General features: G+C 32.7%; 11 protein-coding genes across 18 annotated transcripts; 4 read left to right on the plus strand and 7 right to left on the minus strand.

Annotated features, from left to right (window-relative positions):
• Positions 1 to 3346: 3346 nt before the first annotated feature.
• On the plus strand, positions 3347 to 14543 carry LOC25492797 (inorganic pyrophosphatase TTM2). 4 transcript variants are annotated; one of them, XM_039833289.1, is made up of 13 exons: positions 5782 to 5912; positions 6072 to 6132; positions 6335 to 6691; positions 7521 to 7635; positions 8077 to 8272; positions 8355 to 8468; positions 8564 to 8737; positions 10733 to 10927; positions 11497 to 11619; positions 11684 to 11805; positions 12522 to 12645; positions 12721 to 12993; positions 14039 to 14543. In XM_039833289.1, the coding sequence occupies exons 3-13, from the start codon at positions 6355 to 6357 to the stop codon at positions 14255 to 14257; spliced, it is 1992 nt and encodes a 663-aa protein (XP_039689223.1). In that variant the 5' UTR covers positions 5782 to 5912; positions 6072 to 6132; positions 6335 to 6354; the 3' UTR covers positions 14258 to 14543. The 4 variants fall into 4 exon arrangements, with proteins under 4 accessions (XP_039689225.1, XP_013456490.1, XP_039689223.1 ...); XM_039833290.1 differs by having other exon boundaries at positions 6072 to 6126; XM_039833291.1 differs by lacking the exons at positions 5782 to 5912; positions 6072 to 6132 and adding an exon at positions 3347 to 3365.
• A 4249-nt stretch (positions 14544 to 18792) lies between these two features.
• LOC25492798 (uncharacterized) lies at positions 18793 to 25485 on the plus strand. Of its 2 annotated transcripts, XR_005645653.1 has the most exons (7): positions 18793 to 19180; positions 19266 to 19403; positions 22729 to 22802; positions 23038 to 23156; positions 23839 to 23927; positions 24067 to 24172; positions 25080 to 25485. XR_005645653.1 is itself a non-coding variant. In XM_039832928.1 (6 exons), the coding sequence occupies exons 2-6, from the start codon at positions 19283 to 19285 to the stop codon at positions 25097 to 25099; spliced, it is 423 nt and encodes a 140-aa protein (XP_039688862.1). In that variant the 5' UTR covers positions 18793 to 19180; positions 19266 to 19282; the 3' UTR covers positions 25100 to 25485. The 2 variants fall into 2 exon arrangements, 1 of the variants encoding a protein (XP_039688862.1); XM_039832928.1 differs by lacking the exon at positions 24067 to 24172.
• A 3209-nt stretch (positions 25486 to 28694) lies between these two features.
• Positions 28695 to 29858, minus strand: LOC25492799 (PI-PLC X-box domain-containing protein DDB_G0293730). The gene has a single exon (XM_013601039.3). The coding sequence runs from the start codon at positions 29735 to 29737 to the stop codon at positions 28772 to 28774; it is 966 nt and encodes a 321-aa protein (XP_013456493.2). The 5' UTR covers positions 29738 to 29858; the 3' UTR covers positions 28695 to 28771.
• Positions 29859 to 31189: 1331 nt separating this feature from the next.
• LOC25492800 (pentatricopeptide repeat-containing protein At2g21090) lies at positions 31190 to 34060 on the minus strand. Its single transcript, XM_013601040.3, has one exon. The coding sequence runs from the start codon at positions 33800 to 33802 to the stop codon at positions 32009 to 32011; it is 1794 nt and encodes a 597-aa protein (XP_013456494.1). The 5' UTR covers positions 33803 to 34060; the 3' UTR covers positions 31190 to 32008.
• A 6356-nt stretch (positions 34061 to 40416) lies between these two features.
• LOC25492801 (dirigent protein 23) lies at positions 40417 to 41313 on the minus strand. The gene has a single exon (XM_013601041.3). It carries the CDS (start codon positions 41285 to 41287, stop codon positions 40709 to 40711), a length of 579 nt encoding a protein of 192 aa, XP_013456495.1. The 5' UTR covers positions 41288 to 41313; the 3' UTR covers positions 40417 to 40708.
• A 2067-nt stretch (positions 41314 to 43380) lies between these two features.
• On the minus strand, positions 43381 to 49184 carry LOC25492802 (probable amidase At4g34880). Of its 4 annotated transcripts, none has more exons than XM_039833809.1 (6): positions 48647 to 49184; positions 47126 to 47839; positions 44899 to 45113; positions 44510 to 44752; positions 44150 to 44348; positions 43381 to 43858 (listed from the first exon to the last, which is right to left on the minus strand). In XM_039833809.1, exons 3-6 carry the CDS (start codon positions 45042 to 45044, stop codon positions 43526 to 43528), a joined length of 921 nt encoding a protein of 306 aa, XP_039689743.1. In that variant the 5' UTR covers positions 45045 to 45113; positions 47126 to 47839; positions 48647 to 49184; the 3' UTR covers positions 43381 to 43525. The 4 variants fall into 4 exon arrangements, with proteins under 4 accessions (XP_039689743.1, XP_039689742.1, XP_024636716.1 ...); XM_039833808.1 differs by having other exon boundaries at positions 46504 to 47839; XM_024780948.1 differs by lacking the exon at positions 47126 to 47839.
• A 12734-nt stretch (positions 49185 to 61918) lies between these two features.
• Positions 61919 to 64840, minus strand: LOC25492807 (probable amidase At4g34880). The gene is made up of 5 exons (XM_013601047.3): positions 64245 to 64840; positions 63466 to 63680; positions 63066 to 63308; positions 62709 to 62907; positions 61919 to 62444 (listed from the first exon to the last, which is right to left on the minus strand). The coding sequence occupies exons 1-5, from the start codon at positions 64764 to 64766 to the stop codon at positions 62094 to 62096; spliced, it is 1530 nt and encodes a 509-aa protein (XP_013456501.1). The 5' UTR covers positions 64767 to 64840; the 3' UTR covers positions 61919 to 62093.
• Positions 64841 to 66257: 1417 nt separating this feature from the next.
• LOC25492808 (eukaryotic translation initiation factor 4B3) lies at positions 66258 to 68518 on the minus strand. The gene is made up of 2 exons (XM_013601048.3): positions 67283 to 68518; positions 66258 to 66626 (listed from the first exon to the last, which is right to left on the minus strand). The coding sequence occupies exons 1-2, from the start codon at positions 68416 to 68418 to the stop codon at positions 66587 to 66589; spliced, it is 1176 nt and encodes a 391-aa protein (XP_013456502.1). The 5' UTR covers positions 68419 to 68518; the 3' UTR covers positions 66258 to 66586.
• Positions 68519 to 72558: 4040 nt separating this feature from the next.
• Positions 72559 to 76854, minus strand: LOC25492809 (probable magnesium transporter NIPA6). The gene is made up of 9 exons (XM_013601049.3): positions 76565 to 76854; positions 75360 to 75416; positions 75180 to 75270; positions 74926 to 75086; positions 74707 to 74834; positions 74297 to 74434; positions 73521 to 73613; positions 73287 to 73404; positions 72559 to 73150 (listed from the first exon to the last, which is right to left on the minus strand). The coding sequence occupies exons 1-9, from the start codon at positions 76686 to 76688 to the stop codon at positions 73056 to 73058; spliced, it is 1005 nt and encodes a 334-aa protein (XP_013456503.1). The 5' UTR covers positions 76689 to 76854; the 3' UTR covers positions 72559 to 73055.
• A 7820-nt stretch (positions 76855 to 84674) lies between these two features.
• On the plus strand, positions 84675 to 88703 carry LOC25492810 (endo-1,4-beta-xylanase 5). Its single transcript, XM_013601050.2, has 7 exons — positions 84675 to 84802; positions 86161 to 86207; positions 86328 to 86547; positions 86925 to 87088; positions 87216 to 87314; positions 87385 to 88170; positions 88284 to 88703. Exons 1-7 carry the CDS (start codon positions 84763 to 84765, stop codon positions 88641 to 88643), a joined length of 1716 nt encoding a protein of 571 aa, XP_013456504.1. The 5' UTR covers positions 84675 to 84762; the 3' UTR covers positions 88644 to 88703.
• Positions 88704 to 89536: 833 nt separating this feature from the next.
• LOC25492811 (inactive leucine-rich repeat receptor-like serine/threonine-protein kinase At1g60630) lies at positions 89537 to 97170 on the plus strand. Its single transcript, XM_013601051.3, has 3 exons — positions 89537 to 90044; positions 90243 to 92080; positions 96296 to 97170. The coding sequence occupies exons 2-3, from the start codon at positions 90721 to 90723 to the stop codon at positions 96958 to 96960; spliced, it is 2025 nt and encodes a 674-aa protein (XP_013456505.1). The 5' UTR covers positions 89537 to 90044; positions 90243 to 90720; the 3' UTR covers positions 96961 to 97170.
• The last annotated feature ends 14802 nt before the right edge of the window (positions 97171 to 111972 follow it).

The following is a 111972-nucleotide window of genomic DNA, read 5'->3' on the forward strand; positions in this document are numbered from 1 at the left end:
AGCTCTTCATCCAATCCCATAATAAAGCTGTACATGTTAGTTTTCCACCATGAAAACTCTTCTGGATCTCCATTAAACTTTGGAGCTTTTCCAGAGTCTGTTTTCTTGTCAGCAGTATCATAGTCATGCTTGACACTTGTGTATTTTGTAGTAACTGATTCCTCATCTCCAGACATGTTTTTCTAATAGATCTTGAACTGTAACACGGTTAAGTGCTGTGATAACAGAGCAAGCTCTGATACCAATTGAAGGTGAAAAACACAAGAAGGGGGGGGGGTTGAATTGTGTTTTCTTTTTCTCTTAAAAAATTACTTCTTCTGATAAAACTTCAGAAGCAGTTTGATTGCTTCTGATGAAATGATCAGAGTCAGATTGCAGCGGAAAAGAACAGAGCAGAGAAAAGAAAGACAAAGACACAGGCAGTTATCCTGGTTCCTTCCACAACACGGAAGTAGTCCAGTCCCCCTTGCACTTCCAAGGAGATTTCACTATAATCACAAGATTACAACTGCTCAATACTTTCTAAGTATGAGACTTCACAAAACTATGCTCAAGCACACACGCAAGAGTCTTCCAATGCTCAAGCACTAAGCAAGAGACTTCTAATGCTCAAGCACGCAGGCGAGAGACTTCTAATCAAACAAAAATACAGAGAATTGAGTTTGAATTGAACACTTGATATACAATCAGTGGTGTTCACAATACAATACAGAAAAGACTCTAGACTTTGAATTTCTAAGATGTATCAAATCAGTGCAGAAATTCAGTGTGCTTTGTAGAATCAAATTGACAGAGTTTTGGCGCTTTTAAACTTATGTATCTCTCTTATTTATCTTCAAGTCTTCACTCCTTTATATAGAGGCGTGAAAGAGACGTTGAGATAATCAGCACGTCTAAAGAGTCGTTTGAAATCCTTTGATTATCCACCAGTGATCCTTTGCCTGATTTGGGTGTAGTCCTTTGAAGAATAAGCTTCAAATTCATTCCCATCTTGAGTGTACAACTCTGCAGGCATGGCTGTTGTTTTGTCTTGTAGCGTAGACAGAAAACAGAGTAGTGGAGGTAGTGGTTGTACACTTGTACTTTGTCAACTCTATTAACGAGAGACAAGAGCTCAGTGCTATCCATATATCCGTTGATACCTCCCTTTCAATTCTTCGTTCTTCTTTGATAAGACTGAATTGAGAATCAGCTACTTTGAATCTTCAGTTTGATTAAAGGATCAAATGTAGCTTCTGGTGAAGATATTGCTTCTGATGACTTTCTGCTTCTGATGACGTCATCTCTTCAGGAGCAGTTTAGCTTTAGGAGCAGTTTTCTTCAGATGCTCAGAATTTCTTTTTCTTTCCATTGTTCTTCCAAGACCTATTGAAATAACTTGAGTAGCCTTTGGTCCTGTACACTTGAACAATTATTAGTAATAACCAATTGACAATTTTTAATACCTTGTTATCATCAAAACTTAATAAGGTTCATTGTGAAACACATTTTGTTCCAACATTCTCTTCCGGTTTACTTTCTTTCTTTTTTCAAGGCTCCTACAGGTATAATTTCCGCTATTGATTCTATTTTTAAACGTTTTTTTTGGGGTGGGTGTGAGGTTGCTAAAAAAATTGCTTGGATTAAATGGGACTCTGTGTGTTTACCTTTAAATCGTGGTGGATTGGGGGTTCGGAGGTTAGGGGAATTTAATTTGTCGCTGTTGGGGAAGTGGTGTTGGAGGATGTTGGTTGATAAGGAAGGGTTGTGGTATCGTGTCCTTAAGGCTAGGTATGGGGAGGAAGGAGGGCGGTTAAAGGAAGGAGGTCGAGATTCTTCTAGGTGGTGGAGATCGATCTCTATGGTGAGGGCAGGTGGTGGTTTGGGAGTAGGTCGGTGGTTTGATGATAATATTAGGCGGGTGGTAGGTAATGGTAGGAATACTTTCTTTTGGACAGATATCTGGTTGGGCGAAGTTCCTTTAAAGTTTAAGTTCAATCGTCTTTTTGATTTATCTGTGTTTAAGGAGTGTTCGGTGGAGGATATGGCGAGAGCTGGGTGGGAGGAAGGAGGCTTGGGGTGGGTTTGGAGGCGTCGATTGTTAGCATGGGAAGAGGAGAGTGTAAGGGAGTGTGTAGGGATGTTAAATAACTTTGTTTTGCAGGATAATACCCAAGATCAGTGGCGGTGGTTGCTTGATCCGATTCACGGTTACACGGTGAAGGGGGCTTATCGCTTCCTAACTATTTCAGATGCTTTTGTGGCTGATGTTGCTGACCTTGATGTGTGGCATAAGTTGGTTCCTTCAAAAGTGTCGTTATTTGCTTGGCGTTTACTTCAAGATAGAATTCCGTCAAAATCTAATTTGTTACGCCGTCAGGTTATTCATTCAACTGACATCTTCTGCGTAGGTGGTTGTGGTCTTAATGAAACATCGGATCATCTTTTTTTCAGATGTGCTATGTTTGGGAGAACTTGGTATCTTATTTGTTTGTGGCTAGGTGTTCATTGAGTTTTTCCAGGTTCGATCAAGGATCACTTCCTACAGTTCACTAATTTGGCGGGTTTACCGCGATTTTCCCATTCTTATTTGAAGATTATTTGGCTGGCGAGTGTTTGGGCTATTTGGAAGGAGAGAAATAACTGTGTTTTCAATAATGAGCCTGTCGATCCTCTTAGAATTGTTGAAAAAGTGAAGCTGAACTCTTTTTTATGGCTTCGGTCTAATGTTGTTTCTTGTTCGTTTGGTTTTAATGATTGGTGGAGGTATCCACTACTTTGTATGGGTATCAGGTGATTGTTTTGTTTTATTTCTGTTAGGTGCAGGCATCCTTTTGTAGGTGCCTTTGGTTGTATCTGACTTAGCGGGCTTCATTTTTTTTTGCACATCTTGTGCAGGGTGAAACTCCGCTCTTTTGTACAATATATCCCATTTTGATTTGTTCAAAAAAAAAAGATTAAACTCTATAATACAAACTTTGAAATAAACACTTTTAAGCAATTAATGACAGGAAGCTAAATACATGTAAGAAAAATATTAAATGCACCATATAATTATAGGATGACACGTAAACTATGAAAAGAAAATAAGTTAAATGTTTATAATAGAGATAGAGATTAATTTTAAGTCCTTTTACGGTGTTTCCGGTTACAGATTGTATAGAATTGAGTCTCACATACATTCATCCTAAAAATATCCTGCAAGATCACATTCCCTTTGATTTTGGTAAAAGAGTTACACCACCTATGATTGAATAAAATAGAATATTAATTAATTAATATTGTTTCAGAATCAAAACCGACCTATAAATAATGGGTTTTTGTTGTTCTCTTCTTCTTTCTTTGGATTCTTGTTGCTCAACTCCTTCTCACTCTTAACTCTTTCGGTCAGTCCCTCCCTCCGCACATTCGATTCACATTCTCTTTTTCTTTATATTTATATTTATTTCATCGTTGATTTGAATTTTGCTTTGTTTTCAATACTTTTTTTTTTGCCGTTCTCTTTTCTTCTTTTTATTCCTACTTCTTGGAATAGTCTGTCTGTTATTTTTTATTTTTTTGTTACAAATGATTGCGACAGAGATATTTGGTTAAACTTTACTTACCTCTTGCCCGATCTCAGGTCCCATTATTTTAAACCTCTTAAAAAGAGAGTTATGTGATCATAGCCACAGGGTGAGCTTTGTTTATGCATCAACTTATCATATTTGCATTTCACTCTTTGGGCCTATATCTACCATTGAAATCAAAACAGTACTATCACAGGCTCAAAGAAGATATAAAAAGAATATTGTTTGAATCAAATGAGTGTTGATTGAAGATTCAACAAGAGGATAAATTTTATGATCAATTGACACATCCTCGTCACCACATGGTTTTCATCAAAGCCATAAAGATTCGAGGAATAAATGATTAAAATTTGAAAGGAATTATCTTCAAATAGCTTCTAAAAAGAGTTTAAGGAAAAGGTACAAAAGTTTCTTTCAAAAGAATGATTGAATGTACCTTCATAATTACATGCATGCCTAAACTAAAACATCTCAAAGATACTCAATGGAAAGAAACATTGTGTGCAATCACCAACATGAAATATGAGATAAATTGCATCATCAACAAAATAATTAAAGGTTAATTAACCGAGAATGTATTGTCATCCCATATAGAAGAGAACATTATCAACTCCAATGAAAGAATGTTCTCATGATGGATGCATATTACACTAGAAATTATTCTCATCATTTCATCAAAATGATTAGAATCAGCTTTAAAGAGAAATCAATTCATAAATGAATTATTTATTAAGTCATTCATTTATGATATTGATCGGAGAATGATCAAAGAAGAAAACTCATGAACATATGCTTTGAAATTCTATCATGAAATAATCATGATGGTCCAGGAATCCTCAATCACTATTCAATTATGATTTGGAGAACAGTAATTAATCAAAGAAATTTTGACTTTGAGAGAGGTTTCTCATGTTCCTACAAATATCATTTTGGTCATACAAAATGAAGAAAACATCCTCATTTGATGTTTTAAACGATACGAAAATATTACAATTATTATTTTGTTATCTACTAGTGTGTTTTGTGAGAAATGTTTCATGAGAATGTTCTTGTTAAAGAGAAGAACATTCTAAGATTACAAGTGAAGTTGAAAACGTCTTTATCAAAGCAAATAAGCAAAATGACATAAATGAACTTTGTGATACAAATTCAAGAACTAAATATTCCCTATGCCTCGCCAAAAGAAGATACTTTGATATATGACATAAATGGAAAGAATATCACATAATTACATAAAGGCTTTGCATTTCAAGAAATATTGAAAAAGCACGTGCCTTAAATAAAGATGAAAAATAGTTTTAGAAAGGAAAAATGTTTTGAGAACATTCTGTAAAACTACAAAGGGATAAGAATGATGTCATTATGTCCCATCCATTTAACATAAGATCACAGCTGGATTATTACATCACATGTTCTTAAAGAAAGAAGAAACAATTGTTTTGCAAAGAAAGAATGTTCTTGAGAACATTCTGGTGAAACTGCAAAGATATAATGATGACATCATTATGTTCAATCAATTTACAACTAATCATAGCTATATTATTACAACCTCACGTTGGTTGTCTCAAAAGGCTTGGAAAGAAGAGAATGTTGTTCGGAACATTGTTCACTTGGAATAACACATTTTTTGCAACCTTGCACATCAAACAACAAATCAAATGCACATGAGTTGTTTTGGAACGTACAAACAATAGCAGTATGTTTATGTATATTTAAAGTGAGCTTCAAAGACTACCATCTATAAATATAGCAACATATCAAGGCAATTGACAAGAGCTTACAATACAAAAGAATTCAATCTCTCTCTCTCTCACGTGAATATTTTTCATAATTCATATTCAATGTCTTTCAATATGAACATTTTTTGAGTTCTCTGGTCCTTTATTTATTAATTAACCAATATTTTTAATTGTTTAACTCTTACCAATAACTTTCTTGAGTATATAAACTTGTTTAAGTTTTAGAAATAATTTTTAAAAGTGTCACAATTCAAACCCTACTTTCCTGTGATTATTTCTTCCACTTCAGATAGAACTATGCATCATCCCTACCAACTGAGCTAAATTCACATGAATACTTAATAAATAAGAGATGAATGCGAGAGTTTAATAAATAAATATATGAATAAACAAATAAACCATCTAAAAGTAATTATTAATTATTATTAATTTATTATTATTGAATGAAGAGTGAAGCTGCGCATACGTGTGTTATTCACTCAAAAAAAAAAAAAAAAAAAACACAACAAAATCGCAAATCACAAACGGCAAGCAAGCAGGAACAAACTGAAATCTTAAACCTGAACAAATAGAATGAAGCAAGAAACGGCAACACCAGAATCGCAAATCGCAAGCAGGAAGAGAAGTAAGTAATTCATTTGTGCAAAAAAGATAAGATTCAGATTCCTTCTTCTCCTGTTCTTGTATTCTTGTGCTTTTTTTTTTTTTTAATATGAGATTCGATTCCTTTTCTCCTGTTCAAATTTCTGAATTTTCCTGTGATTTTTGTTCTCGACGTGAAAAGGTCCAAAAACGGTCACGGTGGCTGCTGATACCGTTTTGTAACGGCCGCAATCCCGGTACCGGTCCGTTTTTTGAAACCTTGAGGATTTAAGGCTACTTTCTTGTTTTATGTCAGAAGACTATTGTTGTAATTAATAAACTATAATCGTATGTACCTTTTACATTGCTGTAAGTATGCTCTGATATATCTGTGGCAATAACATTGATGTTTGTTGCAGGTTTATTTGTTTTTCCATAGTTAACAATATCTTCTTCTGTTTTTAGAGGAAATCAAGAGTGGTTTGATGGCGAACAATACTTCTAATTCTGATTCCCATCATAAACGTCTTGGTCTTTTAAAAGATCAAGTTCATTTGGTTAAAAGGAAAGACTCTAATCGCTATGTGATTTCTTCAATACAAGATCAACTATCATTTGAGAAGGGGTTTTTCATTGTGATTCGTGCGTGCCAACTGTTAGCCCAAAAGAATGATGGAATAATATTGGTTGGGGTGGCGGGTCCTTCAGGAGCTGGGAAGACTATATTTACCGAAAAGATACTCAACTTCATGCCCAGCATTGCTGTCATTTCAATGGATAATTACAACGATGCTAGTCGAATTGTTGATGGCAACTTTGATGGTAAATTATCATCTGGTCTTATGTGTTTCTTTTATCATTCTTTCTGTGGTTCATTATCAGGATGCAGGCTTCATGGCATGATTAACAGTTGTTTTTTCATTGTGGATGCTAATGCCATTACCATCTGTTGTTTTGCTTGTCCTTTAAAAAGTCTTAGATGTCATTTTTTTTCTTAAATTGTAATATTGTTTGATTTTATGCTGATATACCCCAATGGCTCAGTTATATGGTGATTAGAACTTGTTGTCAAGGTATTTTTAAGGTCAAGGGTCTAGTCTGATTAGTTAGAATTTCAAACTGAATTGTTAAATCCACTTGTTGAATGGTAAGGCTATGTCTAGAAGTAATGCCTGCGCTAAGCTGTTGCTAGAAATGTCGAAGATGAAGAGGAAAATGTTATTATAGATTACTCAATGATTGATAACTGAATAAATCAATTTAGAAAGATTGAACACATCCCCATAGTAACTCTTAATATGTGAAAATTGAAAAGTAAAGTATTGTTAAGATAGTAAAATTCTAGTGAACTACTCTGCCTTTGGACTTAAAATGAAAATGTTTTTTTCTTCTTCTTTTTACCCTTTCCAATCATTTGTTACCAGAATGCTTTGCCCTTCCCAATCATTTGTTACCAGCATGCTTTACAGAGATGAGCTAGAATATATGCATATATTTGTACATGACTACATCTGATGGATAGATTTACCTGATCCACAAAATCTAATGTCTTGATTTCATGTTTGTGCTTTGATATTGGACATTTAACGATAAGTTAACTGCTTGAAGTTAAGACATAAATCTCTTGTCAGCTCTGTTATCTCTTGTGCAGATCCACGCTTAACTGACTATGATACATTGCTCCAGAATTTACAAGATTTAAAGGAAGGGAAGACGGTCCAGGTTCCGATATATGATTTCAAGTCCAGTTCACGCGTAGGATACAGGTTAAATGCCGAGTCATTTTGAGCACTTGTTCTTTGCAATTTGCATATTTTTTGAGTTGATTTTTCCTTCGGCCAATGTTCCCCGAACACTATTTTGGACAAAATAAAGATTAAATTTATGTAGCTGCATACTATTGTTTAATATATTTGTAATGATATGAATGTATAGGTCTTAGAAATTGTGGTTGGGCCTAACACAACCCCACAAAACCAGCTTGTGAGGTGAGGGTTGCCTCCACTTGTAAATACATTGCCTGTTCTTAATATTGGCCGCAAATTTCTGTTTGTTGCTCTGATCTCTGTCAATTACTATGTAAATCTGAAGTTCGCGAATAATTTAATTCAAAATTGTTTTCAATTGGATCAAAATTTGAAAGGATCCTTCACTCCATTTTCATTTGTATGCCTTCGATTCCATGTTAAAGTGTACCCTGCTAACAGGACTGTAGAAGCACCGAGTTCCCGTATTGTGATTATTGAGGGTATCTATGCCTTGAGTGAGAAGTTGCGAACATTGCTGGACCTTCGAGTTTCTGTTACAGGTGGAGTTCACCTTGACCTTGTAAAGCGAGTGATACGTGACATACAACGTGCAGGCCAAGAACCCGAAGAAATTATTTATCAAATATCTGAGACGGTACTTATAATTCGCTTCATCATTTAGGTAGATTTTGAGAGTAATTGTGTCTGCAGAAGTGGTGAATTTCAAACTTTTGCAGGTATATCCAATGTACAAGGCTTTTATTGAGCCAGATCTTCAGACGGCTCATATAAAAATCATTAACAAATTTAATCCATTTACTGGATTCCAGAGCCCTACTTATATATTAAAGGTTAGTTCCAATGTAGCTCAGTTGATGGAAAGGAAAAATATGGGCAATCTTGATGAATTAAATACAGCTAGTAACTGTTGTATTATTTGTTTCAGTCAGCAAGAAATGTAGCAGTTGATCAAATTAAAGCTGTTCTCTCTGAAGATTTTAAGGAAACAACTGAGCAAACTTATGACATATATCTTCTACCTCCTGGTGAAGATCCAGAAACATGCCAATCGTATTTAAGGATGCGAAACAAGGATGGGAAATACAGTCTCATGTTTGAGGTTATATTTTATATTCTAAAGTGACCTGGTTGTTTATACAATATGATCTCAGATTTTAATAAGACATAATTGAATTGAAATATCGGGGAAAGACATAAATAGGACTTGGAATGATTAATTTAAATTGATATAACCACCAAAACATATTTATACTATTATTTTAGGTAATGTATTAGCATAGTAAGACTACAACCTAACATGACTAAAAAATGCATAACAAAATACTTAGGGCCCATTTGGATTGACTTATTTTTTCGCTTATGCAAATAAATAAGCTTTTATGTATTATTCATAAGCTTGTCAAGGTAGTTTATGAAAAAAAGCTTATGAAGATACAATTTTCGTTAGCGAAAACTTGTGAAATAACATAAAATCTTATTTATTTGCATAAGCTATTTTTCATAAACTAAAAAATAAGCCAATCCAAAGGGGCCCTTAATGCATGAAAAACCTTATATTCTAGCTGATATCTGTAAGTATATTTAATAGAGCGGTGTATAGAAAAACATTTTCACGTTGTTAGATGCAAGTAACTAGATAGTGTTGTTTTATCAAGTAGCTAAAATGTAACCTTGCTGGTTGTAGTAATGTATGATAGAATGATTGTGTTGATGTGTGTTGTCTAATATTTGGAAGGTCAAGTCGTTAAGATCTTGAATTTGATATTCAATTATCATATTATTCTCATGGTCAGATAGTGAGGCATATTCAACAATTTCTGCTGAATCCTTAGACTGGATCATCTACCAGTAGCCAAACTCCTCTTCCAGCAACACTAGGACCAGTGGCTTCCTTTCTCTTTTTAGGTTCACAAGTCACTGATTATCTGAGTCGATCTTCACCAACTCTTCAGTTTTCTTTTTTAACCTTTTGTAAAGTGGTCATGTGCAGTTCAGATGCTGCCTTCTCAGTGTTGTCATTATAAAAAACCCTCAAATCCATTTTTTCTCTAGTAACTATATACACTATTTTTTTTAAATGATATACAAAGCGCTATACTTACGCCATTATGATCTAAATTTTATTAATTGAATAGAGCTTGTTTTGCAAGACTCTACAGCTGAGCAAATCTTAATAGAATAAATAGACATACATCTAAACATACAAAACTACAAATTTAAGGCTAGCTGGATCATCTCTACATATCTAGATTTTAAATGGCTTGCTTCTGTGGATAATTCTTTAGAATTGGCTCAACATCCTTTAGGGATTTAATTAAAAAATAAAGAAAAATATGACTAAATAAGAGTGACAACTTTTTTGAAGCACAGATAATTTCAATCATTCTAGGTGCTGAAGCTAATAACATAAGAGTGTGTTTGGGTAGCTGTTGACGCCAAGGTAGCCAGGATCGAGTCCCAGCTTGTAGGATCGCACGATCTTACGTGCTTTCCCCACCAAAACGAGCTACGACCTTGATCTGGGTCGTTTTTGCCATTTTTATGGTCAGGATCTAGTTTCTGCAGCAGAAACGTAAGAAAAAACGTGCTGGGCTTCGCGAACCGGGTCGGATAAAAAAATAAAACCCGGTTATATATATAAAAACAAAACGCGTTTCTTTCATCGTCACCTTTTCTAAACCCTAGCCAAGCGGCGGCCGCGATTCCATGTCCCTTTTCTGGTGAAGTTTTCGCCGTCAGTCACTCCCGTCTCCTAACCTTGTTTTCGTTCACTTTCATCCACTAAAACTCAGTTTTTCACATTACCCTTAACTCTCTGCGTTTTTTCCTCCCATATCTCTGTTCTCTGTTATGATTTTGAATAGTGATGATGATTATGACTCATTAATGTGTAGTTTAATGCACTTAAGTTTCATAAGTTTTTTTATTATGTTTGTGTGTGTATGTATATGTGAAGTTACAATTTTGCCCTTGAGCGGGTTCTTACGAACCGTGTTACGTTCCTCATGTTTACGTTCCTATATCTACATAGTTGATGCCTGGATAATGAACTTTTTGATTAGTGGCAACTAATTGATGCCCGGTAATTTTTCAGGAATGGGTGACAGATAGTCCCTTTGTCATATCACCGAGAATTACTTTTGAGGTCAGTGTGCGCCTCCTTGGTGGACTAATGGCCTTGGGATATACGATAGCTACTATCCTTAAGAGAAACAGTCATGTCTTTTCTGATGATAGGGCTTGTGTGAAACTAGATTGGCTTGAGCAACTTAATCGACATTATGTTCAGGTAACTGTCATAAGTCTATAATACAATCTTCCTACCGATATATGCTTTACTTGAATTTTACGTTTCATGAAATTCTCTAGGATTTCATGTATAGACGTGCATGTCGAATTATCCTTTGAGTTTTGATTGATCAGGTCAAACTGGATTTATTTTAAAAATTATGGAGTCAATGAGTATATACTTTTTGCATTTTTTTTACTATATATCGTCTATTGTTCCATGGTAATTAGTTTTATGGTGCATTGTTTTAACAGAGTTGTGAAATAAAATATTGCAAGAGGCTGATTTGATGACTTGGATCCATAATCTAATCACATGACAAGAAATTCAACTGTTACATTAAGGATCTCGTCCAAAATAATTTTTTCAAGTAAAAATATTTATATTTAACCTGTGAGTTCACTATTTCCATGTTGACTTGGATTTCTTCCCGTTACTTGCCGTTACTTATCATCTGACACATGTCATAGACATTTTGCTTTTCTATTTCTTTGATTTTGCACTCTGATTTTTAGATTGATAACTAATTGTGTGTTTCCCTGATATGTTTGGAAATTTACAATAAATAGGTACAAGGGAGAGATCGGTTGGTTTTGAAAGACATAGGAGATCAGCTGGGTCTCGAAGGTTCCTACATTCCTCGTACATACATTGAGCAAATTCAACTCGAAAGGCTCGTGAATGAGGTTATGGTATGACTGCTAACCATATGCTAATATAAACTATATCAACATTCTCTCTCTGACTGTTCCACAGGCCCTACCAGATGATTTGAAGACAAAGCTCAGCCTAGATGAGGATTTGGTTTCAAGCCCCAAAGAAGCACTTTCTAGAGCCTCTGCTGACATGGTTGCCCTGAGAAATAAGAATATGAGGAGGTAAATTTTTTCCATCTAAGTACATAGAAATGCCCATGCTTTCATTGATTTTACAAACAATTTACTTTTTGATAGAATTCAGACTGGTCCATTTTGGTAGCCCTAACTATTGGGACAAGGCTTAACTGTTGCTTTTTCAAAATCAATTGGTCAAATGTCATAGACTTCTATAATGTAGTAGATATAGATTCTCAAAGGAAACCTACACAAACAAAATTCACCGCTATGTTGATTGAGAAAAACATCTGTTTTAACAGTCCCAAATCGGATAAATTTGTAATTATTGAGAAATTTTACTAGGCCATCTTTAGGCAAGGAATTACCTGTCTATATTTACGAGTATTTTTCTTTGTATAAATGGAGCCAATGAGATTTGCACCAAGGACAGCACGTATATTACTCCAATCTCTTACAACAAGGTTATGCCTAATGGCTTAGTCTATACATGTTTTGAATTCATCGTTAGAAATAATATTTACTTTTTGATTGAAGTTCAATTTAATTTTGTATCAACGGGGATTATTTTTTTACTTTTTTAAATCACTTCTATGTTACTGCCTGCCTCTACACTAGTTGAGTATTTTTTGTAGTGTCAATGTTGAGAGGGGTTTTTCATTTTTGTGTATTTTACAAAAAGAGGAAACATATGTATGAGTTTGTTAATATACATCTTGGAAAACTACTTGCTATTGTTTAATTATGTGTATCATCAACAGTGGATTGTCTCAGTCATATACAAATCAAAGGGACAAAAATGCAGCCAAAGTTAATGGATATTTTTCCAACAATCGGGGTTTTGGGGAAAGAAATTCAGATTCCTCAACAACACTAGTAAATAAGGTAATTCCAATCACTTGCAATAACTCTTATTTCATGTAATTGTACTGAACTTAAATCATCACTTCTGTGTTGTAGGGAGCTATTAGTCAGCTTTCAGAACAGATTTCTGCCCTCAATGATAGAATGGATGAATTTACAAATCGTATTGAAGAGCTGAATTGCAAGCTAACCTTTAAGAATAATTCTCCAAGCCAGCAAAATATGTCAGCTCAAGCTGAAGCCTGCAATGGTTCTGCTCCAACGTCTTACTTCATTAACAGTTTGGGCAATGGTAGCTTAACTGGTTCTAAGATTTCACATTCCTCGTCTTCATCACAATTAAATAAGGACTCTCCCTTAATGGATGAGGTATGTTATTCTCCTATTTTTATCCATTAGGTTGCACTTTTGACCCTTTTAAGTTGATTTTCGAGGGCTGCACTTTCCTGGAGGGAAATATTTGATTGTTTGCTTTATAATGAAACAAGTCTAATTTCTCTCATGTTAAGAGCCTATGATAGATTAAAAGATGGAGATTGGAGAATTAAAAATGGTAATATAATACCTTTTATTTGGATCCCGATAGGTACCGAAATATGACTGGAAAATTAACTTGTATTGATACTAAATCACTCTACCAGAAGGATAAATTCTGTTACATAGTATACTAAGAAACAAAAATGAAAATTTTACTATGAATCGGAGCAGAAAATAAGGACGAACACAAAATGATAAACCTGCTGGAAAAGGAACCCTATGCTCACCCAAACTCGCCCTACCCAATTTTTGTCTGAATTCTTGCTTATCCTTCCCTCTTTCCTGCCACTATTTGTAACCTCACGTAACCCCATTCTAGCTAACCTGCCATGTGGGTGGGTGGTTTATTGCAACCATCCTCTGACGGTCCAGATAAGGGGTTATCTCTATTAAATCCCTTAAAGGAGTCAGGATGGTGGAAAATGAAAGACAATATTTCACCAAAAAAAGATATGATTTTTTCCACATTTTTGTTGATTTGTGTGCATGTCATTTGACATTCCTTTTATAGGGTTAGTTCATGATTTTAGCAGCGAAATTATTTGACCTGAGGAACAGCAGTGAAGCTATGAGAATTTTCACATTTCTTGATATAGAGCTTTCCTATTAGTTTCCAATTGTCTAATAATGGTTTCATATTAGTTGCCGGGAAACAAATCCTCTTGCTTCTATTGGGTAAATTATTTTGGCTGAATACAAACAATTAAAGATGTTCAAAATTAAAAACACATAGGTCTTCATCACTAGTTTTTTATTTGTATTCTGTGACCAGTAACTGGTGCAAGTCCGGTGCTGTTATTATAAGCAGGGTGTATGACTTTGGAATCAGTGCCGCATTATGTCTTATTTGATTCACTTAACTGCTATGTGTTATCAGATATCTGGCATTGCACGTGGTCAACGTCAAATCATGCATCAAATGGACAATCTCAATAATCTTCTCCGGGGTAGCTTGGGGGAGAAGTCTCAGCAAACAAGAACCAACAAGAAAAACATAACAACAGATTCAAATTCCATTGCAGCTACCGTTATCGTGGTAGTCGCAGTTGGTTGTTTGGGGATCTTCTTGATGAAAGGTTTGTTGACCCGAAAGTGATTCCTATATATGCAAAAAAGTTAGTTTTCCTTCACTGTGACAATCCCTTCTGGAGAGAGGTGTTGAAGCATTTATTGACAGTTAAAATACAGAATATGGAAACAGTTAATTAGGGTCAGTGAAAGTGTTATAGCCACTTAAAATTTTGTAACTTAGTTGGCTTTGTTAGCCCAATTTTAAGGCATTTCTAACCTTCAATTCACAAGAAGTAGATTGTTTTAGAATATTGATCAGGTGGTATACCAAAATATACTAAAATCCAATCTTTTCTCGTTTTGATTCTTTACATGATTTTGGTAATGTCGAGTTGAGTTTTGGGGCCAATTTTACAACTTGACGTGTAATTGAGAAGTTGACTATTCGAAATTTAGAGGACAATGTACTTTGGTGGTGTGACAAGCAAAATTTTACAAATGAAACATGACATGCTGCATTTGTGTTACAAATTTTGATTAAATTCATTTAACAAAAATTGTGTCATTGCTATAATTTTAGCTTACTTTACCAATAATGAATATTTTTGAAATTAGATTTATTATCAGAACTTTGTAATATTTGTATTCACATATTCACATAAAATAGTTGAATAGTGTTTATCCTGCTATTTCAGCGAGATTTGATTTATCCCATGTAATTTTTTTTAGATTCTCCCTTCATTTCAAGATTCTTTGGATTTCAACGTCTAACTCATTTGATTGTGTAACGTAGTTTATGTGGTGTGCCGACTCGATAATTAATTATGTTTTTAATATTTTTTTGTCCACTTGGGTAAAGAATGTCATTATGTTTTATTAAAACAAATTTAACACCATCATCGTCATCTGTTATCCCTCTCATTCAACATCTTAATCAACAAACATAAAGCCAGAATATCATGTGCATTTTGAAAATGCCTATCCGAGTATTTCGTCTTCTTTTTGATATTTTGAAAGATGTGGTTAGTTGTTTTTGTATGCACTCTTCTCCCTTAGATATAATGATTCTTTTGAAATTTCATTTTTGGCATAAAAGCTTTAGGTTAATTTAGATATATCATTTAATGCTTTAGATCATTGACCAAAAAAATTAATTTGGATCAAGTTGCCATACACGAGTTTGTTTAAATCATATTATTATATATGATTCGTATCACATATATTTGATTTGAATCATATTATATCTTCACCATTCTATTTGTAACAATTCGATTCATTTGTCAGAGGACAAAAAATTATAAATCATTTCCTTATGTTTGCAAGTTTGGAGGAGAACATAATAATATTCTTAAAATTAAAAATATATGTGATATCATAAACATTAATTTACACTCTTTAAGAAAACACTTTTTCAACAAATGTAAAAGATTTTTTAATTTCCCCCTATTTTTCTATGCCTCCCATCCAAACTCCCAAACAAAATCTTAAAAAACAAAAAGATATGAATCATATTTTCTCATAAACCGCTTAATTTACAACAATTCAATTCGGATATATGATGAATCGCATCATTCGTTAATCAGAACCATACCAGACTTGACTATAAAGATTTGAATCATTTTTCAAACATACTTAAATTTAATTTTTCACAAATGAGGTCAGCCTTTTTATGCTTTGAGTTGTTCTAAAAGTTGTCAAAAAATAGTTGTACACATATTATTTCTCAAACCTTTAAACCTATAAATACTTGTCAGTTCTCACTACTAATATTTACATTTTACTGAAACAATTTATTCTCACACAGGAATCCTGAAGATGATGATCACGCCGATAAACATTGCATTTTGAGAATTACTGTTTACACATTTGATAAGGCTGTACCACACGAGTAAATGGCGTTTTTGCCCTTCGGCAGTTAACTGCCGAAGTTTTAGAAATCCGACTGCAGTTAACTGCCGAGGAAAATCTCGTTAGTTAAGTGTCGAGGATCTTCTGCTACAAATCTGGCAGAATCTCCTCTCATCCATTATTCATCTCATCTTCCAAATAATTTCTTCAAATTTCTCTCAAAATCTCTCTAAAAAACACAACCAAATCCAACCAAATTTATTCAACAAAATCACAAGTAAGTAATTATAATGCTATTAACTTACATTTTAGTTGTTATAAATGTTTTTATTTTTTAGTTTTTGAGTACATTTATTATTTTTTAGTTTTTGAGTAGATTTACATGTTATAATTAATTTTTAGGGTAGATGTTAGTTGATTAATGTTGTTAAAATATTTGCATGAAGTTTATGTTATAATTTAATAATTTTGTTATATTTTACTTATATTATAACAAAAAAAATTATGTTAAACATAAGTTTAATGATTTATGTTATATTATATGATTAATTTTTTTATTTTAGTAAGAGTATATGATTTATAATTTTAGGGTTATTTTTATGAAGCTTAGAGTCTGTGTATAATGTGCACATCAAGTGTTTGATGAAATGTTTGAATGAGTTTTTCATTGATTGTTTTTAATTTCTTATTGTGTAGATTTAAAACAATGGCCGGATGGATCGACGTTCATGCGCAATTCAACGGCGGAGAACCTCAGAGGTTGAAGGTTTGGTGCCTTGGTGTAACGTTAAGAGGTCTCAAGGATGAACTGACTGAATTCAACCAAGGAGTCAACCCCAGAGACACAAGGATGGTGGAACACGTTTGGTATAAACGTCCAACGCTCGATGAGGGGAGAGTATCATTCACTTGGGTGGAATTAACGAACGACGAAAACATGACGAGCATGTTTTGGGAGCACATCATGTTTCAGTGGATCAATATGCAGGTGAAGTTACTTAGATCAACTGAAGATATCATCAAAAATTTGATTCCGCCAGAAGATCGTCATTAGTTAGGGTAAGGTGCATTCCAACTACAACAATTGTCTTCCTTTGAATGAGATAAATTCAAACCTGCCAAACAACAGGACTCGAGCATTTCGCTCGGCATTCATGTTTTTCCTTTGAAAAGATTAAATTCTTGTTAGGCTGGTTTAGATGAAGGTATTAAGTGTCAAGGAATGAACATCATTTCGTTGGCACTTGAATACCATCATCCAAAGCACGCCTAACAAAAATTTATTCTTTTCAAAGGAAGACATGAATGTCGGGTGAAATGCTTGAGTCCTGTTGTTTGACAGGTTTGAATCTATCTCATTCAAAGGTAAGACAATTGTTGGAGTTGGAATGCACATTCCAACTGCAACAATTGTCTTACTGTGGATGGGGCAATTCAAACTTGTTAATCGGCAGGACTCCAGCATTCGATAAACGTCTTGAACGCTGGTATTCAAGTGTCAAGGAATGCACCTCATTCTTTTGACACTTGAATACTAGTGTTCAAGATGCTGATCGAATACTGGTGTCCTGCTGCTTAGCAAGTTTGAATTTGCCCCATTCAGTGGTAAGATGATTGTTGCAGTTTGAAGGTAAATTTCGGAATGTAATGTAATGTGTAATGCAATGTAATGTGATAACATATATTTTGTTTTGAATGGAACAATAATTATCTTATTTATTCACTTTTCAAATTTATTTATTCATTACGCAATTTTAATTAGTTGAATTCACGTTAGATTTAATTAGTTTTTATTATTCAAAACGCGACTTTAATCAAAATTATTCCAAATGCGATTTTATTCTAAGTACCATAATGTCAAACAAAATGTGCGCGACACAAAAATAAAACATAAAAAAATCCAAAACAATTAGGCATTAAAAGCCATTACATTCATTATTCCTCGTCACACAAATCAATGGTTTGCCCGCTACAGTCCCTACGGTACCTTGTTTTGGTTGAGGACCGAAATAGCATGTCCTCCCGCTCCTCCTCAACCTCGAGTGATTGTACACCGGCACCTTTGAACCCTTTTTTTTTTCGGAACCATCGCAAACAATTCCGTGCCACGTCGTAGGCGATTTTTCTTTGTTCTTCTCATCACCCTGAACGTTACCCTGATTCTGATTCTGAGACATATCTACATTAAAAAAAAATGGCGATCAAAACCTAACAATTCAATAAAAGTTCTCTAACAATTCTAACCATTATAACCTAAACTATCCTAACATATCATAAAATCAACAAATCAATATAATCGAACCTATATAATCGAAATTTAACAAAAAATAACAAACAATTCGACCACAAAGCAACAATGCAATAGGATTCAAAAAACTTACTTGTTTTTGTGATTGAAATTGGCTTGGAATGAATTCAAATGACTCAAAATCGCACCTTGGATAATAAAAAACGCAACAATGGAGTTTTGGAAACTCCTATGCTGTTATGTTCTTATAACATTTTTTTCGGCAGTTAACTACCGATGAAATCCTCGGCAGTTAACTGCAGCTGGATTTCTAAAACTTCGGCAGTTATCTGCCGAGATATTTGAGTAATTTACTTGTGTTTCTCAGCCAAACTCAATGTGTCAAGAGCAATTCTCTTGCATTTTAGTACTAGTGGCAAATAGTAATTACAGGGCTGAGTAGTGGCATTTTCGTGATTAAACTATGCTGAATGGGGTTGGACAGAAACAGAAACAGAAACCCACTCAAATCTTTCAATGTAAGTTGCCCGAATTTCACACTTTTCTCTCTCTCCATTTTGTTGAATGTAATGTAGTAAATACTTTGATTTTGGATATATTGATTGCAATGCTAAACTGTGAGGGAATAATCAATCCAATTACCTTCAACTTAACAAATATTGAAATGACCTACTAAATTTTGTTTCAGTAATTGCCTCCCCTGTGCTTCTGCACAAGAATTGCCAGAAATCAACCATGGACTTAGAAGCACAGATACGGACACCGGACACGACACAGACGCTGACACGCCGACACAGCTAAGAATTTGAAAAAAATCACATAATTCAATGTAATTACAAGTGTCTGTGTCGTGTCGGTGACACGTGTCCGACACTGGGACACGCCTAATCCGAGGAGTGTCCGTGCTTCACGGTATGTCATTACTTCATTTTTGTTTTGTGTTAGGTTTAGTTGTTTTGATTCAGGAATTTTATTTATTTATTGGGTTTCATTTCAGTTGACTCGCAGCCAAGTATGGAGGAAACTATTTTGGTTGGTGATGATCTAATGATGGGTTCTCCATCACCAGAAATAGCCTCTCATGTGCTTCAAGGTGTTGATCTATGTGATGGAATTCTCAGGAATCTATTTTTGAGTAAGTCTTTCTTTTCCCCTATTTTCTTTACTTCTTTGCTTTTCAACTTATTAAGACTTTGTAATTAAAGAGACGGGAAAAGCGACGGTGTCACATACAGGACTATTGTAACATTTCCATTAGAAATTTGGGTACTGTTGGGTGTAGGTTTTAACATGCAATACTCTTCTACTCAATCACCTTTTAGTGTGTATGTGGGTTTCGACGCTATATTCTTTAAAAATGAGTTTAAAGATAGATCCTCACTATTTCTAATAAAATAGTGGATTTTATAAATCAGAGAAAGAATGATAAAGAAAAAATTGTGGCATTACTCTAAAAAAGCTGATTTAGAACCCACGTTAGACACTCTTTTGGAGGTTCATATAAAAAATATCAAGTAAATAAAATAAAAGGTATTTCTAAGTTAGTTAAGGATGTTCGTCTCCCTCTGAACTCTGATGGAATGTCGTAGAGGATTTATTCTACTTAGCCATATTCAGATGACACCCTTATCTTTTGTAGAGCTAATAAGAGGGGACTATTTTTAAGCAGTATGAGCTTACATCTAGTTAGGTTACTAGCTTCGATAACTCCAAATTTTATTTGGGCAACATTTCTCCCAACAGGTTTGCAGGTATTGCTGAAGTGCTTGATTTCAACTCTGACAGTCTTCCCTTTGTTTAGTTAGGATATCCTTTGTTTAAAAAAGGTAAGCCTAGGGCAGTGTGTCTTCTGCCTGTTATTGATAGAATCAAGAGTAAGCTAAGTTCATGGCACCCCTGTGGTTGTTGGAAATCCCGCTCCGAGCGTGAGGGGTTGTGTTGGTAATCTCACCTTAATTGCGATTTGCCCTTAGTCCCACAACGGTTAGATAGGACGCTTGATAAGAGTTTATAAAGAGGAGGCACTCCTCACCTTACAAGCCGGTTTTGTAAGGACGAGTTATGTAACACCCACACTAAACGTATCTAGAAAGTTTAGTATGTGCATTATCTGTAGTACTGAATACATTAAAATTTACAACATAAATTCTTCGAATGAATATTTTATACAACAATGCACGTTCGTACAATCAATGATACAAACTACTTGTCCAAAAACATAGAAAATACATCCTTGATATCCATCCGGCTACGGCTTGCTAGTTCTTGCCATAACAACCTGCTTGATCTGAAACAAATAAGGATTGGAATGAGACATAATGTCTCAGTGAGTTCTACCTAATCCTAGGCTATAGGTAACCTCGGGGAAACCTATGGTCACCACATGTCTACAATACAACCTGCCGGTTGATTATACGTGTGTGGGCTTGCTTTCCTAGACGGTTGTGCATACTAGTCCGTCGTAGGTTCTTCATATCTTAACTCCCAAGTCTTGTCTTATTCTACATGTCATGGCGGTCAAGGGAACCTAGGACCGCTATGTCGAGATACGATAAACGCATCGAGACCTAAACATAACTCATTCATGACATGGTCCTAAATTGGACGATCGAGGAGTTACTAAGACCGTCGACAGTGTATCGTCATAACTTGTTCTATTGCATAAGCTTGTTCTTAACTCGAAACATATCGTAATCATATTCATATGCATAATCATTCTTTAAGTTAGAAGTTAGCGTGTAACAAACAACATTATCTTGGTTCATTTTACGGATTAATCCCGGGTGGAGTAACCCCGGAAGTTAATCCCTTACTTGACCGATGAAAACCTAGCTAAGGTACATCGGACTCCCTCTGTGACGTGCGGGCCTACCTTACGGAGCGTATCCCATTTCCCTTGGAGAACCTCTCGTATCCCCCTTGGCGTGGATAACGGAAAGACACGACACCTACATCTTACTTTATGGTCTTGACCATATATGATACTTGTCTTAGTACTTGCTTGCTTATTCGTTCTTACTCATATTGAATAGACTATAACTATCAATTCACTACCTAACTTGCTTAAGGTTCTTGCTAACTTTCTAGGTTTTCGACAGTCTATGCCGAGGCTCTATGCTTTTCCCATTCTTAGTTTATCGCTACCCGAATAAACATACTCAACTCTCTTATGCCATTCTTGCCGTATATGATTAGATTGCCATGATTTTCATTTCAAGGATCGTTTGATGTTATGTGCATTGCTTAGATGTTGTTTAGGGGTTATAAAGTTGGAAAACATCGTAAGAAAGGCTTCGGATTGCACCACCGACCCCAAGATGAGCCAACAAGCCAAAAGGAAGTTGGCATGGACAGAGAGAGTTCGCTATTAGCAAAATTCATCTGGGCCAGTTCTGGAAAATTTCGCTATTAGCGAAATATTTCGCTAATAGCGAGTTTCTTCGGGTCTGTAGTGCAGATTTTGTATTTTTGACCTAAACATCATCCAATCTGATTCTGCAATGCATCATACACATCCAACAACTTGTATAAACATTTAAAAACATCTTGCATGACAATTTTAACATAAACCTAACAAGAAATTGGCATTTGGGTGCTAAACCTTATCATTCTAACTTAGCATAATTTCATAGTTTTCTTACTAGGATTGCTCAAACCAAAGGAAGGTTTAACTATCTAAGAACTCACATTAACATGATTCAGCAATAACAAGCTTCAATCTTCAAGTTCCACTTTTACACCAAACCCCAGCCCTTGATGTTCTTACTCATGATGTTCCAAATGATTTCCATTCCAGTTCTTGTTGCTTTCTTGCTTGCTAAGACACCACAATTCATGCTTGATTACAATTGCATGCATTGATAACTTGATTGCTTGAAGAAGAGAAGAATGGGAGTGGTTTCTAGAGAGATGGAGGAGAGAATTTCCACTCTTGTGAAGTTTAGAGAGAGAAGGAGCCATGCCAAATGAATAATTCTTGACCAAACATGCTTATATACTCCTGGTGCGAAAATACTAAAATGCCCTTCTTCTTGATTGTGTTTACACCGACGTTGATGATTAACTCGTGTTTAACTGACACTGCTTCGTAGGACATTCCTCTTCGTAGTGAATTCCATGAACATTGTTCTCTGACACACTTTCAACTGATAAATTCCAATGCTGACGAGTGGGATATTACAAGTTAGGCCCCAAATTTCAACGGTTCATGCGATTTTGTATGATTGAAGAAGTGGAATTAAATACGAGTAAAAACTGAAAAATGAGTAACCACTTTTTGGCCTTTATAATTTATTGGGTCTGACAAGAGTGGAGAGATTAAGGTATTAAGCCAGGTTCAACCCACTGATAAATGTTAGAAGTTGCATACATTACATGATTTTTGTTGTCTGTTTAAAATGTTCACATTAGATATCTATTATAGCATTGTCTTATTTATAAGCTTCATTCATATCTTTTAGGCTTGCAAATCAACGACATTGAACCATTCTGTCAAGACGAGATTGCTCTATATAAACAATGTGCTGAAAGAAGGGTAAGATCATTGTTGTTAGTTATTTATATTCTTTTATTTTGTTTTCTCTTCATCCTCCTCCTCCCTCTCTTTCTTTAACTACTTCAACTTATATTTTACCTTTTATTAACACTTTCAACATCTTGCATTACTTACCGTAATATTTGAGATAGGGACATGATAGCAACAATTCAGTTTGTTAGATCTACCATCATTTTCTTTTGTTTCATTTTTACTTTTGAAAAAAAAAATGCAGGATAAAGAGATAAGGAAGCGGCTTCAAGATAGTGAATTCAAATTGGGTTCGTCAATGCCTTTAGGTGCAGCCAAGAAGAGGTCTACTCAGCTTGAGGCAGAAGTTACATCATTGGAGAGGTATTTTCAAATAATTGCTATGTGGTCCGTGTTTGCTAAATTGTCCAGAGAATGTTTCTTTGCTTAGCATAACCTGAGGGAACATGAAGCTAACTTATAGAAGATCCTTGAAGATGATTTTTTCCTGAGATTCCAAAGAAATTTCTGTAGTTCAGCTTCTACTAACATGATTATAATTTTTCAATAATCATATTTCTACTTTTATTTTGAGAAGTCCGACAGCATATATTGTTCTTCCAAAATTATAATTGAACGTGTCTCTGAACATGAGTTCGAATGCCACCATTTGAAAATGGATATTAAAAACACTATCAAAGGGCCTTACTTTCTTGAGCACAGTATATTCTCTGTATTCTAAAGAATTAATTTCATAATTGCACTTGGATTTCCTTACGGTCTTCAATATTTCGATTAGCTGACATTATGTCTCTGCCACTTTGGCTTTCACACTATTCGCAATATACAGAGATATGGGATTGATACGAATTCAATGATGTATCCATTAGATAGAAATAAATAGAAAAATGAATCAAAAAAATGATTTGACACACAGATATCTTAAGTTGAAATTTTTGATATCTGGTTATCATAAGGATTTTATTTTGAAATTTTCGGTGTATGGATATCAAAAAAATTTATAGCACATAATCTGGCGCTCACACTATTCATTTCAAATGTACAGGCGCTTGATTCTTGCTAGTGGAGTTCAGGGCATAGAAGGTTTCCGCACAAGATGGAGCTTGCATTGCATGGCCGCCTTACTGATTCCAAGTAATGTTTATCATCCATAATTGTGTTTTTGTGAAGCATGATTTGATTTCGGAAATTTTAATCTCACTCTTTTGCATTCATGAAAATCTTTTTTTTATCATTAAGTTGTCAGTCATTAAAGTTTCTATTGGATGTATAGGGGTTTGATCCACGGATCTTACTGGAGTCTCAGTTTCCTAGGATGTGTTTGATATAAGTAACTGATAAACTAATTAAAAGTTGTAAAGTTGCTAAGTTGCTGCAAGGTGAGAAGTTAATTTTCAACTGAAAGTCTATAAATTCTTGGAAAACAAAGCTGGAATTTTATAAGTGTTAATTGCATTAGAAGTGGATGATAAAATCAACATTTGAATTAGTTTATCAATATGAAAAGGACATAAAAGATGATTTTATAATATTTTTATATTTATATGTGAGTGTGCGTGTGTGTTATTTATTTTAACTTAGTTTAGATGATAATTTTAATTAAACAACTTAAAATAGAAGAATAACATGAGAAGCTATAATCTACAAGTTCAAACACCTTTATGTGAGTCAAATAAACGTAGAGCAAGTCGAGAAAGTTGCAAAACCTTAGTACCTATCTTGCAAATTATTGCAAAACCTTGTTGCGATATTGAATGGTTTGAACTGGGCTCTACATACCCTTACTTAGGTGTTGTAATTAGTATTAGGGCCCGTATGTTTTAGATTTTAAAAAATAAAACATTTGATGTAGCAATGTTTGTGTTTAAGTTTTTTCTCAAAAAAAAAAAAAAAATGTTCTTTCAAAGATAATTTTGTTAAAAATATATTTTTATGGTGGAAATGAAATAACTATTTTGATTTGATTTTGAAGAAAATGATTTTTAATAGAAGAGAGTGAAAAACATAGTTCATGGTGTCTATGCTTTTTTATAATATTAGTGAAATACTATTTTGACATGCATAGTTTTCAAATTTGAATGCTTTTTTAATCAGAGTTTATTCTTTTGTTAAAAATTTCTAAAGAATTCTTCAAATTATTTATACAAAAACCAATTTTATTTTAATTAATTTATAGCAAATGGGCTCATAGTATGATTTACTCCTTCCATGGTAGTTAAGCACCCGATAATGCTCTTTTTTGAACATGAAAATCTTGGTTATGTCATGTTATATGGTTCATTGCAGAAAAAGATTGGAGTCCTTAAAGCAAGGCATGGATGGAAGAAAAAGATGAATCCTTAGGGGAATCAACTAACTACCGGAGTTAGGTTCTTGTCTTGAGGGGAGGGTTGAACCTTCATCAGGTGGCTGCACATTGCCATGTTCCCCTCCCAATTTAAATCACAGAAATTCTATTACTTTTTAACCCTCATTTTTATGATATATGTAATGGGTAACAGGTAGCATGTATTAGAATGAAAATAAGTTATTGTCTAAAATGAGTATTACAGGCATTTCAAGATTCTTTTTAGCCAAAGTCATCTTTGTATTAAATGGTGTGGTCCTCTAAAGTGACTAGGAAACTACTTATTTTAAATGTATATTAAATATATTTATTAATCAATAAATAAACCAATAGTTGATATTTACATTTACATACATAACATAACAAACTACGAGTTTCCTTAAAAAAAAAAAAAACAAACAAACAAACTACGAGTAGGGATGTGAGTCAATTTGGTTGAGCAGAGAGTTTGATGTTCAGGGCGTAATTTAAATGAGTTAGAAGAGTTTGTTGTTTACGGTGGTGTCAGAGAGAAAATACTAATATAACACTTTTTTTTAGGGAAAAATACTAATATAACACTTTTTTTTTTTGAGGGACTAATATAACACTTAAAACAAACATTTATCGTTAAAAAAACAAACACGAAACTACAGGTGTATTTTTTTTTTTTTAATAAAGGGAAACTACTAGTTTTTGTACCAAAAAAAAAAAACTATCAATTTTATTTTTTTTGTCAAGTAGTCTAATTGCTAGATTCACACACATTATGTGTGGAGAAGTGGGGAATTTGGAGTTCGAACCTCAATCCCTGCATAAATTATCACTGATAGCTACCAACTGAGCTACACTTATGGAACAAATATCAATAGTTTTTTTTAAGGAAAATATTGATTGTCTATTTTTATTTTACACCATTCACTTTAGACAACTAAATTTATTATTGTCATATTGATTAAGCAAATTTGAAACAGGCAAACAACTTATAATGGATTGTGAACTGCACATGTAAAATTATCTTTTATAAAGTTGTTGAGAAGGTTTCCGTAAATGCTTACAAAATATTATTATTAGTTAATTGTAATTATTATTTGCCCATACAACGAGAACAACGATAAATTAGATGTCCAATTTATCAAAACTTTTTTAAAAGCAATCAATAGCTATGTCAAAGCAAACCTAAACCTTAAACAAGAAATAACAACACAAGAGACAAAACCAACTTTGATATATGTGATGAAATTATCAACAAGTTAATCTCTAATATGAAAGGTGATTGAATTAATAAATGTATTAATATCAACAATGTTGTTGAAAATTAGGTTTTAGAAATTATTTAATCACAAAACATATAGTAATTAACCTAATTCATCATTGTATGTCAAAGTAAATTTGCAGAAATTAAAGAATAAAGAAAAAGAAAATACGAATTTATAGAGGTTCCTCAACCATACTCTATGTGAATAATTCACAAAGACATTTATTCGGTGTTCAATGGTACAATCATATATATTTTTTTAGTAAATAATATGATTACTTTTTTTAAAACCAAAATTGTATAAAATGAAGGGCAAAATACAAGGGTATTTGTGGAAGCACAGAAAAGACGAAGGCCCAAATCCAAGCTCCCAGAAACCCTAATCATACAAGGGTATTTGTTGAGTGTTGTTTTGATCTTTTCAATTTTCTCTGCTACATCATGTAGCAACTTTGCATGATCAACAATGTGAAGCATTCTTCCCAGCACGTTTCTCTTCTTGTACGTGGCAACGTTGGTAATGAATGTGTCTATGACATCCTCGGCTACATAACATGGGCGACATCTCTGATCTGACTCAGAACCTTTTGCTCTATTTCTTTGTTGTTGTTTTTGTGATTGTTACTAACAATTTTGTTATGTCTTATTAAGGATTAAGGAAAACAGAGTTGTTATATAATATCCTATGAGAGTGTGTTTTGTACATAGAGTGAGTGAAATCAGGAAATAGCATGGAAAGTTAAAGGAAATTGTGCCTCAATAATTCACAAAGACTTATGGTAAAGTAGAGACTTATGTTGTTTTCTGGCTATTAGGAAACATCAATAAAGTTCAATTGCACCATCCAATTCCATTTAGTTAATGTGTTTTCTTATCAGGGAAGTTTCCTGTGTTTTTCTGGGACACCACTTGTGTACCATTGGGATACCAATGTTATATAACATTGACCAATGAAGATGTGCCATATAACACTTCACATGCATATCTTTTCTCTTTCCTCTTTAGACCTTCCTATGTGGCACACTTTCATTGACCAATGTTATATAACATTGGTATCCCAATGGTACACAAGTGGTGTCCGTTTTTCTGATACATGATGACACTGCAGTGCAAAAGTAAAACTAAGTTTAAAGGTTTCAGGACCCACTCAAACCCAACGGATGGAATAAGCAAAACACATAACAATTCTCCAAGAGAATCAGGACCAGATACTAATCATAAATATAATATATGTATTGATCAGTAGTTTAGGTAAGGAAAAAGATAGGTAGACATCCTTTTTCATACACTTCTTATGTACACCCCCATGTATTAGGGGTATTTGAGTATTTTTACATCATATCATCACCCTTTTTCATCTCTCCTTTCAATGTTTTTGCCACGTGTCACAAATGTGTGTGGGTGTAAAAGGGTGTATGCCACCTAAGGTGGTTCATGTATAAGAGCTCTTTAGGTAAAGAAGGAATTTGGATTCCCTAAGTCATATTAACTATATTACAACTTTCACTTTTAGTCCCCAATTTTTTTTTCATCAAATAATGGTCCCCGTACAGTTTTCCGACCACACGTTTGGTCCACGATGTCAAATGACCCTAACGGAGGATGACTTGGCAGAGCTACTTAGGTTTTTTTTATTTTTTATTTTTATGATTGGCCTATTGAACTTTATTTCCTAAGAGAAAATTCAAACCCCTAGCAATGCCTATTTATGGAACTACTTTTGAATATTGATATAAAATACACTCCAATTGCACCATACATTTACTGGATTCCTCACGGAAAACTGTGCTCTCTGCAACACATTCACTTCTAATGGAAAGACGTGTCGATGTTCAACACACATATGTGAGTAAAGAGCAAACCGGTGCAGTAAAGCTCCCGCGTACACAGGGTCTTGGAAGAGGATTACATTCAATTAATTCATTTTTCCAAATGCTATGGGTGCCGAAGTGTCTTGGTCAATGTCACGTTCAGTATTCGTGTTTGCACCAATGGTTCATAGACTCTGCCCCCAACATCCATCAAGTCTATTTGGTTAAAGCACTTTTGTCACATTTCATCATAGATACGCATTCAACCGGAGCAAATGTGAAGGGGATTCAAAATATAATCTATCAACATTTTATTTTGTTGCATTACAATATTACATAAAGAGGATTTTGATAGATGTCTAATAATCTATCAACATTTTATTTTGCTTTCTGTTAAGCATGAAGAGTGTTAGTGTGGCTAATTTTTTCATGGAATGTTTAATTGACCCTTTTATTCTAGTAACCTCTATTTCCAACAAATGCATGCATGCAAGAATAAATATATATGCACAAATATGACACCACATCGCAAACTGTTGCTTATATATACACAAACAATCAAACACAATACATAATAATTGATTCATGCTTTACCCTCAACCCTTGCATGGGTGAGTCCAACACATGCATCAACAAAATCTAAGTCTATAAAATCCGTAGAAAATATCTGCAACTTATCACCACACCCTTTAGAAAAGCACTGACTAATGAAGAATCTTGCATATCTATGAATGCGTTCTGTCACAGGTTTCACGCATAAAACAGGGTTATCAGGAACAGGCGTAACAGTATTCTCAACTCTATAAAAGTATTTTCTAGACACAACATGTTCCTGTTGGCTCAAATACTTCATATTACTCTCAAACTTTGTTAATGGCAAATCTGTGTTAATCCAATTGTCCCTTAGATACCCTGCACTCCAAAGACTACTCTTTGCCTTCGGTTGTGTCGAATTTCTCGGCTTCCAAACGCATATAACTCTTTTTGGTAGCACCTCTGCAATAGTCTTATCAAAAACATTATCATCTTGGTGAACCAAGTACTCGCCTAAGTTTTCTTCGAGGTACTTGTCGAATTCGGGTGGATCATTGTGACCAAACTCAGTTCTAACCTCGAGGATTATGATTTCGGATACGGTTTCTGATAAGAACTTTTTTATGTCTTTTATGACAACGTCTACGCTGTACGTGAGGAGAATTCCGTGACATACTCTTCGATCCTCTTGCACGCGAATGTCGAACACCCGTGTTCCTCTTACAAGCTGATTATAGATGGATAAGGTTTGGCATTGTGCGAAAGGACGAGAGATTCCTGGTATGCCGATTTTGTCCGTTGCAGAATCATGTGTTCCAGGCCAAACAATCATTTTGATCTTAAGTTTGTCAGGGTTGAGATTTGCCATCCAGTTTTTTCTGTCTGATGGGTGGTAATCACAACCAGGGTAGTTTTCTCCTAAGCTTTTTAGATCAGATAGAGTTTTCTCTTCTGTTTGGATTGTTTTTCGTTTTTCGATTTGTTTCGACACCTGAGAACCCATTTTCTTTAACATCAATGAAAAAAATGGGGACAAGGAGAAGAAGAGGAAGAATAAGAATTCCTAGTTCTTCCTCTTCTTTGGTGTAATGACTATGTAGATTGGATTTAATATGATAAAGCATGGTGTTGTCGTCCGAATGGATTTATATTTTATAATGAAATGGAATGAAAAGGCTTGATGAAGTGGACAAGGGTTATTGTGTTTCTTCACTCAATTGTTTTTTGGTTGCGTTGAAGTATTATGACTTTGGATTAGAAATGACTCATGCATCATTAACATGTTGTCTTTTGTGTGTGGGAACCTTCGCTCAAATTATTGGTTTGGAGTTATAATCGATGTATGTGATTGGCATTTGGTTGGTCCACTTGTATGGCTGTCCAAACTCATCTGACTTGGTACTTTGCTTTTGTTTATTCCATTCACTTGGCTTTGTTGTTAGTTGTAAACTTTGTTACTCTCTTGGTTACTTATTATAATAAGATAAGATTCCCTTTCAAGTTTACTTGTTTTTTAATATAAAGATTACCTTTAAATTTTTACATACATTAATAACTTTGTTACAAAAAATATATAATCCTTAATATGATCCTTGCTACTAACAACTAACATTACCGATCAAAAAATATATATCTCTTCACAAAAATACACATTTAATTTATTATTGCATAACGTAATTTTCTCTCATATCAATAATTGTAAGGATATGGGAAAAGTAATACATTTTTTACAATATTAATATTACAACAAGGTTTACTGAAATATGTAAAATGTTACAACAAGGTTTATTGATATATGAAAACTTTGTAGAGAGTCTTATAATAAGAGATGAAAGTAGTATAGCCGAATATGTTTTAACTATTAAAATGATCACATGTCAAATCAACAAAATAAATACAAAAGTAAAAAATATTTCTGCTAAATTAAGAATATTTTTTTAAAAATAATAAACGTAAGACAAATTTTATCTTTTGATTCCATCAGCATTTCTCCTAGACAGTCTGATTCATATGAAATTGCGAGAAGATAAGAAACATGAATTATACCTTATTCAATTAGATACATGGATACAATATGAGTAACTGTATAGAGAATCGTTTCAAAATATGCTAGTAACTTGAAAACTACATACTCAAAGTAGAACCATAACACATTTTGTTTTCAAGTTTTGACCACTGGTTTTGATGCCATGATGAGTCCTAGAGATGAATCCATTATTACAGTTTATGTCTTCAAGATGAAAATACAATTTTAAACATAAAGCAAGTAGTCTAAACTTGTTGACATAACCATACACAAATTAATTAATAGCAGAAAATAAAAGAATGTGCAAAGAACTTCATTCTTTTCCTTTGATAATATTGCAGAAGAACATTATCTTTAGATATATTAACACGCCAAGAAAAGAAGAACGAGTTACTTTACGAAGAAAATTCTTTTTCTCAATCAACATGATACAAAGATGCATTATCCAATATTTCCTTTAGATAATACAGAGACAGAGATTTGATGCTATGTAAGCTCCTACTCCTAGGAAAAGAATTATCCTACAATTAATCCAGTTCAATTCCTAAGCCTCAAATCAAAATTATGAAATTGTCAAAACAATGCTATGGTATACTAGCTCAGATCGTTTCAATTCAATGTCCCCTACCTGATCAAACACGAGCTCTTTAGAGTGAGACCCCAAACGAGGATTATACCGTGTGAACTAGAACTTGAAATCTTCTTTCACCTGATGCCCACATGGAAATATGTGGTAATCTGCACCAAACATTCTATAGTATCCACCTGTCAGTAATTGTGTCCATCGTGAAATCTGTTTTGTAATTCACAATTAGCACTCCCATTTTCCACCAACAAGCCCCTTGGAAGACATATCAAGTCATAATAAGGAAAGAGATGTGCATCCAGAGAAATTGAAGGGGGATCGTTGGCACAGGAAAAAAAATTCTTGTTTGATTCTGTTGGCGAAAATTACAACAGGCCAATTTGGGTAGAAAAAAAGGAAGCGAGATCAAAATCATCTCTTTTATTCCATTCTTCCATTGAACCTCCCTTCTCATTCCTCGATTTTTATTTTCTTATAATGTCCTCCTCAGTTTTTTACTGGAGGTATCATCTTATAAATATATCATCATGGAAATTCAACTTTGAATCTGAAATGACTAAAGAAAGTAAAAATAGAAGAAGAGGAAGAGGGAGAAGAAGAAGAAGAAGAAAATAATTAAAATGGAAACTATATCCCTGCTCTCTACAAAAATTGACTAACTGGAAAAAAGAATTCTATGTTTCAGTTAGGTATGGGGCATTGTCCTCTATCTGGTTATTTAAGTGCCCCAAAGCTGAGTATAATGTTTCCTTCAAAGGGTGCAATCCATCTGATACGGTGAAAGCATGGACTTCATTTTCAATTTCGATCCAACTAGTAGACCGATCTTGCCTAAGGCGTCTCTCATCCATAATATGTCTTGCTTCGTCAACCAATCCCCATGTCACAAGTGCAGCATATATACTGGAAAGTAATCCATAAGCAGCAGAAGAGTGAGGCTGCCATTTGATAAGGAATTCAGCTACTTCTCTTCCGACACCTATACTACCATTCGGTCTACATACACACAGCAAAGAATACAAAACATGGTCACCTGGTTTACAATCTATCATGAATAGATCCTTCATCGATTCAACAAAACATCCAGCTCGACCCAAAAGATCAATTAGGTGTGCGTAGTGTTCTAGGTCTGGGATAACACCATGATCATTAGTCATGGACTTGAAAAACTGAAGCCCATCACAAACAAGGCCGGAATGACTACAAGCATTTAGAATGGCAACCAAAGTATTCCTATTTGGCTTCACTCCTGATTTCAGCATATCATTGAGCATCAAAACTGCTTCTTTACCATAGCCATAGTGAGCCAGTGCTGATATCATAGTGTTCCATAACACTACATCTTGCATATGTTCAGTGAAATTAAAGATACGCCTGGCAGTCTCCATGCTTCCACATTTTGCATACATGTCAACAACAGCACTAACAACAACAGGATTAGGTCTGATGTTGTTCCTTAACAAAAATGCATGTATTTGTTTACCATGCTTCAGTGAAGCAATAGTGGCACAAGCAAAAAGGCAACTACTGAATGTAAATTCATCAGGCCTAACTCGATGCATGATCATCTTTCTAAACACTCCAAGAGCTTTATGAGCCATACCATTTCTCGCATATCCACCGATCAAAGCCGTCCACGAATATGTATTTTTCTTAGGCATCTGACTAAACATTTCAGCAGCTGAATCCATATCCCCACATAAAGCATATCCTGAAACTAACGTCGTCCAAGCAGGAATATCCCTCACAGTCATATCATCAAACAATCTCATAGCATCTTCCATTTTACCACATTTTGCATAAGCATCTACAATTGAGCTAGAAACAACCACATTCGACAAAAACCCAACAACTACAACCTGCCCATGAATCTGTCTACAAAGTTCAAACTCTTTCAACTTCACACAAACAATCAAAACACTAGCAAACGTAAACTCATTATATCCAACACAAACCCTTCTCATCCATCCATAAAACCTCAAAGCCTCACTAAACCTCCCACAATGCGCATAACCAACCACCATCGCATTCCACGACACACAATCCTTCTCCGGCATTTTATAAAACACACCCCTAGCTTGTTTCATCATCCCTAATTTAACATACCCAGAAATCATATTATTCCAAGAATACAAATTTCTAACATCCATTTTATCAAACACCTTACGTGCACGAACATAATCACCGCAACAAAAATACATATGAATCAAATGATTGGCAATAAGTGTAGTGGGTCGTTTAAAACCGGTAAGCTTCAGATGAAGATGAACAAGCTTACCCTCTTTATATGACTTGGTATCAGAACAACGGCGCAATAGAGTAGCGAGAATGTGAGAAGATAAACGAATGCCTCTGGGATGTAAAACGTCAAGAGAAGAAACAGCGTCGGAGAGATGGGTTTTGGAAGAGAGAATGGGTTTGACGATGCATAGATCGGTGGGTTTGAAGCGCTTGAATGGGATTGGCATTGCAGAGAAAGAAGTTTGATTTGAACTTCATCATCTATGTTTATGATGATGATGAATTGGTATTGGCCGGAATGGTGGATTCGTTGAACCAGCTCCGGTCACCGTGAACGGTGGATCTTGGTGGTGAATAGCGGCGGCGGCGGCTGTGTCATGCATGAACAGAATCGGAAGCCGTAGCGTTAGAGTTTTGATTTTAATCTTAAACCCACGGGACAGTTCCTTTGCATTAACGAATAGACAAAAGTTTGCCAAATTTACTAATATTTTTTCATGGATTACTACTATTTTTCTTTTTAGTTAAATAGGTTATTATTTGTTTTCTTTTGGGCTTTGCCCTCTCTTGTACCAAAAAAAAAAAGTTATTAGACTAAAAAAATTTCATTTTAACCCTTGAATTTGTCAAATGTCAATCAAATTAGGGGGTGTATTGAATTAGGATTTTAAAAGACAATTTTTGTATGAAAAAGTCTAATAAATTTTAAAAGATTATGCAAGATTTTAATGACTTTTAGAATTTTAAAAAATTCTCAAGGATTTCAAGGGATTTATATCTTAAGATTTTAAAAGACTAAGATTTCAATGGATTATATCAAGAAGTTAATTGTGCGTGTTTTTCCTAGATGCTTATTGATGTTTTTATTTTATCCAATAGTGTACTACACTATTATTTATTTATTTTCAACACTGTTCTATACTATTATGTTACTAACAATTACTGCCAATTTTTTTTTAAGACGACTCTATGTGTAGAACACTTCTGATCACAGAATTTAAGTCAAATCATTCTTTATCTCAACAGCTATTTCGAACCCTTCGTAATTTCAATATAATAAACTTTTGTTTGAAGTAGAACTAATAAATCCTTAACAAGAAAAGTAGAACTGATAAATTGAACAAATAGATTTTAGTTTAAAGTAGAACTAATAAATCCTTAAAAAGAAAAGTAGAACTGATAGGGATTTTAATTTGTCGAGAATGAAATTACTGGAAGCCTCACAATCCACCGTTGGTAACAAACGACCTTCCTGTTTGAACCTGAAATCTCCTTGGACAACCCGGAAAGAAAATTGTGAGAGTCTCACAAAGTCTCACACATTTTTGTGAGATTGTTGAATGAGTAGTGTGTTCACATTTTTAACTAAAAAGTCTCTCAAAATCCATTCCATAAAAGAATCCATCAAAATCTATTAATTTTTGAATACTAAAAGACATTTTATAAGTTGTGAGAAATCTTAATTGAATATCAACGGATTTCGTTACATTGTAAAAAAAGTCTTGATTGTCTTGATTGAATACCATAAGATTTATTTATATTTTATAAAAGTCTTGATTGAATACCACAAGACTTTTTTATAATAAAAAAAGTCTTTTAAAACCCCTTGAAATCCCAATCCAATACACCCCCCTTAGTCTCTCCGTCAAGTTGTGGTGTTAATGGTGCTGATGTGGTATGTTAACCTCTCACAAAGTTTGTCATGTCAGATGACACACAAGCAGAGACTAATTTGGCCGAAAGTGACAAAATTGACAAGGATGGAATTGATTGATTTGCAGAAAATTGGATCCTTGATTTGCATAAAAATGGCCGTCATACAACGGTTCTTTCTTCCCCAAATCTATAAAATTGAAACTCTAATTGTACAATTTATAATCTAGAGTCCAAAATTCCCAAAATTTCTTCCATTAATTGATGACAACGTTCTTCCCCAATTCTAAATTCTAAAAACTTCAAAACCTAATTTTATTTATTTATTCCGAAATCCAAAAATCTCCAAAATTTCTTCAAGCTTTGGTGTTCAGGTTGAATCTGAAATGATGGGTGGTGGCATATAGGCAAAAATAGTTATCAAAGACGATCTTCATCTTCAAGCTCTATGTATAATGGTGATGTGAGGGTGCTTGAATATTGGTGTCCCAGAATTTGTGATGTAAAAAAAGCCACTACTATCAAAAATCCAGGAAGGTATTTCTATGTTTGCCCTCTGCCAAAAGTTTGTTTAACCATTATTGTGTGATGTCAGAATGGTTTGTTTAACTTCTACTGATTCTGAATTTTCTTTGTACAAGATGATGTTGAAAATTGTGAATTTTTTGTCTGGATTGATGAAGCTGAAGAACTATGTTACTTTAAAAATAATGGAATTGGTGTTGGTCATGGAAGAAAGGCAAGATTTATGGAGAAGTTTCAGTGCATGGTTAAGCCTAATGAAAGTGGAAATGAAGAGGTTTGGAGGGCAAGGTCGATGGACAAAGTTGACTGTGTAGAAAATGAACTTAGGTTGATTAAGTATTTGATAGTCATAATATATCTGTTTGAGTTGTTTAACATGCTATTGTATTGTACTATGTGTGTAATGTTGTAAGGAAAAGAGGCTGAAGATGAATGAATGCATGTAAAATACTTGAAGAAAATGAACTTTGATGTAATAACTTTTTACAATTTAGGATACGATACGACTAAGATACATTACCAAAATTGTAATCCTAAAACTTATATGCATGCAAAATACTTGAAGAAAATAAGCATTGATTACTCTTTATTATTATATTAGTATAAATGTCACAATTTTAGAAAATAATATGTATGATCAATATAAAATAAAAAGTAAAATTGTTGTATAAATTATATTATATTTTCATTTATATGTTAGGATAACAACAAAAGCATTATTAAAATAACATAACATAAATTTTGTTTAATGTTGATTAATTAAATATCTTCTCTTGTTACCTTCAACCTCAAAAAGTAAAGTTTAAGTGGTTCATCGAGAAACAATTTTACTTATTCATATATAAAATTGAATAATATACATCTCAACTGAATTTTCATAACATCGTCTCATTTTTTACCCTTCATCTTTTATAAGTTACGTATCTGTTAAGGAAATTATAAGTCTTCTGCCGTTTACCATTTTGGTCATTTCCGTTTATTTTTAACCTTAAATGTCTAAGGTGAATCAACTTTATAGGTGATCCACCGTAAACCTTATTAAATATTTCATTTTTAACTTTTTTTTTAAAAGGAGACCGTTGGATCATGGAGAGATCTATTGTAGGTTATTATAAACCACACACACCTAATTTTTTCCTCCTTCTTCTTCCCTGTGTTCTTCTTCATCCCCAAATAAAACTCATCTTTATTCATCATCTTAAAAGGAGAAGAAAAAAAACAGAAAATCAAAAATACAAAACTCTCATTTATAATAACTAAAATTCATCTTCCATTCCAACAACAACATCAACGATTTCTTCATGGTTAGAAAAACAAACAACATAAATTAAACCCTTCTCACGCAACATCCTTTCAATTCCCCCAAATTGAATTTCACCTTCAGACTCCTTTCATCCTTACCCCAAAATACCCAAAGCAAAAATTCTCAAATCTAATAAACTAAAAACCTCTTAGCACTCTCTTCTCTAAACTAATGTCAGGTAAACCCAGAAACCAACAACTTTAATTAAACCCCCGAGAGAGTGCACGGAACGGAGGTGATGGCTATTGCTTGGGGGTGGTCTGTTATGGTGTGACAGGAAGGTATTTTGTGGCATTGTTGTCATTGTGTTTGGGTTTTGGAAGGCGCGGCTGTGGCCCCTTCTTTTGGCTATCACTTTGTTTTTGTAGTTTTGTGCTTCTCTATAATGTTATAGCAGTTTGTAACGTGGTAGCTTTTGGAAGGCACCTTGCGCCTTTTTTTTTTCTTTTCGGAAATTCAACAAAAAGAATAGAAGAATGAGAAAGAATTCGAAAGAAGAAGATAGGAAGAATTTGAAGATCTTTGAAAAAATTGAAATTTGTGTGTTGTGAAATTGTGTGCAATTTTGTACCTGTGGGTCATTGTAGTATTTTTTTGAAAGGAAGAAGAGATGAAGATTTCTATGATATTGTTGTTGGTGGTGGTGATGTTGTTTAATTGATTATGAGCTGTTCATTTTTTTCTGGATTTTTTTAATGAATGTTGGTGAAGATGTTGAAGATTTCTATGATATTTTTTTTAATGAATCTACAACATGTTTTATTTGGTGTGTTGAATATGAGTTTAATTTTTGTTAAATGTTGAATTTTTTCTGATTTTCTTTCCTGGTATATTGTATGAATAAGTAGTGGAAGGAAGAAGATGAAGCTTGGGAAAAAAATTAGATGTTGGTGGTTGAGTGTGTTATACAATGGACTTGCAATCGAATGGTTGAAACAATATCAAAAATAGTAAACATTAAAAAACAAACGGAAAGGACCAAAATGGTAAACGGCAGAAGTCTTATGGGACCAAATTGAGACACTTTATAGTTAAGGGACCAAAATGAAATCCAAAAATAAGTTAAGGGACCAAATGATGTGTTAAGCCAAAAATAATTAATTACAATATTTCATGGGTACGTACTCGCGAGTATCTATGAAGTATCGGTAACAAATACATATTTGTTACGGGTACATCTGTTATTTAGAGTATTCGAGTTTCATAGAAGGAGGGATGTCATAAATTATGTTACTGATATTTAGTTAATTTTTTTAGGGTGCTGCTAACCGGTGCCCCCGGGGTACGGGATAAGGAACAATAAATAATCATTAAATAAATGGATCTCACTTAATTCATCTCAATTAGAGTGTAATATATGTCAACTAATTAAAAATAATAAAAGCTATATTCAATACTCTTTCCAATTCTCAAAGGCACGACTATTATTATACAAACGCGTCCTTTCCATTCCACATGTTCACACAACCAAACGACTGTCATCATCATCGGTACTATATTCAATTCTGCAAGTATTATTCAAACTTTTTTTTACGCATTTTTTTATGATATTTCTTTTATACGCTCAATTTATTGGAAGTCCCAATTTATTAGGTATTATTCAAACTTCTTTTTTTTCTTCTTGTTTTTATACGTTATTGTTTTTACATCACGTAAAAAAAATCCCTTAAGTAAAATTTGCATGGAAAAAATAATTAAGAAATGAAGGCTGGATATAATGATAATGGGAGTGCTTTCCGAAATTCAACTCACAAAGGAAAAGAATGAGAAGCACGCGTGCATGTGGTATTTAGCTGTGTAAAGGAAAGAAAATTTGCAGTATTAAATACAACTATTTCTTATTTTAATTAGTTGATATATTTTACATTTAATTGAGATGAATTAAGTGAGATCCATTTATTTAATTAATGCATATTAATTGTTCCTTATTTAGTGCCCCGGATTACCGGTTAGCAGCACCTATTTTTTTATGCAATTACTGAGATATGAAAGGAAACAAGTGGATTAAAAAAATGATTCAAAGAGTTCCAAAGAAAAACAAATGAAAGGAAACATTTGTTGTGTGTAGAAGAATCACCATTGTAATTAACAGTACTAAATGCAGTGTTTCCTTAATTTAATTAAGTTGACTATCTTTTCATTTTAATTGAAATAAATTAAATAAGACTCATCAATTTTATTGTTTCTTAACCCGTGCCCCGGGGCACCGGTTAGCAGCACCCTCAAAAAAATTATGCAATTACTATCTTATTAATAAAGACATTAATGATATTTATTTTGTCAAAAAAAAAATTGTTATTTATATATTGATTTCTAGTCCTCAGAATAAGAGAAAGAGCTCTCACATAGTGGATAAGATTTTAATTTTTCTCTGGAGATTTACTTTTACCATCCAAATAGTTTTCTTAAAAATGACACCTTGTATTTTTCGCGCATCCGGATATGTAAATCCTAACAAAACAATTTTTTTGCCTATCCATCGGAACGAAAGTAATCTTTAAGAATCATTGGAGGGGTGAAGAAGCTACTTTCCATTGAGGTGTTGGTTTTTTTTACTCAAACATAACACCTTAGTTATGCTAGAAGGTGGTACAGACCTTCAACACGAAGGTTTGGTAAGAGGCCAATGCTTGTGAAACTTGATGGAGTTGCTGGCGGAAATTAGTGGGGACTGGGGTGGGACGTAATGTGAGACAAAGATAAGGGATTTGGTCTTGGATGGTGGCCTGCGTGAAATTTTTTTTTAGAAATTTTTTTTTGTATATTCTTTATTCGTTCTACATTTACAGAGATGAAAATAGAGAGAGTGATCTGATAGATATGATATGTAATTGATGTGATAGAAAGAGAGAAACAAAGTGAAAATGAAGTGTTGAAAAAGTGTAGAGAAAAATGAAGGTATAAAAATATAAGTTTTTTTAAGTGCGTGACATTGTTGGTGACACAAATTGTTCAAGTGAAGGTTTTCATGATGAGTATTAAGAACCATGTGGTACCTTGGGCTATGGCTATGGCCTATGGGATGAGAGTAAGGTTCAAAGTATCGTATTAATGATTGTAAAATGATACAAATAATAAAAAGTTAGATTGAGTGATTAATCAATACCTATTTATAGGCATATATATACACAAACTATTGTAATTAACACTACTAATTGTATTATCATGAAGACTACGATAACAAATACCCTCTAATTACGTACTAATTGTATTATCTTGAAGACTATGATGACAAGTTAATTTCTTTCTTTCTGCAGTATCCGGATCCTCTACCTTGATGATTAGAAACTTGAAAAAATTTGTGAGAGAATCAAGATTAACAGAAATATAAAGATGATCTAGAGAAATTGATGAATAGGGTTCTACAATATTCTTGTCATTTTCATATAAGGCAAAGCACATTCAGATTAGATCATACATGTAATTGAGTTATTTTTGTCTACAATAATAGTATTGGACTATTTTTGTCTACAATAATAGTCCAATACTCCAATACATAAAACATATAAAACTCATTACAAGGCCAATAAGCTACATTCGTTTGGAGAAGAACAAAGTGAAAAAAATCAAACATACATTAAAGTAGATACTAGTAAGAGAAAGTGGACATGTGCATATATATTATAGGAAGCTGGACAAATCTATAATGGTACTAATAATGAACGAGGGTGACATTGTAGCCAACAATAGCATCACCGGTAGTGATATCAACCCAATGTGTCTTAGCAATGGCATAACCCCTTGCCATACGGAAAAGGCCGGTACCACCAACGACAGGCATCTCACGAACCGGGTTCATAGCAGGGTTCTTTCCAACAAGAGCAAATGTGCTACCATTATACGGCCCATCAACAAAGGAGTAGCTCAACGACATAAGAAGCCCAATCTCTTGCTGACACGATGACGCGTAAATACCTTGGGCTCGGCCCACGAGCTTGGATTTCGGGTCAGATGTTTCGGTTAAAGGATCATCGGCCATCATAATGTTTCCGAACTGTGTAAGGTATGTTTTGGTCTTGTCTACAGGTTCAGCCACCTTGATCGCGCTAGGATTTTTTCCGCTTAGTGTGTCATGGAAATAGAATTGAAGGTTTGTTTCTGTTTCTTGTTTCTTATTTTGGAAAGTTTCACCCCAATTCCCTGCTTTTAAATTCAAGCTATGAATTGGTGGTGGAAGTATAGCACTTATTAGAAGTATCATCACAAGCACATTTTGCTTAGACATTTTCATTGGATTCTTGTTGTGGCTTTTCCTTCCATGTATAGCTGTATATAAATAGAAAAATTCTTGTTTAAAATTTGTTTATTTTTTTCTCTTGTGGAGTTAGTCAATTGTGTTGTAGGTGTTAGGTACTGTTTGATGGAGAATATTTTGCACACTTTTTTCCCACAAAAATTTGAAATGTGGTTTAACAACAACACTACACCGACAATGGTTGTTTTAACTTTTTTGTTTCGATAAAGTGAAGGAGGTCACTAGTACTACAGCATGATAGCTGGTTTCTTTCATGAGAAAATGATATTTGTACATGTGGTCGTTCAACTGCTTTTAGCAACATGACAAAGGACAAAGTTTTTCACACCATGTCTCACGTTATTGGGGAAGTGAGAATAGGTGTGACCGATATATTTGGTATGGTTTTGAATTGAGGAAAAAATATGAACTAGTAAAAAAAATTGGTTTGGTTTGTTTCCATTTGCGTAGTATTTTGTCACAAAATTCTAACCGAATCAAAATGATAAAAGACGGAATTGATTTAGTTTGCTACAATTTGGTTGATATTTGAAAAAAATAACATTATTTTTATAATAACGTTAGTAAGTTAGTAATAGAGTGTGAAATAAAAGAATTAATAGTACTGAATCTTTTTTTGACAGATAATAGTATTGAATCTTGGTGGTTGATTTTGAATGAGATAATTACTAAAGAATAATGATATTATTTTTTTTAAGAGGGTAAAATTAAATTAAATTACCAAAGGACCAAGACTTCCGATCACAAGGTGTGTAGGAAGAAAAGGTTAAATCATGAGTTTACAAGAACATGTCACAAGTAAAAGGAATAAAACAAGAAAGAAATGGACAATTACGTTATAGCTCCTAAGTCCCAAGCACATAATTGGTTAAGCCACCAAGAATGATATAATCAAAAGAGAAATTTGCATATTTCGTTTTCAACCATCAAAACGGTCTGTTGTCGAGGAGTTGATGCGAAGAGTGCTTCTTATAATTGAAAATTCGACCATTCCTTTTAATACAAATCACTCAAATACAAGATAACCATATAAGATGCATAGTTGAATGATGATACTTTGATGATCCTCTTAAATGACCAAATTGATGTAAATGATCTGAGATGAAAGCAGAAAACACCTTAACATAACACATCCATTGCAAAACCAAAGTCCATATTGCTCCGCAAAAAATTACAATGTAAAAACAAGTGATTGATGTCCTCATTAGACCCACAACCACCCATACAAAGTTGTTATTGATTTTGAAGTACATTCCACCGCAAAAGTTTATCGGTAGTTAGAATACGGTTATGAAGAAGACGCCAAACAAAAAGACTGATTTTTAGTACAACCATTTTATGACAATTTTTTAGTATGAGATAATCTTATCACTAAAAGTCAAACTGATTTGATTTATATCAGATTTGTCAAATCATTGGTTTAGCCCACCGTAATTATGGCATACCCACTTTCATACCAAATATAAACATATGCTATGTGAGACTAATAATAGTAATTTATGAACACTCATTCATACACGTATATCATCAATAAAGCAGTAGAAATGGTTCAAAAAACGGTGCAGCTAATTTCACACAGGAAAGATGAAATTAAATAAAGGCATGGACGAAAAAGAAATAGGCATACTAACCTAACCACTTCGGTCATTTTCATTTTTAATTTTTTCTTGAATTGGTCCTTAAAATATTTTTCCACGAAATTAATCAATACGTTACATTATACATTATGTTAAATTTCATAGTCCTTTGAGTTTGATGATTTTCCTAGATTAATATGATGAAGTGTTAATATCTAATACTAACAACACTGTAAGTTGATTGTCCAAGCTATTTTGCAGGTGAAACAGGTTAATGACATTGATTGTGTAGGTAGGTTTTTGATTTCCTTGTGTTTAAAGGTTGTGTACATTTGTCTTGACGATGATAGAGTTTCAAGAAATGTAGACCGTTTAATGGGTGCTTTTCAAAGGGTTGTTATTGGTGGCATATTCTTTGCAATAGTGGATTGAGACCCTAATGATCAAACATGGTATTTAACACTGCAAATAAAATGTAATATAAAAGACTAATTCAGGAATCAATTCAAAAACTGTTTTTTATTATAGTCTGTCATAATCAGATCAATACTATGATGGCAAAATATAAGGTAAAAGATATACATCAACCATAATTATATATGTGATATTCTACTTGTATTGATCAAATTTAGTCAAGTCAGGTCTTAATGTTATCCTTAAAGTCATAAGCAATCTCAATCAGTTTTGGCTCAGTTCCCTTTAACCCTCCAAAACAGATCCCAAATGGCATTCCTTGCCTATCATACCCTGCTGGTACAGTGATTGCAGGATACCCTCCAATTGACAGCATTGAAGTAGCATCAGAACCTATGGCCAACACTGCATCCAATTGATTCTTCTTAATCAGCCTCTCAACCCCATTTTTTGACAATTGCTCCATCTTCTTCACTGCCTCGATTTCACTTTCGCCAAAGCCACTGGTCATTTCTGATGCCATAAAGAAATCTTGCCCATACTCATTAGTCTTTTCCTGTTACAAGAAAACCATAAACAATTCACTACTAAACTACCAAATTAAAGTGAGCAAAATACATACTAAGCACTGATGCGTCAAACATTAACGGATGTCAGACACCAAAAAGACTTGAAGAGTCGATGCTATATAGCAAAATGCAATACTGTATCTTATGCATAATATAATAGGGATACTGAAAAGTTTAAATAAAATTTAACAACATATACGAAAATATTTGAAATTATGATTTCCTTGAGGCTTTCACATTCTATTGAACATTAAAATTTGAAGTATTTATATACTTACTAAATTAGGGTTGTTGATGTTAAATTCTATAATCTCAGCTAGAGACCTCACGGGAGAATAAATGAGCTCCTGCAGAAATTTGTTGATGGACAACTTGAATTCTAAAAGTAAGGTTGCCATTTCACCACTTTGAGAAGGGTCCATAAGGATGCTTAAATTTTCCACTTCCAAATTGTCCACCACTGTTGCACCTCTTTGTCTTGAATTTGCAAATAAAACAGACACAACTCAGTGTTAGTATACATTTGATTTTTTTCTTTCTATACTATAAATATTGAATATAGTGTGCATTATTAAGAATCAATGTGCAATTAGGTGTGTGTGTGTGTGTGTGTGTTATGAATTATATTATATTTTTACCTCAACACATTGAGATGGTCCTCAAAGATGGAAGTGACATTGGATCCTTTATAGGGAATCAAAAATGGATTCCTCAAAACACCTATTTTCTTTCCATTGAGCCCTTGTTTATTGAGGAATTGCTTATAACCACCTGAAGGTATAAACTTAGCTGCTGATTTTGTAGCTTCATAATCTCTTGGGTCAAATCCAACAATTACATCAAGCACATGAACTGCATCTGAAACTGTCCTGCATATTGGTCTATACAAAAAAATACAATCTCACATTTAAAATTAATAGAAAAAACTACATTTGATGTCCTTTAACTTAAATTTAAAATTTCAAACAGGCCCTTTATTTAATTTGTTTCAAGTTAGTCATTTATGTTTAAAAACGTCTGCACTAACCCAATAGTATCTTGACGAGGTGAAATCGGTATGACGCCAGCCCTGCTAGTGAGTCCAACAGTTGGCTTGATCCCCACTACTGAGTTGTGATCAGCTGGACAGATAATGGAGCCATGAGTTTCTGTCCCCAAAGAAACTGCAACCATGTTAGTTGCCACTGAAATGGCTTATCCAAAGCTAGACGTGCATGGACTTTCGGATTCCACATAAGGGTTCTGCATAACATAACTAATCAGTACTTATACGCTCATGTTTACTAATCAGTGATACTATTCTTCAAATTAAGTCAACCGATATCAAGGTCTTTTTTTTTTTTTGAAACTGCGAAATATTATTCACGTCGAGAATGTGCAAGACGCACAAAACTCGCGGCCGAGACAAGGATACAAAAAGGTGCGCAAAACAGCACAGCTAAAAAGCAGAAAAAACTAAAAAGCACCCAGCCACACCACGCAGGGAGGGAAAAACAGACCCATAAAAAACCCCCAGCAGCTGAAACTCCAGACAGCTGAAACTCCAGACAGGTAACAGTCCAGCAGCCATACAGCAGCGCAGGTGCAAAGAAGCAGGACAGCAATGAGGCTGTCATATACTCCTAGCCAAAACAGCAGAGCAGCAGCATACCAAAGCCTCAACGCCCACCTAAAAGGCCCAAAAATCCACCATTACCGCACCAAACACGCTTGTGGATTCCACGTCCATTCATAATACAAACAAACCGGCAACTTCAAACGACTCAAAACCCACCTCCATGCTAACACCTTAATATCCTCCACCATGTCGTCAATACCAAAAGGAGAATTTTTAAAAATAAAGTCATTTCTAACTCTCCAGATGGTCCAAATCGCTGCGTGCCGGATTATCCGATACCCCTTCTGAATCTTCTTATTCCTAGACAACTCATCCCACCACTTCCAAAGATGAAACAGGTCCGGTGGTGGATAATAATTGAAACCGAGCCATGACAGAAGCTTGGTCCAAACTGCTGTTGCCGTAACACAATTGAGAAAAAGATGATCCGACACCTCCGGGACCCCATGACACAACACACAGGAAAGAGCAGAATCTGGTGGTAAGACATGCCTCCTGAAAAGATTGACTCTGGTCGGGATCCTTCCACGTAAAAGCTTCCAAGAAAAGGCAATCACCTTGGCCGGTGCCGGGCTTTTCCAAATATGTGTGAACGCCAACAGCTGCACCTCTGACAGTGGGTCAGACACCACTATGTCATCCAATTTCCTATACATGGAACTCACCGAAAAGGAACCCTTCTCTTCCAACTTCCACCACCACCTATCAGGCACATCAAGCCTCACAAAACCCCGCAAATCCAGCAGTAAGTCATCCAAAATCCTTTCTTCCCAAACGAAAAACGGACGTCTCCAAGAAAAGTCCCAATCTGACCCCAAATCAAGTGCCCCACAAAGGTCTCCCACTTTGGCCTCTCTTTGCTCAGACAAATATGACTCATCGTGTCTTGGTTTACTTTACTTTATACTTTGAACTTTGAAGATTATTCATTTTGAGTAAATAGTAAGTACCAAAGTAATACTTGAGAAACTAAATGAAAGGTTTATTTAAACGTTCGTAGGGACGAGTTACTACATAGTAACCAAGGCCCGTCCACCTCTGGGGCACCAAGCTTTTCCTAGCATAGTGGTATAATGAATCCGATACCATTCTGGGACTTAGCATGCCAGAACGAAGCTTACTGATGCAATCACTCCAAAACAAACTAAGAAATTAAATATGTATTGAAAAGAACAAGCTAACAAGCTGATGGGACTTAGCACGCCAGAATGCAGCTTAACAATGCAACCACTCCACTTTCCTCTAATTGCTTTCACCATTTCAAAAGATGCTGCATTGGTTTTCCATTTAGAGCAAAAATAACATCACCTCATTGACACCAATCGAGCCAAATCCACAAAAATAATCCACCAACCAGATTCTATCACAACTCTTTGAAACCTTAAAACCAAAATTGTGACCAAAAAACACAGCTGAACACACACAGTACGCCTACTCAACCAACAAATGAACGATGTACATTAATCTGGTGTTAATATGCAAATGCTGCAGAGAAAGCACAACGACAACTGATCACAATAGGTACTGAACCGATCAAATGACAGCAACCACAACAGATGCTAAACAAAAATTTCTAGACTGACAAATTAATATCTTACAGCACACTAGTTTTTGCAATGTTGAATAAAATTAGTACCAGCACCAGGCAAGCAAAAACAATCTTGAAATATTCATCACATTCCAACCAATATGAAAACCAAAACCAGTAGACATTGAAATAGATTGTTAACATGTGCTAATTCCAATCTCATCAGCTTGAGTATGCCAATATTACCCCAAGAACATAGAATCCAGTTACTCAACCAAATTTCTATTCGGCTATAAAGCTCAGAACACTAACACCACTTCCCTACCTCCAACGTGCCAAATACAGAGTAACCATCTATCACCCACCACACCAGAACCAATACTGTGAAGAATGTGAAATAGCCGCAGCACCGGCAAAATCAATTCCCAGCTACACTTCCAAGGAATTTGGTAGGATTATCCCACCATTGGATTAAACCATAATTAAAACCTTTAACTTGATGTCTCAACCACCACCAAGATAAAGTTTCACACTATCAGTAAGAGGTAAATTACGATCCTCTGAAAGTAAATTGTTGCTGTATGCTCCTTTAACCGAATAATCATCACTGATATCAGAGCTCCACACCCACCTCTCTGCTACATTTTCGTGTAAAAAAGTTGTCCAACAAAGAGCAACACTACTCAACTGACTCACTTGCCCATTGGTAAAGATTCCTCCTCCAAGACCACCCACCACCATCCACATCAAACCAATAGAAAACATCTCCGCCACCGATTCGTCTTTAGTATTGTTCTTTTTATTACATACTCCCTTCCTTCACTATTATAAGCAAAAAAGCATGTTAAAAATTTCCAAAATATATATGTTTGGAAAGTTACATTTGGTCAATAGTTATATAAATTAACAAGTGATTATATCACAAATGGATGGATGCTTGGTGGTTTAGCTTTGGAATTTATTCGTGCAATCTTCATCATGTTCATCATCATCATCATCTTCTTCTTTTTTTTGTTCAAGTCGTTGCAACAGTCCCCCAATGCAAGGTCTAACAAAAAGGTCTTAAATTTTGGTCACTATTATACGCAAAAATTAAGTTTTTAAATAATTTAATGCTAGTTGAATGAACTTTTCCAATAAAATCAGCAAGGACAATATTGTAAACTTGCCTTATGTTTTAGATGAAATCCAAAAAATTAATTGCACTTAATTAAACTTTCTATCCTTGTCGACCTAACTCAGTTGACAGGGACATTGCATTATATATACAAGGGTCGAAATTCGAACTCCGGATTCCACACTTATCCACCTTAAATGGATGGAATTTTAGTCATTAAGCTACTTGGCAAAATATATATGTATATAATTTTAATCATGACAAAAGAAATATATAATTCTAATCATTGTGAAGGTATTATTTTATTTTTTTTAATAATAGTGACTGGAGGGAGTATCTCTTAGCCTCATTCCCCCAACCAAGGATCATACACTCAATTTTCACCATTAGATCAAACAGTACCAATAGTACACAATAAAACAATCCATCTATTCCTCATTCAATATAACTAAAAATAACAACAATATTTAGAAACATAGTAAGAGAGAGTGATAGTGATGAGTACTACTAACCAAGCCAAATCCACCTCTAGGGCACCAAGCTTGTCCTAGCATTTTTGAAGAACGAATCCCATACCACTCTGGAAGACTAGTTTTCCCCAGAATGATAGCACCAGCATCCCTTAGCTTCGAAACCACGTGCGCATCACGTGGAACCTTCGATCCCAACAATGCATAAGAACCTGCTGTTGTATTTAGTTTATCAAAAGTGGCAATACTGTCTTTGATCAAAACAGGTATCCCATGAAGCATTGAACGGTCACGATCTTCTCGTCTCTCACAATCAGCCTTGTCAGCTTGATCTCGTGAGTCAGGATTGAGTTCCAATACAGCACCAAGTATTGGATTGAGGACATTGATTCTGTGTAAGTAAAAGTCAACGAGCTGTCTTGAAGTGAGTGAGTTTCGTGTGAAGGCATCTTGTATGTCTTCTATTCATTGATTGTAAAATCTGAACATTCATCTATTGCATTGATAAATGCCACTGCAAATAACATTAGAGAAATACAAACTTTGGTTCTTGTTGCCATTTTTATTTTGTTGAAACTAAGATGGATAAAATATATATTAGTAACTTGAATTCAAAAAGATATTAGTAACTTGAATTCGGGTCAACTTCTTGGGTGGATAAAATATATTAAATGCATTTTTGCCCCTCTAATTTTTAAAAACTTGTGATTTTGTCCCCTAACAAAAATATAATAATATTGACCCATAACTTAAAAGATAAGGGACCAACGTTGTTGAGAAGACGTCACATATCTCAAAATAGATGGCAAAAATTGCTATTTTTTTACAATAAGGTGCCAAAATTGTTATTTTTTAAAGTTAAGAGGCGAAAATAGCAACATTTTGTAAAGTTAGGGGACAAAATTGCAATTCTTTTGTTAAGGGGCCAAAATCAAAACCTTTGAAAAGTTAAGGGATTAAAATTACACTTAAGACTATTAACAATAAGATAAATGCTAACGAGTGCCGGCACTTTTTAAATGCCTTAAATGGTACTCCCTCCGTCTCTATATCTAAGCACTCATTTAACTTTATTTTTGTCCCTAAGTGCGTTTGGTTTGCAAAACAGTAAGTACTAGACAGAATAGACTAGTACAAGATAGAACAGCACATGACAAATTTGTATCTTATTGATTTTTTTATAAGATTCTTGGGGACGAAATGCTATTTTGGTATTTTAGACAACTTGTATGTGGGACAAAAAGTTGTGTTGTGGTTTGGTGAGGGACAAAAATATCAATTTTTCTCCTGTCCCTTGCCTCCAGTTTGTCTTGTACCAAAACAGTTTTACAAATCAAACACTAGACAACTTGAGTTGTTCTGCCCTTTGCTTCATTTTTTAGCAAATCAAATGCACGTGTCCGTTTGATGATCAGGATATGATAGATGCATGATATGATATAAAGCTGGATAGAGATAAGATATAATATGATAAGCATTAATCATATCATGTGTTTGATGGCCACATGATAACAAACAAGATATCATTATAATTAAATGAAGGGTCATGTTAACCAGTGTCTCTGCCTCCCGGGGCACCGGTTAAGGAAGCCAAAAGAAAAAATTGTAAATAAAAAAAGACATTTTTTTAAACTTTTAATGCATTCACTGCACAGCTTTCAATACAAAATATTATTATATTTGCTTCCTTAACTAGTGTCCGGGGGCATCGGTTAACATTTTCCTTAAATGAAAAACTTGCTCTCATAATTAATTAAATATTGTAAAAATGACATGTTATTAATTATAATAGAAAATGCATGCTATCATAATTTAAAAAATGACAATATTTTAAAAATGGCAAAATCTCAAGATAATAAATAAAGAATGATCTTCTAATTCCATCAGGATAATTTCTAACACAACTTATACTCAGGATAGAAATTACAAAGGAAAGTTAGGATAGGATAGGAAAATGGTTTATTTTATCTTATCACTTAGGTGCATCAAATATGAGATTTAAGCATAATATGATTAATGTATCATATCATGGCTCCCTATCCTCACCATTAAACGGACCTAAATGTAAACCTCTTTTCAAGTTACTAGATACATTTATTTATTTATTTCCTAAACATATTCCTAATTAATACTCAATCCGTTTCAAAATGAGTGTCGCTTTAGCCAAAAAAAATTATTTCAAAATAAATGTCACTTTACATTTCCAATACAACTTTAATTTTTTTCTTCCAACTTTACCCTTAATAAATACTCAAACTTTTCTCTCACACACAATTTTCAGTGTAACTTTAAGTTTGTCTTATTCTTATAAAGTAAGGTTATTTTAGTAAAATTGCTATGACATTTGACTACTTTATTCCATTCCTTAATCCGTGTGCAATTGGTTAAAGTGACACTCATTTTGAAACGGATGGAGTACTACTAATTTACCTTGAAATATGAAAAGTCAAATTTAATACACATACAAACAAATGATAATTTGGCAATATTAACACACAAAATAGACATATTAATTACACTAACAACTTTTCTTAAAAAATGTGAAAAAAGCAAAGAGAACTTACATATAGTTACAGAGGGAGTAAGTTTTATGAAAGTTTGTGTATCCAATGTATTAGAAATTGAAATACTTAATTTTTTTAAAGAATAATTACTTAGGTACCGTTTGATCAGACTTTTTTACGGTCTAAAAGCTACTTTAAAACAAAGTTAAAATAAAGCTCTTTAAGAAAAAGGCTAAAGTTGTTTGGTTTCTTTATTTTTTTTATTTTTTTTTAGTTCTAAAGTTATTTTTGAGTTAAAAGCTGTTTGGCAAAATATTGTACAAAACTTTGAATTTATTATTTTTTTGTGGTGTCCGGGGTTCGAACCCGGGACCTTGCATATATTTATGCATTGTCTATAAATAAAAAAACTTTGAATTCATTATGAATTAACATAATAAATAAAAAAAATGTCTAAAATATTTTTTGAAGGGAAAAAATGTTTAAAATATAAAAGAGGCTCAATGACGTTTATTTTTACCAATACTATATTTACTCAATGACGTTTATTTTGTGTAACATGAATACAAATTTGTATCATCATATAAACGACTTGTTAAATATTTGAATAGGAGAAATAATTTAAGGAGGCTCAAATAATAACATAAATAATATCAAAGTAGTTTGGAAAATTAAAAACAATAATCATCTTTTTTTTTTTTGAAAAAGACATAAATCATCACAAACTCAAACATTTCTACTCTTCATCAACGCAACTCTTATTTGATTTCTTACTTTACTCTCCATCAACGCAACTCCTATTTGATTTCTTACTTTATCCATGTAGCCTCCATCTTGCACTCTTCCTGGATTATATGAACTAATTTCTTCATTTATATTGCTTTCTTCGTCAGGCTCAATCATATATTCAGAGATAACATCACATTTATTAAACTCTTCATCTTCAACTCCACACATTCGAATAAAGTTGTGGAGTGCTGTTGTTGCAACTATGATCTTTTGTTGTTTGATTAGTGAAAATGGTCGCATATCACATAAGATATGCCACCTTTTTTTTCCAAACTCCAATTGTTCTTCAATGACATTTCTCAATGAAGAATGTGCATGGTTGAACACTTCATGGATACCTTCTACTTGACTACCATCTCTAAAATCAGGAATGTATAAGTGTGTATATATAATGAGAATAATTGGTTTTTTCTTTTCCAATTATACTCTATAACAAATTTTGTTATAAGAATACCATATTTTTAGTTTTGGTCAAAAAGATAAGAATTTATATTATATAATATTATATTTGTTACATTGCTGGTGTCATTGAAAAAGATATGTTTAGTTTTTTTAATAAGAAAAAGATATGCATAGTTTGTTACAATACAAATGTGTAAATTATATATAAGTATAATTTTTTTAGGCAACTACACTTGTACTTTTAATTAAAATCAAAATTTTATAAAAATAATTATACGCATTACACAACACTAACAAAAATTATACGCATTAGCATAACAAAAAAAAAAACAGAAAGAGGAACATAAAGTATTACTCTAAACGCTAATGTGTGTGTATTTCCGTGGTTGAAGAAAGGGAATAAAAATATTCGGTGTCATTCATTGACAACGTGAATACAAATATTTGCAAGGTTGTGATGATCAAAAGATATTGAAATTAATATATAAGTGATAAAAAAAGATAATAAAATTCCTTAAAAAAAATAGATAATAAACTTAAATGGAACCTCATTAAAAAATTAAATGGACCGGTTAAAAAAAATAAAATAAAATAAAATGGAAGAAAAAAGCATATTGAAAAAATAAAACAAAAGGTTGCCGGCGGGAGTTGAAGAGAGATGCTTGTGAAATAAATTGGGGAGAAATAGTTTTTTGAAGTAGCATTCAACAACTTTTGGTTAAAGCTCATTCCATTCAATTTTATGAATTCTAAAAAAAAAAAGTACTTTTTTTCGAAGATACTTTATTGATATTGTGTTTGGCCTAGCTTCTCCTTAAAAACGTAGAAAAACTGAAAAAAAAACCGAGGCAAACGGTACCTTAATTTAAAATACTAAAGAATGTCTCATGATACTCGTTAGCATGAAGGAAGCTAATTGAAAATCATGAAGGAATCATGAAGGTTAATTATTTTCAGATTTAGGGGCTAATTAAAAATCAATTTGGGAATTTTACAAGTTAGGATTCTTGAATTATAGATATATTTTAATTTCAGAAATTTTTAATTCTAATTATTTAATTTTATGATTATATTTTAATATTAATGACATGGAAATAAGTGTTCTAGTGATAGACCATGTAAGCAATGTCATGTAGGATCACATCATTAACGGACACGCCACAACAGCCTTATCGCTCCACTTCTTAACATCCCCACTCCAACTACCTCAACCACCTTATATCTCCCGAACTAAGGTAACAACTAAACAAGGACATCCATGGGCATGTCCATCCCAGTCATGACCATTTATTGACACCGTCTGCTAGTTATTTTATGTCCATGTACTATGCAATGTATCGGACTCGAGCTGAATCCAATGCTCTCTATGCGTTAAATAAGTGTCTGGTTCTTATAAAATTTTCAAATTTCGCTTTTAAGTCCCTCTAAATTTTTTCTTCAAATTTTGCTCTACATATTTCCTATCACCACTTTTGCTCTTGTGTATCCTTCATATTTTTGAATGATTTTTTTTTCCTTCTAAGAATGTTTAGAATACTATAAGAATCTCTTCCAAAAAAAATTCATATTTAATTCATCCTTGTTAAAAAATCGTATGCAGCGTGGGGTGGAAAAGAAGGTCTTCAACTCTTATGGAAGCCGTCGTGGCAATGATGAAGTTATGTCTAGGGGAACTTTTGCCAACATAAGAATTGTAAACAAGCTATTGAACGACGAAGTTGGCCCCAAGACTGCACATTCCAACAGGGGAGAAGCTTTATGTTTTTGATGCAGCAGAGGTGAGTTGCCCTAACCAACCAAGAGGGACATGCTTTTTATTACTGTTTTTGAGTTTTCCAAGTGTCATACGTAGTTTTTTCCATATGATGCTTTGCAATGGTCTTACATAAACTGCTTATTGCAATAATGGATTAAATATGAATGGAATTGATGATGAAGTAGTTGCTTGTTGCAAGACTCGATTAAGTATGAATTAAATTGACGAATGCAGTTGCTTATTGCAAGAATTGATTAAGTATGAATTAAAGCACACCACAAAGTTATTAATTGTTTTTTAAAGTTTTTAAAGTTATTTGCAAGAATTGTTTTTAAAGTTATTTACTTATGATTTAATTTTTATGATCAACTTATTAATTGTTTTTAAAGTTAGGGTCATGCTAACCGGTGTCTCCGGGGCACTGGTTAAGCATACAAAAAAAGGAAATTCTTACCATAAAAGGAAGTTTTGTTGACTTATTTATGGATTAATTAAACAATTTTCAATGCAATAATTAACATATAATTTCTCTTTTTATTATCCTTAACCGGTGCCCCCGGGGCACAGGTTAAGCATACAAAAAAAGGAAATTCTTACCATAAAAGGAAGTTTTGTTGACTTATTTATGGATTAAGCACACCACAAATATTGTTCTGTTTTTTTTTTTTTAAGGAAATACTAGTTACAAACCCATGCGAGGTTTAATAACGTATCTTGAAAAAAAATTGTTCCAAAGGAAAAATGAGTAAATTAATGAATATTGCACAAACATTATAAATCTTTATCAGAATATTTATGAAAGTTTTACCAAGTCTTGAATAGAGATTAATATTTGTGAAATTGTGATGATTGATAAAAGAATTAAAAAGGATAAAGGGTATAGAAATAAATTTATTAAAGAATTAAAAATTTGTTTAAACTTATTTTTGTTACAATTTAGGCCTAAAAAAAATATTGGACTTCATTGAGTTTCTCTCTAATTTTTTTATCAGGCTTGAAGCTATGACTCTGAGTTTGAAAACTGCAAAATTCACAAAAATTATTGAAGAAAGACTATAAACAAATAAACGGCATCGCTCAAAAATGAAATCATATTTGGCTATAGTGATCAAGCAAACAAAAAAAGGAAGCATATTTTTTTTTTTGGGCAAGAAAAGGAAGCATGTTAAATACCTATAATCAATGGATTCTAATTGCATAGGGGTGACACATATACTTTCTCTGTCTAGTCATCAATGAGAGTGATTGTTTTGCGCTTTCCTTTCAGAATTGTTCTTGACGCCTCGTTTTGGAAATGCTAAACAGGAAAATAACTGCAATATTAGTCTGATGCATATTAACATGGATAAGATGTATGTGAATATAGTACATATAATTTATAAAATGAAGGTAACATAACTGATTTTAAGCTAAAGAAAATGTATCATGACTTCTAATTTATCTTCCTATAAAGTCTAGATAAATGCATCCATGTGCATTATATGTACCCTATTGACCAATTAACATTGTTGAAACAAATGGAAATTAAGCATCACTCCTGCATGTGCATCTATAGCTAGCACCATTTGACATTGATGTCTTCGAACATTTGGTTAGGATTGAATTTAGCTGTTTTTCAAATAGTAATGCAATATGTATCCTAACACAAACTATGCACAGGAAATAAAGAATAATGCAATATGTATTTTTAATTTGTGCGTAAAAAAACTCAAAACATGTTTGTGCATAAAAAAAGTAGACCTTGACTAAGTTTATAAATTCAGCAATTGGTCTAACTTGAGACATATTGGAAAAATCCTTCTACAAAGTACGTTGAGAAGAAGCCGAACGGAGGTAGTATTTCGTATTGTGTTGTGTGTTATTCTGTTCTGAATGTTAATTGTTTGCTCTCTCTCTCTCTCCCTCCCTCCTCCCTAGGTATATCAGCAAAATTGCAAAAGGCAAAGTCCCCAAACGCCGCCGTTCAGGTACATCTATATTTACATGCATTTTTTGTATTGTAATCATAAACTAGTTGACAGATTCCAACGTCCCCAAATGCTTTTTTCATTTTTTTTTGGTGTTGTAACGGTGTTTCGTTGCGTAATGACTTTCCGGCCTGATTTTTGTTCACTCTGTAAAAACGTTGAAAAAAACTTCGACCTATACCCTTTTTATAGCAGCCTTTTTCTCTCTTGATAATGGACATTTTTTTTTTTGAAGGAAAAAAAAAATTAAAGGAAAAAAAAACTGTCCATTACCTTGGATTAGGGTTTTAGATCATTCTTTTTTAATTTTTTTCCTTTGATTATTGTTAGCTGTTGGCACCAAGAACAAGAAGGTCAAGAAGAACATGAGAATGTAAGTCCTCTCTTACTTCCTTCCTTCCTTATTTTGTCTCTCTATTCATCCATTATTGCCTTCTTTTTTGTTTTCATTTCAAACTGTAGAAGTATTTGGAACTCCTCAAACCCTTGTTTTCATAACTTATGCAGGGACGTAAGCCAAATTTCCCTGGATGTTTCAAGCAACTCAGAGTCGGATCAACATGACAAAATTCTTGAACATCCAACATCCTGTAAAGAACCAATTCCTTCCAGAACTACAACAACAATCAAGAAGTACAAGTACAGATCGTTTGAAAAGACTCATCAAAATACTCGTGTGGATGTTTCAAGCTACATTGATTTTAAGAGTTATCTTGATTATTGTTCAATACAGGAAAAGGGACCAGTCTCTTTCAATGTATCCGACAGCGTGGATTCAAATGACTACAAGAGAATTCTGCGAGGTCTAATATAGCAACAAAAAGTCTGGTCGACTTGACAAAATTAAACATCCAAGATCCAATCACCTCCCACTACCAGTCGTAACTTGTGCGACAGTAGAGGAAATGAGAAAAGTTTACCATGTTGTTGGCCCTTATTATAGGGTCATTATAAAACCAGACAGCTCCCTTCCCCCGAAGCAGAAAAACAAAAGGTGGGCGGCAATGCTGGAATTTTCTGAAACTTGCCAGATTCCTGACCACAACTGTACTCCATATTAGTGCTGATGTCAGGTTCCAGACTCTTTTCAACAATGATTTAGAATTCTAAAATATTTTCAGTGTTGCGAGTCGATGAAGTGACCTTGCATAAGACTATATTACTACTAAGTTTATTTTTCAATTTGGTGTTTATTACTTTATTCTAGACTAGTTTGTGGTTTGTCTTTGCAACTTATTTCTATGTGTGAACGCATTACTACTCTTCTTGTGATAATTATAGATCTTTCATTTTGGCAAATTATGATTGCATAATTTAATGTTTCAACTAAATTATAATAATCCTATATAATGTCTTGTTAGTTGTTTGATAGTTACGAATATTATTCCTTTTACTTGCTGAAGAAGCAACATAAATATAAACTAGAATCACCGTTTAAAAAATTCTTATGGGGTGGGGGAGAGGATTCTAGGAATGAAGCTGTTGTGTTGGTTTTTTCATCTATTTTTGTAAGTAGATTCCCGGAAGTTTTTTGAGTTGCAGCTGATTTTGTTTTTTGTTAGGATCTATCTGAAAGTTTAGTGTTGTCTCTGGTGTATCTTCTGTGTCCCGCTCCTTCAGACTTGTCAAAGGGGTTATGAATCTCTTTGAGTAGGATAAATTTCAATTTGTAGTTTTTTTTTTTTTTTGTCTGGTTCTGTCCATTGATCGAGTATCAAAGTGGTTTAGGAGTATAAGGATGTAGTGTCATAGCAGTTCAGGAGTTTTGTGCAGTCTTTGTCATTGTTAGATTCCTTTGCTTCCTGCACTGTTGCGTGGTTTCCACGAAGCTATCAGTAGTTTCACTATCATTCATATCAGTATCAATAATGTACTACATGACACAATTAAGTTATAAAAAAATACATTAAAAACATTATTAAACATTAAAACAAACTAGCATCTCAAAATATACTAAATGTTCAAAAAATACATTAAAAACATTAAAACAAACTAGCATCTCAAAATATACTAAATGTTTAAAATAATTTCTTGTTGTGGTTATACTACATGACACAATTAAGTTATAAAAAAATACATTAAAAACATTATTAACCATTAAAACAAACTAGCATCTCAAAATATACTAAATGTTTAAAATAATTTCTTGTTGTGGTTATTCTAATGCCCAAAACGTTTTCATAATTTTCTATTAAGTCTTGTTGAAGGTGTTGGTGAACTTGCTTATCGCAAACATGGTGTCTTCTACGGATGAACTTTTGAAAATCATTATTAGAATTTGTTTAGCGGTGTAGCCGGGTCATTGCTCATATGATCAAATGATAATCATGTTGTGCAATATGATACACGTGTCCATTATTATTGAGTTTAAATAGGTGAAGTTACAAGCATAAGGAATTTTTGATACCTATCTCAATGGGTCTTGAATCTTACAAGCATAAGTTACAAAACAAACATAAACAATGGATTTAGGTTCCTTTGATTGAAGCTAAGAAGATTGATTTTTAATTTTTTTTTAGATTCCAACTCATGAAGATTGCTTTTTATTAATTGGGTCCATAAAAAGCTTGTTTCTTAATTGCAACACGTGAAGAATTTTTTTTTGAATGTTTAATTTTAATTTTCTGGTTTTTTTTTTCTAAGAGCAACACGATGAAGATGAAAATGGGTTATAGTATAGTTTCATGGTGGGTTAGCATGCCACCCTACTATTATTGTTTGCTATATATATTGTATCATTTTTTTTTGTTTCATAAACATTCATTGATATGTGATTTTATGCATATTGAAATAGACAGTGAACCATGATAAGAAAAACAGTGAATTCAACAATCACCCTGCAGAATAACAGCATGCAAAAACTCAAACAAAATCATAATACACATTGCACGGGTATTATAATGTGAGATTGAGTGATCCACCAACAATCAAAACATAGTGTTACTCATTTGATTTAGAATCTAGTTTTTCTTTTTCCCTGAAAAGGCAATTCAGAATCTAGTTTATGTGGTTTTTCGTTTGCAACTAAAGAAACTTTGATGCTCTCCAAAAACCAAACACAAATTTACTGCCAAGATGTAATTAACGTAGCGATTTTAATATATGGGTTCAACAATATCAAACCGAAAATTTCCAATCTATGTTTTCCCTTAAACTTTGCACAGCTTACTAGTCTAAAAGCGAGGATGAAACATAAAGCGTTTTTACCATACTCGCTGTAATACAAGGAAAATTACTGCACAGATATGGTAATAAATGCAAAATCACTGACGACCTTGCTTGGACTTGTTATTTTGTTGACCAGCTTTGAAGGAGGCAGATCTGGAAATACAATTCAAAATCGAAATTAAATCGCATAATCTAACTTAACAAAATTATTAAGAGGTTTTGTATCAAATCGTGTTACTATTTCCAGAAGAAGAAAAAAACTGAAAAAAAAACATACTTGCTAGAATTGGAAGTCTGGTCCTTTGCAGCATTCTGAGAAGTTTTTCCACCCTTCTTCATAGGGTGAGGAGTAGCTATATGTACATATTTTTCATCATCTACAACACGAATTTAATCAAAGATATGATCACTGCATAATCATCTACTTAAATTCTCTCTTTTTTTAAAGACCGTACTTAAATTCTTGAAATACATATCTTTGTAAGGATAATTTTGTGATTTCCTATGTAACTAAGTTGTAACTGACGATGTGACTCCCTCGATAGCTCTATAAATGTAGAGTCATTTATCTAATATGAACTTCATCCTATTAAAACGATGAAAAAACGGTATTTCCAAAATCATTGAATTTGTCCGTATCGACGACCAATTTGGATCTGACGAGTTTCACCTTTAGCAGTGATGGAAATGATTATGCAGAGCCCTTTTCGGCCTTTGGCAGGTTGAATAGTTTTGGCAATTCGTAATTGTACGGTTAAGGATACATAGATCCTAAACATATCAAGCGAGACACTTGTCGTTTTAGCTATGCATAATGATTCATCCGACTTTGCCAAAATTGAGTATCTGGTCCGAGTCTTTGTTCCTTTACTTTTACCGGTATTCCTGATCAGAAAATATGTGGAAGCAGTCTTTCTTCTGTGAAACATGTAAATATTGCTGCAGACATTCATTTACATTGGGACGAGCCTCCAATGGTTCTATTGAGTTGGCTGCTAGGCCTTGCCAAAGTAAAGTCATTGACATTCTCTTCAACTACTCTTCAGGTACATTGGCATGTTCCGGGACTTTAATTTTACTTTCTTGTTAAGATTCTGTATGGTATTTCATGTATTTGTTTAATTAAAATCAATTGACATGCATAACTGATCTTATTTCACTTTCATCCTTCATTGTTTAGATTCTCTCCTTAGTTCCTGATTTACTAGAGGTTAAGCTCCGTTCTTTGTGTTACTTGAAGTCGATGGAAATAAAATTGGCACCACCTCAAGCACAAGGGTTATTACCCTAAATAGCGAAAAATCGCATGTTAAAGAAAGCTGCTGCCAAAGTCACGTGAAGAAGCTGACGGGTTACAAACAGAATTTGAAGCAGGTTCTGAACCACCTCCCATACCGGACGGAATAGTTAAACTCTTGCTTCAAAACTCGCCATCCGCAAAAGTTGACATCACAACAAAGTATCCGGGTGCTCTTAAGCTTGAGCAGGTAGTTATTCCAATCTAACATACATTATTCTTTTAGTTTATTGCAAGTTGTGCTACACAGTTTAGATATTTTCATTGTAGTTAATTTTGACTTTCCTTTGTTTTAGTTGATTGGTACTTTTGAAATATGCTTACTGCCCAGAGTCACTTTGGAAAACATTTTACTAGATGGAGATTGACAAACGCTTCTTCATAATATCAGTGATTTTCTTGAAGAGTATGATGTTTCCAAACTGTGTAGCGAATGTTTTGGTCTTGTCTACAGGCTCAGCCACCTTGACCGCGCTTGGGTTTTTTCCGCTCAGTGTGTCGTGGAAATAGAATTGAAGATTTGTTTCTGTTTCTTTGTTCTTCTTTTTAAAACTTTTACCCCAATTCCCTGCTTTCAAATCCAAGCTTTGAATTGGTAGTGAAAGAATAGCACTCATTATAAGCATAATCACAAGCACATTTTGCTTAGACATTTTTTATGGATTATTTGTTCCAGCAGGTTTATGGCTTTTCGTTCTCTGTTGGGTGTATATAAATAGAACATTGCTCTTGTTGAGTTAGTCAGTCGTGTTACCTTTTTTTCTAGGTGTTTGGTATTGTTTGATGGAGAATATTTTAGAAACTTGCAATTTCAAGCGAAATTCCATCTAGCGAATTCATCCCAACTTTATATTCAGCCAGCCACTTTTATTGACTTCCACCTTTTGTTGTTGACTAACCCGTGAGTTCCGCTCAATTCCCAGTTTTCATTGGTTGGTTTTTGATTCGCTATGCTTTCGTGATGTTTCTATTTGCTTTATATAGCAATGCTGAATATTTTACACACTTTATTCCCACAAAAATTTGAAATGTGGTTTAATAACAACACTACAACTAATTAGGGTGGTCCACTACGGGTGCATTTGGGGTGTGAAAAGGAAAGACACAAAATAGACAATACAACTAATTTCAAGTTTTAACAATATGAGATGAGATAATTGCATAGAAGAGATAAAAGAAACTAAACAAAAATATATAAAATAAACAAGTATTGGTATGTGATCTTTTTAGTTTGACTTTTTTCCTTTTTAAATTGATTATTTTTCTCAAATTAGTTCTATATGTTGCATTAAATTTGTACAACTAACCTTTCCAAGTTATATTAAATTACGTTTTCAGTTAAGTTTAACCATTTTCTCATATTAATTCATCTCTTGGATGCAGTCGAACAACCCAACTTTAAACTCTAATAAATATGCTTTGAAACATAACTTGGAGTGCAAGTCATAGGATGACATAATGGTAAAAAATAATAAAGTACACATAAGTGATAACTAAATATGTGATATTGTACTTGTATTAATCAAATCCACAATCACCAGAAATCCATCAGTCAAGTCTAGGTCCTAATATTATCCTTAAATTTCTTCGTATGAATGAAAAGCGACTAAGCGAGGGGTGGCTTCCTTGCCCTGGTAGCTTGCTCAAAATCATAAGCAATCTCAATCAGTTTCGGCTCAGTTCCCTTTAACCCTCCAAAACAGATTCCAAATGGCATCCCTTGCTTATCATATCCAGCTGGGACAGTGATTGCTGGATACCCTCCAATTGCCAACATTGGAGAAGCATCAGAGCCTATGGCCAACACTGCATCCAATTGATTCTTCTTTATCAAACTCTCAAACCCATCTTTTGACAATTGATCCATCATCTTCAGTGCCTCAATTTCACTTTTTCCGAATCCGCTCGTCATTTCTGAAGCAATAAATAAATCTTGCCCATATTCATTAGTCTTTTCCTGTTACAAGAAAACCATAAAACATATTCATTATGTGTATTGTCAGTATCATATAGCAAAATCCTTTGTTGTAAGTTCTTTTCATATGCTTTCCAAATGATACAAAGCATTTATGTCATATTAGTATCTTATGCATAATGCATAATAGAGATAGTTTAGATAAAATTTGAAAACATAAATGATAATATTCAAAATTATAATTTCCATGAGGTTTCTCCAGCTATTTGACCATTTAAAATTAAAAGTAAATGCATAGATACTTACTAATTTAGGGTTATTGATGTTGAATTCTATAATCTCAGCTAGAGACCTCACGGGAGAATAAGTGAGCTCCTGTAGATATTTGTTAATGGACAACTTGAATTCTGGAAGAAAGGTTATCATTTCACCATTTTGAAAAGGGTCTAGAATGATACTTAAATTTTCTACTTCCAAATTTTCCACAACTTTTGCACCTCTTTCTCTTCAATTTGCAAATAAAACAAAAGCAATCTCAGTACTGTTACTATAAAATTTGACATTCTTTTCATTTCATTGTCTATAGTGTAAATAAATAGTGTCACAGTGTGTGCTAGTGAGCAATTGGTTTGTGTTATGAATTATATTATATTGTATTTTTACCTCAACAGATTGAGATGATCCTCAAAGATGGAAATGACTTTGGATCCCTCATAAGGAATCAAAAATGGATTCCTCAAAACACCTATTTTCTTTCCTTTGAGACCTTGTTTATTGAGGAATTGCTTATAACCACCTGAAGGTATAAACTTGGCTGCTGACTTTGTAGCTTCATAATCTCTTGTGTCAAATCCAACAATTACATCAAGCACATGAACTGCATCTGAAACTGTCCTGCAAATTGGCCTGTGCAAAATAGACATACATACATTCTCACATTTAAAATTAAAGGGAAAAACTACATCAGAAGTACTCTAACTTAATTTAAAATTTTAAACAGATTCTTTATTTATTTTTTTCGTTTAAAATTGATCATTTATGTTTTAAAACGTCTAACACTAACCCGATGGTATCTTGACGAGGTGAAATTGGTATGACACCAGCCCTGCTACTGAGTCCAACAGTTGGCTTGATTCCCACTACTGAATTGTGATCAGCTGGACAGATAATGGAGCCATCAGTTTCTGTCCCTAATGAAACTGTAACCATGTTTGTTGCCACTGAAATTGCAGATCCAAAGCTAGACCCACATGGACTCTTAGACTCCACATAAGGATTCTGCAATAACATGTTACTAATCAGTAATACTATACTTAAATTAAAAATCAACCAATATCAAAGTTAGCATATCACAAATGTCATTTGTGTCACTCTGAAATTACATTCTATTTTTAAGCCGATTTTTATATACAACTTCATTAAGTTCTTCTACCTTTTTTTTTGAGAGACTTAAGTTCTTCTACTTCTTCTTTACTATACATATATATGTAGTATATCATGGACACTTCAGATAGATATTGTGTGAGTGTGTCCATTGTTGGACATCTATCAGTGTCCGACTCGGCACATGTATTTAAATTTAATTACTTTTTTTTTTAAATAATTATTGTTAGTGTGGTGTCTAGGGTTTGTATCTATATCAATACTTCATAGTACATAACTTGGTGTCATGAAATTTTTTATATCTTTTTTGTAACCATGTAATTGGGGCATACACACCAGCTTTTGTCGATGATTAAACTCTGTAGTGGATTCTCTCCACTCAACATGTTTTCATTCAGAGCGTTCAAACCCGAGACTTTATTTTAGAGATTAAGAGAGAGTGAAGTGATGAGTACTAACCAATGCAAATCCACCTCTAGCGCACCAAGTTTTTGGCATGGTGGTAGAACGAGCGCCATACCACTCTGGGAGACTAGTTTTCCCCAGAATAATGGCACCAGCATCCCTTAGCTTCGAAACCACGTGTGCATCACGTGGAACCTTTGATCCAAGCAATGCATAAGAACCTGCTGTTGTATTTAGTTTGTCAAAAGTTGCAATACTGTCTTTGATCAAAACAGGTATCCCATGAAGCAACGAACGGTCACGATCTTCTTGTCTCTCGCAATCAGCCTTGTCCGCTTGATCTCGTGCGTCAGGATTGAGTTCCAATACAGCACCAAGTATTGGATTCAGCACCTTGATTCTGTGCAAGTAAAAGTCAACGAGTTGTCTTGAAGTGAGTTTGTTTAGAGTGAAGGCATCTTGTATGTCTTCTATGGTGGATTCATCGATTGTAAAATCTGAACATTCATCTATTGCATTGATAAATGCCACTGCAAATAACATCAAAGAAATACAAACTTTGGTTCTTGTTGCCATCTTTTTATTTGTTTGTAACAAACTGAATGCTACCTTGGTGATTAGTTATTCAAATAAGATAAAATTGGGAGGGATCTCGTAATCTTCGTAAACACTAGTTTAACTACTTTATTACTAACAGTAACAGCGAATATCCTTTAAGTCTCGTCAAGTCAACTTATCGAGTAGATAACAAATATAGTAAAAAAATAATGTTATACTCCCTCGCTTATTTTTAAGTGTTGTTTGACACAGTTGTTCAAAACAAAACAAAAAAAGATTTTTGACTAGGGATTAAGCATTTATGTTTAACTGTCCTTTTAGTATCTTAAAGATATGATTTGTCAATTATAACATTTTTTAATTACTCTTATCCTTTTTAATAAAATTAGTTAATGTTATGTACTTGGAAATCTAAAGTTTGTTTTTAAACGATATGTATTTGGAAAACTAAAGTTTGTTTTTCTTAAACAATATTTTTTTTTAAAAAATAAAGTTTCTTTTTTGTTATGTAATTTGATTATTGATAATTGTTTGATATGAGAGAGAAGTATTATTTAGTTACTGGACAAAAAAATTAGTCACGCTTATATTTTATGTCCAAGTCCGCCCCTGCTTAGTACTTATGATGATTTTTTTTTAAAAGAAACTAAATTAGTCCACATAAATTGGCACCGAAGATAATGAACACAGTCGTATATCTCAAGCCAATACCACCAAGTTGGTTTAGTAACTTATGATGATTATATTGTGGGAATTTCAAATTCATGGTGAATAATGTGATGTAGATTATGATCTAAGCTTTTAGTTTACTTCTTTTGGTACTTGGAGATTCAAATCTCACCTTGTTAGATTGTTCGCGTATTTGGAGTGAACTAGAATTGTTAGATATATTTACTTTTCAAAACAGGAATGGTGACTCGAATCAATCTTTTAGTCCTTTCACCATGATTTGAATCCCACGTACTAGAGAGAGTGAAAAATCAAAAAATTGCAGTACGACTAGAGATCACTTGTAGGGATAGCTCTAGTCACCCTATGCATAAATTTTTGGAAAACTTTTGAAGACTAACCAACCAAACGAAAGAGCATTTACGAGCACTAGAAACATACACCCAACGTGTTCTTACCACCTCGGTATTTTTAGAGGAGATAAACATCTCCAATGCTTTCAGAAAGTTGGTTTGGGCATTTCATGACAACAGATCGTGTACGAAAACAACACATAACTCGTTCCAAAGTTGAACATAGCTATTAATCCCAGGCGCTTAATACTCACAATATCAAAACAATCACCATCTTCACCATGTACACGAATATTTACTTGGTACTGTTATTATATGCAACACATTTTTTATGATGTAACTAGATTAGAATCCATTCTGCAGATGCCATAGCAAAACGTCTTCCTCTACTACTCTCAAAAAATAGGGAATCGGAATAGTTAAGTCATGCATACAATGGCCAAACAAATATATTTTCAAGTTGAACATTAATAATATCAATAAAAAATAGACAGGGAAGCAGAAAACCACATGAATACCAAAACCAGCAGTTCGCCGCTATGCTTATACTGTTATACAGAAAATGAGTTGATGAAATTTTAACCGATTACGGTAACATTCAGCTACAAACATAGCCATAAATACTGAAACTGCCTAAGCTACCAACATACCTATCAAAAATGTCTTTTACCAGTTTTAGTCGTGTCTCACAATAAAGAACATGTAAGTAAAAACAAAACTTCAATGGGTAACAAAAAAATAAGTTTCAGATATTCAATGTTTCGTTCCAACTCCCTTGTCAATCTATCTGTAGGGATAAAAGTAATTGATAGCTCTTTAGTTTTCTTCGACGTGTTCCTCCTCCACTTTCTCAGCACTACATTATAAAGTCAAGAGCAACATAAGTAAGCCAAATAGACAATACAATCTAAGACATAAACAGAAACAGAAACACTGCAGCTTGCATATGAGACAGCTAACCCAATGACACTCTTGTCCTCCATAAGAGACAGCACCACTACTTAACAACCAAATCCTCACAGAGACAAGAAAAAGTACAGAAACCAATAAATGTTCAACTCAGTTTGAAGGCAGGCAGGTTATGCAAGACTCGGTAGCAGAATCCGTAGCTAAGTTTTACAACACAGGAGTTGTTAAGAAACTGTTCATAAATCTCAAAAAATTGGCATGCTAAAAATTGTTTAGTGGAAGTACATACATCACAAGTGAAAGCTACAAGCATATTGTTTTTGATATTATATAAAGTAGGATACACACAAACAAGAAAAACAAATCACTTTGGCATACAAGTTAAAAGTGAAGCAAAATTGAAAGTAAGTAAACTACCATCCCAAAGCACATCATATTGGAATGTATTAACAAACCAATTTGTTCATGAACTACAATCACTATAAAAACCTAATTATAGCCCAAAACACTACAAACAACTAACAAGAATACTCAAGAACAAATAATGAAAAATCAAAAGTCTAATACTACTATGTTGCATTCAAAACGTTATTGGTAACAAACCTTTCAGAACGACCATCATCAGATGGTGAAGATTTCCTCCAACTCCTCTCAGATCGATCTTCACCGCGCCCATTTCCAGAACCAAAACCCCTCTTTCCAAATCCTTCAACCACTGCAGTCTCCTTAATCTTCATGGTCTCAAGCTGCTCATCAATCTTCTTCCAATCCTGACCTTTCTCAGCCAAAACCTGCTCCCTTGGCCTTGCCTCACCAAACGGATTTGCACCCTTAGGCTTTGCTACATTCCCAGAAACAACACCACCATTAGTATTAGTAGCAACAGCATCCTGATTTTCATTACTCACCGGCGCTGTTCTTGGTTGCAAAACAAGCCTAGGCCTTCCACCACCACCACTGCCGTTACCAACATTCTCGTTTCTCTCACTTCCAACACTGAATTCACCTTTCTTCTTATTCCAATTATCGGAATCCGCACCACCACTAACACCAAACCCTACTTTCCTCTCCCTATCAAACCCACCACCACCAACACCACCACCGGAACCAAATCTCCGTCCCTCCGATGGCACCTTACCCGAAACCCAACTATCTGATCCATCAGCCCGCGACTGAGAATCAAAAAACCCACCTCCACCTCCACCTCTCTCCCTTCTCTCAAACCCATTCCCAACAACAGCCTTCTTCCCAGCAGCCCAATTATCAATTTCATCAGCCCTCGACGGCCCCGAATCCCGACTCGAATCTCTATCCCTACCATTCCTTCTCCCATCCTCAGAAACCCTAGAACCCGAACCAGAACCCCATCTCGAAACAGAACTCTCATCACTCCTTGTCCTGTCCCTATCACCGTAAGATCTAAACCCACCACCAATCTTAGTCCGGTCCCGTTCAAGTTCCTCAGCGGTTCGCTGACGTGGACCGGTGGGAAGATCAACCGGATCTTGAGCTGTATAAGAAGAAACAGGTTTAGCAGTGAACTCAGCCAAACTTAGGGTCTGTGCTTTCTTCTTTTTAGGTTTTGTTGCGGCGGCGACAGCGAGGGAAGGGAATTCCGCAAGTGGTTTGGTTTCAACAACGTTGTTGGTGGTGTGTTGTTGAAGAAGTTCAGCTTCGTGTTCTTCGGAATCAAGTGCCCATGCACCTGGTTTGGACCAAGCAGATACAGTAGCCGCCATGTTGTCTCTCTCTTTCTTCTTGTTGTTCTTCTTCGATCTTTTCGATTGTTTTCTTAAACACTCTCTCTCGTAGATTGCGTTTTTTGGCAGCAAAACTCTCGTAGACCCGTTATATATAACGCCATCCAATGCCCCAAATGAACGGTGCAGATTTAATCTTAGTTTAATGAGGATTGATTCTTAATTAATTAATTAATTAAAAGACGGGTCAAAACAATATTAATTAGTTATTTTTTTCAAAAGATTTTTTTTTTTATGAGCAGAGTTTGAACCATATATTATGCATTTTTCATATCAATTATTGAACTGGGCTCACGATGACTGTTACAAAGGATTTAAAAGATAGGATCTTTATGTTTTTTTATTAGATTAAAAGATAATTATTAAACAAAGAATAAATTGTGCAAATTTAAATATAATATTAAATATTAAAATATACCCCCTTCAAATATCACTTTCAAACAGCTTTCTTTTTATCTTTTTATATATAAAATTTCTGTGGTCTATATTCGGTTTTGGTTTTAAATTTTAAGCATTAGTATATTGTTAAGTGAAATTATATTTTTTTCAATCATTTTGGTACAACTTTTGTACAATTTTCTCTCCCATATTCACATTATGTTTTTATTATCTCTCTTATTTTTTTTTTCTCCATTATGTTTCACTAATAAGAAGAGAGAACATCATTACTCTATTGTTAATGTAAAACCTATTTTCTAGTCAAGTTGGCTAGTGGCAAGAGTGCACACATTTAAATGTGGAGAAGTAAAATGTTTTTGAACTCTAGTCCCTTGTTGTGGTATAGTCCAAATGGTAAACAATTTATATCTTTCAAACATGTCATTGGTATAAGTTTTTATGAACATTTATTTATTTTCATATAGATAACTAGTTACAAACTTGTGCTTCGCACGGGTTCAATAACGTATTCGATAAAAAAAAATCGAAAGAAGAGATGTTAAAACGACGGAACATTGTGATTCATCATAAAATATGTATGGGCTGATTAACTTATCACCTACCTCTAACATATGTTCTCGGCAAAATTCGAACCATTGGTCGCCTAATTATTTTTTGTAACTTGCTCTCTTTGCCGTTATCAAGCGACACTTATACCTTTTTTGAGTTTGTTTGTCGATGAGTGTGATTGTTTTCCGTCTTCCTTTTAGATATGTCATTGATATCTCATTTGAGAATTGCTAGGTATAAAACAAATTGTAGTGTTAATTAGAAGTTATATATATGTACATTTCTAAAACATTTACCAAAACATTATAAAGATTTACTGTAGGAAAAGAGCATGTTTTATTTTGTTCAAGAGATTAGAAAAACAACATTACAATTAACATGATACTAATTGAAACCAATGAAAGAACCAACAATGTGCAGATTAACGTTACATAATAGTTAGGTTTATAAAAGAGATTGCAAGTTTCATAAACTAACCAAAAGGGATTTTTGCCAATATTTACACCAGACACAATGAAAAAAAAACAAATGACATCCCAAAGTCAAGATAGTTTACGACTATAGTCCAAAGCAATACGTCAAAATAGTAGAAGTTCAAATAGTTCAACAACAAAGATCTACTTTGGAACAACTCGAATTTGTAAGTTCTTCTGTGACTTTTCGAGATCAAAGATGAGCTTACCAACTTCTTCCATCACTCGTTATATGCAGAAATTGAACCACTGCCCACCTAAGTAACTTTCATAGCTTGTTCTATCGACGGTAATGAGGTGACAGTTATATTGTCTCTGTGTCTGGTCATCATTGAGAGTGATTGTTTTGCGCTTTCCTTTTAGAATTGTTCTTGACACCTCGTTTGGGAAATGCTAAACAGGAAAATAACTACAATATTAGTCTAATGCATATTTACATAGATAAGATGTATGCGAATATAGTTACATATAATTTATAAAATAAAGGTAGCATAACTGATTTTAAACTAAAGAAAATGTAGCATGACTTCTAATTTATCTTCCTATAAAGTCTAGATAAATGCATGCATGTACATTATATGTACCCCGTTGACCAATTAACATTGTTGAAACAAATGGAAATTAAGCATCACTTTCGCATGTGCATATATAGCTAGCACCATTTGACATTGGTGTCTTCGAACATTTGGTGCAACTCTCAAAATACAATCCAAACTGGTTATGATTGAATTTAGTTTTTTTTCAAATAGTGATGCAATATGTTTCCTAACACAAATTATGCACATGAAATAAAGAATAATGCAATATGTATTTTTAATTTGTGCGTAAAAAAACTCAAAGCATGTTAGTGCATAAAAAAAGCAGACATTGACTAAGTTTATAAATTCAGCAATTGGCCTAACCTGAGACAGTTTGAAAAAATTGTTGTACGAAGTACGTTGAGAAGAAGTCGAACTCTGACTTTAGTTCTAACTGAAGCTTTGACTCTGAGCTTGAGAAGTGTTAAAGTCACGACAACAATTCAAGAAACATGTTCAAAAAACAATCAAATCGGATTGTGAAATAATAAGTTACTCTAACATTGTATTGTGAAATCATAATGCAAACTTACTAAGTCTTAAACTTTTCAACAACCGGATGATGTAGGTTGATGAGCAGCCTCGAACCTGACCAATTGTTACATATATTTGGGTTGTTATTGACTACAAAATGGAAGCAAAGAACTCAAGAAAAATAGATGGTAAATGATAAAGCTACGAAGTATTTTTCCCATAGTGTTGCATCAACTATATTCCCACTACATAAGGAAAGACATCTTTCGAGTCATCATCAAATTTATACAAAATCTTATCATCTGATGGTGAAAAAATAGAAAATAATACATTTTCTATTTAGCAATGTTTAGTTTTTTTGAATAAGAAAAAGATATGCATAGTTTGTTACGATATAAAGGTGAAATATATATATATATATATATATATATATATATATATATATATATATATATATATATATATATATATATATATATATAGGCATCTATATCTTTTTTGAAGAAAAGACATCTACAATTTTACTTTTAATTAAAATTAAAATTTTATAAAAATTGTACGCAATTGCGATATGCAAAATGGTAAAATCATAGAATTTATCTTTTTATAGTAAGTAGATTCTTAAATGCATACAAAATTCTTAAATGAATTAGGATATGCAATTGCGTCTAAATGGTAACTTAAAAAAATGCTTTGTATGTGTTCCATGATTAGAAAGTTTTGTGGAATCGTAAAAAAAATCCTTTATTTTCCTTGACCAAAAAAAGAAAAATCCTTTATTTTCTCCCTCCCTTCTAGAATAAAATCATTTCTTTAAAGAGCAACTAGGGGGTGTCTTTGATGCAAGTTTAGTTGCAAAGGAAACAGATTCCTATGTTTTAGAGAAAGTAAACAAATTCATAGTAACTGTGTGCTTTGTAATTAGGTAGAAAAAATAATTGTCATTGTTTTTTTTTTTTATTGTGACCATCCAAATAGAATTTATTTACATGAGGGAATATTTTATACTTCCTTCGATTATAATTTCAAGGACGAGATAGAATCAATTATGAGCTTGTTTGTTATAGTTTTTTGAAAGAAAAAAAATTATATTTTAAAAATTATTAAAAAAAAAAAATCTAAAAATAATTTCAAATGAGAAGTTGTTAGTTTCTCAGCAAAATTTTTATTTTAGAGGAGATAGAAAACAAGGGTCAAAAGATTGAATTAATTTCGTAATAAAAAATCTCTTCTATACAGTTGTATTCAAACTAACTAAATTAATTTAAAAAAATAAATAAAAATTTTATTACGGTAAACAAAAAAATGATTTTTTTTTTTTAAATTTTGATATATTGAAGAACTATATTGTGGCTACTTGTTACACATTCAGGTTGTTACATGTTAGGTGACCAAAATATAATTCTTGTTGTAAATAAAGTTATAAAATATTTTTTGCAAATAAGATCAAAATAATATTTTTATATTATCCAATATTGTTAATGCGTCGTCATCAACCATAATCACCATTAGGTCATCTGTATTCGCTAATGCTCTTGGAGTCTTCACACAAAAACAGAAAAACATTCTAAAAGATAGGTGACCACAATATCCAACCATCTGATCCATTGCAGAATATCAAAAGAAAATAATCTTTCACATTCAAATGGGAGACAACAAATCAATGTAATTGATCACATCCAATCAAAGAAACAAAAAGATATCTGATTATTAAATGAGAAAATATATAGAGATTGAACCATATAAACAATTGCTTAATTTCTACGGAAATATTAAAAAGAAAAGTTACACACTTACACCGACTACCCTGAACAACATAACATACAACGAGATCAGTCCAAAAATCTCAATGGTTGCAATGAGACAGCAACCCCAGTTCAATTGGAAAATGATTATGCCCTCAAATCACTATTAGTTAGCAGCACTTTGAGATGGCTCTAGAGAATTGCCGTATTCACAACAGCCTGTGAAGAATGATAAAAAAAACTATATATAGTACCATGGAGGGCTTGAATTCAAGCTCCAGCATGAAAAACAAGCAATCCCCACTGCAACGATGCACCGCATCACGACCATAGGCATGCATATTTCATTGAATTGTTGCGTATAAAATATGTTCTCTTCCATCAACCCAAAAGGAACGTCAATTTTCAAGACGATCCGAACCATTTATAACAATAAGGTGTTCATCCTCAACGCACTTTGTGGAATCTTCACTCATAAACCATGACATGGTCCCTGCACCAGAGAAGATACCGTCACTTCACGAGGTTCCATTGTTATAGAGAAATCTTACGGTTCATGAGATAGTTTATTAACGCATTGACAAACATGTGGAAGCAGATTGAGATTAGAGTAAAATATTATTCTATACCTTTCCTAGTAGATTCTTCTTGTTCTTTAGTCCCATGCAAAATTATTGTTCCCGTAAGGACGGTGATGAATCCACATATCTCAGAAGCTATGCTGCTGACATCCTGACCAGACCAATCCTGTAATGCAAATCAATGAAAGAAAACAGCCAATCTTTTCATATACCAGTGTTCAACAGATGAAAAGTTTGATACATCTCCAAAAGAATGCACGAAACATGAATTGATTGTCGTACCTTAAACATTATTGCGCTGGCAACAATAGTAAGAGTTGTGAACATCACATAATATACAGGAGTAACAATGGTTGCATCGAATGTATCCAGGGCCTGAACCATTGTTGAATAGTGAAATAAAATAAGCTCAAGATTTCTTAAAAGAATAAGGAATTATAACTTATTGATACAACATAGATGGACAACAAGAAAACTGGTATCTGTAGGAACTGATACTTATCAGTTGACAAAACATTACTGCAACTGTGTTTCTTCAGTTTGCAACATTGCTTAAACAAAGGAAAAAACTTTCGTGAGAATGCATTTTAAGCTTCCATGTATTAATTGCAACAGGTCGTGTCATGTTATCGTTATTTGGTAACCTGTTATTATTGACCCGCTCCTGAATAAAAATCATTATTGGCTTTTTATGGTGTTATTATGCAGATAGGAGGGGAAGGACTTCTCACTTGCAAGCATACACTTTATAGACAACTGAATATTATATTGATTCATGACAAACCTAATTTAAATAGATCAGCTCTTCTGCTACCGATGTAAAAACTAGAAGAGCATCCCTGTGACTGTGACTGTGTTTTCATAAGTTTCCTTCTTACAAAATAACTAAAGACACAGAAGAGGCTTTGCTTCCTGGGACCACACTAGTGTAAGAAACTATAATTCATGCATAAAAATCACGGCCGAACTTGAAAATTTGCGTCCAGTATATTAAATAAACAATAGTTTATAGTTTTAGTTATAAGCTGCACCGGATGAATTTAAAATTCTGCACTCACCTTGTTAAGGTAATTCAACTGTGTAACGACGCATATCGTGGCCACTATAACAAAAAACCAAGTCTGAGGATAAGCTATTTGATTTATTCCATCGAGGGTAAGCTTTATTGCAATTCCAATGGCCTTAATGCTCATAACCTGAATAGTTTAAAAAATCATTGATGAGCATACTAAAATACAGTTAGTGAATGCTCACATAATAATGTTGTCAAATAGAGGCTTTGGCGTAGCGGAATTTCAACAAATCATTATTGTTCCGCAATACATTATTTAGTACATAGTGTTGTCGAATAGCGGCGCTATAGCACTGTAGCATAACGGAATCCGAACAAACCGATATTTCCACAATCCACGATCGATAACACTGATATGATACTTCCTTCAAAATGATTTTTATCAGACATAATTACCGTAAGTGAGCCCATTAATGAACAGATTCCCAAGTAGACCAGCATATTTTTCTGTCCATAACGAGGTTCAAAATTTAAAATCAAGGCCAAAACTACGGAAACCGTTGCGGCAGCATAAATCATAAATTCTGTTGAAAAGGGAAAAGATAGAGAGCATTAATTAAAGACTGGATCAGAATTAAATTTAAGAGTAAACTAAAATGGGGGATGCAAGCCAACCTGGTTGAGTGGCCAATTCCCATATTTCTTGGACAGAATTTGGAGTGTGTTCTTGTGGTGCATGGATGACAATAACAATTGATCCCACAATGCAGGACAAACATCCTAACACCCCCATCTTCTGAAGCCTTTCCTTCAACAAGAAGTGGGCCAAAACCGAACTGGCAATATATACCGGATATGTTAGTTAATTTCTGCCACAAAATCTCAATATTCAACCAGAAATTTCGAATTTATTTTATTATCATGTGTACCTGACAATAATGCTGAGCGCGCCAAGAGGAGTAACTAGAACTGCTGGAGCATAAATATAAGCCACGAAATTTGCAGCTTCCCCAGTAATCACTGTTGGCAGATAGTTCAAGATCCATGTGAGTTTCATTTCAAAAATTAAAACCTACTACCCGAGAGAGAAAGAGCATTGCTATACTAACTTGTTACCATGCCAACCCACCAAAGTGGCTCTAGTAGATAGGTATAACCACCAACCCCTGCAAATTTCAAAACATAAAGCATAAGCTAGAATTTTACAAAATGTATATTTAGATTCACTTTTGGGAGAGTCAACAATGATTCCGAAGTGATTTTGGTACGTTTGGGGTTTCTTGATTAGGATTGGTTTTGAATCTAGAATTGATTCTGGCATGCTAGAATTTGTAAGTTTGTAACATTTGCCTCCAAACGTGAATTTTACATTCAAATTTATTTCAACTCACTTTCTCTTGAACATATCTAAACACAAACCATTTTACCTTAAACTCACTTTTAGCTAATATCAATTTTACGAAATCAATCAATCAAAATCTATTTTCACCACCCTAGAACCAAACACACAAAACAAACAACCCTTGTTTCCAATGAAGGTATAACTAATACATCACGTGAAAATTAGCAGAAAGAGCAAGAGTATTGATCCGCTTTTGGGAACTTCCAACCCACATTCAGACTAAAACTAAAAGTGAAACATAACATGTTTACCTTATCAAGGCATATGTCAGACTAAAATTTTCATATTAGAATTTTTTTATTTTTTTTTATTTTTTATTTTTTATATTGAGTTCTACTGTGAAGTGTAAACTTAAAACTAAATGTTTTGAGTATAATAATGTTTATCCAAAACCATGCTTAAGAACGCAAACAGATTAAGGCATTGTTTGGATAAACAAGTGAATTTGAAGCTTATAGCACTAGCATGATAAGTGCTTTTGTATCACCTATTTCTATAACAAAAGATAAGTTAAACTGTTTTCATATAAGATATAAGCTGTTTTTCATAAGCCATTTTGGAGATCTTATGAAAACAACTCAAGAACCTCTCATAAGTTGTTTTCAAAAGCTTTTCAAAACAGCCTCACAAATAAGGGTCTGTTTGGATTGGCTTATTTAAGCTTAACTTAGTGGCATAAGCACTTATGACACAATTGAAAAAACTTATGAAAACAACTTATGACATGTTGTAGATCTGATCCAAGGCCCAAAACACGTGATCATTGTTAAATTCACTCACTAAGTAGAATACCCCCACTAAATTCTAGAATTGAATCGCAAGACAATTGAAAAGTGAAAATCACAACTAACAAACAATAACAAAAAGCGTGAAAATATAAATTGAATTGAATAGATGAAAAAGGAAGTGTACCTGCACGAGTACCGCGTGAAGCAGCACGTTTAAGACCCTTCTTCTTCAAGATGAAACTAGCACCAATGAATCCACTTGAACAAACCGCAAGTATCAACCCTTTGTAATTCTCTGAAACTCCCATTGCTATATAATATCTCTTTCCCGCCAATGGAGGTGTGAATAGCGATCACAAAAAAAAGAATGGCGCAACACAGTCTTTGTTTCTTCTCTCACTGAAAGAAGCGCTTCTTCATTGACTCACAACCTCTCATTCATGACTTGCAAACCAGAAACAACACTTTATTCCTATTCTTTTTTTTTTTTTTTTTTCTTTTTTTATTAATAATAAAATATTTTTATCAAAAAACAACATATTAAATGATTATTGATAAAATAAAATAGTCCTTTGCATTTCAGAAGTTTCCGCAAATGTCCCGCCGGGTTAATTATCTGCTTTACGAGAATTCCGCCCTCAGATCGACCTCTATCTCTATCCAATATCATCATGGATTTCAATCAACACTTGTTTTTAGTTAATTAAATGTCCCTATAAATCAATATCAATCATCAGGGGATATCTACAAACCTTTGTATTTATCATATGTTTAGTTCAGTAGGGATAATGCATCTATACTCTCACCATCTCATATTATAAGCAAAAAAAAATAAAATCACACTTATTAAGAAAACTAAAATATGATAGTTTGTAACATAATTTTTTGTGTTATCTTTAAAATAAGTTTTATAGGAGGATGTAAAAACAATTTTCATTGGTAGTTGATTATAGAGAAAATGAAAAAGAGAGCAAATTAAATGCTTTTGCATTTAATTTTCCTTTGGAAAAGATAATTTTTTGAAAAAACATAATTAAATATGATAAAAGTTGATTTTTTTTTGCTTATAATTTGGAACAAAGAAAATGAGTTTTTTTGCTTCAGGGCCGTTCCTAGCGTTTAAGGGGCCTTAGGCATAGTTTGAAAAAATGGGCCCTTACATAATACATCATAACTTTTTTAGTTTCTTGTTATGATTTTACTAACGCTTCATTTTTTTTTTCTTCGCTTTTCACTATAAGATAAAAGCTTTTTTAGGCAACATCTTTAAATAAATCAAATACTCCATAGAAACCAAAACTAAACAAAATACCATAGGATTAGAGAACAGTAGCTTCTCCAAAGTAAACTGAAATTTTAGCACCTAAATAGTAGGCACTGAATTTTTGACATCTAATGATAGTAAAACCAAAAAAATAAAAGTATATCAACACGTAATCAATTAAATTTTAGACATTTGGATACAAAATTCTCCAATGCTAAACACATAACAACAATAATACTTGATAAACAAAATTAGTGTTAAATTTTTTAGAGTAATCTAAGATACAATAACTCATTTGTTATACTACAAATAAATCATTCATCTTTTCATCTTTTTATATGCTATAAGTATCAAGTTTATATTACTATATTGATATAATTAATTTATTTTGGATACTTTCAAGGCAAGATTAAGATTAATTTCTCTAGTAGATCCATTTTCAACTAAAATATAATTTGTTTTGTTATGAGAATTCTCCCAATTTTCTGGATAATAAATATCACATATATTTTTAATATTAGTAAGACACATTATTAGGAACAAAGGGCCCCAAAAAATATAAAAAAAGTTCTTGGCACATTATTAGAAACAAAGGGCCAATTTTTTTTGGGAGGGTGTATATAGAAAGCTTTTTTTCATATGCGGTATATATAGCAAATTGCATCAAAAAGGCCAAAACAATAACAGACTGCAGCCCAGCTTTTCATGTCAATTTTCGGGCCTGCCAATATTTTACTATATAAACCCCCATAAAACCAATACTTACTATACACACCCTCACCAATAAAAAAATTTTAAGGCCCCCCTACCGGCATGGGCCCTAGGCCGTCGCACTCGTGGCCTATGCCTAGGGCCGGCCCTGATATATATATATATATGCAAGGTTCGAGGTTCGAGGTTCGAACCCAACCACCACCAAAAAAAAACTTACATTATAACATCATTTTACTTATCTTCGAAGTCATATCTTGTTGCACTTAGGGGATAAAGCGTTATTTATGGATAATTTCCTTAGGAACAAAACAATATTTCTATTTTCATTTCCAGGAATAAAATTTTGATCGCATACATCTCTCTCTTCCTCTTTTTTTCTTTCTTATTTCTTTAGTTTTACAACGTTATCAACATGAGTTTACTAAGATATGCAATTCTTCTTAATCTATTTTTTAATTAAATAAATTTAAATTTTTGTATCAACGATTATAAGTTATGTGGTTACAAAATTCCATCGATTGGATTATATTATTGTGTTTATTTATTCCATATGCATTCATGAAGTATTGCATAAAGATTTATCTCATATTATAAAATTAAAGAGATATATTATGTAGTTTGTAAAAAACTTAATATTATTCTCAATGAATTCCTAAAGAATTCAAAAATGAAGTTATTGAAAAACTCAATATTATTATCTTTGAATTCCTGGAGAATTCAAAAGCGTTAATCCATAAAAGATTGATTGCATAATTGATTTTATTGTTTAAAAATTCAGTTTTATTCTCTATGAATTTCTGAAGAATTCGATAGTAATACATCTTTAAAGGATTATATAAATAACTAATTAGATCAGTTATATAAATCTTGAAGAAATTAAAAATCAATTTTTATCCTCCATGAATTTCTGAAAGTTCTTCAATATTGATACATCGTTGAAAGATCGTACAAATAATTGATTAGATATGAAATAAGTTCTTGAAGAACTTAAAAAATCAATTTTTATCATCCATGAATTCCTAAAAGAATTCAACAGTGATACATCCATAAAAGATCGCATAAAATATTGATTTGGCTGTGTATAGTTCCTCTAAAGAGCTTAAAAAAATACAACAATGATGCATATCTCAAACAGATTGCACAAGTAATTACTTTGATTGTAATTGTTATTATTATGTTACAATTAAATATTTTTGTGCAAACATAGCAAATTAATTATTTTTGAGTTACATGATTTTTTTGGTCAAGTTTCGTTTACATGGTTAATGTATCAATCCAAAAAGAATAGTTATTTATACATATGATGTGATGTCAATACAAAAGAAAAAATATATATATAAACCACGCAAGCATGTACACGTGACTGGTTTTTTTGGTAGAATGACGAAAGGAAAAAAAAATCATAAGAACAGGGTCAGGGTCAGCCTTGCGCATCAAGCCTCGACACTTCATTGGAGGAGCATGCCAAAAAATCACGCCTAATCTTGAAGAGCGCCCCAGCTTGATCAAGAAATATGTGCAATGATTGCCCTCTTGAAGTACATGTTGGAAAGAAATGTTAGGAATATGCTCCTTTAATCCAAAAATCTTCGCCGACAAAAAAGTGTATACATGCATATTAGAGTGATTTGGATCTTGAAGAAGACAGAGAACTTCTAAATATCTGTTTCACAAATAACTTGTTGAATAAATTTGTTGATTACCAACACGATAAACCCCAAATAGCTCAACAAAAAGCGCATTCCATGCCCCTCATTAGAAGAGATGTTTTAAACTACTATATTAAGTTTTAAAATGAAAAATATGTTGTGTGTGTGTGAGTGTGTGTAAGGTGAACTAAGAAACTGGAATAAAAATATTTTTGGAAACATTCATAATGCAGTTGCAAAATGCAAACTCAATCACAAAACTTGATGCCATTAAACAAAGAGATAAATGCAAATGGTTACACTGATACTTTGATGCAACAAGAGAAGCTAGCAAAGATTGATTTATAAAAGGCTCTGAATATGGAAGAAGTTTTGCGAATGGGATAGAAACACTATTTTATTTTCAATAAAACTGCTCAAATTATGCAAGATTATAAGAAGATAGTTTCACTAAATATTAAAGACAGAGTCATCACTGATCCAGAATAGATTAAAAGTCATATGGTTTCTCATTTTACAACTCTTTTCACAAGAGAAGAAATAAAAAGTATTGTTTCCTCAATGAACAAAGAAGTTGCACCAGGGCCTTATGGTTTTGAAGTTTTTTTCTTTCAAGCATGCTTGGAGATAATCAAGGAAGATGTTTATATGATGTGCTTGAATATTTTTTTATCAAATTGGATCCTGCCTAACATGAACGCAAACAGTGTAGTTCTGATGCCAAAGATTCCAAATGAAGATACAATTAGCCAATTCAAACCAGTAGCCATGGATGATTTCAAATTCAAGATTCTTTTAAAAAAATCCTGGAGATAGTTTAGCTCTTATACTACCAGACATCATATCTAAAGAGCAAAGATGATTTATCAATGGAAGGATAATCAAGGATTGCATATGTCCCAACTGAGAAGCCATTAGCTTGTTACACAACAAGTATTTTGGAGGCAATCTTGCTATCAGTATAGATATTGCTAAACCTTTTGAATCTATAAATTGGAGTTTTTTCTTAATTAAAGTGTTAATGATTATTTAGTAAATTTTGAATAGAATGAATATTCCAATGGATCTTCAAATTACTTTCCTAAATTTGATGAATCACATTTACCTCATAGCTATCCCACCTTGAGCAAAAAGAAGATGCCTAAGTTTCACAGTTTAGAGAATGAATCACGAGAAGATTCCCACTGATGAGAATCTTGCAGAGAAGGGATGCAGTTTTCCTTCAATGTGTAACTTATGCTTCAAGCAACAAGAAAATGCATCTCATCTATTCCTTAATAGTCCCTTTGCCACTGCTATTTAGAAATAGTTACAATTTATCATCAATCAAATTATCAACCTCTCATTTATCTTATATATCTTTGATGTTTGTAATAGAAGTTGGAATCAAGGTTTTAAAAAACGGTCTGTTACGGAGAAAAAGGCCGCAACAAAAAGGTATAGGTAGCGGACATTACCGTTTTTCACCGTTTTTACAGAGTGAACAAAAATCACGACAAAACGTCGTTACAGCTGCGACGAAACACCGTTACGGCCGCAAAAAAAAAAGGCCGTTCATGACAATAGACATAGAATCTGGATATTTTTTCAATTGAGATAGATGAAAATCATATTTTTAGTACATATTTGATCATAAATTACATAAGTTATCTCCTTATCTAATTTAGAATTCCAAATCTTTCCCTAGTTTAAGTTATTTAAGTTGATAATATTATTTAAGAGTTGTGCAATGTTGTGATTAATTCACACCGCGACAACCGCACTCTGTATCGTAACACCCGTAATGGCCGAAATTGCAAAATCCTATATGTGACCGCGACCGTGACCGTTACCGTTATTTAGAACCTTGGTTGGAATCCTCAATGTAAATTGGTAATCTACTCAGCAATTGTCAACATTTTCAACAATATTTGATTCACAAGGAATAATTGTAGATTCAAAAATATAAAACCAAATATGCATTTTTCCCTAGCAATGATATCTGCAAATTTTCATTTGGCTGGAAATCTTACAAAGGAAGTAACATAGCCCTCCGTATATGACTATTTGGTGCTAAGAGCTTTACTCATCATCCGAAAGCACCAAGAATTATAGAAGTGATATAGCATCCACCTTTCCTTATCAAGACAAAGTGTAATACAGATGGCTCGGCTTTGGAAAATCCTATGAATTATGCATATGGAGGCCTTTTTAGAAACGGTCAAGGAGAAAACAGGGGATTTTTTTTGTCAACTTAGACATCTTAGATGCTTTTTTCCCCTGAGCTTATGGAATATGAATCTAAAGTAGCTATATTGGCTTTTAAGTCACCTCACATAATACCTATTACGTGTTCGCGGTGCCGTTTGATTTGGTTTTGAGGTTAAACATCATCTGAACCGTAAGATAAATAAGTAGGCGGTTTGGTTTAGTTTTGTTGACTTTTAAAATATAATCTGATCCAAACCAAACCAATGCGGTTTGGATTTGATCGATTGTTGTGGTTTTTTTAGACAATATTTTATTTTTGTTTTCAACGTTAAAATCAAATTAAAAAGCTAAAACACAACAATCTTCAACAATGTTTTAAATTTCATACAACATTACAATTTTAATTCTATCTAACAATGTTCTAAACTTTGTGGATAAAAAGTAATCATATTTTGTAAGAAATTCAAAAGACTAAAATTTTAATAATTCTCTGAGAGTGCAAGTAGCACATAAATACATTTTTGATAGAAAAAGCAAAGAAGAAACTTAACAGGAGAAAATAATATTTCATTATTAAAGTTCACATTGAATTTATATGAGTATTGGTCTAGATGGTATGTATTTAATTAGTGTTTTTCTTATATTGCAGTTTGATTTGGTTTGGTTCGGTTAGTAAAATCAAAACCGCAAACCGAACAAAATCATGCGGTTGCGTAAAAAAATGATCTGAATACATCCGAACTAAATGCTGTTTTGGTTTGGATTGGTTCAGTTCTTTGACTATTTTCATCCGTCGGTCCTCACCTTTAATTGCGATTAGGGAAGACCTTGTCAAGAATAGATTTGATATTTCTTCTTATAGATTTTCTTAGTTTGCTTTGAGGGTTAGCTTCGGTCCCCCTCTTTTTATACATCTCTTTTCCTTTTTAATATATTTTGGATTTAAGCCTCCTCGGAAACATCAATTTTAAAAAAATCTCAAATTGATTTTTATCTTTTTTATTTGGGGGTTCAATGAATGTATGCACATTGGATTTTTTTTAAAAGAAAATATTTAGTGATTTGCTGTGTAATATATTTTTAATTATATCTTGATAAAAGGAACTTTTTTTGACAAATAGTCGGGCCAGAAATTCACCTTTTAAAGTGAATATAACTGAGGTATTAATTCGGAATTTGAACCTCAACCACTGCATATATTATTTAATGACCCTACCAATTGAACTAAGTCAACAGGGACATATGAACTTTTTTTTTTTTAAAGTATACATATATGTAATTAAACATGTATTATTTATCTAGTTTATATTATTTTTTAAATTGTTTATTAACTTTTTCTAGAATAAATATACTGTTTTAAAATATTACATTGATTTTAAAAATATTGAATATTTTTAATATCATATTGACTTTTGCCTATAATTTAATATCATATTGACTTCTCAAATTGGTTTTTTATCTTTTTGATTTGGGGCTTTGATGAATGTATGCACATTCGATTTTTTTTTTTTAAGGAAAATATTTAGTGATTATTTAATTATTAATTATATCTTGATAAAAGGAACTTTTTTTGGCAAATAGTCAGGCCAGATATTCACCTATTAAGGTGAATATAATTTGGGGTTTGAACCTCAACCCTTGCATATATTATTTAATATCCTTACCAACTTAGTTAAGTCAACAAGGACATATGTGGCAACGCCATATGAGAAATAAAATATATAATCTAAAGGAAAAATCAATGTCTATGCACTAGTGTTGCTTAATCAATCAACAACGAACATAAAACCTTGTTAAAAAAAATAACAAGGTGGTTTGTCGATTTGGATCGATGGTGTCGTTGTTATGAAGATGGATTTTGTTGTTGCGCTGGATGTTGTTGTTGTTGCAAATATGGATTCTTTAAGGTGACATTGATTGTTGTTGTGGCGAAAGTGGTTGTTGTTTCAATTGTTATTGTTATCGGTGGTTTTTCAAAGGTTGTTGGTTTGTGTTGGTTCTTGACGTTGTTGTTTGAGGGTTGTGTGCGAGCAACTGATTGTAGGTGGTGGAAGTTGTTTTTTGTGACAGCTTGTGATGTTGGGTGAGGGTTTTGGGTACAACTTTTGTTTTCCTTTGTATGTTGCTCCCCAAAACTCCTAGTCTAGCATTCCTTGTGCTGGTTAGGACTCATTGTGATTTTAATAAATTCAATTTTAGCTTCTTCAAAAGAAAAAACAAGGACATATGAACTATATTTTTTTTTAAAAAGTATACATATATGTAATTAAAAATTTATTATTTTATATTATTTTTTAAATTGTTTATTAACTTTTTCTAGAACAGATTTATTGTTTTAAAATATTACATTAATTTTAAAAATAATGAATATTTTTAATATCATATTGACTTTTGCCTATAATTTAATATCATATTGACTTTTGACTATAAATAAGGTTATATATTAATGTAAATTTGCTAACACCTTAAAATATACCTAGCTCTTCTAAACAAAAAAAATATCCCTTATTACAACCAGATTCTCAATTGTATCTCCCTGATCAGGAACAAGTTTGATCCAGAATCATGAATATCATCCTTCTGATGTATGTCATCATACTCGCAGGTTTGTTTATATTCATTCATTATTTAATATTATCTTGTTATGAGTGCAACACTTTCATTCTTTAAATTTAAAGTATAATTTTGGTTATGAGTGAGTAGCTATAAGATAACAAAATTAGTGATCAATTAATTTTGGTTATGTATAATTTTCATTGATAAAATATATTAGATAAACTATAAATGGATGTTTTAGAAAGTATACTTTAAATTTAGATTGAAATTTTTTAAAATTGGAAAAAATATATTTATAATTAAATTTGTTCTATTGATCCACACCCACAAAGTAAATCTCACAATGAGTTTACCAACATTATATTTGCTTTGATCGAAAGTGGACTCAGATCTCATGTTCATGCTTTATGAGTAAAAAAAAAAAATTGATTCGGAGGTAAAATCCCGTTAAAGGTAGTCAGCCAAGTTCTCGAGCAAAGATTACTAGATTAATCATTTACAAAGTCAATAGATACTTTGCACCAATAAGATAGCTAAAAAAACAAAAATTTAATTTATAAATTATATCAAACATATATGCACATATAATTGCAACCATCACTCTTTATGTATATTCTTCTAATATAAATAAATTTTTTTATTACATTTCTATTATTATTATTATATTTTCTTCCTTTTAATTATCTCATTTTCAATTGTTAATTTTAATTTCTTTAATTTAATTATTTCCTTAATTCAGTCCCACATGATTGAATAAAATAAATTTTAGGTATTTAATGCTTTTTTATCATAAAAAAAAAAACATTTCTCTTATGGCGTGGTAATGGTACAATTATTTGAGCTAATGTAATTTTAGAGAGTGATTCAAAATTTTCATAGTAAATTTCATTGTTTGAATGATAAATTTCGATAAATTTTAAAATGAAGGAATTAAATGAAGTATTTTGTCAAATCAAATTTAAGAAATTCCAAATAGTGATATTTAAAAAATAAAAAGTCGGCTGGGTCTATATTAAATTTCAAAGTTTTGCACATTGATCCACATTTTACATAATTTCAAATTTCAAATTATTTGATCAAAATCTTTTAAAAATATCATTTTTGGATCAATTTTCATTACATCTTTACACTTTTATCCCAAAACTTTAAAAATTTATAAAATAATCAAATAAAGTTTAAAAATGAATTTTTTATTGTTTATCCAAACAAAAAAATAATAAAAAATTCAATTAAAACATTATATAAATTGTTAGAATTCTAATTTCTTTAAATCTTCCAATTATCTCATCCTAACACTTTTTTCCTTCATCTTTAACTAATGTTCAAGAGACACTAACTAGCATTACCGTTAAAACAATATCAAAGAATATATCTATATTAAACTAACAAAAAGACATGCAACTACAGGTATTGAAGCTGAGGCATTATCTTATGATTACACTGCGAACATTGAAGTGAGTTATCTCTCTAATGTTTATTTCTGTTTTTGAGGATTTGAGAGTCACATACGGTATATTACATTACATGGAATTATATTCCCCCTAACTTTGTGTGTTACTTGTTTTCAACCTCAGTGTTTGACAATCCCACAGAAGCCTCAGTACAATGGAGGAATAATTCAAAACCCAGAAATAAATGATGGACTACAGGGATGGACATCATTTGGGGAATCAAAAATACAACATAGAGAATCATTAGGTAACAAATATGTGGTAGCTCATAGCAGAAATCAACCATATGATAGTGTCTCCCAAAAGATTCACCTTCAAAAGGGGATGTATTATACTTTATCTGGTGAGATTTATTGTCATAAATTAAAGTTTAACTTTGATATATTGTAAACAAATCCTCCCTCCGTCCTTAAATAAATGACCTAGTTGACTCTGACACACATACCAATGCATATGTTTTATATTTGATATCTTCAATTCTCTACTAAAAAAAATTATAAAAATTTAATATTTTAAAAATACTCATCGAGACGAATCCAACAACATCTTACATGATATTATTTATCTTTGTGAATTAGTAGAAAAGTATGATCAAAGTATATCAAGTCAATAATGCATATTGTCAACTAGGTCATTTATTAAGGGACGGAGGGAGTAATATGCACTAATTTATAGTTATAGGTAGTTATGAATAAAATCAAACGCTTTTGAATTGTGCAGCTTGGTTACAAGTGAGTAATGGAAATGTTCCTGTAACAGCAGTAGTTAAAACAAATGAAGGATTTAAATTTTGTGGTGTCATTTTTGCGGAATCTAACTGTTGGTCTATGCTTAAGGGTGGTTTCATAGCAGATACATCAGGGGAAGCTGAGCTCTACTTTGAGGTACTTAAGTATGGTTCTTCATAATTGTATTTTTGTACTATTATTCGAATGATAAATAAGGATATTATATTCATTACTGATTAATTCTCCAAATTATAATACATCTGTAAAATGTTGTATCATGTAGAGTAATAATACTTATGTGGAAATTTGGATAGACAGTGTATCCTTACAACCATTCACAGAACAACAATGGAAGTCGCATCAAGATCAAAGCATTGAAAAGGTAAACAACTAACTATTCATAGGATTTCTCACTTAGAACCAAGTTTAATTTTAATTAACATGGCATGCAGGAACGAAAGAGAAAGGTATTAGTCCAAGCACTAGACGAACAAGGACACCCTTTACCAAATGCGAGCATATATATTACATTGAATAAACCAAAGTTTCCATTTGGAAGTGCAATAAATAGTAACATTATTAACAACCGTGCGTATCAAGATTGGTTCTCATCTAGGTTCACAGTTACAACATTTGAAAATGAAATGAAATGGTACACAAATGAATACGCACCAGGAAAAGATAACTATTTCCAAGCTGATCAAATGCTACAGTTTGCAAAATCACACAATATTACTGTTCGAGGACACAATATATTTAATGATGATCCTAAGTATCAACCAAAATGGGTTTATTCACTCTCCCCAAACCAGCTTAATTTAGCAGTCCAAAAAAGAATGAATTCCGTTGTGGGAAGATACAAGGGCCAAGTTATTGGTTGGGATGTTGTTAATGAAAATCTCCATTTCTCATTCTTTGAAGGTAAACTTGGACAAGATTTTTCAGCCAAAGCATTTAACAAGGTTCATAATATTGATCCACAAACGACCTTATTTATTAATGAGTTTAACACAATTGAGGATAGTAGAGATGGTTTATCATCTCCATCAAATTACATCCAGAAAATCAAACAAATTCAAAGTGTGAATAGGCAATTGCCGCTTGGAATTGGTCTGGAGTCTCATTTCTCTTCTCTCCCTCTCAACTTTCCTTACATGAGAGCTTCCATTGATACCCTTACTGCTTCTCGTTTGCCAATATGGATTACAGAATTAGATGTTGCAAGCCAACCTAATCAGGTAATTAATGTCAATAACACCAATATTTGTTTTTCTATTTATTTATTCATTTATGACTTGGATTTTTATTTTATTTTTTTCTAATTAAGCTTTTCCATTCGTGATTTGAGTAGGTACAATACTTGGAGCAAGCTCTTAGAGAGGCACACTCTCACCCAGGGGTTCAAGGTATTGTAATGTGGACAGCATGGACACCGCAGGGTTGCTATAAGATGTGTTTGACAGATAACAATTTCAAAAATTTACCAACAGGGGATGTTGTTGACAAACTAATATCTGAGTGGGGGAAAGCACAAGTTTTAGGGACGACAGACCAAAATGGACTACTTGAGTTGTCCCTTTTTCATGGAGATTACAAAATACAAATTAATCACCCTATCAAGAAGAATTACTCTATCATTCATCACATGCAAGTGCTTCCAAAAGAAGATTATTCCAATAAAACAACACAATTGATACAACTTCTTGTTTAGTTGATTTTTCATGTTACACATGTGGTTTATGATAAATAAAAGACTTATATTTCTCTATCATTATTTGTTTGTTGTCTTACTCTCTAGTAACTAGTTGATGATGCGTGAAAATAGTATGGTTTTTTAAGATTTTATGACAGGTAGTCATCACAATTCACAACATTTTACTCAAATTGACAACAAACTGCTTTGCACTTTCACATAATTAACGCACCCATCATAATTCATTCCAAAATCACTTAATTGGACTAGCTTTCATTCGAGTATCTAGACATTGGATAATCATAATTCTGCTGCTGTCCATTTAAGACTAACAACTTGGGAAATGTTAGCCACTACTACTTCAGAATCCATTTAAAAACTAACAGGTCCAAAGCCATAACATTGACTTCTATGAGTGATATTTATAATACTAGTAGTATGTTACTACAATATGGTTTGTTTCCACACAAGACCAAAATAGGAGCGCACGATCTCATGCAATCTTCAAATCAATAATCAATACTCGATAGGTAGGACCCTTGTTTTGTGCTTTGTCTATAACTCTATGGTCAGCCCAAGACAGCTACAAAAAACATGTCCTCTTCATACCACATCTATTTTGTTTTCAAAGTTTCTAATCTAAATATGTTAATTAATTTCAGACCAAACAAAATCAACAATATCTGCAGATACCCTACTACATAATAATTGATGAAAAAAAGTGTTGCTCATTTTTACTAAATGAAAAAATGGCAAAAGAAATTCAAATGACAGCTAGCAAGAGTCAATGGTGACTGATACACGAGCTCAACTACATGGTTAATTAATTGAAACACGTGGCAGGTGTTGTTCTTGTAGTAGTATTTTTTTTCCTCACCACAACTTTAATTTTTTTGTGAAATGCCATTTATATCACTCTTCTCTTTTGCCTTTAATTCGATCACCTACATCCTGAGGTAAAAAGGGGGACCTAAGTAAGGAAGAAGGGGGCATATGTTTTTTTTTTCTGTCCTTAATTTCCCCCTATTTCTCTCTCTCTGATCATAGAGACAGTCACGCTCATAATGTACATATAGATGCAGCAGAGAAACTCTTTCTCTCTCTCAAATTATTATAACAAGCCCATTTTGTGTGTTTTGATTTTAGAGATTTAGGAGCTGGATTTTGGAATCACCACTCCCTTCCACACCATGTGTGTTTCTGTCACAAATATTGTTATTTTGTTGTAACTTGAAACCAATTTCCCAAGAAGAAAAGTTCAAACCATTTTCATCATGTGTTGGTCTTCAATTCATCATTCTATTCACTAGCCATTGCAATGATTCCAAGTTCCAACCATGACAAGAGTATTGGATCCCACTTCACCCATGCTCAATAACTGCTAAATTCTATGACTATGTCAATGAGTAACCCAAGAAAGTAAGTAGTAGTTAGAAAAGAAAATTACTACTAGTACATGCATGCTTTTGTTTATAGTTATACTATACAATAGGATCAAAATTAAATACTACTATTATATTATATTATATATAAAAAGTTACTACCTTACATTATGTACTTATTTTTGTTTGCTTGTTCATTCAGTTATTGACTGTTTGTTTAATAATGTGTATGCAGTTTTAACAATATAGAAAGCAAGAAATCATAGAGAAACTCAAAGAATGGTTATTTTTGGTGTTTGGTTACTGGGATGATTTCACGTGAGAGTTCTGCCACTGTGTCCGTGAGTTTTGCAAAACCCGAATGAACAGTTTCGAGAAACCAACATTAACCAAACCACTTTAACCACAGTAAGTGTCTCCATTTTCATGGACTCATTGCCTCACATACACTTCCATGCCAATAATGTTCTGCTCAATGAATCAAAATGTGAAGAAGCAACTACCAATTGTAGATCTCAAGAGTTAAGTAGGTGAATCAAATCAACCCCTACCCAACCACATGCATTAAACAATTTCGATATCTTCCACACAAATTAACAATAGCTTATTGTTAACAAAAACCAAATTAGCTTAAACATACACCTAATTACTAGCTACTACTAGTACTATACTAGCTCTGGTGTTGTTGGGTCCATTTTGTTGTTCATCCTAAAATGGAGAAACTCTCATTCTCTTCTTTGTTTTCCATCACATTTTTACTATGTCTGATCTTGTCTCTTCAACCATCAAGATCACAAAAAGACGATTCACAACCACTTCTCGCACTCAAATCCTCCGTAGATATTCACAACAAACTGCCATGGCCAGAGAAGAAGAACGATGATGTTTGCACTTGGGTGGGAGTTAAAGATTGTTACAAAGGCAAAGTTAGAAAGCTAGTACTCGAATATTTCAACTTAACTGGGAAATTAGATTCAAACATTTTAAACCGTTTGGATCAACTTCGAGTTCTTAGTTTCAAAGGAAACTCGCTTTCGGGTCAAATTCCTAATCTTTCAAATCTTGTTAATCTCAAATCTCTATATCTTAATGATAATGATTTCTCCGGTCAGTTTCCGGTTTCTGTTTCCGTTCTTCACCGTGTTAAAGTTATTGTTCTGTCTGGTAATAGAATCTCCGGCGAGATTCCGGCGTCGTTGGTTAAGGTTCCGCGGTTGTATGTTCTCTACTTGCAAGATAATTTGTTCACCGGTTCGGTTCCTCGTTTTAATCAAACTGGTTTGAAGTACTTGAATGTGTCGAATAATAAACTCTCCGGCGAGATTCCGGTCACGGCGGCGTTGAACCGGTTCAATGCGTCGTCGTTTTCAGGAAACTTAGAGTTATGTGGAGAACAGATCCACCGAAAATGTAAAAGCAGCACAGTGTTACCGCCGTTGGCGCCGTCGCCGTCGGTGAGTCCCATTGGAGGGAACGGGAAAACGACGTCGTCAAAATCAAACCGTACGAAGTTGATTAAGATAATTGGAGGGAGTGTTGGTGGATTAGTGTTGTTAATATGCTTAATTATAATCATGTGGTTAATTTGCAAGAACCGTAGGAAAAGGGTGGGATCCTCTGCAGCAAGGAGAGGGAAGAGTAGTGTTGACGTGGCGGAAGGAGAGAATGTGGTTGGTGGAGAAGGAGAGGGTAGAGGAAGTAATTATGAAGCAAAACAAGGTGGATTTGCTTGGGAGAGTGAGGGTATAGGGAAACTGGTGTTCTGTGGAGCAGGGGATAGGGAAATGGGGTATAGTTTAGAGGATTTATTGAAGGCTTCAGCTGAGACATTAGGGAGGGGTATTATGGGAAGTACGTATAAAGCAGTGATGGAATCAGGTTTTATTGTTACTGTGAAAAGGTTGAAAGATGCTAGGTACCCTGGTTTAGAGGAGTTTAGGGCACATATAGATTTACTTGGTAAGCTAAGACATCCTAATTTGGTCCCACTTAGGGCTTACTTTCAAGCTAAAGAAGAACGTCTTCTTGTTTATGACTACTTTCCTAATGGCAGCCTCTTCTCTCTTGTTCATGGTATGTATCTCTTCTATTTTACTTTAATTTTACAAGCTAAAAATGAGAATTGTTGTTGACACATATGTATTGGCTGAGAAACACGAGTAATTTATCCAAATGCCCCTCGGCAATTAACTGCCGAATTATGGAACCGGCTACAATTAACTACCGAGGAAAACTTCGGCAGTAAACTACCGAGGAAAACTAAAAACTTCAGCAATTAACTGCCGAGGAAACCTCAAACCTGTTTTTTCTTTTTTTCAGAGAAAAACCATAAATTGTCATTAATAATATTTATTGATTTTGAATGTTTCAATTATTATTTTGTACGTTTCAAACAATTGCAGTATTATATTTATGCATATAAAAAAAGATTAAAAAAAAAAATGAAGTTTTCAGTTTTCATAGTTAACTGCAGTCGGTTCCATAATTCGGCAGTTAACTACCGATGGGCATTTTGGTAAACTACTCGTGTTTCTCAGCCAATACATATATGTCAACAGCAATTCTCAACACGAATACAAACATGCACACGACACATACACTAACACATGAATATTGCTAATAATTTGAAAAAATGACATGATTTAATGTAATTATATGTGTCAATGTAAGGTCGTATCGGTGTAGAACACCGACGCGTATCCAACATTGTGACACGTTTAATCCGAAGTGTGTTTGTGCTTCGTATACAAATAATTTTGCAATGTCAATGAGTTTTGTTATTTTTTTTTAGACAATTAGAGTGTAGTATCTTTTTATATGAAATGTGGTATATAACAAGAGTGACAAGCACCATATAAAAACTCACGGACAAGCAGAATTATCGAAGATCTCAAGATCTAATTTAGATAGAATATTCAGTCTTATTAATTTTGACATTATCAATTGAGATGGAAGTATATCTAACAAACAAGTAGAAAATGAATTGAAATCATACAACTATCATTATATGTATAATTTAGATCCTGAAAAGGTGGGCTGAGTGTGTCCTAATCCTAAAAGTAGATAATCTTTTGGCAACGGGTCCGGCTGTGATGTAGAGTATCCAATAATATCTATGCGCTAAATCTTTCCCTCTCCCACAGGTTGACGTTGATTTAGTTCAATAGAGAGAGATTAGATTAGAGATAGAGACAAAATGTGTTGCTTTCATGACGAACAGTTTAACGCAATTAAAGTGTTTTAGGAAGGTGCATATGTGTGATCGGAATCTGACAACTCATTTATGAATGTGACCCCATGTTAGTGTTGTCCCACTCAACCATTGTGAAAAATTAAAGAGAGGGTTGAACACGATTTTGTGCTTTGTATAGCCACGTACTTCTATGGTGGTCTATGACGAACTTTCGTAAATCATGATAACATTTTTGGCAAAATTACAACATTAATCTCTTAGCTTAATTTACATTTTTCTCCTTTTTTTTACTTAATTATTTATGGGTTTAATTGCACTTTTGGATCCCTATCTTTTCAAAAGTTGCGGTTATGGATCCCTAACTAATTTAAATACAAAACAACCCCCTATGTTTTGACTCTTTGGCAGTTTTGGACCCCCAAGGCAAAAAAAAAAAAATATATATATATATATATATATATTGACACGTGGCACCTCACTTAGGGTGCCACGTCCGTGTTGACCGAGTCAACAATGGACTTTAGGATCCCTATCTTTGACTGGGGGTCCATTGTTGACTCGGTCAACGCTGACGTGGCACCCTAAGTGAGGTGCCATGTGTCAATATATATATATATATATATTTTTTGCCTTGGGGGTTCAAAACTGCCAAAGGATCAAAACATAGAGGGTTGTTTTGTATTTAAATTAGTTAGGGGTCCTTAACCGCAACTTTTAGAGATATGAGTCCAAAAATGCAATTAAGCCTTTTTTATGTTATGAAATGTCAATAATGTTATTTTTTATAAAAACAAAAAACTGAAGGAAAAGAACTCATCAACCTCATAAATAAACTTAAAAACTCATATTGCATTGGAAAAATCTCATAAAAAAACATTGACATTTTATAACATAAATGATTAATCGAAAAAAAAATATACAGAATAGATAATTGAATAAAAAAATATACATAAATGTTACCTGAAATTAAGTTAAAGAATAAATATGTAATTTTGCTTACATTTTTTAATTAAAATAAAATAACATTAAAATATTCAAACAGTGTAACAAAAAAAAAAACATTCACTCGCAATTATGTCTAAAGTAGTAAAATTACATAATTCTTTCATCTGATTTTTCTAAATTATTCACCAACAATTATGTCTAAAGTAGTAAAATTACATAATTCATTCATCTGAATTTTCTTCCCTCCTTTTCTCTATAGCCCACCACTGTAATATCTGTCCCACAGAAGCGGGGTACATAAATTAGCTAGACTTGCATTATAGATCAAATGCATCTAAAGGTCCTTTAAGTTTTTCGTTTTTCTTAAAGTGGTCCTTTAAGTTTCAAAAATCTCAAACAAGTTCTTTTAGTTTTTGAATCATTTCAAACAAGTCTTATTGTAGATACCATAGTTGGTAATTGCTTTCTTGAACTCATCTTTGGTATCAAATCTGGCTCCTAACACCCACTTAAAATTAGTCATCTTTTTAGGCATGACAAATGGTGGATAATGCTCTTTGTTGCTATCATCTGAATCATCACCATCATCCTCTAAAAGGATTTGTTTGAAACGATTCAAAAACTAAAAGGACTTGTTTGAGACTTGTTAGATACCATAGTTGGTAATTGCTTCCTTGAACTCATCTTTGGTATCAAATATGGCTCCTAACACCCACTTAAAATTAGTCATCTTTTTAGGCATGACAAATGGTGGATAATGCTCTTTGTTGCTATCATCTGAATCATCACCATCATCCTCTAAAAGGATTTGTTTGAAACGATTCAAAAACTAAAAGGACTTGTTTGAGACTTTTGAAACTTAAAGGACTTGTTTGGGGAAAACGAAAAACTTAAAGGACTTGTTTGGGAAAAACGAAAAACTTAAAGGACCTTTAGATGCATTTGACCTACATTATATGATAATTGGATCATTGTGATTATGTCTGAATGCTTTTATTCAAAATTTTATTTTCAAAGTCCATGATATAGGTGATTTGGATCAGGGAGCAATCCACTCATTCCCACAGTCAACAACTCCATGGTCATTGGATTGTTACGATTTCAAGCTTTGTAATTTAGTTTTTTCTTTACAAAAACAACCAAAATTTGCATGAAAATGTAGACCATTTGATTTTGATCCAATGACCACATATACAGTGATTGCGAGAATATGTGGATTGCAGACAACAGACAATCCAAACCCTGAAATGACACCGTTTGATTTTTATATTATGTTATGGTATTTGAAATGTTTATACCAGTAGCAAAGAATTTTTTTGAGGCGAAGTTCCAATAGTAAAATTCTTAAGCACGATAAATTTGATTTCTTTGTGATATTGTTCTCTTATTTTTTTTCCTAAGTAAAGGTAAAGAAAAGAAATATATGTTGGACACAGAAAAGTGTGTTTCCTTCCTCAACTGTTTATATTAAAAGATATAGATATTTATAAAGGAAAAGTGTTATTCTTTTTGCTGGATAATGCAAAAAAGTTAGCATAAAGCATAAGCATTATACCTAACCATGGAACGATCCTCTTGTTCATTAATGTAAAAGATGAGATAAAAAAATTTGTGGCAGCGCATTTAACAAATCAACAACTTTTCCCTTAGAAATAATAATGGTGGAATCATATTATCCAAGAGTAGAAAGTAACCAATCATGAAACCCGAATAATAAAATTAAAGTAACCAATCATGTCCCTCAAAAATAAAAAATTTAAGTAACCAATCATGTCAATTACCAGGATCGTCACGTGTATTTTGCTGTGTTTTTCTTTAACACACGTACTGTGTTTTGCTTTGTTTGTTTAATTTATTTAATTTAATGCCAGTGACCATTTTAGTCTTTATGCAGGTTTATCATATTTTGTCCTTTGTATAAGTGGTGTATAGTTTCATGACACGATTTAAATTATTTATATATCATGTGCTAGTACTAGTATTGAGAAATCTGTAGAAAAACCTACCTTGATTACAATTAATAATTTATTGTGTTTAATTATAGATGCAATTATTAACAACTCAATCAACAATATCTTTTGCTGAGAAAGTAATTTGAAAAATGTCTGCATTTTGACATTGCTTTGACAAAATTAATGACTATAATGCAGGAACCAAAACATCTAGCGGAGGAAAGCCTCTTCACTGGACATCATGTCTTAAAATTGCAGAAGATCTAGCAACAGGCCTTCTCTATATCCACCAAAACCCCGGCATGGCTCATGGAAATCTGAAATCTTCCAATGTGTTACTTGGTGCCGACTTTGAGTCCTGTCTCACTGATTATGGTCTCACTGTGTTCCTTAATCCCGACACAATGGAGGAACCAAGTGCCACTTCTTTTTTCTATAGAGCACCCGAGTGCCGCAGTTTTCAACGGCCACAAACTCAACCTGCCGATGTATACAGCTTTGGTGTCCTTCTCCTCGAGCTTTTGACTGGCAAAACACCCTACCAAGACCTTGTTCAGGCACATGGTTCGGATATACCTAGATGGGTTCGGTCGGTACGTGAAGAAGAGACCGAGTCTGGGGATGATCCTGCCTCATCAGGCAATGAAGCTTCTGAAGAGAAGCTTCAGGCTCTATTGAACATTGCAATGGCATGTGTTTCAGTAGTGCCAGAGAATAGGCCTACAATGAGAGAAGTTCTAAAGATGATAAGAGATGCAAGAGGAGAAGCTCATGTCTCATCTAATAACAGTAGTGATCATTCACCTGGTAGATGGTCAGATACAGTTCAAAGCTTGCCAAGGGATGAACATCTTAGCATATAATTGGAATTTTTTATTTTTAATGCATTCTGATTTTTCTTGAATTGGTAATTGAATATTGATTTCGGACATGCGTAGATGATAATGCTGTAAAGACATACATTCTTAATCTCTTGCTTTGTGAGTACATGTTGGTTAGAGGTAAATTAGTGGATATGGATTCATATCAAAGATTCAGCTTGCAAAAGACGTGGAGTGCAATCCTTTCAGGTTCTGGTCTTATGTTTCCTCTATTTTTCTTTACTCTGGCTAATAATTGACTATTGCTACAATGCAATCCCTGCCTCTTTTGTGTAACCTTAAATTTATTGTGCTATGGCCTGATGGTTATCAATAATTTAAAAATAAAAATATTAGCACCTTTTTTTTTAATTATACTCTTAATTATTATCAGGCTTTATTTGGTAAAATAAATAAATTGCCGACAAGTGACAACCGATAAACTATCTAATATCGAATGAACTTATAGTGAAGAGTTGATAAACTAGCTAAAAGCGGATAAATTTGTAGATTGAATATGCAGTGTTCGTAAAATTAACTGTTGAATTAGTTGATAAATATGAAATGACATAAAAAAAATATTTTTAATTAACTTTTTTAATTAACTTGGTCTCCTTATTTTATTAAATTATGAAAAATTGTCCCCTTTTATAAATTGAACTGTCCCTCAATTTTCACATTTGTAACTCATAATTTTTTCCCCCAAAAATAATGACTTTTGGCGTCAGAAAAAAGGGTGAATTTTGCTTTCAAAAGTGATATTTTTTAGGGTTAATTATGTTTAAGGTCTCTACAAATAAGCGAGCTTCCAACATTGATCCCTATTAAAATTTTATTAAATTTTTCATCCCCAACGTTTTTTTCCGTTTGTAAGTTTGGTCCTTGCCGTCAAATTGTGCTGACTAGGCTAACAGAATGTTGACCCAGATATACCACATGGACATTTCAAGTGACATGACTGTCATGTGGTAAATGACATCATATGTTTTTGGTCCAAAAATTGGGACCTTTTAAGTTTAGTCCTTGCTTAATTTTAATAGTGTTTTTAGTCCATATAAAAAAATTATGCACTCAATTTCAATCCCTACTAAATCTAAATTTGTTTAATTATGCTTAAACTTTTAAGATTTTGAACAATTTTTTGCACAAAATTTTCCCATAATTTTTGTCAAAGCCCATCACTCTCCTTCATTCCTTTTTATTCTTCCAGATCAATAAAATATTTCACCTACAAATATTTTCGGTCATTCCCTGAATTTGCCGGAAAAAAAAATCAGATTTGTGTTACTGTTTCTCTTTGTTCCTACTTCGCTCTCTTCAATCTTCTTCGCACCCACTCTTTGTTTCGCGATCCGAACCTTGAAAATCGACTGGTTCCGCTTCTCTCTCGAAAAGGTTGTTGCTGGATATTTCAATGGTGAAGATTGTTGAGTTTTTGTTGTTGAAGTTGACCTGTGATTAAGTTGTTGAAATTGATGTCTTAGATGAATTTACAAGCAAAGGTTAGAAGAGTGTCGCCGGCGTGAACGAGGTGGTGAAAAGAGTAGGAGGAGAGAGTTTAGATTTTTCACCATCTCGTTCACGCCGGCGACGCTCTTCTAAAAACTCTTAAATTTTTCAATGATTTTTTTTATACAAGTTTAGAACATTACAAAAGGTTCGTTTACTAAAATTTAGAATTATTTAGCATGAAATAAATTTAATATGAATTTTTTTAAAAGACAAAAGTTGAAAATAAAAGTAACAAAAATCTGGAAGCAGAAATAAAATTGAGATAATTTTTTGGAGATGAACTTTTCGTAATGTTCTTAACACTGTGCAAAAAATTGTTCAAAATTTTAAAAGTTTAAGCATAATTAAACAAATTTAGATTAAATAGGGACTAAAATTGAGTGCATAATTTTTTTTATATGGACTAAAAGCACTATTAAAATTAAGTTAGGACTAAACTTAAAAGTCCCAATTTTATAGGGACCAAAAACATATGATGTCATTTATCACATGTTAGCCATGTCACTTGAAATGTCCATTTGGCATGTCAGGGTCAGCATTCTGTTAGCCTAGTCAGCACAGTTTGACAGTAAAGATCAAACTTACAAACGGAAAAAAACATTGGGGATAAAAAATTTAATAAAATTTTAATAGGGACCAATATTAAAAGCTCGTTTATTTGTAGAGACGTTAAACATAATTAACTCTATTTTCTATAAAGGTTTAACTTTTAACCTATGTTTGATATCACGACTATTATGCCAGAATAACAGTGACCCATCATGATTTTACATAAGTTACATAATGTAGCTTTTGGATAAGTGTGATTCTGATATTGGATTAAGTGTGTGTGATTGAAATATACGACATGATGGTTTGGTATGCTACTATTCCTCCATCCAAATCCTTTTTGATTTGGAGATTGCTAAGATGGATGCCTACCGATGAACAAACTTTGAAACAGAGGTTGTGTCAATGTGCAGTGTCTGTGAAAATGATCATGAAACCATGCCTTAGTTTTTCTTTCAATGTGGGCTGACAGAGGATCTTTGGTGTCAACTTTGTAATATTCTGATCTTCAATTTTGATTATTCTTAGACAGGCAATATTTTTTAAGGTTTTTGATCAAGGTTGAAGCCCCTATTTTAAAGACTTAATCTTGGTGGCCATTACCAATATCATATGGACCATTTGGCATGACAGAATTACGATCAAATTTAAGTACAAAAAATCACAGCTACTCAAGTTAATAAACTGATCTAGTAAAAAAAAAAAAAATTAATAACCTGATCATATTTTCTACTTCTTTATCTGGTGGTATGTCCAAAAGTTACTTTTATATCTCTTTTGATCAGAAAGTTTTAAATTCTTTTTTTTTTTTTTGTCCCTCCTCGTTAGAGAAAGAGACTTTGTTATCGTTTTGGTTTAGTGATTGATATCCTCCTCCACCCAATGGATTGATTAATTGCAACCCAATCTATTGGTTAAAGATTCTAAGAAAATGGTTTATTTTATATAGGATTAAAAGTTAAAAGGAAAATTTTAGAGATATTAAAACAAAAAATTGATATATTTAAACTATTTTTTAAAATGTTTTATACTCAATATCACTGGAATACTTAACTACATGCATGATCTTCATAAACCCACCAATGAGAATGAGAAAGCGAGACCACCGGTTGAGTACTATTTTGTGAAAAACAAATGATATTTGTACACTCATAAAGGGTCTTGTTAACGAGTGCCCCTGAGATACTCTTTAAAGATTCTAAAAGAAGAAATTATTTTATAAAAAAAATCAAATATTTCAATTTCCGATACCATTTAAAATCCTTAACTAGTGTCTCAGGGACATTGATTAACATTTCCTATTTTTTAATATTCATTGAACACATCATTAGCTCTTTATTTTTCTATTCCTACTAAAGTATATCATCGATCTCTCTATTTCTTTTCTCTCCCAAGATCTCAAAGAGGTGCATGGATCTTCCTAAAATATTTTTCTTTGTGAAAAGAGTTTTCATACTCAATTTTGAAGAGTTGTTTTATCTTAGGACAATAAGATCGTTCACTACACAATTTATGGTAGAGCTATACTACGTCATAAATAATCGAATCCCCTATTCAACCTCATTTTTCTATCCTATTTGGGGTTGGCATTTCCAACAACAAACATAGTATGCCCCATTCAATTTGTGTCCTGACAATCGCATTATACGACTTGAATTTAAAATCAAACCAATTATTAGTATTATAAAGGAGTGGTGCATTCATATGGAAAAGATGATGGGCATGAAGAGCGAAAGTCTTAAATAAAGTACTCCCTCCGATTATTATTATAAATATATAGACCACATATATTATTTAATAGGTTTAATTAAATTTTTGGTCCTACTATTTTGACCAACTCACGAAAATGGTCCTATCTTTTTTAAATCGAACAAAATTGTCCTTAAACTATATTTTTTTTGCAGTTTTAGTCCTATCTCCCTATTTTCAACTACAAAAACGCACAGAAATGATAGTTTTAATTCAACCACCTATGCTCAACCATGAAATAAACAAAGAATAAAACATATGGGTACAAAGGAATCTACTTTATATTGTTTAGGGTTATTGTTTATTTTCGAGGTTAAATCATACTCCCTCCGTCCCTAAATAAATGATCTAGTTGACTCTGACACACATACCAATGCATATGTTTTATCTTTGATATCTTCAATTCTCTACTAAAAAAAATTATAAAAATTTAATATTTTAAAAATACTCATCGAGACGAATCCAACAACATCTTACATGATATTATTTATCTTTGTGAATTAGTAGAAAAATATGGTCAAAGTATATCAAGTCAATAATGCATATTGTCAACTAGGTCATTTATTAAGGGACGAAGGAAGTATTTCATTAAGAGGTTGTTTAATGTATCAACCTTCATGTGTATATAATTAAGCCTCAATTACCTTTAATATCTGTATCAACTGTATTACGTGTATCTATGCCCTAAATTTTCACTTTCCATGTTTGTTGCACACATTTTGATTACCTCTATATCTTCCCTGAAAAAAAAACCTCCACCATTTATTGAAAAAAAAAAAACTTCTACCTTTTTCAAATCTAAATTATGAATGAATTTTTCTCATTGATAATGATGAATATAAAGTGTCGTGTCTTATATACATTCGTTTGAACAAAATATTTTTCTTTATGTTTGTTTACTTTTTTTTTTATGTGTTTAAGGTGATTTATTCTATTCTATTGCGGTGTGGGTTCCACTTATGTAACATTGGGGGTTTTAATGTTATATAACATTGGCGAATCAGGGTGTGCCACGTGGCACACCTTTTTTTTTTAAAAAAAAAAGACAAAAGAAAAAGAAACAACACGTGAGAGAGAGAAATCTCAAAAGTTCCAACCCTTTTTTTCTTCTTCCTCTTCTTCTTCAAAATATAACCCAGCCACCATCATCATAAGATTTTCGTCCACCACCGGCCTCCGCCGCTGTTTCTGCAATTACAGTATCGTGTTTCAACTTTCATTTTGTATGCTGATAATGGTTCGATTAAATGGACAAGATTAATCATAATGAAACAAAGACTCTCAATTCATTATGTCCTAAAAAAGTTACAAACTTATATCAAAAGAATCTCAATTCATTATGTTCTACAACTATGCCTTCTATTAGCTTCAAATATGCCTTTGTGCTGTCAAAGTCAAGTGGAAGTGTTCTAAGCAAAATTGTGCTTGCCTTTGTGATTACGTTTTGAAGCGGAAGGAAGAAGAAGAAAAGGGTGTGTCAGGTCGACGACAGCGAAAGCGGCAGCGGAGAGGGACAGAAATCTTATGATGATGGTGGCTGGATTTTGTTTTGAAGAGGAAGAAGAAGAAAAGGGTTGGAGCTTTTTGAGATTTCTCTCAGGTGTTGTTTCTTTTTCTTTTGTCTTTTTTTTTTTAAAAAAAAGGGTGTGCGACGTGGCACACCCTGATTCGCCAATGTTATATAACATTAAAACCCCCAATGTTACACAAGTGGAACCCATTCTATTGCAGATAAGAGAGTTATGTCATTGACGAGATGTCATGATAATTGATTGTTCGTTTGAAATAGTGTAATCATATTTATATTTATTTGACAAGTGTATAATGATCTAATAAAAAATTTATATTTGCCCTCGAGAATACATGATGAAAGTAATATTTTTGTCATGCAAGATGAAGAATTGTTTTCTTCAGAAATTAAATGTCCAAATAAAAAAGAGGAAATTTATAGTATACTTAAAAAAAAACTTCCTTCTTCTGTTGTAGTGAGCCACCAGACTAGTTTGACATATGCGATTACTAATGGAACTGTGAAAAATTCAGTCATTGAAGAATGCATAGACACTTATGGAAAGTGTATAGTGATTTTATTTAACTTTAAGTTGACTAATGAGCTTCTTGAATTCAAATCTTATAAGTCAACAAATCAAGTTAGTAGGAAACAATACTCGAAAATAATGAGAGGTCCAATAATACGAATGGTATTTGTTAATGATGCAACAAGTTGCAAATAAGTGAATTTAGCTTAGGATGCTACCTCATTGTTACATGGAAAACCTGCATGAAGAATTGTAAAGTGTGTTTAATGATGTTAATAATAATAACATATGTGAAGCTTGTCAACTAATAGCTACTAACTCTAATAAAAACCGTAAGATGAAAATTGTCAAAAATTTATTGGATTCCATTAGACAAGCATGAATAATTATCTCTAGCACAATCAAAGCTACTAACCATCACTATCCCGATCTGGAACATAAGCTGGTATATCCTTTTAACTTAGTAAGCATCGTTGATTTCAAGTCTTCATGACCACCAATCAACATTATTTTGCACAAGGAAAGAAAGTAATTCGGAATGGACGACATGGAGGATTTAAGCTACATAAGACGACCTTCCATATACAAGTTATTACATTTCTAACATTCGAATTTCTAACAAGGATGTCCTTACATGGTGTATTCAACTTTCTTTTCCTAGCTTCTTCAAACTTCTTAAATTCATCCATCATGTCTCCTATCTTGTCGACAACCACTCTTATCTTCTCGTGTATATCCTCATCTCAGTAGAAGCCATACATTTATGAAGAGTTGTTTTATTCTCTTTCTTTATTAACTCTTTCAATATCGTTTGATGATTCCTAATGTTTCCCAAAATATACGAGTTCAATTCTCTTGTATATCTTTTCAATTTCATCAACGTTTCATGCACCTTTGACTTTTGCTCACAGTCTTTAGTTATTATGCACTTCTTTTTGAAATCAGTGCTTGAAAAAGAATCATCATCCATCTTAGGGTTCCAATTCTTTGAATCACACCCATTCAAAATAGGGCAATGATCAGAGAGTGATGTCCCTATTACATGTATCTTTAAATCCTTGAAATGTCTAAGCCAACCATCTTCTACAAACACTTGATCTAACCAAATTGATGATTCAAATCCATACCAAGTGAATTGTCTTCCAGCAAACAAATTTATGTAAGTTTCACCATAGTTATCCATTCAATGAAATTCTTCATCGCAGATGTAATCCCTTCTTTATTATTCTTTCTTTGTTCAGGTTTTAAAATTTCATTAAAATCGCCGAACATTATCAAAGGAGATGAGGTTGACTTCTTAAGTTGCTTAATATTTGTGTATAAAGAATTCCTTTCCTCGACAATCGATGATCCATAAATCAACAAAAAAGATAGAGGAATAGGTGTTATACTTTTTTCGAAAGTCAACTCTCCATCAACCAAGATAAATCTCCTATCATCCGTAAAGCACTTTGATTTCATGAAATAACGAGTGTCCCAAGCTAATATCAAACATCCACTTCTTCCTTGGCCCTTAACTCTTGATATTGTCGCTGGAAAATGTTCCCGTTCCATGGTGGTGGAATTTTTCAACCATTCATAAAGTTTTGTTTCAACAAACTTGTCTTTACTACATTTTGTTTCGACTAAATCAACGATAACCGGTTTAGTATCTTTGAGAACATTTTTTATATTTGCCTTCACCACAAATTCCTCTTATATTCCATGCTAAAATTTTCATATTCAACGACGGAAATAGACTCTAATAATTTAAAATTCAGACGTAAAAAGAAAAACTTACTACTGAAAAAAAAAGTGAACAAGATAAAAAAAATTCAACAAAACAAGATCAGAGTCTTGTAAGAGGATGTTTAAGACTCATGAGGAGATACATACATACATACATACATATATATATATATATATATATATATATATATATATATATATATATATATATATATATATATAACAAATTTAACACACTAGTATATATAATAAAAAGATCTTGTTGAGATTTAATCTTTGGGTCTTTATTTTCTTGCTCGTCAAGTACAATTACGTGGAAAGATTTTGTGATTAAAAGATCCATTGAGGTCTAATAAAAAAAGATCCGTTGAGATGTAATAAAAATATATATATATATATATATATATATCTTTGAGATTTATCTTTTGTTGTTTTAATTAACCGCCGTGATCAAAATCTTTAGTTTATGAGAACTTCTTATCCCATCAACACAAAAAAAAAAAAAAAAAAACTTTTCCCATCAGTGTGGGAATTAACTGTTTTTTTTTTCCTTCATCAAATGACTTAAAATAATATTAATGCTATACTAAATTTATAAGTATAATTATGAATTGAATTCATCATAAAAAAAAAAAGTTATCATCGTAGTTTTGTTTAGTTTTTTTTTTTTTTAAGAAATTTTGTTTTGTTGTTGAAACATTTATGTATTGTATATAAGTATTATAGTATTTAGGTTTGAAATTATAAAGTATATTTGTAGTATAAAATATTCTAATTGTTAAACATATTATATTTAATATAACAGCTAGATTATGTCGACATGCGATATATTAATATTTACGACAAAAATATATTATATTATCGTAAAAACTAAAAATTTGTATTTTTTTTTTATAAATTAGTTGTACATCCAGTGAATGACAAAAAATGTTAGTTTTTTATTGGTAAATATAGTTTTTATTATTAACTTTGAAATATTTCAATGGTTTGAAATGTTAGTTGTATAAATTTGTGTTACGGCTGCTGATTGTTTTTATTATTAACTTTGAAATATTTCAATGGTCTAATCTAACTATTTTTTAGGGTAGTAGTGGAATATTGTTGAGGACAATTCAATTGAGTTAAGTGACGGAGAAGATGATTAAATGTAATGTCATGGTTTGTTGGATGTTTCTTATGTTTTCTGATATGCCGCACATTTTAGTACATTTTTGTATTGAATAAATTTAAATAAAAGTTGTGTATTGAATAAATTCGAATAAAGTTGCGTATTGAATAAATGTGCACAATGATACAATACATAATCAAGCAAAATGAGGTATTAATTCATTATTCTCTTATAGTTTTAACTAGAGGCAATAACTTCGTAAGAGTCACATTGTTATGGGTTATTGTTTATTTTTATGCAGATTGAATCATATTTCATCGAGAGGTTGTTTAATGTATCAAGCTCCATGTGTTTTTTTTTTTGTTACAAGCTCCATGTGTTTATAATTAAGCCTCAATTATCTTTTTTAGGGTTAAAGTTTAAAATGTATAAATTACTTTCAATATTTGTATCTATGCCCTAAATTTTCAGTTTCCACATTAGTTGCACACATTTATTCTAACTCTTATTCTAATTCATTGATTTTTGTCTCAATTAATTATGTGTTGGAAGTCTATTGTTAATAAAAGTTGTTTTACTAAGCAAATAACATTAGACACACAATGGGTAGTGAAAAATGAGTAGTTACAACAAGTGTTATATGCATAAAAATATTAAACGTAAATATGTTTTTAAGAAGTTAATATGTGATAATTCTATAGTTTAACTTTATATTGAAAAACATAATATTTTAAAGGCACATGTTTAGGAACCCAAAAAGAGCAACTTTATATTGAAAAGTAGGTAAGTATAATATTTTAACTTTTAAGAAATCAAATGCATGACATTTGATATATATATATTTCTATGATGAGTTCTTTAACATGTACCATTGAAGGCGCAAGTGTCATAATGATTTTATTTAACTCTAAGTTGACTAATGAACTTCTTGAGTTCAAAACTTATAACTCAACAAATCAGGTTAGTAGGAAACAATACTCCAATAATACGAATGGTATTTGTTAATGATGCAACAAGTTTGCAAATAGGTGAATTTAGTTTAGGATGCTACCTCATTGTTACATGGAATACCTGCATGAAGAATTGCAAGGTGTGTTTAATGATGTTGATAATAGCCTATGTGAAGGTTGTCAACTAATAGCTACTAACTCTAATGAAAACCGTGAGAAGAAAATTGTCAAACTTTATTGGACTCCATTAGACAAGCATGAATAATTATCTCTACCACAATCGAAGCTACTAACCACCGTAAAATACCACCCCACACATTTCCCAATAAAACACAATCAATGAAAATATGTTGAAAACTTTCTTCCTTTTTTACCTACCTACAAAGGTTTTTTTTTTTAAATTACACTATCTTATTTAGAGGGTATTTACCCTCTCATGATATCAACCAATCAAAATGCAATATACATTGACAATATTAAACGTCATAAATGAGTCAATATTTCTAAAAAAAAAATCAATTATAATCATAAGGTAACTTTTAATATTTTTAATTTTTATTTAATTATAGACATGATTACATTAGAGGTCTTTTATCTTATTTATTTGTAACACTATGGTCCTTTATCTTTATTTATTTTTCCGTTTAGGTCTTTTATCTCTTATAAAAGCACATATACATCCTTTTTCTCATTTTTTATAAATATATTTTTATTAAAAATGAAAAAAATCCAGAAATATGATGAAGATGTCCATCATCTTCATCTTCTTCCTTTGAATCTTCATCATCTTCATTGAATCAAAAACATTTCTACACAAATATATCTCCAAATATTATGAATTAATGTTATATTCACCTCAAATCTTATTTTAAACACAAAAATCAAAACCCTGTAGAGAAAGAGATTTAGTTTCATCGCAAAAAAAAAAGAAAAAAAGATTGTCACGCCGTATATTATTATTATTATTTTCTAACTCAATATTCAAACCCGGCATAAAAATAACCCCAAAATTGAGAGCAACTTTGCAAATCAATTTTGTTGTTTCCAGAACAATCTTAACTTTCGTAAAGCCTAACCCTTCCGCCAGTGACTAAGCCTTCACCATCCGCCTTGCAACATTTGTGAAATTAAGGTTTTGATTTTTGTGTTTAAAAGAAGATTTGAGGTGAATATAACATTAATTCACGATATTTGGAGATATATTTTAGTATAATTTTTTTTATTTAAAGAAAATGATGAAGATTCAAAGGAAGAAGATGAAGATGATGAACATCTTCATCATATTTCTGCATTTTTTTTCATTTATAATAAAAAATGAGAAAAAAGATGTATATGTGCTTCTACACTAAGTTCAAATAAATCAAATCTTCAACCATCCCAATTTAGGATATAGTATATCTTTTTAACTGAGCAAGCATCGTTGATTTCAAGTCTTCACGACCACCAACGAACATTATTTTACAAAAAGAAAGAAAGTAATTTGGAATGGACAACATGGATGATTTAAGCTACATAAGGCGACCTTCCATATACAAGTTATTACATTTCCATCTAAAGATCCAAATAGCCGATTTTGAATCCTTTCAATTAGAGGGCACCAAAAAGATAACCTACGAGGATTACCACTTATTGGGAGACCAACATAAGTGAGGAGAGTCTGACCAACTTTACAATCAAGCACAAAAGATGCTCCATCCAACCAAGACTGAGAGATATTAATCCCAACAAATAAACTTTTGAGAAAATTAACCTTGAGGTCTAAAATAAGCTCAAAAAAGAAGCAAGTTGGCCTTAATAGCTCCAACGTTATCCCAACTTTTCACTCCTAGAATCAATCTATCATCTCTAATTTGATAACCTCTCAACATGCCAACATTAACAGATGCACATCACATGGAATTTAAACCTTATGCACCTATGAGAAAGAAAAAAAAGAGATAGTGAGTCTCCTCGTCTCAACCCATCTATAATTTTACTACATCAATTGAGATCCCTTTAACAAGAATGGAAGCCAAAGTTGAAATGATGCATTTCAAAATCTACTTTCTCCATTTTTGTTGGAAGCCTCATTTTGATCATCACCACACTCAAGTAATTCTAGTCAACAAAATCGTCAGTATTGTTGAAATCTAATTTAAAATAACAGCGATGATATTTGCAGCGAACATGTGTATCGCGAAATCATCCCGACGTGTGTTTACATAATTGATGACGTCATTAACATCCATAATTTGCGGAAAGCAATAGGATAGTGGCCAATCACGTTTGTTCACAATGTATTCGCGACAACGTATGTCGCTGTAAGTAGCATTATTCTTAAAATAAATTAGAGTTTTCTTTATTATTTTTTTTTGTCTCATCTACTGCTTCATTTGCAATAAAAATATCATCTAAAATTTACCCATCACCTCCTCCAATCTATTAGCAAGCACCTTCACCACAATTTTATACAAACAATCCACCAAAGAGATAGACCTCAAATCAAAAAATATTGTGGAGTGAAAATTTTGAGAGTTAAAGCAAAAAATGTGCAATTAGACCCTTTCAAAGTTTGCCATTAGCGTTAAATTTAGCCATAAATCACATTAACTAATTTTTTTAAGTCACCTTAAAACTCCTTCAATAATCCAAAGTTAACCCCATCAAACCTATAACTTTTGCTTCAAATATTTTCCAATTACTTATGAAATTACATAGTCAACTATTTAATAAAATATGATTAATTAAATGTGAAAAGTTGTATAATATTTTGTATTTAGCTCAAATGTAATTACTTGTACCTATGTGGACTATTTTATTGTCTTTATAGGTTTGAAAACATGTTGAGAGATTATAGTGATATAACTTATATTGATTTAATTATGTCTTTTGATGTTTAAGATTCTTTTGAGAGGAAGTCAATTGTCATTTGATGTTTAAGATTAGTGTGAATATATTATGAGATATATATAACATCACTTTATTATCACATCTCCTATATTTAATACTTTTTATATGCTTGAGTCATTGTTGGAATTGTGTTAGACTTTTCCTACTCATCTTACTATTGATGTATGAAATATAATCATCTGAGCATGAATTATACATGTCCACATCAATAATATTTTCTACAACATTAAGAGTTTATTTTTATTTCCTTAAAAAAAAAAAAAAAAGAGTTTATTTTTATTTGACTTTGGTTGGTATGTACTTTAACCACAGTTGACATTCTAATCCTAAAATTCGTATGCTTTCAATAATTGACCACTTCTATTTAAGTGGGAGAATGTGATACTCAGGGGTTTGATTTTTACTGGTAAAAAAAATAAAATATAATCAATTGACGATTTTTTTACTGGAGTTTGTTCTTGATAAACTATGATGAGTTGTCTTGTTCAATTAATACCACATCAAAGATCATTGTCATATTTTCTTCTTCTTCTTTCTAACAAGCGAACAAAATATGAAAATCAATCTAATAGAGAGCAGTATTCTCTCATCTAATCTTTATTGTTCTCTAACACCATAATTATTTTTCTTTTAAGGCTTTGCTTAGAGTTTGGAGGGGAAGGAAAGGAAAGATTTTGAGGGGTGTAAAATATGAGAAAAAAATAAAGAAATCTTTTAAAAAATTTAAAAGAGTAGTTTTTTAGAGAATGATAAATTAATGCATATGATTACTTTATTTTTAATTTTAAAAATATTATAACAACATAAATTAAATTTAAAGAATTCTTATTAACCCTCCAAAATCCCTCAAAACCCTCCTCCTATACAATTTTTTAGTTCCTCCAAATGAGGAGGATTTTGTATTATGAAGAAAAGTTAACCTCCCAAAGCCCTCCTCTCCCATTTTCCTCTATTTCTTCCACTTACTTATTCCTTTTTTCCCAAGCCTTCCCCTCCCTTCCTCTCCAAACTCGCAAACAAAACCTAAAAGAAAAAAAAAAACTATAATTATTTTGTGGGGGCATCAGTCATAGCCATTCAGGTATCAAGCTCAAATCTTTAATTCTCACAAGTATATGATACTTCCTCCATTTTTATATGTAACCTCTCTTTTATCTTTTTCATATTTTTTATGAAAAGTTATTAGTACAATTAACATGTCTATTTTATGTGTGAATATTAATATTAAATTATTATTTATATATATGTATTAAATTTGACTTTTTATATTTCAATACAAATTAGTAATATTAACTAACGTATGACATGCATCTAGTAATTTAAAAATAGATTTATATTGCGAGTAATATAGAACAAGCCACAATCTAGTAGTATCTGTTTGATCTTGTTATACTACGTGGTCTATATAATTCCAACAATTAGAACATTGTCAAAATTGCATAATTGTCATATCCAGAAAACCAAAACCCAATTAAACCAAAAAAGAATATATTCAAGAAGAATCAAACGTGTTGTTAGTATTCATTCAATAAAGTATTCTTCTTTTTTGTTTTGGAAATTCTTTGTTATGATTTTCAACTTGATTCCTAGAGCAGCAATGTTATAGCCCAACATGAGAAGTGGGTGGAGGAATCTGTTGATAATGATCATTACCTCTTTGACAGTCCCCCACAGGTCATATTGGCATAGGATATAGTACTTGTTATTGTTACCCGTGCTTTTAAATAATAAAATATAATATATAATATGTTCTTACTTTTGCATTAAAAAATAGATTATAACAAAAGTTAATGGAGAAGCTTACAAATTATCTTTAAGATGTTCTTACCCAAAAGAAAATCTTTAAGATTTTGATTATGGAATCAAAAGATGCAAATTTATATAAAAATATGGAGTATTAACAAAGCTTAGATAAATTATTGCATTCCAGTTTTGAGAATGCAATAATATTAAAAGAAATGGTAATAATGCTTTTAAGATATTGCTTAAGTAATTAAAAGTAATAGCAACTTTTATGTAAAAAAGTAGTAATTTCTACATATAAATTGTGTCATCTACGATCTTTTTAGGATAGCTTTCGATACACTAGTTAAAAAAGGAGAATGTTAACCAGTGCCACAAGGGTCATAGTTAAGCATCTAAAACAATGAAGTTTTAATGAAAAAGATGTGTAATCATTATTTTATCAAAATAATATCTTATATTTCTAAGATAAAATTTCTATTTGTAAATTTCTTAACCATTACCTCGAAGACACTGGTTAGTAAGACCTTTAATAAAAAGTAGCATGAATACACTGATGCTCTAAAAATTATTAGAGCTCTGTTAACTAGTGCCCCCGAGCATTAGTTAAGAAAGTCAAAAATAAAAATGTTTACTTGAAAACAACAAACTTTTAACATTTAAAAAGTTGAACATACCACTTTTTAACAATTTTCAATACAAAATTTATAATTTAGTCTCGTTAATCGGTGCCCCATTTCCCTTTTAT

This window comes from Medicago truncatula, chromosome 4 (assembly GCF_003473485.1).
Source record: "Medicago truncatula cultivar Jemalong A17 chromosome 4, MtrunA17r5.0-ANR, whole genome shotgun sequence".
NCBI classification, from domain to species: domain Eukaryota; kingdom Viridiplantae; phylum Streptophyta; class Magnoliopsida; order Fabales; family Fabaceae; genus Medicago; species Medicago truncatula.

Coding starts and splice junctions, on each gene's coding strand:
- LOC25492810 (XM_013601050.2), top strand. CDS start 84,763: ATGAATATCATCCTTCTGATGTATGTCATCATACTCGCAG. Junction 84,803..86,160: donor GTATGTCATCATACTCGCAG/GTTTGTTTATAT, acceptor ATGCAACTACAG/GTATTGAAGCTGAGGCATTA. Junction 86,208..86,327: donor ATTACACTGCGAACATTGAA/GTGAGTTATCTC, acceptor TTTCAACCTCAG/TGTTTGACAATCCCACAGAA.
- LOC25492807 (XM_013601047.3), bottom strand. CDS start 64,766: ATGGCAACAAGAACCAAAGTTTGTATTTCTTTGATGTTATTTGCAGTG. Junction 62,908..63,065: donor GATCATCTCAATCTGTTGAG/GTAAAAATACAA, acceptor TGCAAATTGAAG/AGAAAGAGGTGCAAAAGTTG. Junction 62,445..62,708: donor ACATCAATAACCCTAAATTA/GTAAGTATCTAT, acceptor TTCTTGTAACAG/GAAAAGACTAATGAATATGG.
- LOC25492798 (XM_039832928.1), top strand. CDS start 19,283: ATGGAGGAAACTATTTTGGTTGGTGATGATCTAATGATGGGTTCTCCA. Junction 23,157..23,838: donor GAAGTTACATCATTGGAGAG/GTATTTTCAAAT, acceptor TCAAATGTACAG/GCGCTTGATTCTTGCTAGTG. Junction 23,928..25,079: donor GGCCGCCTTACTGATTCCAA/GTAATGTTTATC, acceptor GGTTCATTGCAG/AAAAAGATTGGAGTCCTTAA.
- LOC25492802 (XM_024780948.1), bottom strand. CDS start 45,044: ATGGTTGCAGTTTCTTTGGGGACAGAAACTCATGGCTCCATTATCTGT. Junction 44,753..44,898: donor CCTCGTCAAGATACTATTGG/GTTAGTGCAGAC, acceptor TTTTTTGTATAG/ACCAATATGCAGGACAGTTT. Junction 43,859..44,149: donor ACATCAACAACCCTAATTTA/GTAAGTATATAA, acceptor TTCTTGTAACAG/GAAAAGACTAATGAGTATGG.
- LOC25492797 (XM_013601036.3), top strand. CDS start 5,861: ATGAAGCAAGAAACGGCAACACCAGAATCGCAAATCGCAAGCAGGAAG. Junction 8,273..8,354: donor TTTATCAAATATCTGAGACG/GTACTTATAATT, acceptor AAACTTTTGCAG/GTATATCCAATGTACAAGGC. Junction 8,469..8,563: donor GCCCTACTTATATATTAAAG/GTTAGTTCCAAT, acceptor TATTTGTTTCAG/TCAGCAAGAAATGTAGCAGT.
- LOC25492808 (XM_013601048.3), bottom strand. CDS start 68,418: ATGGCGGCTACTGTATCTGCTTGGTCCAAACCAGGTGCATGGGCACTT. Junction 66,627..67,282: donor GATGATGGTCGTTCTGAAAG/GTTTGTTACCAA, acceptor TTTATAATGTAG/TGCTGAGAAAGTGGAGGAGG.
- LOC25492801 (XM_013601041.3), bottom strand. CDS start 41,287: ATGAAAATGTCTAAGCAAAATGTGCTTGTGATGATACTTCTAATAAGT.
- LOC25492811 (XM_013601051.3), top strand. CDS start 90,721: ATGGAGAAACTCTCATTCTCTTCTTTGTTTTCCATCACATTTTTACTA. Junction 92,081..96,295: donor CCTCTTCTCTCTTGTTCATG/GTATGTATCTCT, acceptor ACTATAATGCAG/GAACCAAAACATCTAGCGGA.
- LOC25492799 (XM_013601039.3), bottom strand. CDS start 29,737: ATGTTAAAGAAAATGGGTTCTCAGGTGTCGAAACAAATCGAAAAACGA.
- LOC25492809 (XM_013601049.3), bottom strand. CDS start 76,688: ATGGGAGTTTCAGAGAATTACAAAGGGTTGATACTTGCGGTTTGTTCA. Junction 75,271..75,359: donor GTGGGTTGGCATGGTAACAA/GTTAGTATAGCA, acceptor ATCTGCCAACAG/TGATTACTGGGGAAGCTGCA. Junction 74,435..74,706: donor CATTAATGGGCTCACTTACG/GTAATTATGTCT, acceptor TAAACTATTCAG/GTTATGAGCATTAAGGCCAT.
- LOC25492800 (XM_013601040.3), bottom strand. CDS start 33,802: ATGCCAATCCCATTCAAGCGCTTCAAACCCACCGATCTATGCATCGTC.